Source organism: Aulonocara stuartgranti (assembly GCF_965226115.1).
Source record: "Aulonocara stuartgranti genome assembly, chromosome: 16".
Classification (NCBI taxonomy): Eukaryota; Metazoa; Chordata; class Actinopteri; order Cichliformes; family Cichlidae; genus Aulonocara; species Aulonocara stuartgranti.
The window spans coordinates 29,712,390-29,856,568 of record NC_138952.1 but is presented as its reverse complement, the minus strand read 5'-3'; the positions used below and the strand labels follow the sequence as shown (position 1 = coordinate 29,856,568).

At 41.4% G+C, this 144,179-nt stretch overlaps 5 protein-coding genes and 2 long non-coding RNA genes across 13 annotated transcripts; 6 read left to right on the top strand and 1 right to left on the bottom strand.

Moving 5' to 3' along the window:
* The first annotated feature begins 10,543 nt into the window (after positions 1-10,543).
* On the top strand, positions 10,544-15,211 carry LOC309691040. Its single transcript, XR_014271857.1, has 5 exons — positions 10,544-13,694; positions 13,803-13,829; positions 13,948-14,061; positions 14,283-14,457; positions 14,742-15,211. It is a non-coding gene; the product is annotated as an uncharacterized lncRNA (long non-coding RNA).
* A 536-nt stretch (positions 15,212-15,747) lies between these two features.
* On the top strand, positions 15,748-16,750 carry LOC309690417 (olfactory receptor 6N2-like; the record flags this gene model as incomplete). Its single annotated transcript, XM_082507450.1, has 1 exon — positions 15,748-16,750. The coding sequence occupies exon 1, from the start codon at positions 15,827-15,829 to the stop codon at positions 16,748-16,750; it is 924 nt and encodes a 307-aa protein (XP_082363576.1). The 5' UTR covers positions 15,748-15,826.
* Positions 16,751-54,648: 37,898 nt separating this feature from the next.
* Positions 54,649-123,705, top strand: LOC309691202 (olfactory receptor 2AT4-like; the record flags this gene model as incomplete). Its single annotated transcript, XM_082508797.1, has 3 exons — positions 54,649-54,892; positions 122,934-123,244; positions 123,422-123,705. The coding sequence occupies exons 1-3, from the start codon at positions 54,723-54,725 to the stop codon at positions 123,703-123,705; spliced, it is 765 nt and encodes a 254-aa protein (XP_082364923.1). The 5' UTR covers positions 54,649-54,722.
* Positions 78,200-81,045, top strand: LOC309690416 (olfactory receptor 6M1-like; the record flags this gene model as incomplete). The annotated part of the gene is made up of 2 exons (XM_082507449.1): positions 78,200-79,098; positions 80,886-81,045. 2 exons carry the CDS (start codon positions 78,200-78,202, stop codon positions 81,043-81,045), a joined length of 1,059 nt encoding a protein of 352 aa, XP_082363575.1.
* Positions 92,590-99,997, bottom strand: LOC309690999 (uncharacterized protein). Of its 7 annotated transcripts, XR_014271845.1 has the most exons (7): positions 99,689-99,997; positions 98,640-98,907; positions 96,174-98,270; positions 95,583-96,053; positions 94,035-95,057; positions 93,637-93,792; positions 92,590-92,927 (listed from the first exon to the last, which is right to left on the bottom strand). XR_014271845.1 is itself a non-coding variant. In XM_082508518.1 (5 exons), exons 3-5 carry the CDS (start codon positions 95,049-95,051, stop codon positions 93,306-93,308), a joined length of 1,206 nt encoding a protein of 401 aa, XP_082364644.1. In that variant the 5' UTR covers positions 95,052-95,057; positions 98,640-98,907; positions 99,689-99,997; the 3' UTR covers positions 92,590-93,305. The 7 variants fall into 7 exon arrangements, 4 of the variants coding, with proteins under 4 accessions (XP_082364644.1, XP_082364641.1, XP_082364643.1 ...); XR_014271844.1 differs by having other exon boundaries at positions 94,035-96,053; XR_014271846.1 differs by lacking the exon at positions 92,590-92,927 and adding an exon at positions 93,318-93,338 and having other exon boundaries at positions 94,035-96,053.
* Positions 102,274-118,321, top strand: LOC309691038. Its single transcript, XR_014271855.1, has 4 exons — positions 102,274-102,656; positions 115,831-116,203; positions 116,296-116,376; positions 116,710-118,321. It is a non-coding gene; the product is annotated as an uncharacterized lncRNA (long non-coding RNA).
* A 10,170-nt stretch (positions 123,706-133,875) lies between the features above and the next one.
* LOC309691018 (olfactory receptor 2AT4-like) lies at positions 133,876-134,787 on the top strand (the record flags this gene model as incomplete). Its single annotated transcript, XM_082508546.1, has 1 exon — positions 133,876-134,787. One exon carries the CDS (start codon positions 133,876-133,878, stop codon positions 134,785-134,787), a length of 912 nt encoding a protein of 303 aa, XP_082364672.1.
* Positions 134,788-144,179: the final 9,392 nt, after the last annotated feature.

The window sequence follows — 144,179 nt, the reverse complement described above, 5'->3', positions numbered from 1 at the left end:
GTTAGATAAAAGAGTTTCTTATCTCTGATTTGACATGCAAGATAGAAGGACAGAGATCAACATTTATATAAACGTTGATCTCTGTCCTTCTACTGACAACAAGACGAAAAACATAATGGTCATAAAACAAAGATAAACAATTTGTTAAACTGTTGCTGGTAATGTTTGAAGTCTAAGCAGTTCCTATGCCTGCGTTTCACATTTTTCCTCCTTTTTTGTCACAGGTTATCTTTTACTATTGTGGGTTGTAAGCGCAAAAAATAATTTAGTTAATTTAGTTAATCAATTGCTACCTCTCTCTCTCTCTCTCTCTCTCTCTCTCTCTCTCTCTCTATATATATATATATATATATATATATATATATATATATATATATATATATATATATATACACAGTGGGGCAAAAAAGTATTTAGTCAGCCACCGATTGTGCAAGTTCCCCCACCTAAAATGATGACAGAGGTCAGTAAGTTGCACCAGAGGTACACTTCAACTGTGAGAGACAGAATGTGAAAAAAAAAATCCATGAATCCACATGGTAGGATTTGTAAAGAATTTATTCGTAAATCAGGGTGGAAAATAAGTATTTGGTCAATAACAAAAACACAACTCAATACTTTGTAACATAACCTTTGTTGGCAATAACAGAGGTCAAACATTTACTATAGGTCTTTACCAGGTTTGCACACACAGTAGCTGGTATTTTGGCCCATTCCTCCATGCAGATCTTCTCGAGAGCAGTGATGTTTTGGGGCTGTCGCCGAGCAACACGGACTTTCAACTCCCGCCACAGATTTTCTATGGGGTTGAGGTCTGGAGACTGGCTAGGCCACTCCAGGACTTTCAAATGCTTCTTACGGAACCACTCCTTTGTTGCCCGGGCGGTGTGTTTTGGATCATTGTCATGTTGGAAGACCCAGCCTCGTTTCATCTTCAAAGTTCTCACTGATGGAAGGAGGTTTTGGCTCAAAATCTCACGATACATGGCCCCATTCATTCTGTCCTTAACACGGATCAGTCGTCCTGTCCCCTTGGCAGAAAAACAGCCCCATAGCATGATGTTTCCACCCCCATGCTTCACAGTAGGTATGGTGTTCTTGGGATGCAACTCAGTATTCTTCTTCCTCCAAACACAACGAGTTGAGTTTATACCAAAAAGTTCTACTTTGGTTTCATCTGACCACATGACATTCTCCCAATCCTCTGCTGTATCATCCATGTGCTCTCTGGCAAACTTCAGACGGGCCTGGACATGCACTGGCTTCAGCAGCGGAACACGTCTGGCACTGCGGGATTTGATTCCCTGCCGTTGTAGTGTGTTACTGATGGTGACCTTTGTTACTTTGGTCCCAGCTCTCTGCAGGTCATTCACCAGGTCCCCCCGTGTGGTTCTGGGATCTTTGCTCACCGTTCTCATGATCATTTTGACCCCACGGGATGAGATCTTGCCATGGCGGAGTTTGGAGTCTGACTGTTTGAGGCTGTGGACAGGTGTCTTTTATACAGATGATGAGTTCAAACAGGTGCCATTCATACAGGTAACGAGTGGGGGACAGAAAAGCTTCTTACAGAAGACGTTACAGGTCTGTGAGAGCCAGAGATTTTCCTTGTTTGAGGTGACCAAATACTTATTTTCCACCCTGATTTACGAATAAATTCTTTACAAATCCTACCATGTGAATTCATGGATTTTTTTTTCACATTCTGTCTCTCACAGTTGAAGTGTACCTCTGGTGCAAATTACTGACCTCTGTCATCATTTTAAGTGGGGGAACTTGCACAATCGGTGGCTGACTAAATACTTTTTTGCCCCACTGTATATATATATATATATATATATATATATATATATATATATATATATATATGTATATATATATATATAAACAAACACCCAGCACGCCCCTGCGGGTGGTTTATCCTTCAAGCTCGGGTCCTCTACCAGAGGCCTGGGAGCTTGAGGGTCCTGCGCAGTATCTTAGCTGTTCCCAGGACTGCGCTCTTCTGGACAGAGATCTCCGATGTTGTTCCCGGGATCTGCTGGAGCCACTCGCCTAGCTTGGGAGTCACCGCACCTAGTGCTCCGATTACCACGGGGACCACCGTTACCTTCACCCTCCACATCCTCTCGAGCTCTTCTCTGAGCCCTTGGTATTTCTCCAGCTTCTCGTGTTTCTCGTGTTCCTTCTTCCTGATATTGCTGTCATTCGGAACCGCTACATCGATCACTACGGCCGTCTTCTTCTGTTTGTCTACCACCACTATGTCCGGTTGGTTAGCCACCACCATTTTGTCCGTCTGTATCTGGAAGTCCCACAGGATCTTAGCTCGGTCATTCTACACCACCCTTGGGGGCATCTCCCATTTTGACCTCGGGACTTCCAGGTTATACTCGGCACAGATGTTGCTGTACACTATGCCGGCCACTTGGTTATGGCGTTCCATGTATGCCTTGCCTGCTAGCATCTTGCACCCTGCTGTTATGTGCTGGATTGTCTCTGGGGCATCTTTACACAGTCTGCACCTGGGGTCTTGCCTGGTGTGATAGACCCCAGCCTCTATGGATCTTGTGCTCAGAGCTTGTTCTTGTGCTGCCATGATTAGTGCCTCTGTGCTGTCTTTCAGTCCAGCTTTGTCCAGCCACTGGTAGGATTTCTGGATATCAGCCACCTCCTCTATCTGCCGGTGGTACATACCGTGCAGGGGCCTGTCCTTCCATGATGGTTCCTCGTCTCCCTCCTCTTTCTTGGGTTTCTGCTGCCTGAGGTATTCACTGAGCACTCGGTCAGTTGGGGCCATCTTCCCAATGTATTCTGAGATGTTCGTTGTCTCATCCTGGACTGTGGTGCTGACACTCACCAGTCCCCGGCCCCCTTCCTTCCGCTTAGCGTACAGCCTCAGGGTGCTGGACTTGGGGTGAAACCCTCCATGCATGGTAAGGAGCTTTCTTGTCTTTATGTCAGTGGCTTCTATCTCCTCCTTTGGCCAGCCTATTACCCCAGCAGGGTACCTGATCACGGGTAGGGCGTACGTGTTGATGGCCCGGATCTTGTTCTTACCATTCAGCTGACTCCTCAGGACTTGCCTGACCCTCTGCAGGTACTTGGTGGTTGCAGCTTTTCTAGCGGCCTCTTCATGGTTCCCATTCGCCTGCGGGATCCCCAAGTACTTGTAACTGTCCTCTATGTCTGCAATGTTGCCTTCTGGTAGTTCAATCCCCTCAGTTCTGACTACCTTCCCTCTCTTTGTTACCATCCGGCTACACTTCTCCAGTCCGAACGACATTCCAATGTCATTGCTGTATAGCCTGGTAGTGTGGATCAGTGAATCGATGTCTCGTTCACTCTTGGCATACAGCTTGATGTCATCCATGTACAGGAGGTGGCTGACAACTGCTCCGTTCCGTAGTCGGTATCCGTAGCCAGTCTTGTTAATGATCTCACTGAGGGGGTTCAGGCCTATGCAGAACAGCAGTGGGGACAGAGCATCTCCTTGGTAGATCCCGCACTTGATGGTGACTTGTGCTATGGGCTTGGAGTTGGCCTCTAGTGTTGTACGCCACATCCCCATTGAGTTCCTGATGAAGGCTCTTAGGGTCCCGTTGATCTTGTACAATTCTAGCCATTCCAGTATCCAGCTGTGGGGCATTGAGTCATAGGCCTTCTTGTAATCAATCCAGGCAGTGCACAGGGTGGTCAGTCTGGTCTTGCAGTCTCGGCTGATTGTTCTGTCTACCAGTAGCTGGTGTTTTGCGCCTCTGGTATTCTTGCCAATTCCTTTCTGTGTCCCGCTCATGTATTGACCCATGTGCCTGTTCATCTTAGCCGATATGATGCCTGACAGGAGCTTCCATGTAGTACTGAGGCAGGTTATTGGTCGGTAGTTGGAGGGGACCGGTCCCTTCTTGGGGTCCTTGGGGATCAGGACCGTCCAGCCTTCAGTTAGCCATTCCGGGTGTCTCTCGTTAACTAGCAGCTGGTTCATTTGTGCTGCCAGACGCTCGTGGAGTGCAGTCAGCTTCTTCAGCCAGTAGGCGTGAACCATGTCGGGCCCTGGTGCTGTCCAACTCTTCATACTGGAGACCCTTTCTTGGATATCTGCCACTGTGATGGTTACTGGACCCTGTTCAGGGAGGTCGCTGTGGTCTGCCCTCAGATCCTCTAGCCACTGAGCATTGCCGTTATGGGTTGCATCCTTCTCCCATATGCTCTTCCAGTATTGCTCCGTCTCCAGCCTTGGTGGTGCTGTTCTCTTATTGTTCCCTTGCCACTGAGAGTACACCTTTGCTGGTTCTGTGGAGAACAGCTGGTTTATTATCCTGCCTTCTATCTCTCTGGTGTACCTCCTCAAGCGGCTGGCCAAGGCTGTGAGTCTTTGCTTGGCAGTTTCCAAGGCCTCAGGTATGGACAGCTTGCTGTATTTCTTAGGCACCTTATTTGTCGCACCTTTCTGCAACTCCGTTAGTTGGCTAACCTCCCTCCGTGCTACTTTGATCTTGCCCTCTAGCCTCCTTCTCCATGGAGGGTACTGCCCCTTGTCGCTGTTCAACTTGTAGCCAAGCATCTCACTGATCACTGCTGCCGTATTGTAGATCAGCTTGTTAGTGTCGGTAATCGTGGTTGTAGGTATATCCCGTAGTGCTGCATTAACATCATCTAGCAGACCTTCTGAGGGTACTTCACGTAATCTTGGTAACCGGCTACGGGGGATCCAGGTTTCAAGCTTGGCCATGATCCTATTTTTCAGGTCAGTTCCTCTCGCACTCAACGATCCTTCTCCTATCGCACTTGGGGCTATGTACCCAATCTCGGGTGGGGGTGATGATATCGCCCCCCTGACCTGGCGTCCTGACTCCTCCTTGCCGTAGCATTTGTGTTGTACCTCGTCAATCTCTAGCTGTGAGAGCAGTCCCTTCTTTCGAATGTTGGAACACTGAGCTACTAGTTGTTTCGCCGTCATTGTGGATGTTGGGCATCGAAGAATCCATAGGTCCCTTATCCTATTCATGTAGCCCCTTCCGCCGGGGTTACTTGCGTAGTAGCATTCCAACAACGCCCTGTTTTCGTCTCTTGCCCACCGATGCCTTCTTGTTCCAGTTCCAGTAGCCCACTTTTCGTCAGGGTGCCCTGGTTCCTCAACACCTGACGCGGACCTTGTTGATCCGGGCGACGTCCGAGCCGGCATGCCTTCATATTTATCTGTCTCGCTCATGTCTGCGGTAGGCTTGCTTAGCATAGGGGGTCTAGCCTTAGGACCCTTACTGGATACAGACGCCCCAGGCAGGAATCCAACTTGCGATCCTCTGTTCCAAAGGCGTGTAGTCTAACCACTACGCTATCCAGCTGGTTTTATATATATATATATATATATATATATATATATATATATATATATACATACAGTACTGTGCAAAAGTTTCAGGCAGGTGAGAAAAAAATGCTGTAAATAAAGAATGCTCTCAAAAATGGAGGTGTTAATTATATATTTTCATCAATCAACATGGAATTATCTTTAATAAATGTATCAGTTCTGATCCATTTTCAGATAAATGTTTTTCAACTTTTTTATATTTTTTCATTTTTACTTTATTACTGATTCTTATTTGCAATATGCTACAAGTGCAACATAGATGGAATAGGTAGTAACACTTTATAACTGTTGCTTAAGGCCCTGCATCTTCATCTCTTGTCACATATTATTGTTCTCTGTGGGTTATAAACCAAACAGATGTATGTAGAAAAACAATCTTGAAAAGTACAATCCCAGTTACAAAAACTGGGGACACTGTGTAAAATGTAAAAAACAAAAAAACAAAACAAAACAGAATTTAATAATTTGCCATTCTCATAAACCCATATTTTACTCACAATAGAACATGAGAAACATATCAAATGTTTGTTTGCTTTAGGGCTAATACCTCATGATTGGCATTGCAAATTTCTGTTTTTTTCCATACTGTATAGAGTGTATTGTAGGTAGGTTTTGGAAGTAGAGTGTTACTCTGATGCTATCAGATACAGCACTTCCTCACAAACCCTCACAGGAATGTGGCATTGATCATAAATCTGTTGTTATGGCATGCACTCTACACCCCTTCTTTAACTCTACAGGCCTGACCAGAGCGTAAGAGGTGGTTGTCATGGTAACGAGGGTGTTGCCTGCAAAAGGGCATCTCCATATAACGAGATGCCCAGAGAGCTGCAGAAGAAGAAACATGTGCTGGTATGAGACCTAAGGCCACTCTCAACTCATTTGACCAATCATGTTAACATTCAGTTTCTTTGATTCATAAAAGTGTATACCGCCCTGGCACAGTACCTTTGTTTCTGAGCGAGAGAAAGGAGATCCATGGCGCCATGTAAAACAATTAAAAATTCTAAATATTTCGATGATAAATTTTGAAAACTTAAAATTGGAGCATATTGTCTTCTCTCTCCCTCAACAGTTTCTTAGTTTAGCTGCTTCAATTCAATTCAATTTTATTTATATAGCGCCAAATCACAAGAAAAGTCGCCTCAAGGCGCTTCATAAATACAGAGAAAAACCCAACAGTCATATGACCCCCTATGAGCAAGCGTTTTGGCCACAGTGGGAAGGAAAAACTCCCTTTTAACAGGAAGAAACCTCCGGCAGAACCAGGCTCAGGGAGGGTCGGCCATCTGCTGCGACCGGCTGGGGTGGGAGAAGGAAAACAGCATAAAGACATGCTGTGGAAGAGAGACAGAGGTTAATAACAGATATGATTCAATGCAGAGAGGTCTATTAACTCATAGTGAGTGAGAAAGATGACTGGAAAGGAAAAACTCAATGCATCATGGGAATCCCCGGCAGCCTACATCTATTGCAGCATAACTAAGGGAGGATTCAGGGTCACCTGGTCCAGCCCTAACTATATGCTTTAGCAAAAAGGAAAGTTTTAAGCCTAATCTTAAAAGTAGAGATAGTGTCTGTCTCCCGAATTCAAACTGGAAGCTGGTTCCACAGAAGAGGGGCCTGAAAACTGAAGGCTCTCCCTCCCATTCTACTTTTAAATACTCTAGGAACAACAAGTAGGTCTGCAGAGCGAGAGCGAAGTTCTCTAATAGGGTGATATGGTACTACAAGGTCATTAAGATAAGATGGGGCCTGATTATTTAAGACCTTGTATGTGAGGAGCAGGATTTTGAATTCAATTCTGGATTTAACAGGAAGTCAATGAAGGGAAGCCAAAACAGGAGGAATATGCTCTCTCGTTCTAGTCCCTGTCAGGACTCTTTCTGCAGCATTTTGGATTAGCTGAAGGCTTTTCAGGGAGTTTTTTGGACATCCTGATAATAATCAATTGCAGTAGTCCAGCCTGGAAGTAATAAATGCATGAACTAGTTTTTCAGCGTCACTCTGAGACAGGATATTTCTAACTTTAGAGATGTTGCGCAAATGGAAGAAAGCAGTCTTACATATTTGTTTAATATGTGCGTTGAAGGACATGTCCTGGTCAAAAATGACTCCAAGGTTCCTCACAGCGTTAGGCCAAGGTAATGCCATCCAGAGTAAGAATCTGGTTAGATACCATATTTCTAAGATTTTCAGGGCCGAGTACAATAACCTCAGTTTTATCTGAATTAAGAAGCAGAAAGTTAGCGGCCATCCAGGTCTTTATGTCTTTAAGACATTCCTGCAGTTTAACTAATTGGTGTGTGTTATCTGGCTACATGGACAGATAGAGCTGGGTGTCATCTGCATAGCAGTGAAAATTTATGCCATGTCTTCTAATGATGCTGCCTAGGGGAAGCATGTATAGTGTAAACAGAATTGGTCCTAGCACTGAACCCTGTGGAACTCCATGATTAACCTCAGTGTGTGAAGAGGACTCTCCATTTACATGTACAAATTGGAGTCTATTAGATAGATATGATACAAACCACTGCAGTGTAGTACCTGTAATACCTACAGCATGTTCTAATCGCTCTAATAGGATATTATGGTCAACAGTATCGAATGCTGCACTAAGGTCTAGCAGGACAAGCACAGAGATGAGTCCACTGTCAGAGGCCACAAGAAGATCATTTGTAACCTTCACTAAAGCTGTTTCTGTGCTGTGATGAGCTCTGAAACCTGACTGAAACTCTTCAAATAAACCATTCCTCTGCAGATGATCTGTTAGCTGTTTGACAACTACTCTTTCAAGGATTTTTGATATGAAAGGAAGGTTGGAGATTGGCCTATAATTAGCTAAGACTGCTGGGTCTAGAGATAGCTTTTTGAGTAAAGGTTTAACTACAGCCACCTTGAAGGCCTGTGGTACATAGCCGATTATTAGAGATAGGTTGATCATATTTAAGATCAAATAATTAATTAATGGCAGGACTTCTTTGAGCAGTTTTGTAGGAATGGGGTCTAAAAGACACGTTGATAGTTTGGAGGAAGTAATTATGACTTAACTCAGAAAGATCAATTGGAGAAAAAGAGTCTAACCTAACATCAATGGTACTAAGAGTAGCTGTAGATAATATTACATCTGTGGGATGATTACTGGTAATTTAATCTTTAATCTTTCTTGTTCTTATATTCTTCTGATTATGCAGTTTATCCCCGTTGATTCAGGTTTATTTTAGGGTATTTAGTTTACTTTAGCTTTTCTCATTCTGTCTTGTCCTCAGTGTCTTGTCTCCATTTTAGTGTACCTCCTTGTGTCACTCTCTCGCTCTCTCGCTCTGTCTTGCTCACTTTGCCTCTCTGTGTGACCCTCATTCTCTCTCTCTTTCTCTCTCTCTCTCTCTTTCTCTCTCTCTCTCTCTGTCTATCGCTCTCCCTCTCTAGCGGTCTCTCTCTATTTCTCTCGCTCTAGGTCTTACTCATATCTCTGTGTTTTGTCTCTCTTACCTGTTCCCATGTTCCTCTCTTTTTGTGTTTCGTCCTTGTCTCTCTAGTCTGTCATGTTGCAGTGTTCCCTAATCCCTGTCCTAGTGTGACGTTCATATGTTTTCGATACTCCTTGTCTCTCATTATATCTTATTTGTTTCTGCTGTGTTTCCCAGCTGTCTCCACTCGTCTATTCTTCCCCTTGTGTATAAATTTTCTCAGTAGCCTCTTGACCCTTGTCCGATTCTCTTCTCATCAGTTTTTGTGTCTCTCGGGGTCCATGTCCCTAGTATTTTCCCAGTTTAGTTTATTTGTTTGTTTGGTTGGTTGGGGGATTTTCTTTGTACTTTAATGTTCAGCCTAAATAAACAGCTCGCTTTTTGCTAAGTAGTTCCTTTTCTCCTGTGTTTGGGTCTTCTCACCACCTCACACATTCTGCAGCCACAGGTCCAGACAAATTAGTTAATCTGTGCTACATAGTAGAAGTGTGCTTAAATTAAAAACAGTAAACAGAAAAAATTTCCAATTAACCAATCACATCTTCATGGATAAATCAGCTGACATATAACAGGTTTGTACTGGTTCATTGGTTAAGTCACACCCAAGTAAATAGGTCATTAATGGTGAAGACAGAGTGAGGACACATAATCCCCACCTGTCTTAAAATAATACATGCATGACATACATCAGATTACAAAGAAAAGCATTTAATGAAAAAGAAGTCAGTGCAGTCATTAGATTAAAAAGCAAGAGGACATCATCACATGGAAAAACATTTGTGGAAAGGTCCTCATTTATCAATGGAGAACTATGAAGTGTCAGCTTGCTTCCTTGCAGCAATGGTGGGATATTGTTAAAATAGAAATTCAGCAGTTCTGTGTTCAATACACATAAGTGAGATGCTAAAATCTATATAAAACATTAGAGACTGATGTAGTGGATCTTCAAAATTTGAGTGAGTCCACAGGAGATCGAGACCATTTTCAGGCACTCAAAAGTAAAAACGCTGTTTTGGGTGATGTGCTAGGGTTTAGAGCACAGGCCGCCCTGGTCCATTCATGTTTTCAAAATTTTGCTGAAATGGATGCTCCCTCAGAATTCTTCTTTAGTTTGGAAAAAAACAATGGACAGAATCGCCGTATTCACTGTATTCAATCTGAGGATGGGAAAGAGCTGACTGAACCCACTGAATTACAGAAAAAGTGTCACGATCCTGGGTCTTATGACCCAGTGTTTTGAGCTTTAGTTCATTTTGATGTTTATAGTATGTTTAAGCTCATTAGGTCTCCTATGTTCATTTGCTTATTAGTTCCCCCTTGTGTTTCCAACCCATGTTAAGTCTCCCCTGCTCTTCATGTGTTTCATGTCTGTGTCTTACGTTGTCAAGTTCAGGTTGTCATGTCTGCATCTCATTATGTTTCCTATTTTATTTTGAAGAGATCTTGTGTTTTTATATTATGGTTTATGTTTTGAGTCCTTTGTTGTTCTTTTTCTTGTTTCCCTAGGTCTCAGTTAGGGTTATCATAGGTTTAGTTCTTTGGCTTTGTAATATGGCTTCCCTGTGTTCCATGTTGTGTCTACTGTGACGTTTTTGTACCATGTTTAAGGTTCCTATGTTCTGTCTCCCCAGTTGCTGTTAAGTTTACATGTCTAGAGTTCAGTCAGTGTGTTTCCTGTTTTACTTTGAAGGTCCGTGTCTCATGTCAATGTTTCTAGTTTTGCTTCCCTTGTCTCGTCCAGCCTGATTACTCCCAGCTGTGCTCTCCTTCTGTGTCTTGTTCCCTCGTTATCCCTCTGTGTATTTGAGCCCTGTGTTTCACTTTTTCAGTGTTGTAGTCTCCCTCATGGCTGTTTCCCTGTGTGTTAGTTAGCCATGTCCCAGTTTAGTTTTCCCATGCCATTTTGCAATAAAGCAGCTTTTTGAGTTTAATTTTGTTGTCGTGAGTTTTGCGTTTGGGTCCTTCTCCTGCCTGTACACAGCCGAAACATGACAAAAAGGCTGTTGATTATTTTTCAAAGCTGTATGTCAGCGAGTTTAGAGAAGATTCCGTGGCTAGTGAAGAGTTTCTCAGTAACTTGCCAGAGGTCTCAGAGCAAGACAGTATCGTCTTGGAGCCTGCCTCAACTCTGCAAGAACTGCAGGAAGCTTTGAGTATGGAAAATGGTAAAGCTCCTGGAATAAAGTTAAAAGGTAAAAATCATACGCCTTGGAGAGAACATTTTAAGGTTGGTTTTGATGTGACACCTGTATGGGGGATGCTGTACAAGCCACCATTAACTAAGAACACAGGTGATTTAGAACAACACGCAGCAACACTACACATGAGCGGGAGGAGGGAGGTATGGGGTCTTCACACACTCCCGTTCTCTGCTAGCCATGGGGGCGGGGGGGCAGGGAGGAGATGTTAGCTGTCCGATTGGCCTCCCTGCTGCTGCGGAGCCTGGGACGGTCTGCTTGCCTACACCCCGGGGGGAAGGGTAACATCTCTTGGGTCTGGGTTCTGTTTCCTCCTCTGGGGGCGAGGGTACCTGGACCCGGGGTATAGAGTATGTTTGGGGAGTGTGATTGTGTGTACATGTCCATTTATGTCAATCCTTACATTGGGTGAGTGCTGAGTGTTTCTATATGTGTGCATGAGGGTGGGAATGCATGTTTGTGTCTGTGTGTGCCTGTTTGTCTGTGTCTATATGTCAGGTCGGGTCTTAGACTCCACCTCTCTGGGAACTCCCAGGCCCTCCAAGGCCTATCTCCCCTCACCACACTCCCTGCCGGTGACTGATGCCCTTAGGGGTCGGTACATTGGTGGTTCTTGGTGTCCGGGGCTGGGCACTCAGGTATGTACCAGCTCACTCCCGGTGGCTACCTGGCGGGGCCTGGCGCCTGTTGCTCGGTCAGGCCTCCTCCGGGGTGCAGGGGGCCCTCGGGCCTCCGGCCTCTGGGCCTGCGGCTCGGTTCACTCTGGCACAGCTGGCTGCCGGCAGAGCCGGCGGGCACGCCGGTGCAGCCCCCTCTAGCTTCTGCTCAGTGGCTACTGGGTGACGCCTCGTCTGGGGATCCTCAGCCCTTCCCATGAGGGTGGCACGGATGCCCCTCCGGTGGTCCTCTTTGGGCTCTCGTGCTGTGGGAGCCTCTGGATGTCTGGGGCCTGGATCTCCTCCATGCCTGCTTCATGCCCTGGGGGACGGGGCTATGGCTCGCTACATCCTCTTGCAGACCATTACATGTGGAAACCATTTGAATACAAGCGCGCTGATCCACACAGGTATGCACACGGGTGTTCACTGTTCGTAGACTTAAATTACACCTTTCTTGGCTGCTACTTCAAAGCACATTGTGCGCTGTCTGTCCTGCGTGCTGCACAACAACATTGAATATTCAGTATTTACTGCTGTTTACACTTAGCTAGATTAATGCGATGGTGTTGTGTTTAGTATGTTGCTTTGGGGTTTTTTTTGCTTGTTTTCTATTCTTCTTCTCTCAACAGGTGATCCAGGAGATTTTTTTTTCTCCCCCCTTTCTCACTGTCCCTCTCCCCTTCTGTTTTTCTTTTCCTTCCTCTTTCTTTCTCCCTTTCCTATCCCTCACTCATGTCTGTCCCGTCTGTAACATCTGAAAATAAAATATAATAAACAATAAAAACAAAGGTCGATCAAACGGACCAATACGGCAATGCCACGATGATCCATTTGGCAAAGTAAATCCATTGGGTATCCTTGTTGGGCTTCAGACAACAATTCTGATGGCTAAAGAACCAAATGGGACAGGCAAAAAAAACAAAAAAAAACAGGTGATTTACAGTGGCGAATTTTACATGGTATCATTGCAGTTAATGCTCTTATAATGATGATAATAATAATGGATTGCATTTATATAGCGCTTTTCAGGACCCCTCAAAGTGCTTTACAATACCACCGTTCATTCACTCTCACATTCATACACTGGTGAAGGCAAGCTACAGTTGCCTTCACCAGTTGCCTCTTGTGTCCATCATGGGGTTTCAGATAAATGTCCTTTTTGTTCAATGAGAGAAACTATTTTTCATTGTTTTGTACAGTGTTTCGGGTTAATGGATTCATTTTCAGTACTTAATGGTATTTGGAAATCCTTTGTAGAATTTTTTTTTTCAAAAGAGTGTTTTATTTTTGGCTTTTCATATGACAAAAGGAAGAAGAAAAAGGGACGATGTATCATTTTTTTCTTGGGTCAAGCAAAGTTGGTAATTTACTTGAGTAGAAAATATAAAATTTATAATGGACGAAATATTGATTGTGTAGAGCTCTTCAAGAGTATGTTAAGAGCAAGAGTGATGTTAGAGTATAAATATTATTTCAAAATGGATGGCCTGGATGTTTTTCAAAATCTTTGGGACTATAAAGGTAGTCTCTTTACTTTAAATAACTCTGAACTTTTATTTAGCAATGTGTTGGTTTGAGCAGAATTTTTGTATGATTCACTATTAAGTGAATAAATGTGTTTTTGAAAATCAATCTCTCCTGCTTGCCTGGGCGCAGCTCATTGTGGGCTCTCCCTCTTGACCCATGCACCTGCGGTGATTGCCTCCATCTGTTGCTGATCTGCTGGAGCTCCGTATGAGTGTTCGGCACGAAGCAGTCTTCGCTGGAACATTGAATCACAGCTTGAGCAAACTCTCTCTGTGTATTTTGCCTGTTGGATCTAATCGTGCTCTCTGTGTACACATTTCCCCGGAGCTGGTGATGTACCCTTCCCTGTGATCCCTGAGTGTGGCAGCATGAGTAGCGGCGGTTATTGTGCTGAAGAGGAGAGCGCGTGTGTGGATTCCCGTTTTGTAAATAAACTGTCACCTTTTGCTTGCCAGAACTCCGGCTGCAGGTGTGTCCATCGGTTAGCCATGACAGCCCATACTTAATGTCAACACAAATAAGTAGAAAAGGTTTAAAAATGATGTAGTGAACTGACAGTAGTCTCTTTTTACATAAGGTATAGCCTGTGGCTAAGGGATCAGAGGTAAGATAAAAACACATGAGAAGAAAAGTAAATTTAACAAATCAGTGATCTGTGAATTCATATTTTTATTTTTTGTCTTTAAATTCAATAAAGCTGCTTTACACTTTTCATCTCCCAGCATTCAGCACTTCAGACACTCAACACCCCACCCAGACGACAGCCTTACCATGACCTGATGAGAAAGATGGATGACCAAAGGACAAACCGGAGAGTGGTGCTGTTTTCCAACTATGTAAGTTATCATACATTTAGTCTTGGAAGACTAAATTCTTCCAGTAGTTGGTATAAATCATGGTTTGATGTCAGCAGCACTGTAGGTTTAAGTTTATTTAGTTTTCATGTGTGTATGTTGGATTTAAATTGTGTTTAACAACATTTAAATTGTTGCAACAACCAACAATGAAAATCTGTTTTGTGTTAAAATGACAGCTTTCTTGTGTTATTGCTTTGCAGGGCAGTGTCTTTAGCAATCCTGGAACAGCTGAGAGTGGACAGAGCTGCACAGAGGACCAAAGATCCACTCTCAGCACTTTATATCTGACCGGCCCCAGCACCACCCCTCTTCACCCAACATGAGGAGGGTCCTGACCCCACCTGCACAGAGGGAGTTGTGGACATCCATTTCTATGTCAGTGAGTTTAGGAACCTCCTCACACACACACGGATGTACACTGTCACTAGAAGATGTCTCCATTGCATCAGCAGGATGTAAGCATTTATGCAATACTGCAGTCTGTGATATTTCATACATGTTTTTATCTCTTCAGTTAAAACTAGGAGATATAAAATAAACCAATTTTCACAATATTTTCTGTCTATTTCTTTCACAAAAAGTTATTTGGAGTTATTTCATGGGTGTCACGGCCAGAGGATCAGCAGGCTGCTGACTAGTAGTGTTCTCTCTCTCGCCAGGGCGGAACTCATGGTGGGTTCACGTCCTTGGCCCACGCCCCTCTGAAGAGGAAACACCTGGGCCTCATCAGCGCAGCCAGCATTTAAGCCAGGGTGTGGCTTCTACTCATCGCTGGATCGTTGTGTGTGACTCGCATCCCCTGGACCCGACCCTGCATTCCCCGAGTGGATTCCCTTTTGTGTGAGTGTTTGGAGAGAGAGCCAGAAGAGGAGCAAGTGTCTTTTCCCTACCTGGATTTCCCCGGAGCCCTTTCCCTGTCACCGCTTTGTATATAGCACTATCCCCTGCACTGTTTGTATATACACCTGGTGGAACTGTAATAAATACTGACTGTGCCTCTGAGTCCTGCATGTGAGTCCTCAAGCAAACCGTGACAATGAGTCATCTTTCCGTGTGTCCGCTACTTTGAAACGCTTGGGCCGCTCTGCCCGCCACAGTTTCAAACTGGTCATGTGACTGCATGGCCTCATCTGATTGGTAAAAAAGTTACGGGAAACTCCACTGGCGGCATGCTATCTAATGTGTTAAACTAATTATTTTTTTTTAAAAGTAATGAGTCAAATTTTGCAAATATAGCGGAGTAAAAGTACAGTTCTTCACAAATGTACTCAAGTAAAAGTAAAAAGTCTTGTACTTGTTTTTACACCTTGCAATGTTAAAGTTGGCCTCTGTGCCTTTCAGTGTTGGAAATACACTTTGTTGCACTGAGGTCTGCTTATTTTCAATATCTTGTACCTTTTTTTTTTTTTTTACACCTTTTAATGTTAACTGCCACTCTTTGCCTCCATCCTAAATTCCACATTTCTCAAGTTGAACTAGTTTATTCTACTCCACTGTGTAAGATTTAAGATCTCAGCTAAAAAGAATTTGTGTTGAAGTCCTGCAGTGCTAAGCAAAAGAGAGTGAAAAGGGTGAGCTGAACCTCCAATGTTCAGCTCCTTGGAGGCTTAATTTGTCTGATAAAAATCTTCCACACACTGTAACTGCTCACTGTTTGCGTGATGGTGCATTTTTCAGTATTTTCCATTTATCCACCTTGTGCAATTTGTTTAATGAAACATTTTGTAGTTTTAAAAAAACATCAATGGATGAAGAATTAAATGTTACCTATATAACTTTTGATGGACATGTGGAAATTAACAAATACAGATATGTTTATTTTTTTATTATGTTCACATTATATATTCTAATAACTTGCAGTAACTCTATTATTATATACCTCATTTTGATCCACAAAAATCTCCACAAACCTATGTACACTTTTATTGCAGCATTGCTACTGAATGTTGTTATTTACAGCACAACTGTTTACCCAAAACTCCTGATTGACTTTTTATCTGAAAAACAAATCATATCATATTCAGCATGTCTCTTTCAGTTTTTCATAATTTATTCTCTAGGTTGTTCTGAGTTTTTTCTCTTGGCAGCCATGGCCTATGACAGATATGTGGCTATATGTAAACCTCTACAATATCCAACCATCATGAGAAAAAGCACTGTGAGTATTTTCCTGGTCATAGCTTGGCTTGTACCTGCTTCTAATATTGCCGTCCAAGCAATAGGAATGGCTAAAAGTAAACTGTGTTCCTTTCATTTAAAATCAATATTTTGTAACAATACAATTTACACTCTTCAGTGTGTAAAATCAGGGTTAGTTACTGTATTTGGAATTGTTAGTTATTTAGATCTCGTAGTATTTCCTATACTTTTTATAGTTTTCACATATACAAAAATATTTATAGTCACTTATCGCAGCTGTAAAGAAATTAAGAAAAAAGCTGCAGAGACCTGTTTACCCCACATGTTAGTTTTAATTACTTTTTCCTGTTTAGGTATCTATGATGTAATCATGGCTCGAATGGAAACAGATTTTCCAAAAACTGCACGCTTAATAATGACATTACAACTAGCTTTGTATCAACCTTTATTTAATCCATTCATATATGGGCTTAAAATGAAGGAAATTTCTAAACATCTAAAAAGCTTGTTTTGTCCACCACTGTTATAAATTTAATTTGTAGAATTTAAGCCTGTTAATAGCTGATAACATTTTTCTGGGTGCATATTTATTGTAAATATGCCATAGTCTGTTTTACGATCATACTACTTATTTTTTTATAATTTTTTTTTATATACTTACATAAACGCTAGAGTGGAAACTTTACTAAAAATTATATCCATGCTGGCAGGTACTATGTTAGATGTTCAAGAAAATTTTCTTCATTAGTTAATCGTATATATTGTTAATTGTTATATATAATTCAAAGTAAATGAGTAAAATGTTTGGAGTTTTCAGCTCTCCGTTCTCGTGAAAAAAAGGCTTTCCAGATTCATTTTAGACTTATAACCCTAAGTAGGCAAAATGAGGAAAAGCATTTTTTATTTGACTACAAATTGTACAAGTTACAAATTTGGCATTTAACACTCACACCCAACACTTCAGACAGTTAGGATCAACAGTTAATTTAGATAAACTTGTATTATTTTTGACTGACAGTCAACAGAGGCCACAAGCATGTTTGAAATCAGAACCTTGATGCTATGACAGTGTTTACAATACACCAGTACTACACTTGTAGAACAGGGAAATGCAGAAAGGAGTTAACTTGGTTGCAGTTTATAGGTTTGTTTTGCATGTGTGTTGTGAATGGAGACTAAATAAGTAGTGAAGAAAAATATATTAAGAGGTTTATACATTCTCATCTAAATGCTTGAAAAATGATATCTGCAGGCAAGAGACAGTACATCTGAATAACCATTTATCAAGCAGTAGGGTCTGATTTCTTTACATACTTTTTAGCTTGATTTCTTTCTCAAAATGAGAAAATGTATCACCACTGACTGAGATACATTACCAAGTGGCCGTAACAGTGTATAGCAGTGGCATGTGATGACTTTTAAAGAAAGGCCAGCAAAAACAACTTGAGTGTGTTATGGTTTGAGGTTGAGTCTTTCGCAAAAGCTGCTGTCCTGACTCATGAGAGTGCTTTTTTTTTTTTTTTTTTTTAAAGTATTCAAGTCTTTCACTTTCTGAAGGTATTATCTCACTGACTGGCACTGTGGTGGACCAAGTTCCCATCACTATTTTAAGAGATACCTATGACACAATGTGGTGCAGTGCCTTTTCTGACCAGATTTCCTATGGTTCAGATTTGTTGGTGTGGGAAATAAAATAGTGCCACTGATACCAATCGTTTGTGTTTGGCTATAGAGTGCAGCTTATTAAAGCTCTCCAATGCAACTATGATTACCTGTTTGTCTGCTGTCCAGAAAAAAATCCATGTGACCCAGCCACATCATACATATTCGGTGATGGAATTTTACTGAAATACAAAGAAAAGATTCCTCAGAATCTGGAATAGAGTGTGATGTGGACACTCAGGTGGTGGTGCTAAAAGATTACCGTCTTCAGGTTTTGCCTGTGATCACCATCTGCCTGGCTATTTAGGAATTAGGTAAACTTATGAGAGAGTGCTCTACTATTTTTAATTTACACAAGTCATGTCAGAGCTGGCTATTAAGCAGTGAGTGTTCAGTGCGTATCACCCACAAGGTTAGGATGTGATAAAGAGATTCCACAAGACTTTGAAATCTATACATCGCAAATATAGTGTCGAGTCTAAAGCAGAGTGAGATAAGGGTCTGTCATTGTTGGGTTTTAGCCCAGCTGGGGTTGGTTTTGGACACACTGTGTGTGGGCTACTGAAGATGCTGCTGGAGCGTTGCTTGTAGAACATAATGTGTTAGACTGTATAAATTAATTTAGGGAAAGGCTGTACACTGCGTGTGAGCTAGCACATAGTTTCCTCTCTGATGCACAGTCTAAAATGAAGGAAACTTATAAGTTTTTCAGGCAGGAGAATGTGTACTAGTTCTCCTCCCCATGGTTGGTTTTAGTCGTTGTTTGTGTGATTCTTAACGAGGTAAAGAGCCAATTCAGTGACACCTATTACCTGAATAAAACAGCTAATAGGAAGAAAATTTAGAATGTGATTGGCATATCAATGTTGAAGAAATATGTTGATTATGGAAAGAGTCAAATCAATACACCTGTGACTCAGGCTCCATGTGACTGTGGTGTCTGTGTGAGTATGACATATATATATATATATATATATATATATATTGTAAGACCCCGAGACTCATTTATCCTATTTAGATAAGCTAGTCGTGCTTGCTTTTTGGTGACAAATCCACAGTTCTCAAGCATGACATACATGTTGGTGGCCATCAGCCCATTAAACAGCATGCCTACTTTTTAATCTACTGAAGTATTCATACTTTACACATACACAAAAATGTTCTTCATGTCTTATCGAAGTTGTAAAGAAATTAGGAAGAAAGCTGCAGAGACCTCTTTACCCCAACTTACAGTTTTAATTAGCTTTTCCTGTTTAAGTTGCTATGATGTCGTTATAGCCCGAGTGGAATCAGATTTTCCAAAAACTGCACGCTTAATAATGACATTACAACTAGCTTTGTATCATCCTTTGTTTAATCCATTTGTATATGGGCTTAAAATGAAGAATTTTTTAAACACCTGAAAAGGTTGTGTTAGAGTGAATTGTTAAATGTTGTCATTTTATGCTTGCCAACTCTGATGAAAGGAATTCCACTGTCCTTCTCCCCAAATTCTTGAGGTTCTGGATGGGGGCTGTAATGTTTTATTGCAGATACATTCTATCTGGAAGATCTGTTTCTTGTGATGTTGCTCCTGCTTTTATGACCCTTTGGTCAGCAGGAGGTAACACACACACATTCTTACACACACACACATACACATTCTCACATAACACGCACATACACATTCTTACAGAAGTTCACACATATACATACAATGCCTTGTCTTAGAACCAAGTGGGCGTGGCTTTGCTGTGATGTGTTTTGTGTGAACTGTCTCTCAATAAAAGGCAGCAAGAGGAGGTCAGATTTGGGGTCATTTCCGTGGTGGACACAGACGAGGCCTCCCTTGCGCAAATAATGGATCGATCGACTGTCTTGTTTTCTTCATGATGAATAAGTCTCTAGAATTAGCGGGGCTTGTGGAAACACAGACCCAACATTTATTTGGCCCTCCGAGCCGGAGCCTAACACATTGAACTGTCGCGGTTCGAATTTTGAGGAAGAGACATACGACTGAAAGTCCATAGTGGGTCAACACAAGTTATTTTATTAAAACACATATATGTGGCGAAGATAGGCTCTGCAAAACATCAAGCTCCATCTCCCCCCTTACAATAGGTGGGTGTAATATTTATTCTTGTGATGACCAGTAACTCACGTCACTAAAACAGAACAGTTCCTCTTTCAGTTCCTCCACCGCCTCCCAGATGCATCCTGTTATTACACTTTTCTAGACTTAGACAACCCTTGCCATCAGTTTACCCAGACAGGCTATGTGTCTGTGTCGTTAATCTAAGTGCATGACCCCCCTCTACATCATCTGTTACCAGGCAAACATCCATAGCAGCCTGCTGAATGCACACAGGCAACATGTAGTAAATTTATACTGTAAACATGTAGGCAACCTTTCAATAGCTGAACTTTGCTCCATTGATCGGCCAGACATCGCGCTGCCCGTAGCTTCAAACCATTAATTAACTTAACCGAGCTTCAATCCTTTAATTATGCAATATGCGTATAACATGATTACATTTGCACCTGCAATAAAAGATTATTATGTGCTTATGCTAACACCTGAAATACAGACTTTAATATAACATCATCAGTTTCAATAAATGTGTCAATGAAATGATAATAATGATAAATCATAAATGATGCAACAGTAATAATAAGGATTATGGATGTAACATAGATTATGAAAGTAAAATAACATTTCATCTCGACAGCATCCACCGAGGAGAGGGAGAGTACGCCACCGCAGTCTGCTAGCAGCCATCGTCTGGGACGATTGACCAAAGCCCTGGTACTTTGCTTTGTTACCAGGCTGGAAAGTTTGCGCCTGAACTCCCCTCGGGGTGGATGGCGATTGACGGGATCAGAAGGCCTTAGAGAGCGGCTACGTGCCCGTGCGTTAAAGCAGGTACGTGAGTGCGCAAGCTGTGCGTGTAGACGCAAGCTGCCTGGTTTCTCCGCCAGTGTTTTTGTTTTATTCTTTTTGATTTTTTTAAGGAGGGTTAAGTCGGTTTCTCCACCGAATAGGAGGGTAAGGACGGTTTCTCTACCGAAAGGAAGTTCATACATATACATACAATGCCTTGTCTTAGAACCATGTGGGCGTGGCTTTGCGGTGATGTGTTTTATGTGAACTGCCTCTTAATAAAAGGCAGCAAGAGGAGGTCAGATTTGGGGTCATTAGCGGGTCTCTAGAATTAGTGGGACTTGTGGAAACACAGACCCAACAGGTTGTTTTCTCCATCCCCAAAAATTTGATGCATTGATTCTAAATTGTTAAGATTCTTAAGCTATTTTAAAAATAGTTTTATTAAATATTAAAGTCCTGAACTTGATTTATTCTCCATTTTTTGCATCATTGTTATAAATTTAATCTGCAGAATTTAAACCTTTTTTTTAACCTGTTTTTTGATCATGATTTTTCTGTTACATGTTTATTGTAACATAAATGTGTTATGCTTTATATTTTGAATTACAGGAACTCAAGAGTGAAAAATCTACTAACTCCAGTAGTATAAATTAAACTGACAGGTATTATGTTAAATCTCCAAGAGAATTTTCTGTATCAGTTAACTGTATACAGCAATATTCTTACTGTAACTCAAACTAAATAAGCAATGTGTGGCGTTTCAAGATGTTTTAGTGGAGAAAATATTCTACCACAAAATAAGAACTTTTTTATGTTTGATGACACAATTTACAAATAACAAAAGTTATTTCTTCATGGTACTTTCAGTGTTTTTACCTGCTATTTAGCAATCAATAGTTTCAGCATCTGTAGAGCACAAACAGTTTGCTGCAGGTTTACTTGGATTTAAGATTCCTTATAAGTTAAGAGCATTAGCAGAGGCGGAGGCAGACATTTGTTACACCCGGGGCTTAGCCCTAAAGGGTAGTATGCATGTGGGATGGGGGTAGAAATGACTGAAAGAGTAATAGGCTCTGTTTTGAGTTTTGTTCAAAAAAGAATGACTTCATGTAGGGAAAAATATATATCAAGTATGCAGGACAACTTAAACTAGTTTTTTAATTAAGCAGCAAGGCAGAACAAAGTCGGGGCTGTATCAAGACACAAGGACTAAACCCCAATTCAACCAGACCCAGAACTGATCCGGAGTTAAAACAGAACTACAACAGTTCAAAATCAGGACTACTCAGGACTTAACCAAAACAGAACCAGAATCAGAACTAGATGACAGTAGCACTAAAAATCATCATAGACCTGCACTACACTTATTTTTTAATTCTACCAAAGTACACTATTTAGATTGAGAAAAGTTTATATAATTATTTAGCCTTGTTGTGCAAACAAGCCTGCATAACTTAATAAATATAGAATTTGAAAAATAACAAACCTAAAAAGAAACACTGGTACGAGATACATGAATACCTATGATACGGTGATACTTTTGGTAAACGACCATTTGACTAACGTGTGTGTCACCTGCTCTTGTTCCCTCTCTGTTCTGTCCTCATTCTCCTCTCTCTCCCTCTCTGTTCCTCTCTCTCCCTCTTAGTGCTGACAATCTAGCCAAACAACAACATCATCAAATATACAGTTGAAACCAGATACACAAACACTTTTTAATTGTAACATCAAATCAGACTAAATGTTTATTTATTTTTTTAGGTTGATAAATATAAAAAAACATATTTGTTAACTTTAAGAGTAAAGAGAGAAACTATCTATATTTATGTCAGTTTTGGCCGGCGGTCATAGGTTCTGTCCAATAATATGACGCGAGACTGGAGTAAAAGACATCCATGGATTGGCACTTTATTAAAGAAGGAGCATGATAACAGCACAAAACACTAACCACAACTAAACAAAATGGCTTCCTTTTATACTCTACCTTTTCAGGTGAGTATCCGGAATAGCCCAAGTATGGGGGTTAACTAATCAACATGAAACATAACCCTCCACCCAAACAAACATACCATAACATTAAAGCACATCACAAACATATACATATTTCCAACACATACTATAAACAAACCAATAACATAAGCTTCACTCATTTCTATCTAAATTAAAACCCTCTTTAACCACACTCCCTAACCTGGCACACTGGTCTGCTCTAAGAGCTCTTAAACAGGTGATTGAGCCGCTTTCACTCTTTTGCTCCACATCCTGCAAGAAGCAACCAGGACAGGTGAGTACCTTTACAAGTTCTCATTTCACATATGTTTAGGTTATTGATAAATGATTAACTGCAAGCAGCTCTAACTTTGGCTCTTCTCCGACACAGGTAGGACGGCCAGTCCCACTGTCTCTTTTCTGTTACAAGCTGTCAATTTAATCGTATGTCAAATAACCTAATAAAAGACTCCATAAAAACTAATGTGTTTTCTTTATTACCGCATTTTAAATTCCCAATCCAACAATTTATTATTAACAATACCAACCAGGTAATGGAACCCCTGGTCTCCATTACAATTTATTAATTGTACATGGCACCAAATTGTATTCAAAATTGAGCCACACTTATGGAGCTCCACAATTCTTTTCCTGGTGTTTTGGTTAATATCTCTTGATTTTCCCATGTCAAAGAAACAGGCTCAGTGTTTTGCCTTATATGCATCCACAGGTGTGCCACCAATTTACTCACATGGACTCTACTAACCTATCAGAAGCTTCTTCAGCTCAGAACGTGTCAATGGAAAATTGTACTTAGTAGTCAGTATAAGCTTTTAATGATATAAGTTTACATGTGATAGAATACTGCATGATGACCTCTTTATTACTTAGAACTGATTGTTCTTTATAAAACTTGTTCTGATATTTTTATCTGAATCCTCCCACAGTGATAGTAAGAAGCTGAACAAGCAGTTCTGACCTCTTACCAGGAAAAAGAGCTGCTCCACACACACACACACACACACACACACACACACACACACACACACACACACACACAAAAAAATCACATGCGCACGTACCAACATTCCACTGTACAAATGTATTCATTATTGTATTACTTTTCTTGTGTATAAATAAAGACAAGTGCAAGAACAGAGCGCTGATTACAGGGCCCCCACTCACGTGTGAGCGCTCTGTGACCGCCCTTGCAAGTAAAATCTGCAGCGTGTGTGTGTCTTCACTCTTAGACTCAGCTGAAGAAGTGTCTTTTAGAATAAATCTCTTGACGGAAAGGAATCGTCTGGAGTGTTCTTATTAATTAACAATAAACTTAGTATATGTATATGTACTCCTAAATTTGATGAAAGTGATAAAAAATAGACAGCTCTGTCTCTCTTTATTCTGACATTTAACTAATTCAAAAGATATTTCAATATTTATTTATCCAAAACAAAACAAGTTTACTCTAAATTGATGTTGTACAGTAAAAAAAATGCTCTTGTGTTTTCCATAAAGTGTATATAAATATCTGGTTTAAACTGTAAATATACTGCTGTGTATTGAAATTCCTCTTGTTTTGCATAGAAATATAGTGAACAACATACAAAGCATAATGTATAAAATAACATCTACCTGAGTGTTTTCTTTGAAAGAAGCCCCTTATGTCATTCTTGTATATCAGTACATTACTGAAACCGATTTATTTAGCTGTGGAGGGTAACAACTGAAAATATGAAATAAACAGACATGTAAGCTAAGACTCTCTAAAGAAACAGCATTGTTGTTCGGCTTTTCATTTCGCCATTTGTTGATTAACTTGAAGAACAAGTAACGTAATATGGGTAATCAGTTTGATATCAATCTTTCATGATACACCGTCATATTTACATTATTTGTACAGTATGAATGATTTGCTTTGGTACCTGGTCAAACTTCAGTTCTCCTCTGTCTGCCTGTCTCCACTTCTCCAACAGCAAACTCACAGGCAGCAGCTCCCCTCGCTCAGTCACTTAGCGTCTGAGCTCGGATCATACCAATATTAGGGGGGATTTACGCACAGTCGTAAATTCCCAGTGTGCACTATGTGCTTCGAATATTGTGTGTCCATCCATCCATCCTTCCATCCATCCATCTTCATCCGCTTTATCCGAGGCCGGTTCGCGGGGGCAGCAGCCTAAGCAAAGAGGCCCAGACCTCCCTCTCCCCAGCCACCTCCTCCAGCTTATCCGGGGGAACACCAAGGCGTTCCCAGGCCAGCCGAGAGATATAATCTCTCCAGCGTGTCCTGGGTCTGCCCCGGGGCCTCCTCCCGGTGGGACATGCCTGGAACACCTCACCCAGGAGGCGCCCAGGGGGCATCCTTGTCAGATGTCCGAACCACTTCAGCTGGCTCCTTTCGATGTGGAGCAGCAGCGGCTCTACTCTGAGCTCCTCCCGGATGGCCGAACTTCTCACCCTATCTCTAAGGGAGAGGCCAGTCACCCTTCGGAGGAAGCTCATTTCTGCCACTTGTATCCGCGATCTCGTTCTTTCGGTCACTACCCACAGCTCGTGGCCATAGCTGAGCGTAGGGACGTATATCGACCGGTAAATTGAGCGCTTTGAGTACTCCGGGAGAGTAGAAAAGTGCTATATAAGAATCAGTCCGTCAGTCCATTTAAATTGAGAGCTTCGCTTTTACACTCAGCTCCCTCTTCACCACGACAAACCGGTGCAGCGTCTGCATTACTGCAGCTGCAGCCCCAATCCGTCTGTCGATCTCCGGCTCCCTTCTCCCATCACTCGCGAACAAGACCCCGAGATACTAGAACCAACAGAACCACATCATCCGTAAAAATCAGATATGAGATTCCACCAAGGCCACCAAAGCGAAAGCCCTCTGCCACTTGGCCAGGGCTCTAGAGTGTGGCCAATTTGGTCGCAAATGCGACCAAATTTTTCAGTGGTGCGACTAAAAAAAAATATTTGGTTGCACCTGTGCGACCAACTGTTCGGGTAGCAAAAAAAAAAAAAAAGAATCTGCAACCTTCCCTGTGCTCAACAACAGACACACATTTTGCCCCTATCGTGGACTAAACCAATCAGAGATAGTCAGGGGCGGGACCTCTCTGATTGGCCGTGGTCCAGTTGAAAGTGCAGGTGGAAGTGGGAGGTGAGTAGCTTGAATAAAGCGATATCAATTCATTAAATCCTGAATCGACTTTTAAATATAACTGTGTTTTGCCAGAAATGCCAGATTCTCAGATTAAAACTCACAACTTTTCTGTTAAGTTAAGGCCTGATCCTTCTGAAATTCATAGCCAGTGCTCTGACACGGTGTCATCAATCTTTGAATGCTGAAAAAGCACAGTGTATCCAGAAAAACACATATTATATAAATTATTATAAAATTTGTGTACGCCTAACATTTGTGCCAGTACGCCTAACTTTAAAAAGTTAGGCGTACCGGTACGCCCATGGCAAAAAGTTAGTCTAGAGCCCTGTTGGCTGCGCCTAGAAATGCTGTCCATAAAAATTATGAACAGAACCGGAGACAAAGGGCAGCCCTGGCGGAGCCCATCACCCACCGGGAACGAGTCCGACTTATTGCTGGCAATGCGAACCAAGCTCTTGCAACGGTTATATAGGGATAGAATGGCCCGTAGCAATGGGCCAGACACCCCATACTCCCACAACACCTCCCACAGGACACCCTGAGGGACACGGTCGAATGCCTTCTCCAAGTCCACAAAACACATGTAGACTGGTTGGGAAAACTCCCATGCACCCTCAAGTATCCTCGAGAGGATAAAGAGCTGGTCCAGTGTTCCGCGACCAGGACAAAAACCACATTGTTCCTCCTGTATCCGAGGTTCGACTAGCGGACGAACTCTCCTTTCCAGCACCCTGGCATAGACTTTCCCAGGGAGGCTGAGGAGTGTGATCCCCCTGTAGTTGGAACACACCCGCCGGTCCCCCTTCTTAAAGATGGGGACCACCACCCCGGTCTGCCAGTCCACGTGTTATGCCCCTGATCTCCACGCAACATTGCAGAGGCGTATCAACCAGGACAGCCCTACAACGTCCAGAGCCTTCAGGAACTCGGGGCGGACCTCATCAACACCAGGGGCTCTGCCACCAAGGAGTTGTTTAACTGCCTCAGTGACCTCGCCCCCGGAAATTGGCGGGTCATTCCCCTCATCCCCATACTCTGCTTCCTCCTCGGAATACGTGTCAGTGGGATTAAGGAGGTCCTTGAAGTATTCCTTCCACCGCCTGACAATTTTCTCAGTCGACGTCAGCAGCACTCCGCCAGCACTATACACAGTGCAGGTAGAGCACCGCTTTCCCCTCCTGAGCCGCCTGACGGTTTACCAGAATCTCTTCGAGGCAGTCCGAAAGTCTTTTTCCATGGCCTCTCAGAACTCCTCCCACACCCAAGTTTTTGCTTCAGCCACTGTCTGAGCCGCATTCCGCTTGGCCTGTCGATACCTGTCGGCTGCCTCCGGAGTCCCACAGGCTAACCAAGCCCGATAGGACTCCTTCTTCAGCCTGGTGGCTCCCTTCACCTCTGGTGTCCACCATTTGGTTCGGGGATTACCACCACGGCAGGCACCAACCACCTTGCGGCCGCAGCTCAATGCAGCAGCTTCGGCAATGGAGACGCTGAACATGGTCCATTCGGACTCAATGTCCCCAGTCTCCCTCGGAATGCTGTTGAAGCTCTGCCGGAGGTGTGCGTTGAAGATCTTGCGGACTGGGGCCTCTGCTAGACGTTCCCAGCACACCCTCACTACGCGTTTAGGTGCGTATATATTGTGTGTAGTTTTTGTTTTATACAGTTGTCAGCCAGGCATCTAACTATGAAAAAATTACACTCCAAAAGACCCCGGGCTTCTGAAAAAACAACCCGGGCTTAAGCCCAGTAAGCCACCCCCCCACTCCGCCACTGGTGTACAACCATTGGAGACGTGAACATAACAGACGGAACAATTGACGTGTGTGGACTTTATACCAGTTTTGATTTTGTTTTTGATAGGCCACGTAAAACCAGAGTCATGATAAAAATATATGCAATGTTTGATTTTCTTCCTGAATACTATCGTTGTTTATATTTACTGCGGGAAGAAACGGTAAAAACGAAAGCACTCTCTGCCTGGGAGCAAAAACAAAACCAACACTGACACGGAACCCGCCGTATTAGTCAGAGGTCCCTTTACTACGGTTCGGAGCTGCAGACCTTCAGTAATAGTAATAAATCACACAGCAATAGTACATTCACGTAGTTCTAAAAACCATGATAATATATTAATCAATCCAAAGTATTCAGAATACGTTACTGTCATTGAGTAATGTAACGGAATACGTTACAGAACAGAATATGGGGCATATATTCTGTAATCTGTAATGGAATACATTTTAGAATCAGAATCAGAATCAGAAAGGGGTTTATTGCCAAATGTTGAGCAGGTTTACAACATTAGGAAATTGCTGCGGTGCTTCAGTGCAAACATGCTGTCATAAATTGCGCTTAAATAGACATAAAAAAATAAAAGTAAGAATAAGAATTAAAAGTGCTACGTAGAAAGATATATGCATGAGATATACATGAGATATATACATGAGAATAAGAATTAAGAGTGCTACGTAGAAAGATATATACATGAGTGCAGGTGGTGATCAGTGCCAAACATGGAATGATGCAGTGAACACAGCGTAGGGTCATGTGTTAGTGGCGGGAACAGTCATATGGTTATTGTTCATGTGTCCAACAGCAGAGTAACCTTGCCAACACTGTATATACAGGGAGTGCAGAATTATTAGGCAAGTTGTATTTTTGAGGAATAATTGTATTATTGAACAACAACCATGTTCTCAATGAACCCAAAAAACTCATTAATATCAAAGCTGAATGTTTTTGGAAGTAGTTTTTAGTTTGTTTTTAGTTTTAGCTATTTTAGGGGGATATCTGTGTGTGCAGGTGACTATTACTGTGCATAATTATTAGGCAACTTAACAAAAACAAATATATACCCATTTCAATTATTTATTTTTACCAGTGAAACCAATATAACATCTCCACATTCACAAATATACATTTCTGACATTCAAAAACAAAACAAAAACATATCAGCAACCAATATAGCCACCTTTCTTTGCAAGGACACTCAAAAGCCTGCCATCCATGGATTCTGTCAGTGCTTTGATCTGTTCACCATCAACATTGCTTGCAGCAGCAACCACAGCCTCCCAGACACTGTTCAGAGAGGTGTACTGTTTTCCCTCCTTGTAAATCTCACATTTGATGATGGACCACAGGTTCTCAATGGGGTTCAGATCAGGTGAACAAGGTGGCCATGTCATTAGTTTTTCTTCTTTTATACCCTTTCTTGCCAGCCACGCTGTGGAGTACTTGGACGCGTGTGATGGAGCATTGTCCTGCATGAAAATCATGTTTTTCCTTGAAGGATGCAGACTTCTTCCTGTACCTTGCTGGCGTCTGAGTCGGACTGGAGCTCTCTGCCCTTTACCAATCCAGCCACGGGCCCATCCATCTGGCCCATCAAGACTCACTCTCATTTCATCAGTCCATAAAACCTTAGAAAAACCAGTCTTGAGATATTTCTTGGCCCAGTCTTGACGTTTCAGCTTGTGTGTCTTGTTCAGTGGTGGTCGTCTTTCAGCCTTTCTTACCTTGGCCATGTCTCTGAGTATTGCACACCTTGTGCTTTTGAGCACTCCAGTGATGTTGCAGCTCTGAAATATGGCCAAACTGGTGGCAAGTGGCATCTTGGCAGCTGCACGCTTGACTTTTCTCAGTTCATGGGCAGTTATTTTGCGCCTTGGTTTTTCCACACGCTTCTTGCGACCCTGTTGACTATTTTGAATGAAACGCTTGATTGTTCGATGATCACGCTTCAGAAGCTTTGCAATTTTGAGACTGCTGCATCCCTCTGCAAGATATCTCACTATTTTTGACTTTTCTGAGCCTGTCAAGTCCTTCTTTTGACCCATTTTGCCAAAGGAAAGGACGCTGCCTAATAATTATGCACACCTGATATAGGGTGTTGATGTCATTAGATCACACCCCTTCTCATTACAGAGATGCACATCACCTAATATGCTTAATTGGTAGTAGGCTTTCGAGCCTATACAGCTTGGAGTAAGACAACATGCATGAAGAGGATGATGTGGACAAAATACTGATTTGCCTAATAATTCTGCACTCCCTGTATATACCTGCACATTGTACCTAGGGTTGCAGCCACTTGGCCCCACCCCATTGTTGTGACAGCCCTGATTGTACTTATACACTGCATCTGAACAGGGAACAGTCTGCCACATTAATGTATTTTTAAGTGTCTTGTTTGTAATACATGAATTTGTTTCTTACAGATGTCAAAGTCTCAACCTCATGCTGCCCTCCCCCATCCTCCTAAAGTAAGTATTTGTTGTTGCAGTGTCTGTGTCACATGCTAATCATAATTATTGAAATAACTGTTTTCTAACAGATTTTCCAAAACACTAGTTATGTTTGTTGTCATTCAGACCAATACTACTGCTTAGACATTGCTTAGTGGTCATGCATGTTTGACAAGCTCGTTATGATACCAAAACAGTAGGCCTATCACAATAATCGATATATCGACTTAACACACAATACATGTACATGACCTCAATAATTGTTGATGATGTAATTTATCTGCCATTATATTTACAAAAATAAAATATAATGATAACAAAACAATAACATTAAATAACATTGTTTTCTATTTGTTAGAAAATTTACTATTTATTCTGCCCCTCGGTTGTTACTTTGTTGGGTTTCTTTGGCTGGCGCATTTCTCAGGTTTCCCAATAGTGGGCAGTATTATCCCTTCAGTTTGTGGCTTCTTCTTTGGTTATTTGGTGTGCACTACACTGCCCCCTTTGGTGATGTGTTGTAAGCAGCAGGCAAAGTTCACGCAGGCAGTGTGAGAAAATGCATGGAGCAGAAAACAAGCTGCACAACTTTAAGCCCAGTTTACATCGTTGGGGAGTTTGTTGAGCCATAATCTGTAAGTAAGCAATGTCTAACTTCATTTTCTGTAAGATTTGTTACTTTCATGTTACTTAAAAGGTTATTTGAACGTATAAGGAAAGATGTTAATGATGAATGTAAAGCATAAGGAAAGCTATGTTGCTAACTTCTGTTTTGTTTACAAAATATGTTGATACTGATGCTTACGTATTATTTTACTGTATGTTCACAGTCTTACAAATTAAAAGAGGAAAAAAACCAGTCTTCAGTTAAAAACACAAAGACAAAGCGACGTGTCCTGTCGTTCCTGGAACCATCTCCTCTTATGTTAAGCTCGCTGCATAGGGTGAATAGCCATACATTCACCTGAGGGCAGCAGAGTAAGAAGATTATCTACCTATCAAGCACCCAAGATGTCTCAGCCTGAAGCGTCACCGCCTCTCTCCCAGATTGTGGTCCGGTCAGAGTGCCACTCACGCTCTTCACGCTCTTCACGTCGTTCATCCACCAGTCAAGCTGCAGCCCGAGCCAGAGCAGAAGCAGAAGCCGCCCGCACCAGAGCACAGTACGCCAAACGCCAGATCGACATGGAGGTTGAGAAGGCACGCATCGAGGCAACACTAAACGCTCTAAAGAAGGAGGGTGAGGCTGAAGCAGCGCTCGCCGCAGCTCATGTCCTGGAAGCGGCAGCCGATGAGGAGCATGACGCCGTTGACCTCACAGAACAAGGAGTCTCCTCTAAGACACCTCCTTCCATCAGATGCGCTCAAGTTTATGTGAACGCTCACTTCACTAACCGCAGCTTGGTAGTTAATGAAGACGGAAAGCCTGATACAGGACAACTGGTTGGTAATAACGACGCTCAGCATCTACGACAGAGTCAACCACCAGTTGCCTCCTCTCCAGGTGAACATCTCACTGATTTTGTAAATCAGAAGCAACCAAAGTCCCCTCCTATAAACAGAAAAACTGACATTTCAACCCAGCCTAAACCTTCATTGCCTCCACAGACTGAACTCTCAGATTTCACAGCCTATCTAGCATGCCGTGATCTGCTGACAGCGGGATTCAAGGTTTTTGACAACCGTCCTGAGTCTTACTTGTCCTGGAAGTCCATTTTCCGCAACGCCATAGAAGGCCTCAACCTCAAGTTCAGCAAAGAGCTTGACCTCCTCACCAAGTGGCCCAGCGGAGAGTCACTACAACATGCGCTGAGGATCAGGGCGGTCCATGTGAACAACCCACACGCAGGTCTTCAACGTTTGTGGCAACGTCTTGACAAAAGTTTTGGTTCTCCAGAGGTAGTCGAAGCGTCACTTTTCCAATGCTTACAGTCTTTTCCAAAAATATCTAATAAGGACACTCACTTATTGCAGGAGCTTGCAGATCACCTGTTGGAGTTAGAGTATGCACAAAGTGAAAATTATCTACCCGGCCTTAGCTTTCTGGACACCCCAAGGGGGATCAACCCGATAGTGGAAAAGCTCCCCTACGGACTCCAGGAGTCCTGGGTGAAACAGGGGACAAAATACAAAAGGGACAACGGTGCAGTTTACCCACCTTTCTCATATTTTGTTCAGTTTATAAATGATTATGCAGAAATGAAAACAGATCTTAGCTTTATGTTACAAAGTTCAAACATAGTAGCTCCAAAACCTGATAAGCCATTGTTGAAACCAACTAAATACAGAGGTGCGGTTGCAGTGAACAGAACAGATATTAGTCAAACAAATGTCACAGCTCGAACGTCAGTTCTCAACCCAGACAGACAATGTCCTATTCACCACAAGCCCCATTCACTTGCCAAATGCAGGGGTTTTAGGTCAAAAACACTAGATGAAAGGTAAAGCATCCTCAAAGAACATGCTATTTGTTATAAGTGTTGTTCTTCCACAGGTCACCGAGCTAACGATTGCAAAGCCATTATCCAATGCTCGGAATGTAATAGTGACGCTCATGTGTCTGCCATGCATGCTGGTCCACCTCTGTGGGCAACCAAGGACTCTAACCTCCTGCCTCAAAGCCACGGCGGGGAGTCTGATCCTTCAAGCCCTGTAACCACAACTGCTTGCACAGAGGTGTGTGGCCCAGCTCTAAAAGGCAAATCCTGCTCTAAGATTTGTTTAGTCGACGTGTTGTTAACTCAAAAGACACGACGTCGTACTCTCATTCACAGCGCTTTATTTGTTCCGCCATTTTTCATACGGACCACAACAACAACACTTCGCGGGCAACAGTACTCTCGCGATAAAACAGAAAATAACAAGTTAACAATCTCCCTCTTTCTTGAAAAATAAAATAAAAGTATAAACACACCTCTGTAAACATTTGTGTATATATATATTTATATAAACAAAAAAACATTTCAAAAGTGCTTTGCTTTACTTAAAGCATACTATCATTGCACACAATATACAATGGTGAAAAACATTTCAAAAGTGCTTTGCTTTATTTAAAGCATACTATCATTGCACACAATAAACAATGGTACATTTGAATGCAAAGACAACTTTGTAGACAAAGGATTACAGTATCCAGAGTCCTTCATCTAGCGCCTTTAGAAGGGTTAAAGGTGAAACTCCCTTTTTTGTCAGACAATCAGCAAGTTGAGATTTTGAATCTGACCAACAAACCTGTCTGATTTTCTTGGCTTGTATGAGCTCTTTAATGCTGTTCATTTCTAGCCTCAGTCTCTTCTCTGTAACCTGCTTAGTAGACTTGAGTGCATCAAACAAGGAATGATTATCAGTTACACAGATCAAAGGAAGAGCGTTTAGACCAGTGTTACCAGTTGTAAGCTCAGAAAAAAGTGTTGCCAGGAAGACAGCACTGTCTATTCCATCTGACATGGCAAGAGTTTCTCCTGCCAGTGTACTTCTGACCACGCGCCTGATTTTTTTAGACTGCCAGAAGAGAGGACAAAACTTTCCACCTTTACCCATAAGGACGATTAATGCCCCTCCTTGAGTACCGCCATCAGGAAGGTTGCCAAATGAAGCATCACTGAAAACAACCAATGCCAGATCCTCACTGTTACCCAAGTGCTGAAACTTAAGAGTCACTTTCTCTGCCTTAAGTTTACGGATAATTTTGTTCACTTCATGAATAGACTGTACAGTTGCATCTTTGATATTAGATCCAAGGCTACATGTGTCAAACATAACATCAGGCCTTGTTTGTTTGGCAACCCACAAAATCTGTCCTATTTTTGACCTGAGTTGCTCACGTTCTGTTTCACTTAAGGGAGCCTCCCTCTGTACAGCCCGTGCTGCTTGTAACTGAACCGGTTGTAGGTTGTCAATGTAAAGTTGTTGATGCACCTCTATTACATCATTAACTGTACAAATGTCCATACCAACATAAGAAAAGGTGTCATGTTCTTCATGGCCCACAAGGAAGGTAGATTTCAGTACAGGAATGATATGAGTTGCAAAGTGACTTGAACCAGCCCAAAGGAAATCATCAACGTGACATGCAAGCACTCCTGTAACCTCAGATTGTTCATTCTGCCACTAGAACACTGCAGGATCAACCTGTGATATTTTACCACCAGTTTTGAGCATAATGTCTTTGACCTTATTGTACCAATAAAGTGAAGCATCTGCAAGTCCATAAACACACTTTTTCAGTTTCCATAGAACATTGTCCTTGCCAGCTTCAGGTTGGGGACGAAGATAGATGTCTCTTGACAGTTCCACTCCCTGCAAGAAGGCAGATTTAATGTCCATTGAATTTACTCTCCACTTGTTTTGACATATCACAGCTAGCACCAGTCTGAGGGACTCAGACGCACATGTTGGAGAGTCTTTCTGTACTTCTTTAGTATTTACCTCTTCAAACCCCCGTGCCACAAGTCGAGCCTTTGGGACAACACCATTAGTAGTTTCTTTGAGTGTACAGACCCATCTAGTAGACACACATTTTTGACCCAGGTCTTTCACTTCATCAAACACACCATTACTTTGCCAGCTCTCAATCTCCTGCTGCTTAGCAGAATCAAAGGAAATATCTTTTGTTATGAGTACATCTGCATCTCTGTTTTCAGCTTCAGTGCAAAGACCATCAACAAGTGACATGTCTACAGCTTTCTTTTCACCTTCACTACCATCATGCTCAAGATATTGCACATTGTACCAGTTTTTGTATTGCCCTTTTGCTTTTCCCGCTCTGCCTAGCACTCTGGCTGTGTGTTGAACACCGTTGTCTCTGTTGGTAAAAGCAATCAGCTGTCCTGATCTTAACTTTACATTTGCAGAGACATGATCAGTGGGTGTAGAGGGCTCATTTGCAGTTTGTGTGACAGACATGTTTTCTGTAGTGTGTGTGACAGACATGTGTTCTGTAGTGTTAGTTTCTCTGTCAATAGTGATGTCTTCTTCCTCACTAATACTCTGTTCACCATCGGGTGTGTCAGTGTCATCATTTTCAACTGCGTCTTTGTTGTCATCATCAGTAGTACTGTGTGGTATTTGTTTATCTCCAGTCTGTGAATCCACTTTAGTCAATCTTGACTGGTGTACTCTTACAAGAGTCCCCCCATGTCTTACAAATACAACAGTTCCATCCTGCCCAATAACTACACCAGGACCCTTCCACTCTGTACAGTTGACTCGTTTGTAGTATACTTTATCTCCTGCCTCATATTTGTCATCTGTAGGCCTAAGTTGTTTGCGTAGTGCTCTCATGATCCTTTCTGAACACTCTGCCTCAGTAAATGCTTTCCTGGAAGCATGTAATGCTGAGATATGTTCAGCTACTCTTGCACTTACAGTTGTGCCCTCTAAGGCAGGTGGCTTATCCATCAACACAGAAGGAAGGTTGGGGTTTTGGCCAAACACAAGTTGATGTGGACTATAACCATGTACATTAAGCGTACTGTTTTTGGCCATAAGGGCCCAGTCTAGCGCAGTGTGCCAGTCACATCCTCGTTCCTTTTTTACCTTCAGGTGGATTTTTGTAAGTGTCATGTTATGTCTCTCCAGTAGTCCGTTGCTCCAGGGACTATACCCCGCCGTTGTTTTTACCTCAATGTTGAAGTTTTCAGCCATGTCCCGAATGTCTGTGTTGTTGAACTCTCCGCCGTTGTCTGTGTAGAGCCGTCTGGGGGCACCGTGAATGCTTATCCAGGTGTGAATGAAGGAGTTGACGATCTCTGCAGCTTTCTTTGTCTTTACGATGCTGCCGGCACTGAAGCGTGTGAAGTGGTCGATGATGTGAAGGTACCACACATTGGGCTCCAGCTCATGTAGATCCATTGCTACTGTCTCATTATACTCAGAAGCCAGGGGTAGACCAACAGCAGGTCTCGGCTTGGTTTTGCAATATTTCTGACAAATGTCACAGTCACGAACTATCTCTTGTAGAATAACTGCGCATTGTTTATCTGTATTGCCAGAGCTTTGGATGAGCCTCAATATCCTCTCTGCAGATGCATGACCAAACTGCTTATGAAGTTTCACAAGGACTTTCTGTTTCTCTTTTGTAGACATTTCAGCAGTTACCATGAGAACTTCATTTTCATTGCAGTTTTCTGTAGTATTTTCATCTCTAATGTCCACACAATAGTGTCCCGAACTAGTGAGCTCTAGGGGAACAGGCTGCTTGAACATGACAACACTGTCATTCTCCATGTCTAGAACAGGCCCTGCTTTCTTGAGAGACGTTTTGCTCAGTAGTAGTGGAATGTCAACAGGAACTACTTCACTTTCAATGTCACATTTTGTTTGTCCAATTTTGGCTGGAAGTTTCACTTTTCTGCTGGAATACACTACAATACCATCCCCAAAGCGAAATGGTCTGGAGCTGGGGGTTTCTGATTGCAACAGCTTGTTTACTTGGCCTTGGCTGAGGTCACGCATGTAACTATCTAGCCACTTCTGACCACAAACTGTACGTGTACATGCAGTATCAATAATGGCTGACCCCAGTGCCTCAGTCAGGAAGATTTCAGAGTCTGTCATTGAGGCTTTAGTGTACAAAGTAATGTTACACTCCTCCACTTTCCCATCTTCAGTTAGCTTTACTTGGTCACCATTACGATGAGGACAGTCTTTCGCCCAGTGGTAAGTGCTCTGACAAATAGCACATCTTGTTCGCTTGCCAAACTTGTCAAGTGGGTTGGTACCTTGTAGTGGTTGTCGCTGTCCACTCCGCGACGAAGTACCGTTGTTTCGTTTGTATTTGGGACCTTTTTGTTCCGTAAGGAAAACTGCTTCTTGGTTCAGTTGAATTCCGCTGAAAAATCCGTTTCAGTGCAGACTTCATAGACGCAAACGTTAAGTCCGTGCACGCTGTCAGTGCAAGCTGTCGACTTTTCTCATCAAGACAAGCTGTATCTAGAAGCTTAAATGCTAGCACAGCGTCAGGCAGCGTCATGTTGTACTTTTTCATCCGGTTATAACGCTGTTCAAAGTCTATAATGTAGTCTGCCATGGACACGCTGTGGTTCTTTGCAATGGAGTCAAAACACGAGTAGGCTTCATAAGCGCGGTCTTTCTCTTCTCTCTGAAACACCGCGTCAAGTTTTGCAAGTAGTATTTCCATACCGTCATCTTTGTCCAAGTCTTCCGCGGGTATCTCCATGGCCGTTTCTCTGGCTCTTCCCTCGAGCCCCAGCGCCACCGCGAGTGCCTGTTTCTTTTTATCCAGCTCCGTAACTCGTCTCCAGATATTGACTTCATTCTTCCAGCATTCGTATGGCCTGGCTTCATCAAGCTTTGGTGGTACTTTGTAATTGGAAACCATCCTCTGCTACCAATGTTAACTCAAAAGACACGACGTCGTACTCTCATTCACAGCGCTTTATTCGTTCCGCCATTTTTCATACGGACCACAACAACAACACAGGTCTGCTTTCTTCGACATGTTTAATGTAAAAGGCGCTATGCTCCCATACACCATGAAAACATGTGCAGGTTTGTCAGAGGCTGGAGGACGCAGAGCAACTAATTTCGTTATTCAGGATATAAATGGGGAAGTGTCCACGGTCCTGCCCACACTAACAGAATGTGATCACATTCCAGATAATAGAGATGAGATACCCACCAAGGAGGCTGTGTCGGCTCACCCTCATCTACACGCACTCGCTTCACAGATCCCTCCTCTGGACCCTCTGGACATTCTCCTCCTCTTGGGCCGGGACATCATCCAAGCTCACAAGGTTCGCAGTCAGGTAAATGGTCCAAACAGTGCACCTTTTGCCCAACGCCTCGATCTGGGATGGGTGGTTGTAGGCGATGTCTGCCTCTCAGGTGCCCACAAACCCACGGTAAACTCTTTCAAGACAGACATTCTGAATAACGGGCGCCCTACCTCCCTTAGCCCCTGTGCAAGCAAAATCTATATAAAAGACAAATACACAGAAAGCTGTCCTAAATTCGAGAAGACACAAGCAGAAGTAGGCAGACACATTTTCCAGCAAACAGCAGATGATGACAAAATGGCTCTTTCAGTAGAAGATGCATTATTCCTGGAAATTATGCACAGAGACTTTATTAAAGATGAGGCGAACAATTGGGTAGCTCCACTCCCATTCCGCTCCCCCAGACAGCGTTTACCCAACAATAGGGACCAAGCCCTCAGTCGCTTAATGACGCTCCGCAAAACACTGAAAAAGAAACCTGAAATGAAAGAACATTACGTTGAGTTTTTAGACAAAACTTTCAGTAAGGGCCACGCTGAACCAGCTCCAGCTTTAGCTCCAGAACAAGAATGCTGGTATCTCCCTAGTTTTGGCATTTATCACCCTCAGAAGCCAGGAAAAATTAGGGTGGTTTTTGATTCAAGTGCGCAATACAACAATGTTTCTCTCAATGATGTGCTACTAAAAGGGCCAGATCTCAATAATACTCTTGTGGGAGTTCTGATGCATCTCAGGTCCGACCCATAAGCAGTCATGGCCGACGTGGAGCAAATGTTTTACAATTTTGTTGTCAGAGAAGACCACCGCAACTACCTTCGCTTCTTGTGGTTCAAAAACCATGATCTGGATGGAGAAGTACAGGAATTCAGGATGAGAGTCCACGTGTTCGGGAACTGCCCCTCCCCATCAGTGGCCATTTATGGACTGAAACGAACAGCGATGGAGGGAGAAAAAGAACACGGCAATGATGTAAGAGAGTTCATTGAACGCCACTTTTATGTGGATGATGGACTAAAATCATTTCCTTCCACTGATGAGGCCATCAACATTCTCTGAGGGGCTCAGAAGATGCTGGCTAAATGTAACATATGCCTGCATAAAATCTCATCCAACTGTCCTACCATCACAAACGCTTTTCCAAGTGAGGACCTTGCAGCTGACATGCAGGGCCTTGACCTTCGGCAGACACCCATGCAGAGAAGCTTGGGCTTGGGCTGGGACCTGTCTACAGACTTGTTCAGGTTCCAAATAACCGTGAATGAGAAGCCCTTTACCAAGCGTGGAGTATTGTCAGTCGTTAATAGTGTGTATGACCCACTCGGCTTTGCTGTCCCTGTCATTGTAGAGGGCAGGGTCATACTCAGAGACATTTCCACTGACATTTGTGAATGGGACACAGAACTCCCTAAAGACAAATTACAACAGTGGCAACAGTGGAAACACTCCCTCAAACATCTACAACAACTTGAGATTCCCAGAATGTTCACCTCAATACCACTCTCTGCAGCAGCAACTAAGGAAATCCATGTTTTCTGCGATGCCTCTACCAAGGCAGTGGCCGCTGTTGCCTACCTTAAACTCACAGACAGAGATGGTCATAATGAAGTGGGCTTCCTTCTCGGCAAGGCACGGCTTGCCCCAAGACCAGACATCACCATACCCAGACTTGAGCTCTGTGCAGCGGTCCTGGCTGTCGAGGTGGCAGAGTTAGTTGTGGACGAGCTGGACATCTCAGTTGATCAGGTGAGCTTCTATTCAGACACCAAAGTACATCTTCAACACAAAGAGGCGTTTTTACATCTATGTGCACAACAAAGTGGAACGCATCAGGCGATCCACACAAGCTCACCAGTGGCATTATGTGCCCACTCACTTAAATCCTGCTGATCATGCCACGCGCGCATTACCTGCTGAGCAGCTTTCTACCTCCACATGGCTCAGTGGACCTGCTTTTCTTACCAAGTCAGAAATAGGTCAATCTCAGGCAGAGTCGTTTGATCTTGTAGACCCAGAGACTGACAACGAACTGCGTCATGAGGTAACTACTTGTGTTACCACTCTTGCAAAGGATGTTCTCAGTAGTGCCAGATTTGAAAGGTTTTCTAGTTGGAATGTGCTACTGAAGGCTATATCTAGACTCCGACACATTGTTCAGTCCTTTAAGCAGAACATAGAAGGCACCTGTCAGGGCTGGCACAGCTGTAGCGAGCATTTAACCAAAAAGCAGCTCGATCAAGCTAAGATCATTATCATTCACACTGTCCAAAGAGAAATCTATGCAGAAGACATAAGACAGCTTGAAAAGAGTATGCCCCTCAAAAGTTCAAGCCCACTATGCAAACTGAACCCATTTCTTGACACAAATGGAATCTTCAGAGTGGGTGGGAGACTAAGACGAGTACAGTTGACTTCGGATGTAACAAATCCTATCCTCATCCCTGCCAAACACCACCTTGCCCAGCTCATTATAAGACACTTCCATGTGAAAGTATGCCATCAGGGCAGACATTTTACTGAAGGAGCAGTCAGAGCTGCAGGCTTTTGGATTGTGGGAGGAAAAAGAGCAATAAGCAAAATGATATTCAGCTGCGTGACATGTCGAAAACTAAGAGGCAGACAGCAGGAACAGATTATGGCTGAGCTAGCAGAGGATAGGCTGTCCACTGACCCTCCGTTCACACATGTAGGGCTTGATGTGTTCGGGCCCTGGTCTGTCACTGTCAGAAAAACGCGTGGTGGGCAAGCGGATGCAAAGCGATGGGCAGTCATATTTACGTGCATGAGTACACGGGCCATTCACATTGAAGTTATAGAATCAATGGACACGTCATCATTCATCAATGCCCTGCGTCGTTTTTTTGCCATCAGAGGTGCAGTCAAACTTCTTAGGTCCGATTGTGGGACAAATTTTGTGGGTGCCTGCAAAGAGCTGCAAATAGACAAACAGGGCTGCTACAACAGCAAACTAAACAGCTTTCTTGAAGACTCTGGCTGCAAATGGCTATTCAACCCCCCACATGCGTCGCATATGGCTGGCTCCTGGGAGCGAATGATTGGGGTCACGCGCAAAATCCTTGATGCAATGCTCCTAGAACACATGAATGCAAAGCTTACCCATGAAATACTAGTGACCTTAATGGCTGAAGTCACTGCAATAGTGAATGCTCGTCCGTTAACAGCAGTTTCTGCAGATCCAGATAACCCAGTCATCCTTACCCCAGCCATGGTGCTCACGCAAAAGATTACGACCCCACCAATCCCACCAGGTCAGTTTGGAAACAGTGATCTGTTCAAAGATCAATGGAGGTGCGTACAATACCTCGCTGATGTCTTCTGGAGACGATGGAAAAAAGAATACATCTCAGGACTTCAGGACCGCCGCAAATGGAAAATAGTAAAGCCTAACCTACAAACAGGAGATGTTGTTCTTTTAAGAGAGACACTCGAACATAGGAACAACTGACCACTTGGACTTATCACCAAAACCTTTCCCAGTGAGGATGGGCTTGTAAGGAAGATAGAGGTGAGGATTTTCCGCAAGGGTGAAAACAAGTGCTACATAAGGCCTATAAGTGAGGTTGTGCTATTGGTGTCTAAGGATTGTACTTAGAAGCAGAAACTTTGTTTCATTGTATGTCACTTGCCTTTTACATGTTAGTTGAGGGTGACATTCCATGGATGTCAGGCGGGGAGTATTCTGCCCCTCGGTTGTTACTTTGTTGGGTTTCTTTGGCTGGCGCATTTCTCAGGTTTCCCAATAGTGGGCAGTATTATCCCTTCAGTTTGTGGCTTCTTCTTTGGTTATTTGGTGTGCACTACACTGCCCCCTTTGGTGATGTGTTGTAAGCAGCAGGCAAAGTTCACGCAGGCAGTGTGAGAAAATGCATGGAGCAGAAAACAAGCTGCACAACTTTAAGCCCAGTTTACATCGTTGGGGAGTTTGTTGAGCCATAATCTGTAAGTAAGCAATGTCTAACTTCATTTTCTGTAAGATTTGTTACTTTCATGTTACTTAAAAGGTTATTTGAACGTATAAGGAAAGATGTTAATGATGAATGTAAAGCATAAGGAAAGCTATGTTGCTAACTTCTGTTTTGTTTACAAAATATGTTGATACTGATGCTTACGTATTATTTTACTGTATGTTCACAGTCTTACAAATTAAAAGAGGAAAAAAACCAGTCTTCAGTTAAAAACACAAAGACAAAGCGACGTGTCCTGTCGTTCCTGGAACCATCTCCTCTTATGTTAAGCTCGCTGCATAGGGTGAATAGCCATACATTCACCTGAGGGCAGCAGACTATTTATTCAGGATTTTAAGGTATCTAATATTTTGATTCCTAATTTCAATGATCTAAATACTTTAAGAATTAGATGTTGGTTTGTCAATTGAAAGTGTGTAGATCTTGCATTATTATGGTGTTATATTATGATTATACATTCAAAGACATAAAATGGTCTTAAAATTACAATGACATAACTTGTCGCAATTGTTTATGGGGCAATATACTGACCAACAAAAAGTCGTTATCGTAACAGGCCTTCAAAACAGATGGTTTTATGATTGATAAATTCAAAAAATAAATACATTTAATTTCTCTGAGATTCTCTAATATTCAGTTACAGTTCACAAGCAGCTACCTGTACATGCAGTATTATACTGTAAATATAAATCTCTGCATTTAGCATCCCACTAGAAGAGTCACAGTTACTGCCTCTTTTTTTTTTTTTACAAATACCTGTGCTATTACTAACACATTTACTGTTTTACTTTTAGCCTGTGGATACAAATGCAGATTTCCTTAATGTAAGTTGTGCATTTTAATTACATCATGTTATTTTTATTATTTATTTATTTATTTATTTATTTTGTTTTACATTAAAATATTTCAAGCTTCTTGGTTAAAGAAGCTTGATTGCTAGTAGGTAAAGAATAGTTCACCTATAATTGATATTCCCAATTAATTTCTCACCTCTGATTGAATACCTTTGTTTGTTTGCCTTTTTTGAATATAACAATACATACAAAGAATGTTTTGCTTGAAAGCAGTACAAAAGAACAGCTATGTCTTCAGCGTCGGTGTCTTCAGTGAGAGCCAAAACAACAAATTTTCAGCGTGAAAAAACTCAGCTCGTGTAACCTGAGGAAACGGTAATTTTTCTCTAAATATCTTTTTAGCTGTGGTTAGCTGGATGTCAGTCTTATGTTACAGCAGCGGTGTCGAGCTCGAGCTGCGAGTCATATTTTCGGTGCTACGTTGTAGTGAGATAAGTTTGTGCGTGTTTTGTGCAGCTTCGGCTGTCTTTTTAACTGCTCGCTGGTTAGCTAGCGTGAGCTATAAGCTAACAGCTAGCATGGTTAATGATGCTAGAGTTCCACGCACATGTAAACAGCTCGTCTCTACCAGTGGCGTGTCCAGCAGGGTGGCCACCCCACACCCCACAGGCCACCCCACCAACCAGACTGGCCACCCCAGGTGCCACCCCAAAGGCAAAACAATAAAATTCAATCAAATATCAAATGTCCGATTATGTTTTCACGGTGAAGCTCAGATATCCGAGTGTAAGTGAATGTAGCATCAGCTTCTGCGCTATGCGCATCACGTTAGCAAAGGTAGGAGAGCCAAGCACGAAAGACGGCACTGCAGGAAACAATTTTTCGGTGAAAGAAAATGAGGACAGAATAAATGTCCCGGTAAGTAATATTAAGTTTGTTGAGTTTAGTAAACTTCGGTGAAATTAGAATACCAAGGAAAAAATAACACTTAAAGAATTATTGCAGCCGTCGAATATTTCAGACAGTATGCTACTGAGGGGAGCTAACATAAGAGTTATGCGTTATAAGATATAATCTAAGTCGTAACATTGCTGTATGGAGCTGCAGATTTGGTTGCAGGTTAACATAGCTGGACTGGCCATCGGGCATACCGGGCATATGCCCGGTGACTTATTTTTTATTTTTTTTTGTAAGGGCATGAACAATGAGAGGTGGTGAGTTGGCCAGATGCAGGTCGATGTGTAAAAATAACTCAGTTGTTTGGTGGTGGCTATGGCGGGGCTTCCACAGAGGCCAGCAGGTGGATGAGGGAAGAGGAGGCAGGAGGAGAGCCCCGAGGCAGCCGCCGGTCCGAGTGTCAGGTGAACTGAACTTCAGGTAAGAAGTTATGACCTGCAGTCTATCTGGGTCAGATATAAACCAAGTTTAGGTGGAGTTTATTTTCGTTATGCTGACTTTTTACCGTCAGTTGCAATAACTCGTACTGCGTTCTAGCCAGCTTGAAGGAGTTTTTATACAGTTGGGTGGGTGCTATGATGTTACTGATAGTGAACTTTATTTTATTCATATGTTTAGCTAGTAGAGTTGCCAACGGCTCCTTAAAAAAATGGAATGGTCCCTCATTCAGAGAAAATATTACACGTTTCGTATTGAGCTGAGAAGAGACGCAGTTTGTCCTGGATTTTAGTTAGAATGGAAAAAGACACAAAGCTGGAGTTATTCTGTGTTTACGCTGCACAGCTGCCTCTTCTCCTCTCATTCTCCCCCCCTCCCTCTCCTGTTGCTACTTCAATCATGAAACTCATCAATGATCAGCTGATCGGCTTTTCTCTCTTGCTTATTTATCGCCCACTTTGCGCCAGAAAGAGGAAACCAGCAGATGTCGCGCTAAACAACAGCAGCACGTTTAAGCTTGATCAGCTGTTGTTAGAATTTATTTAATATTAATTTCTAGTATCAGCTGATGTTTGCTGGAGCCACAGCTGTAAAGCTGCTGGTCATGATGTCGGTTTGTATATCTGGTGAGAGGGAAACATGAAGATGAAACCAGGAGATGTCCTTACTGAATCATCAGAGCTGAACAGTTGATGGAGAAACAGGTTTACCTTTCAGGTCACATGAATGAGTTGAAGGGAAGTTATGAACTGTTTCTGAGAGACAAATAACACCAGGATCCTTTTCTATGTAGCTGACAGCTGGTAACTGTGCAGGGGCGGGTCTAGGAAAGTTTTGCCAGGGGGCAGGTAGGGCATTAACAGGGAAAGGTGGGGCACAAAGAAATACTTTTCTTTCTTATTCTCATTTAAAATATCTAGCTTTGATTAAATAATTATCTAAATCTTACAACCAAAGTTTTTATCTGATGTAAAATGTATAGAAATCATACATATACCAACAAGACAGTGTACATATGGAAAAGATATATATAAATTTTATAAAGTTTGTATCTGTCTTGTGTGAAACTTGTATGAAAAGCATACAATAGTAAAAACAGATATAAGATCCCTTGAAAGATTATATAATGAATCTTGTATGTTTTGGATACTTACTAAAACAATATATGAAAGTAATGAGAAAGTGGCCACTTTCATGAGTTAAGTCATATAAGTTTTTACTATTTCTTTTCCATATGGGACTGTCACAACAGCATTTGTTTTCATTCAAAGTCTTTATGGCTTTAATACCTGGTGGGCCGGTCTCTAGTCAAAATGCCAGATTTTCTGTCCCAGTCCGGCCCTGCAGGTGAATACTGGCAGTGTCACCATGCCAGCTGACTGTATTTCATCATCAGCCAGTGTTGTTCTTTATCAATATTACCAAAGTTTACCATAAGGCAGCATAGAAAGTATTTACTTGCTTTCAGGTTTTATTCAAATGCTAGTTTTTTCATTTGTTTCCACACTTTTTTCCTTTTTCAAAATCAAACACCAGTTTGTGAGAAGATTATCTTCTTTTTTTAATAGGCAGACAAAGTTTTACATTGGAATTGGCTAATTTGTCAATTGTTTGTTATAAATGTTCGTATTTTAATATTCAAAAATGTTTTTGCCCAAAACATATGTGCACTATATGTCAGTAAAAATACTATGCAAATATTGCTGTCCTTGAATGCTGAGTAAACACTGACAAAGCACTGATTGTATCGTTTGTACTTTATCAACGCAGTATCTAAAAACTTTGCACTGTAGTGGTTAAAATCTCATTCTAATAAGAGTTAAAAGCGCATTCAGTTATTAGGTTTACAGGATTATTGAATTAACGGTTGGTAGAATTTTTTTTTAAACATTATCTGCCAATTACATCTGCCACCCTTCTCCAAATCTGTGCCCCTACCTGGCCCCCCCAACAAAAATTTTCTAGACATGCCACTGGTCTCTACTGCTTTAACTGTTAAAACACAAGGCAATACTGCGGCTGACAGGGTTTGTTATGTGAAACACCAGCTTGTTTAGTTTAAACAGTCTGCATTAAGCTGGGCAAACACTGCGATTTTTTTCAGTCGCGTTATTCAGCTCCTGCTCAAACTGTACAAGTGAATCTCAGGGGTTAGAAGTTCATAGGCCACGGTGCAGGGTCTCACACAATACGGCCTGATGCTCTGATGCGACCTGAGTGCTCAAACTGTGCATTCATAACATGAAGCTTATCATACAAAATCTGTCTCTCGCTCTCCCTCTCTCTGTCTTTCACTCACTCACACAGGCACACACACCACCACCATCAACTTTGCTAAATTACTAATGGAAAACATTGACCAGGCAGCTGTGATTGAGCAGCAATGTCCATCCAACTCTTTTCATGGTTGTTGTAGTCATGATAATTTTGTGAGGCCACATTGAAAAGCCTTGGATATGGAAGCGTAATACGGAAGCGTAGAGCTGCCACCCAGGCAAAAGAAAAATAGAAAAGTGAAAAGTATATTGTTCTAACAATATACCTTTCACGTTTGAACAATATAATATCACGTTATTACAATATACAGAATTCACAAACCAATATCTCTGGGGTGATTGAATTGATAAACTCTTTTGCAAGAATATCAGATTACTCAATTAACTGGTCAAAATCTACAGTCCTACCGATTAATTGCTCCCTCCATAATTCCTCTTCTACACCACTGCAATCGGGAAATATAAAATATTTAGGTATTAATGTTTCTCCCAAGCTTGCAGATCTAACTAAATTAAACCATATCCCACTTTTAAAGAAGGTAGAAGATGATCTGGCTAGGTGGAAATGTCTACCCATATCACTCATGGGAAGGGTTGCCGCAATAAAAATGATGGTCTTACCAAAAATAAATTATTTATTCTCAATGATCCCAACTAAACCGCCACAACATTTGTTCAGATCTTTAGATTCATGTATGTCCAAATTCCTTTGGAAAAATAAACCCCCACGTATAAGCTTAAAAACACTACAAAAGACCAAGGATAGAGGAGGATTAGAACTACCTAACTTTCAGCACTACTTCTTAGCCAACAGGCTTCAGTTTATCTCAGGATGGCTAAAACATACCCTCTTAGATGAACCTTGGCTAGATGTAGAACAAGCACTCTGCAATAATCTAGAGATCTCAGACCTACCATTTATCAGCTCAAACATCCAACGACATGAATGCTTTAAAAGCATTAACATCAGCTCTTCTCTGACAACATGGTGGGAGTTTCTAAAATTGACGGCGTCTTCATTAATCACATGCAAACGTACACCTATCTGGAACAACCCTGACATATTACAAAACAATAATATGATAAACTTTTCAGATTGGAGTGGTAAAGGAATCAAATATTTAGAACATATACTAGAAGGAACAGAATTTATTTCATTTGACGGACTAGTTACACAATATGGGATCAACAAGAAAAGATTTTTAGAATATCAACAAATTAAATCCATAGTAAAAAAGAAATTTAAACCGGGTCAAGTTGAACTGCAAACACCACCAAGTCAATTTCTTACTCTTAAAACCCCCAAATTACTATCCAAAATATACAGAATGCTTTCTAAAACAGATGAATCAATATCACTTCCTATTGCAAAATGGGAAGCGGATTTATCAGTTAACTTAGACCTAAACTTCTGGTCTCAGATTTGCTTAAAAACCTTTCATCTAATTAGAAATCCCAGTCTTCAATTAATTCAATACAAAATATTACATAGAGTGCACTATACAGGTCATCGGATGTTCAAGATGGGCTTTACGTCTACCAACAACTGCTCACACTGCCAAGCCAATTCACCGGACAATTATATCCACGCTCTTTGGTTCTGTCCACCAGTTCAGAAGGTTTGGCGCGAGATATGTGAAGACTTATCGAAGTGTCTGAAATGTAACATTCCAACTTCCCCCTTAGTGTGTTTGTTGGGCAGCTTAGATAATGTCACTTCAGAAAAGAATATAGCCCATATGGTTTTCACTGCCCTATGCATAGCCAAGAATACAGTCCTCATGAACTGGAAAAATAAAAATAATCTTAATTCTAACCAATATAGAAATTATCTGTTAGATTACATTAGTCTTGATACAGCCTCTGCCACCACATCAGATCAATTGCTCTGGGCTCCTTTGATCAGCTCCATCACCTAATGGGGGTGGGGGGGTCTTAGTTTGGTCCCACCTTCACTGTTGTGATTGGTGTGGGGGTAGGGACAGGCCTAGGGCGTCGGGGGGTTCCCCGGAGGCATCTTCCTTGGGGGGCTCAACCCGGGGTAGCGGTCATGTCCGGTTAGGGGCTCTGTTGGCTCTCAGGTGACTGTTTCCTCGTGGCTGCGTGCAGCGGGGCTAGGGGAGGGTCTGTGCTGACGGACGTGGGTTACTGACCTGGTAGCCTGGCTGCCCCTGGGTGGGTCTGGGATGGGCGTGAGGTTCTGGGGGCGCTCCGTCTCTGGGCTGGGGCCCTGGCCGGGCCTCGGGGGCGTGGGTCCTGGTTGGTGTGTTGCCGGGGTTGTGGGCGGGTGGGTGCATGGGGGCCCATCCCTGGCGCAGGGTGCCGCCGGTGCGTCGAGCCACCTGGGGGGCTCTTCAACTGGTGGGGGAGATTGTCACATCTTGCAGGAGCTTTCCTCTCTTCAGGAACTCTCTCTGCAGGAGAGGGAGATACAGGAGAGGTGGAGGAAGATCTCAGCCTGGGTGTCTATTGTCTTATGTAGTCTGGAAGATGAGTGGATGGTGGGGTGGGTGCAGTTTTCTCTGTGGTGGGGTTGGGTGGACTGTCCCGGGCTCTGTGGGGCCGGGAGGCGCTGCTGCACTGGGCCCGGTCTGGATGGGCCTGGGCCCCCTTTCCCTGGCGGGTCGCGGAGTATGGGGGTGCCTACTGGGGTCAGCGGGGTCACTTGCCCCTCCCTTCCTTCCCTCCCCATCTCCAGCTGCCTCCCTCTTCCCGCTCCACCACAACCACCCACACATGCAGGGCTTTGGAGTAGGGGTGTGTCACCAGGGTGCAGAGGAGGCTACCCCCCCCCCCCCCCCCTCTGTCCCCTTCTGTGGGTGGGCACGCTACAGCTACACGGACTCCAAAAGACCATCAGGGTGTACACCTCACCCCTGGCGTCGTTGCCCATCCCTCAATTTTAAATACACGTAGACATTGAGGGCTAGCAGGAAGGACTATGCGCTTACCTGCTGCTCTCTGGCAGGTAGATCCATGCCCTTCTGGGTTTTAAATGCACCTTAGAACACACATGCATCAACACTACAATGAGCGGGTGGAGGGAGGTTTGGAGTCTTCTCTCACCCCCATTCTCTGCGACCTGCTGGAACGGGGGGGCTAGGAGGAGGAGTTGGCCGTCCGACTGGGGTGTGGGGCCTCCCTGCTGCTGCGGAGTCGAGGCGGTCTGCCTCTCCCCACCGCAGGGAAAAGGGTAACACCACCTGGGTCTGGGTGCAGTTCCCCCCTCCAGGGGCAAGGGTACCTAGACCCGGTTCGTAGAGTACGCTTGGGGAATGTGATCGTGTGTACAGCGTCTCTTCATGTCTGTCTCCACGTTGGTTGAGTGTGGAGTAAGTGCATATGAGAGCATGAGGGTGGGAATGGATGTTTGTATCTGTGTGTGCCTGTATGTCTGTGTCTATATGTCAGGTTGGGTATCAGACGCCACCTCTCTGGGGACATCTCAGGCCCTCCAGGGTTTGGAGATCTATCTCCCCCCACCACCACTTCCCCTGCCAGTGGCGGACTCCCTCAGACATCGGTGCGTTGGTGGTTCTTTGTGTCTGGGGATGGGCGTCCAGGTACACACTGGCTCACTCCTTGGCGGCCGCTTATCGGGGCCTGGAGCCTGGGGCTCGCTCGGGCCACTTCGGAGGTGGGGTGCCCCCGGCCTCTCGGCTTGGGGCTCGGTCACTCAGGCACAGCTGGCTGTCGGCGGAGCTCACGGGCGCGTCACTGCAACCCCCCCCCTGGCTTCTGCTCCGCGGCTGCTGAGTGAACCCTCATCTGGGACTCTCCTCAGCTCTTTCTGGGACAGTGGCGCGGCTGCCCCTCTGTTAGTCTTCCTTGGTCTCTTGTGTTCTGGGGGCCTCTGGATGTCTGGAGTTTTGATCTCCTCCATACCTGCTTCATGCCCTGGAGGACGGGGCTGTGGCCCCACCACACCCTCTAGCAGATCATTACATGAAGGAACCTTTAAAAAAAAAAAAAACAAGCGCGTCCATGCTCACAGGTGTACACACGGGTGATCACACCCACAAACTACACCCTTTTTGGCTCCTACCTCAAAGCACGCTGTGTTCTGTTGATCTTATGTGCTGCACAATAATGTTTAATATTTAGTATTTATTGTCATATTCCCATATATCATTGTGATGTTGTTTATTCTATTACTCTTGTTCTCTTCTGCTTGTTTTCTTTTTTCTTTCTCAGCAGGTGATCCAGGTGATCAATATATGCTTTTTTTTTTCTCTTTTTTTTTCTGCCCATTCTGTTGGTTTTTGTTTTTTGCCCTTCTCCCCCGTCCCTCTACTCAGCTGTTTCTCATTCCCTCTTTATTTCTCCCCTTCTTTCCTCCAGTCAAGTCTGTCCTGTATTCAGCAAGTAGGGCTGCCACAAACGATTATTTTGATAGTCGACTAGTCACCGATTATTTTTGCGATTAGTCGACTAATCAGATCATCATCCATTAGACGTAAAACTACAGCTTATTGCACCAGCAGCATCTGCTTTTATATAACTATCATTAGCTTACAGCTTTAAGTGTGTAAGGTCTGTGCTAACTAAAAATAAAGACAAGATGATAGTTTATTAAATTTTAATGAAATTTGCAGATTGTTTCGGTGAAGTTTAATAAACTCCTTGCTATCTAAAATATAACAGGACACTGGAGTATATTCTGGAGCATCTCACACTTCTGATAATCAGCTGTCTGCTTGACGTTTATTCAGCTGTGTAAAAACTATCACTTTAATCTCAGACAAACTGATTTACTCAGGAACAAATAAAATACTAAAAAAAAAAGCCAAACAATAACATTTTAAGTTATCTAAGTGACTCATATATATTTAACCTGAGTAGCGAAAGACGGCGGTGGGTTTGAAAACGATTTGCGGGGAGTCCGGTGTTCTCACGGCGCTAGTGAGCCTAGCCCCCGGCTCGCTAACGAGCTAGTGGGTAACAGACGTTTCCGAAAACGTCGGAGCGCTTTTGAAAATATGTGGTGTCCTGGTAAACTGAGCAGATATTTGAGGTTTACACAGCTACATTCTCACCTGAAAATATGTTAAACGTTTATTTTGTGACCCAGAAAGAATAATAAGAGTAATATTAAAACTAACTAGCTGCCGCCATTGTTGGAAACTGAGCTGGGCTGCGCTATGAATTCTGGGACACAGCTGCTTCTTCTTCTTCTTCGGGGTTTAACGGTAGCTGACATCCTTGTACATGCAATGCTGCCATCTTCTGTTTCAGTCCGTTATTACACTCTTAAATCCTGCCACTTATTCCTCTTACAAAGCTTCAAACGACGCGTCGACTATTAAATCAGTCGTCGACGATTTTGATAGTCGACGTAATCGTGACTAGTCGACAAATCGTGGCAGCCCTATCAGCAAGTGAAAATAAAATAAACAATAAAAGGTGAATCAAATGGACCATTATGGCAAGGCTGGGATGGTCAATTTGGTAAAGTAAATCCGTTGGGCATCTTTCTTTGCCTTTAGACAATAATTCTGATGGCAAAAGAGCCAAACAGGACAGGCCAAAAAAAACCAAAACAAAAAAACCAAAAAAAAAAAATCCAATATACAGAATTATCACGTTCGTACAATATCAGAATCAGAATCAGAATCAGAATACTTTATTGATCCCTGGGGGAAATTATTTTTTGTTACAGTGCTCCATTTTAAACCAACATTAAGACAAGACAGACAATACGCTAACTAAGAATAGTACAATATATACATATATATACATACATACATACATAAGTCACTTATAAATAAATATTTGGAAAAGAAACATGTGTAGTTGTAGCAGCAAACAGTGTGTTAAGTGGATGCGTTGTACAGGGAGATGGCCACAGGCAGGAATGATTTCCTGTGTCGTTCAGTGGTGCTTTTCGGTAATCTCAGTCTCTCACTGAACGAGCTCCTGTGACTGACCAACATGTCATGGAGTGGGTGGGAGGTGTTATCCAACATTGTCTTTATCTTGGACAGCATCCGCCTCTCCGACACCACCTTGAGGGAGTCCAGCTCCATCCCCACAACATTGCTGGCCTTACGGATCAGTTTATTAAGTCTGTTGGCATCTGCGACCCTCAGCCTGCTCCCCCAGCATGCAACAGCATAGAGGATCGCACTGGCCACCACAGACTCATAGAAAATCCTCAGCATTTTCTGGCAGATGTTGAAGGACCTCAGTCGCCTCAAAAAATAGAGACGACTCTGGCCCTTCCTGTAAAGTGCTGTGGTGTTTTTAGCCCAGTCCAGTTTATTGTCAATGTGTACTCCAAGGTATTTATAGTCCTCCACAATGTCAACACTGACCCCCTGGATTGAAACAGGGGTCAAGTGTTTCCTGGTCTTCCTGAAGTCCACAATATAAATATTATATAGGCTACATCGCAGCTCCAGTCACGCTTCCATTACCGTCTTTCTCGTCTTTTCCCAGAGTAACAACCAAACAGGAGGATCTATTGGTTGGGACTGCTTAGCCTTGCACGCATTCTTATTTTAAACTTAATCTGGAATTCATTGCAAACTGTTTGTGTGGGATATGAATGACTAGATTTTGTTTTTCTACAAGAGTTAGTAAAAAACATCCGCATCTTTGTAGTGTATACAGCACTATAATGACCAGACCTAATTCTTTTGAAAACCTTACATCTTTCCACAGGTCTCAACTTCATCAGACATCACCTAGACACAGAGCTGGATGATGCCAGCGCAAACAGCAGCCTAACCGACTAAGATGATGGATCCATGGGGTCAGGAAAGCCAGAAGCAGGGGAGCTGGAGAGGTACCTTTCATGTCCATTCACTGGAGGTGTGGATCTATTGCATGGCTTTCCTCACATCCAGAAGCTGTCGATCAAAGTCAATACAGGTCTTCCTGCATCTGGAGCTTGTGAAGAACTTCTCAGTCATGCAGGACTCCTGTTCACTGCTAAACAGTTACAGCTTCACAGAAAGAACCTTGAGAGCAAACTGCTGCTGAAGCTTAACCATCACTTCACTGAGTGAAGAAATGGCACATTTTTGCTAAATATGCAGAAATAAATGCACACCCATACAATTTATGGTAAACTGAGCTCCCTTGTATGTACATGCGTTGAAGATGCCTCGTTCTGTTTTCTCTGAGGCTGCTGTGCCATTTGGAGCAAAATGAATATAAAGTTTACAGCAAATCTTGTCACTGGAAATTGTTTGCACTGTTTATATATTTATAGTATTTACTGTAGGTATTGGTGAAAAAAGCTTGGTTGAAAAATGTGAAAATGTGAAATCTCGAAATAAAAAATTTTGTGCCTCATTTTGTTGATCTTTTTACATATATTCCTTTTGAAAATACTCAAATTTGTATATTTATTTATTTTTGTTTGTCTGATAGCATTTATTTATAAAATCGGACATTTCAAACAGTTACTCGCTACTTGAGTAGTCTTTTCATCAAGTACTTTTTTACTCTTACTCGAGTAACTTTTTTGAAGACTACTTTTCACTTTTACTTGAGTAATAATATTTTAAAGTAATGCCACTCTTACTTGAGTACAATTTTTGGATACTCGACCCACCTCTGGCACAGAGTGAGCTGCCTTGGCAGAGATTTGGTGCTCTTCTTTAAAAATTGGATGCTTCACTTAATGATTGTGGACAATCTTGTTTTCTTCTCACATGAACAAGTAACGTCTCATTCAGTGTTGGAAAGACACTTTGTTGCACTGAGGTCTGCTTATTTTCAGTGTCTTGTACTTGTTTTTACACCTTGCAATGTTAAAGTTGGCCTTTGTGCTTTTCAGTGTTGGAAAGACACTTTCTTGCACTGAGGTCTGCTTATTGTAAATATCTTGTACTTTTTTGAACACCTTTTAATGTTAAAGTTGGTCTTTGTGCTTGTTAGTGTTTGAAAGACACTTTCTTGCACTGAGGTCTGCTTATTTTCAATATCTTGTACTTGTTTTGTTTTTTTTTACACCTTTTAAATGTTAAAGTTTGCCTTTGTGCTTTTCAGTGTTGGAAAGACACTTTCTTGCACTGAGGTCTGCTTATTTTCAATGTCTTGTACTTTTGTTTTTTACACCTTTTAATATTAACTGCCACTCTTTGCCTCCATCCTAAATTCCACATTTCTCAAGTTGAACTAGTTTATTCTACTCCACTGTGTAAGATTTAAGATCTCAGCTAAAAAGATTTTGTGTTGAAGTTGTGCAGTGCTAAGCAAAAGAGAGTGAAAAAGGTGAGATGAACCTCCAATGTTCAGCTCCTTGGAGGCTTAATTTGTCTGATAAAAACCTTCCACACACTGTAACTGCTCACTGTTTGCGTGATGGTGCATTTTTCAGTATTTTCCATTTATCCACCTTGTGCAATTTGTTTAATGAAACATTTTGTAGTTTTAAAAAAACATCAATGGATGAAGAATTAAATGTTACCTATATAACTTTTGATGGACATGTGGAAGTTAACAAATACAGATATGTTTATTTTTTTATTATGTTCACATTATATATTCTAATAACTTGCAGTAACTCTATTATTATATACCTCATTTTGATCCACAAAAATCTCCACAAACCTATGTACACTTTTATTGCAGCATTGCTACTGAATGTTGTTATTTACGCCACAACTATTTACCCAAAACTCCTGATTGACTTTTTATCTGAAAAACAAATCATATCATATTCAGCATGTCTCTTTCAGTTTTTCATAATTTATTCTCTAGGTTGTTCTGAGTTTTTTCTCTTGGCAGCCATGGCCTATGACAGATATGTGGCTATATGTAAACCTCTACAATATCCAACCATCATGAGAAAAAGCACTGTGAGTATTTTCCTGGTCATAGCTTGGCTTGTACCTGCTTCTAATATTGCCGTCCAAGCAATAGGAATGGCTAAAAGTAAACTGTGTTCCTTTCATTTAAAATCAATATTTTGTAACAATACAATTTACACTCTTCAGTGTGTAAAATCAGGGTTAGTTACTGTATTTGGAATTGTTAGTTATTTAGATCTCGTAGTATTTCCTATACTTTTTATAGTTTTCACATATACAAAAATATTTATAGTCACTTATCGCAGCTGTAAAGAAATTAAGAAAAAAGCTGCAGAGACCTGTTTACCCCACATGTTAGTTTTAATTACTTTTTCCTGTTTAGGTATCTATGATGTAATCATGGCTCGAATGGAAACAGATTTTCCAAAAACTGCACGCTTAATAATGACATTACAACTAGCTTTGTATCATCCTTTGTTTAATCCATTCATATATGGGCTTAAAATGAAGGAAATTTCTAAACATCTAAAAATCTTGTTTTGTCCACCACTGTTATAAATTTAATTTGTAGAATTTAAGCCTGTTAATAGCTGATAACATTTTTCTGGGTGCATGTTTATTGTAAATATGCCATAGTCTGTTTTACGATCATACTACTTATTTTTTTATAATTTTTTTTTTGTATACTTACATAAACGCTAGAGTGGAAACTTTACTAAAAATTATATCCATGCTGGCAGGTACTATGTTAAATCTTCAAGAAAATTTTCTTCATTAGATAATCGTATATATTGTTAATTGTTATATATAATTCAAAGTAAATGAGTAAAATGTTTGGAGTTTTCAGCTCTCCGTTCTCGTGAAAAAAAGGCTTTCCAGATTCATTTTAGACTTATAACCCTAAGTAGGCAAAATGAGGAAAAGCATTTTTTATTTGACTACAAATTGTACAAGTTACAAATTTGGCATTAACACTCACACCCAACACTTCAGACAGTTAGGATCAACAGTTAATTTAGATTTTCTCATCTAAATGCTTGAAAAATAATATCTGCAGGCAAGAGACAGTACACAGGGCTCTAGACTAACGTTTTGCCATGGGCGTACCGGTACGCCTAACGGCACAAAAGTTAGGCGCACACAAATTTTATAATAATTTAATATACGGTAATGTGTTTTTCTGGATACACTGTGCTTTTTCAGCATTCAAAGATTGATGACACCGTGTCAGAGCACTGGCTATGAATTTCAGAAGGATCAGGCCTTAACAGAAAAGTTAGCAATAGTTCTTTTCCTATTACGGCTACATCCACTTCTGTCGTGCCTAGGCTGCTCACTAGGCCTGGGTATCATCACTGATTTCTATAATCCATTTGATTCTGGTTTTCAAAGTCCTGATTCGATTCAACTTAGCCTCAGACAGTCAGAAATATTATAATTCTGATCATTTATCATTACTGACTTCTTCAGAATTGTGAACATCACAGCAGATGCCTTTGTGTGAAAGTAACTGAGAATAAAACACAGAAAAACATGAAGGAGATTTTCCTGGTCTGGCTTTTTATAGCAGATAACCTTAAAAATATTCTACAATGTTCTGCATATAAAGTTAAAATTTCTTCAGTATTGAACAACAGAAAAAGTAGGCTTTCTTGTCCGAGGTCATTTAAGTGAAAAAAAGAAAAGAAAAAGACAGCAGCCAACAGCGCTGTAAACAACTGTAGACTGGTGGGTAATAAGCGAATGAATAATACAGAAAACAGCGATTGGAGACGGGAAACTGTTCTTGAAGTACAGAGAGAGAGAGAGAGAGCTAGCTGTGCATGGAGTGTGATTTTAATTGTTGTGGAAGCAAAACAGCAAAATTCATGACGACATTGATCAAATGTGAAGCGCAGTTTGCTGCTTCTTTTGCTGCTGGCTCGGTGAATTTTGGTTGGAGAGAGACAAAACCTGCAGCTCAGAATCAGCGCAAAAAGACGTAATCACAGCGCGGACCGGACGCATCAGAATCCCTAATCTCCGACTGCGTGTCCGTCTACGGGCCGTCGGGTGAGAAAGCCGAGAAAGACAAAGTTGATTCTGATGCGTCGGGTCCATTCTGTGTTTACGTCTTTGTGTGGAATCGGTGTACCTGCTCTCATTTGCTGTTTGGTTGTTGTTGAAATGGTTTTGTGAGCTTTAATCTGACGTTTCTGGCAAAACACAGTTATATTTAACAGTCAATTCAGGATTTAATGAATTGATATCGCTTTATTCAAGCTACTCACCTCCCACTTCCACCTGCACTTTCAACTGGACCACGGCCAATCAGAGAGGTCCCGCCCCTTACTATCTGATTGGTTTAGTCCACAATAGGGGCATAATGTGTGTCTGTTGTTGACCACAGGGAAGGTTGCAGATTTTTTTTTTTTTTTTTTTTTTTTTTTGCTATCCGAACAGTTGGTCGCACAGGTGCAACCAAATTTTTTTTTTTTAGTCGCACCACTGAAAAATTTGGTCGCATTTTCGACCAAATTGGTCGCACTCTAGAGCCCTGGTACATCTGAATAACCATTTATCAAGCAGTAGGGTCTGATTTCTTTACATACTTTTTAGCTTGATTTCTTTCTCAAAATGAGAAAATGTATCACCACTGACTGAGATACACTACCAAGTGGCCGTAACAGTGTATAGCAGTGGCTTGTGATGACTTTTAAAGAAAGGCCAGCAAAAACAACTTGAGTGTGTTATGGTTTGAGGTTGAGTCTTTCGCAAAAGCTGCTGTCCTGACTCATGAGAGTGCTTTTTTTTTTTTTTTTTTTAGGTATTAAAGTCTTTCACTTTCTGAAGGTATTATCTCACTGACTGGCACTGTGGTGGACCAAGTTCCCATCACTATTTTAAGAGATACCTATGACACAATGTGGTACAGTGCCTTTTCTGACCAGATTTCCTATGGTTCACATTTGTTGGTGTGGGAAATAAAATAGTGCCACTGATACCACTGATCATTTGTGTTTGGCTATAGAGTGCAGCTTATTAAAGCTCTCCAATGCAACTATGATTACCTGTTTGTCTGCTGTCCAGAAAAAAATCCATGTGACCCAGCCGTGTCATACATATTCGGTGATTGAATTTTACTGAAATACAAAGAAAAGATTCCCCAGAATCTGGAATAGAGTGTGATGTGGACACTCAGGTGGTGGTGCTAAAAGATTACTGTCTTCAGGTTTTGCCTGTGATCACCATCTGCCTGGCTATTTAGGAATGAGGTAAACTTAGGAGAGAGTGCTCTACTATTTTTAATTTACACAAGTCATGTCAGAGCTGGCTATTAAGCAGTGAGTGTTCAGTGCGTATCACCCACAAGGTCAGGATGTGATAAAGAGATTCCACAAGACTTTGAAATCTATACATCGCAAATATAGTGTCGAGTCTAAAGCAGAGTGAGATAAGGGTCTGTCATTGTTGGGTTTTAGCCCAGCTGAGGTTGGTTTTGGACACACTGTGTGTGGGCTACTGAAGATGCTGCTGGAGTGTTGCTTGTAGAACATAATGTGTTAGACTGTATAAATTAATTTAGGGAAAGGCTGTACACTGCGTGTGAGCTAGCACATAGTTTCCTCTCTGATGCACAGTCTAAAATGAAGGAAACTTATAAGTTTTTCAGGCAGGAGAATGTGTTCTAGTTCTCCTCCCCATGGTTGGTTTCAGTCGTTGTTTGTGTGATTCTTAACGAGGTAAAGAGCCAATTCAGTGACACCTATTACCTGAATAAAACAGCTAATAGGAAGAAAATTTAGAATGTGATTGGCATATCAATGTTGAAGAAATATGTTGATTATGGAAAGAGTCAAATCAATACACCTGTGACTCAGGCTCCATGTGACTGTGGTGTCACCCACTAACAGACGTGAGGCAGGTGGGTTGTGTGTGCAATCTGTTCCAGGTTCCTGTGTGAGTATGACGTATATATATATATATATATATATATATATATATATATATATATATATATATATATATATATATATATATATATATTGTAAGACCCCGAGACTTATTTATCCTATTTAGATAAGCTAGTTGTGCTTTTTGGTGACAAATCCACAGTTCTCAAGCATGACATACATGTTGGTGACCATCAGCCCATTAAACAGCATGCCTACTTTTTAATCTACTGAAGTATTCATACTTTACACATACACAAAAATGTTCTTCATGTCTTATCGAAGTTGTAAAGAAATTAGGAAGAAAGCTGCAGAGACCTCTTTACCCCACCTTACAGTTTTAATTAGCTTTTCCTGTTTAAGTTGCTATGATGTCGTTATAGCCCGAGTGAAATCAGATTTTCCAAAAACTGCACACTTAATAATGACATTACAACTAGCTTTGTATCATCCTTTGTTTAATCCATTTGTATATGGGCTTAAAATGAAGAATTTTTTAAACACCTGAAAAGGTTATGTTAGAGTGAATTGTTAAATGTTGTCATTTTATGCTTGCCAACTCTGATGAAAGGAATTCCACTGTCCTTCTCCCCAAATTCTCGAGGTTCTGGATGGGGGGCTGTAATGTTTTATTGCAGATACATCCTATCTGGAAGATCTGTTTCTTGTGATGTTGCTCCTGCTTTTATGACCCTTTGGTCAGCAGGAGGTAACACACACACATTCTTACACACACACACACACACACACACACACACACACGCACACACACATTCTCACATAACACACACACACACATTCTTACAGAAGTTCACACATATACATACAATGCCTTGTCTTAGAACCAAGTGGGCGTGGCTTTGCTGTGATGTGTTTTGTGTGAACTGTCTCTCAATAAAAGGCAGCAAGAGGAGGTCAGATTTGGGGTCATTTCCGTGGTGGACACAGACGAGGCCTCCCTTGCGCAAATAATGGATCGATCGACTGTCTTGTTTTCTTCATGATGAATAAGTCTCTAGAATTAGCGGGGCTTGTGGAAACACAGACCCAACATTTATTTGGTCCTCCGAGCGGAGCCTAACACATCGCTCCACCGAGGAGAGGGAGAGTACGCCACCGCAGTCTGCTAGCAGCTATCGTCTGGGACGATTGACCAAAGCCCTGGTACTTTTCTTTGTTGCCAGGCCGGAAAGTTTGCGCCTGAACTCCCCTCGGGGTGGATGGCGATTGATGGGATCCAGAGCTTCTTCCCATGAATTTAAACAAACAGTGAGTACAGAAGGCCTTAGAGAGCAGCTACGTGCCCGTGCGTTAAAGCAGGTACGTGAGTGCGCAAGCTGTGCGTGTAGACGCAAGCTGCCTGGTTTCTCCGCCAGTGTTTTTGTTTTAATCTTTTTGATTTTTTTAAGGAGGGTTAAGTCGGTTTCTCCACCGAAGGAGGTTTAAAGAGGTTTCTCCACCGAATAGAAGGAGGGTAAGGACGGTTTCTCCACCGTAAGGAAGTTCATACATATACATACAATGCCTTGTCTTAGAACCATGTGGGCGTGGCTTTGCTGTGATGTGTTTTATGTGAACTGTCTCTTAATAAAAGGCAGCAGGAGGAGGTCAGATTTGGGGTCATTAGTGGGTCTCTAGAATTAGCGGGACTTGTGGAAACACAAACCCAACAGGTTGTTTTCTCCATCCCCAAAAATTTGATGCATTGATTCTAAATTGTTAAGATGCTTAAGCTATTTTAAAAATAGTTTTATTAAATATTAAAGTCCTGAACTTGATTTATTCTCCATTTTTTGCATCATTGTTATAAATTTGATCTGCAGAATTTAAACCTTATTTTTTTTGAAACCAGATATTTACAAACTCTTCAGATAAAAACACAAACACTTTTTAATTGTAACATCAAATCAGACTAAATGTTTATTTTTTTAGGTTGATAAATATAAAAAAACATATTTGTTAACTTTAAGAGTAAAGAGAGAAACTATCTATATTTCTTAATTGTACATGGCACCAAATTGTATTCAAAATTGAGCCACACTTATGGAGCTCCACAATTCTTTTCCTGGTGTTTTGGTTAATATCTCTTGATTTTCCCATGTCAAAGAAACAGGCTCAGTGTTTTGCCTTATATGCATCCACAGGTATGCCACCAATTTACTCACATGGACTCTACTAACCTATCAGAAGCTTCTTCAGCTCAGAACGTGTCAATGAAAAATTGTACTTAGTAGTCAGTATAAGCTTTTGATGATATAAGTTTACATGTGATAGAATACTGCATGATGACCTCTGTATTACTTAGAACTGATTGTTCTTTATAAAACTTGTTCTGATATTTTTATCTGAATCTTCCCACAGCGATAGTAAGAAGCTGAACAAGCAGTTCTGACCTCTTACCAGGAATAAGAGCTGCTCCCCACATTCCACCACACACACACACACACACACACACACACACAAAAATCACATGCGCACGTACCAACATTCCACTGTACAAATGTATTCATTATTGTATTACTTTTCTTGTGTATAAATAAAGACAAGTGCAAGAACAGAGCGCTGATTACAGGGCCCCCACTCACGTGTGAGCGCTCTGTGACCGCCCTTGCAAGTAAAATCTGCAGCGTGTGTGTGTCTTCACTCTTAGACTCAGCTGAAGAAGTGTCTTTTAGAATAAATCTCTTGACAGAATGGAATCGTCTGGAGTGTTCTTATTAATTAACAATAAACTTAGTATATGTATATGTACTCCTAAATTTGATGAAAGTGATAAAAAATAGATAGCTCTGTCTCTCTTTATTCTGACATTTAACTAATTCAAAAGATATTTCAATATTTATTTATCCAAAACAAAACAAGTTTACTCTAAATTGATGTTGTACAGTAAAAAAAATGCTCTTGTGTTTTCCATAAAGTGTATGTAAATATCTGGTTTAAACTGTAAATATACTGCTGTGTATTGAAATTCCTCTTGTTTTGCATAGAAATATAGTGAACAACATACAAAGCATAATGTATAAAATAACATCTACCTGAGTGTTTTCTTTGAAAGAAGCCCCTTATGTCCATTCTTGTATATCAGTACATTACTGAAACCGATTTATTTAGCTGTGGAGGGTAACAACTGAAAATATGAAATAAACAGACATGTAAGCTAATACTCTCTACGGAAACAGCATTGTTGTTGTTCGGCTTTTCATTTCGCCATTTGTTGATTAACTTGAAGAACAAGTAACGTAATATGGGTAATCAGTTTGATATCAATCTTTCATGATACACCGTCATATTTACATTATTTGTACAGTATGAATGATTTGCTTTGGTACCTGGTCAAACTTCAGTTCTCCTCTGTCTGCCTGTCTCCACTTCTCCAACAGCAAACTCGCAGGCAGCAGCTCCCCTCGCTCAGTCACTTAGCGTCTGAGCTCGGATCATACCAATATTAGGGGGGATTTACGCACAGTCGTAAATTCCCAGTGTGCAGCTTATCCGGGGGAACACCAAGGCGTTCCCAGAGAAGCCCATAATCTCTCCAGCGTGTCCTGGGTCTGCCCCAGGGCCTCCTCCCAGTGGGACATGCCTGGAACACCTCACCCAGGAGGCGCCCAGGGGGCATCCTTGTCAGATGTCCGAACCACTTCAGCTGGCTCCTTTCGATGTGGAGCAGCAGCGGCTCTACTCTGAGCTCCTCCCGGATGGCCGAACTTCTCACCCTATCTCCAAGGGAGAGGCCCGCCACCCTTCGGAGGAACCTCATTTCTGCCGCTTGTATCCGCGATCTCGTTCTTTCGGTCACTACCCACAGCTTGTGGCCATAGCTGACGGTAGGGACGTAGATCGACCGGTAAATTGAGCGCTTTGAGTACTCCATAGAAAAGCGCTATATAAGAATCAGTCCATTTAAATTGAGAGCTTCGCTTTTACACTCAGCTCCCTCTTCACCACGACGGACCGGTGCAGCGTCTGCATTACTGCAGCTGCAGCCCCAATCCGTCTGTCGATCTCCGGCTCCCTTCTCCCATCACTCGCGAACAAGACCCCGAGATACTTGAACTCCTCCACTTGGGGCAGGAACTCATCCCCGACCCGGAGTGGGCACTCCACCCTTTTCCGACTGAGAACCATGGCCTCAGATTTGGAGGTGCTGATCCTCATTCCCGCTGCTTCACACTTGGCTGCAAACCTCTCCAGTGCGAGCTGGAGGCCCTCACCCGATGAAGCCAACAGAACCACATCATCCGCAAAAATCAGATATGAGATTCTGAGGCCACCAAAGCGAAAGCCCTCCGCCACTTGGCTGCGCCTAGAAATCCTGTCCATAAAAATTATGAACAGAACCGGAGACAAAGGGCAGCACTGGCGGAGCCCATCACCCACCGGGAACGAGTCCGACTTATTGCTGGCAATGCGAACCAAGTTCTTGCAACCGTTGTATAGGGATCGAATGGCCCGTAGCAATGGGCCAGACACCCCTTACTCCCGCAACACCTCCCACAGGACACCCTGAGGGACACGGTCGAATGCCTTCTCCAAGTCCACAAAACACATGTAGACTGGTTGGGCAAACTCCCATGCACCCTCAAGTATCCTCAAGAAGATAAAGAGCTGGTCCAGTGTTCCGCGACCAGGACGAAAACCGCATTGTTCCTCCTGTATCCGAGGTTCGACAAGCGGACGAACTCTCCTTTCCAGCACCCTGGCATAGACTTTCCCAGGGAGGCTGAGGAGTGTGATCCCCCTGTAGTTGGGACACACCCTCCGGTCCCCCTTCTTAAAGATGGGGACCATCACCCCGGTCTGGACGTTCCCAGCACACCCTCACTACGCGTTTAGGTGCATATATATTGTGTGTAGTTTTTGTTTTATACAGTTGTCAGCCAGGCATCTACTGTAACTATGAAAAAATTACACTCCAAAAGACCCCGGGCTTCTGAAAAAACAACCCGGGCTTAAGCCCAGTAAGCCACCCCCCCCCCCACTCCGCCACTGGTGTACAACCATTGGAGACGTGAACAGGACAGACGGAACAATTGACGTGTGTGGACTTTATACCAGTTTTGATTTTGTTTTTGATAGGCCATGTAAAACCAGAGTCATGATAAAAATATATGCAATGTTTGATTTTCTTCCTGAATACTATCGTTGTTTATATTTACTGCGGGAAGAAACGGTAAAAACGAAAGCACTCTCTGCCTGTGAGCAAAAACAACCAACACTGACACGGAACCCGCCGTATTAGTCAGAGGTCCCTTTACTACGGTTCGGAGCCGCAGACCTTCAGTAATAGTAATAAATCACACAGCAATAGTACATTCACGTAGTTGTAAAAAGCATGATAATATATTAAGTAATTCAAAGTATTCAGAATATGTTACTGTCATTGAGTAACATAACGGAATACGTTACAGAACAGAATATGGGGCATATATTCTGTAATCTGTAATGGAATACATTTTAAAAGTAACCTTCCCAACACTGTGTGTGTGTGTGTGTGTGTGTGTGTGTGTGTGTGTGTGTGTGTATATATATATATATATATATATATATATATATATATATATACATATATATATTGGACTGGTGAGTGTCAGCACCACAGTCCAGGATGAGACAGCGAACATCCAAGAATACATTGGGAAGATGGCCCCAGGCAGCAGAAACCCTAGAAAGAGGAGGAAGACGAGGAACCATCATGGAAGGACAGGCCCCTGCACGGTATGTACCACCGGCAGATAGAGGGGGTGGCTGATATCCAGAAATCCTACCAGTGGCTGGACAAAGCTGGACTGAAAGACAGCACAGAGGCACTAATCATGGCAGCACAAGAACAAGCTCTGAGCACAAGATCCATAGAGGCTGGGGTCTATCACACCAGGCAAGACCCCAGGTGCAGGCTGTGTAAAGATGCCCCAGAGACAATCCAGCACATAACAGCAGGGCACAAGATGCTAGCAGGCAAGGCATACATGGAACGCCATAACCAAGTGGCCGGCATAGTGTACAGCAACATCTGTGCCGAGTATAACCTGGAAGTCCCGAGGTCAAAATGGGAGATGCCCCCAAGGGTGGTGGAGAATGACCGAGCTAAGATCCTGTGGGACTTCCAGATACAGACAGACAAAATGGTGGTGGCTAACCAACCGGACATAGTGGTGGTAGATAAACAGAAGAAGAAGGCCGTAGTGATCGATGTAGCGGTTCCGAATGACAGCAATATCAGGAAGAAGGAACACGAGAAGCTGGAGAAATACCAAGGGCTCAGAAAAGAGCTCGAGAGGATGTGGAGGGTGAAGGTAACGGTGGTCCCCGTGGTAATCGGAGCACTAGGTGTGGTGACTCCCAAGCTAGGCAAGTGGCTCCAGCAGATCCCGGGAATAACATCGGAGATCTCTGTCCAGAAGAGCGCAGTCCTGGGAACAGCTAAGATACTGCGCAGGACCCTCAAGCTCCCAGGCCTCTGGTAGAGGACCTGAGCTTGAAGGATAAACCGCCCGCAGGGGCGTGCTGGGTGTGTATATATACAGTATATATTAGGAGTGCAACGATATTCGTATCGATATTGAACCGTTCGATACAGTGCTTTCGGTTCGGTACGCATATGTATCGAACAATACAAAATTTTTTATTTATTTTATCAACTTTCCTTCTGATGATGCTGTCTGTGTTGAGCGCTCAGTGGATCTGCGCTCGACAGTGCAGCCTAGGCGGAGTAGTCGAACGCAGATTCACTGAGCGCAGGGCAACCTAGCGAGACAGAAGTTAAGCTCTCGTTGCAACATGGCAAATTGAACCTCCCCCACCCTCATTCAGATGTGGCGTTTGGCACTATTTTGGTTTTCATGTGACGTATGACCCTGAAGGTAAGCGCGTCATAGACTAAAGTAAAACAGTATGTTGGATGTGCCTCAATTACATGGGTGGGAGCTAGTGTGTTAGCACAGTTAGCTCGTTAACGTGTTGGCCGTCCAGCCCCATGCACGGGGCGATCCGCGATAGCTCGTTAACGGAGATTTGCCGTGTTGTGGTGGTAACGTCATTTCAACGAGATTTACGCTGACAGCACTAGTGGGAACACAACGAATATGACTGTGTGGTGGATCATAAATTTGATTAGTTTTGAAGTTGTACATCTCTGTTCCTTATATTTCATGTCATGCCCTTATTAATGTTTTATTTGTTGCTTTGACTGTTTTCGAATAGAATATGCAGTGGGAATATAGAGGGAGATAAGTAGTGAAAGTTTTGCCTGGGTTGATTGTGCGTCGATCCATTGTTAATGCCTCAGGGCTCCAGTAGGTGGGTTCACGCGCTTCCTCCTTCACTCAATATAGACGAGTGAGAGTGAGAGCTGCGTGTCTGTGCCGTTCTTTCACCTCTCCTCACTATTTCCCCTGTTTAAGGTAACTGTCATGCACAAATCTGTATAAATGTGTGTTACTGTTGATTATTACATTGTTATCATTGTTCATTGTAGCGGAAGATGTGAATTGCAGGCTATTTTGCTGAGAAGTTCCAGTTAATCTCTGTTGCTGTGTATGCTAGTTTTCGCTATTACTCCGCCATATTGTGTGAAGATTTTTCTGTTACTATCTGTATAAGTTAACTACTGGAAGACATGCAGTACTTAAAGTATTATTTCATTGCTGTGGAAAGTTAGTGACTGTGTCAGCTAACATGTGCTAGTTAAAAAGATGTTTTTGTCTAATGCTACAGTTCATGTTATCTAAAGTATTCTAATGCAGCGAACAATAGTGACTTAGTTTGGATACAGTTGTCCTGAGACTGAGTGCATCCATAAGAACATTGTTTTAGTTGTATTGCTTCTGAAACTCAATACAGACGAGTGAGAGTGAGAGCTGCGTGTCTGTGCCGTTCTTTCACCTCTCCTCACTATTTCCCCTGTTTAAGGGCACAACAACTGCACATTTACGCTGACATCATCTTAGTGCAAAGACAAGTGGAAGCAGACAAAAACAAAAAGTACGCATGCTACAAACTTTACCCGAGTCATTTAGACAGCTGTTAGCACAGGATTGTCCTTATGGGGACCTGATATGTTTAATACGCTGCTGAGAATATAGCCCAGAAGAAGCGTATAGTATAGCTTTTATTTTGGAAAGAGCCATTTCTCTGTATTAAACTCTCTTTTCCAAAGATGAGGGATTCCTCAATCAGATACAGGGCTAGCCCGACGTCCCGGGGCTAGCGATTTTTCCAGTCGGGCTACCAAAATCTATCTCTGCCCTGCCCGTTGGCCTATCGTAGGAAGGAAAAATATATGTCAATGCTTTTGCATTCTTTCGGAAATGTAGCTGGGTAATTATGTCATTGGCAACGGTGAGCCAATTTCAATATGTGACATATTGAAATTGCGTTTGAATTGGCGCTTGTTTTTTGCTTTCACTTTGCAATCGCGCGAACTGTGTATAGAGAGCGACAGCACTGATTGGTGAGTGATGATAATTTGCGCACCAATTCCTCTGACATCGTCTTATCAATCGTTAGCTTACTATGCAAACATGACAAGTGAAATCTCCCGCAGCAAGCTTAAACATGTGAGAGAATCGCTGATCGTTATGTGAGTGCGTGTGTAAAAGCAGCAGGATATATATTTTAGTTCTGCTCAGCCAAATAAGACAGGTCAGGGTGAAGAAGCGACAGCCAAAGAAAAGCTTACCACAAAACGGAGAAGTTATGACAAATTAGACTATAAGGCAAAAAGAAAGTGCAGCTTTATGGTTTCATGGACAAAAGAATTTCTGTGGCTGCAATATGACGAGCTAAATAACCAGGGCTGCACATAAGTGGTCTGCAGGTGCGCATTCGCTGTCAAAATAAAAAACGCGCACAAGATAAGAAGTTGCAACGCGTGTTTGCGTACATAAGATTTTCAGGAGGAGGACAGACATTTGTTTAGAACTCTTAAAGATGTCGAAGAAGCTCCTTTAAGCAATTACTGTGATGTTCCTCCACCTCCAAAGAAATGACAGGAGTCCGAACCACAAAAGAAGCACGTATTCTCGGAAAAGTAGTTGCAGGAGGTGACCTGGCTTCAAACAAACGATGAACGCACAGAGATGTGGTGCAGAATGTGCCGTGAAAATTTAATAAATGACAAATTAAAAAGGCATGAATATTTTTTTTGTATCGAAAAAATATCGAACCGTGACACCAAAGTATCGAACCGAACCGAACCGTGAATTTTGTGTATCGTTGCACCCCTAATATATATATATACATATACCGTATTTTCACGACCATAAGACGCACTGTACTAAAAGGCGCAGTCTCAGTTATGTGTGCCATTACTGTATTTAACACACACATAAGGCGCACTGGATTATAGGGCGCATACAAGTACCGTATGCGTATTTAAAAATAAAGCGGGAGCAAACTTGAGTTCGGTACCTTACTCACATTTCTATTACCGGTAATCGTCATCATCAACAACACTAAAGCATACAAGTGTGCGTATTTAAAAATAAAGCAGGAGCAAAACAAAGTTTGGTACTCACATTTTTATCATCAATCAAACCCATCGAAGTCCTCATCTTCTGTGTCTGAATTGAACAGCTGCGCTAAATCTCCATCAAACATGCCAAGTTCACTTTCTTCACTGTCAGAGTCACTTTCCGTGCCGTGCGGCTCCTCGGAAATGATGCCGGCTTTTGCCCAGCGGTTGGAGTTCCTTTGTCAGGCCTCCCGGAATGACAGCAAGCTCACAGTTCATTTGTTTCACTAGTTTTTTCACATCGGCTGTGAGATGGGCACGCATAGAGTCACAGATTAAGAGCGATGGTGATGCGTGGAAAAAACCACCTGGTCTCCTTACATACACCTCCCTCAGCCACTCTTTCATCATTTCCTCATCCATCCAGCCCTTTTCATTTGCCTTAATGATGATTCCTGCTGGAAACTTCTCTTTAGGCAAAGTCTTTCGCTTAAAAATCACCATAGGCGGCAGTTTCTGTCCATTAGCATGGCAGCCAAGCACAACAGTAAAAGAAGACTTTTCATACCCCGTTGTGCGTATCGCTACCGTGCTGGTCCCCTTCTTCTCCACAGTGTGACTCACCGGGATGTCAAAAGTGAGCGGGACCTCGTCCATGTTTGTGATGTGGCTGGGCTGGATGTTTTTGTTGCCGATGTGTTTGCTGCAGTAGGAGCGGAAGATGGCCAGCTTTTCCTTATAATCCGCTGGAAGTTGCTGCCCTACCGTAGTCCTGGTCCGGATGGAAAAATGGCACCGTTTCATAAAACGAAAGCACCAAGATGGACCTCCTTGGAAATGTTCAATGTTCATCTCTTCAGCTAGTGAAACTGCTTTTAGCCGAATGGTGACCGTCGAAATGCTTCTCCCACTCGTTCTTTGCTCGATGATCCACCGCTCGAGTCTTTCCTCCAACTCGGGCCACCTCGCCTTATGTCCGCGGAAACTCAGCTGCGTTTTCTTGACCTGCCGGAGCTTGTTTTCTAGCTTCCTCCATTTGCGAACCATCGATTCGTTAATCTTAAATTCTCTCGCGGCTGCTCGATTTCCATGTTCCTCCGCATAGCTGATGGCCTTCAGTTTAAACTGTGCTTCATAAGCGTGTCTCTTTGCCATTTTCAGCGTTGTTAAAACAACGATGTTCCACATAATGCACATATGTGTGATTGTCCGGTATATAGGATCAACGCCCACACTTCACCCTTTAGCGTTCTCATGGTGTTCTCTACTACGTCCTCCTTACAACACACAGGGCGCACTGCGCTATAGGGCGCGCCGTACTTTTTGAAGAAAATCTAAGACTTTTAAGTGCGCCTTATGGTCGTGAAAATACGGTAAGTTGTGTTTTGAAAATTGGAGTTCAAGTTATTTTTACTTCCAATCCGATTGTTCAGTCTGACATCACTAGCTGTGTCTGGGTCTAAACTCCGCTGCAGGTCCACATACAGTATCAAACGATCACTGTGGCATTACTGAGAGTTGAAAAACTGTCTAAAGTCTTTCATCTTTAATAAAATGATCAGCGTTCTGCTCTACCAGGTGTAACAATTGAGTTTAACTTCCAGGCATCCATGAAAACGGAATTTATGACATTTAACGGAGTTAGAAGTTGGCGGGGGAGTTAGCTCGCTAGCTTCTATCTAAATGCAATATAGCATGTCCTGACTGCGGGGTTTTGGAAACAAATTAAAACGTACAGCTCTGCTATCACTTCCAGCATAAATGAAGACAGAAAACTAAACAGCAGTGACGTTTGTAGGGTTACTGAAGTTGGGCTAGCTGGTATATAATGATGTGCTACATGACCGCTAGCGACACAGCTATGTTAGCATAATATAAACAAGCTAACTTTTTTTCCACTCGATAAAAGTTAACGTGAGTGTTCTCGGTGGTCAGAAACAAATGTAATCGCATGGCAGGATGCTTTAAAAGGACCAAACTTCAGCCAGGAGAACAACTGAGATATTCCATCCACAATACGAGGTTAGTCATTCATATACTGCTGCATGGGCTGGGCTGTAGTTACATCCTAAGGTTTTAAAAACTGAGCTTAAATAAATGATTAGTGGTAATAAAAGCCGAGGGAGGTCAACAGGGATCACTGACTGTTTTAGGAGCTTTTTGAGATCAAATAGAAGAAAATACATAACATTAAACATGTTAACAACACAAAAGCCATATTAAATGCAGACTACTTTAGACCCGGAAGTAGGATTCGTCGCGTCATCACTGAACAACCGGATAGTGTTAACATACTGCAAATTAGAGGGAACATTGATATAAACATAGCACAGAAAGTAAGGAAATGTGTGTTTCATTAGTTATGTGTAACCAGTATGTAACAAAATATATAAACAATGGGCAAATCAGAAGATTTCAGGAACGACAGGAGCCCAGAGGATGGGTAACCACAATGAAAACACAACTGCAAATGATGAAGCAATAGTTCAACTGTATTTGAAATTTGTGCACTGTATTGCATTTACAATAACAACCAAAATTGTGTGTGCGCGCACAGATACCCAAAATAAAAAAGAAAAGAATGTTAGACCCGGGTCTTTTAAAGTGTCAATAGGATCCAGATCAGGCCTGTTTGGTGATCTGGTGAGTTATTGGTGTGAGTTCAGTCCACGATCGATGTATGGTTTGCACTGTTTTGTCCTACCACAGTTCAGGCAACCAGACTTCAAGATTCAATTCCAAATGGGCTGTGGCTCGCCATCCATTGCAATGGAAAATTATTCCTCTTCTGCGGATTTCCACAAAGTCTGTAATCCAAAGTTCTCCGGGGAGTCTCGGCTCCTTTCTCCAACTCAAAAAACCTGACCTAAGAGTGAGGTCAGAATTACTTCAAATGAACATGGTTCACACTTAACTAACACTTCTGTTTAAAGTATAAATCATGAACAAAATGTGTTTCAATTTCTAATGTTGTACAACTAATCAAATTCTAAATGTTTTCATTACATGGCAATGTAGCTATCACCAATCATTAAAGCAATTCACACTGCTCATTAAAAGCAGCAAACTCAATATACTCTGCTCACTGTCAAGTAACAACAGTGATGAATAAAAGTAACACAATAAAACATTTCAATACAACAGATAGACATACTGTTTTTTCCTTAACCTAACAACAGCTAATAAGTTCTCAACTAACGCTTAACAACGGGCGTGAGCGTTTAGCACACTCGCTAGCTACTAGCACACTTGCTAGCTACTTGCATAGTACCGTCACCATTAGCGTTTGTTTTTTGAAGCGAACAACATTAACATTTCAGGATGCCGATCAGCGGCTATAACAGTTTCGTTACTCACCAGTGCAAAGCACTTCGTATTCATAAAACTAGCTTCGGCTATCCAAATCTGGCGGCTAATCAAGCAGACACCAACAGCTTCGCTGTTTCAACAGCTACCACGTTTTCCCCACAGGTACAGCTATGGCGCGTGTGGTCTAAGCAGCCTTAGCAGCGCAACCAAACATGAAAAACAAGGCGGGACAAACAATCCCATTGGTTGGACTGCATTTGTATCCAGGTCAAAAAATAACCTTTGAGAAACAAAAATAAATAAATAACACAAATAATGCAATTCCATACAAAATAATTTGGATTTTTTCTTTAGAGTCTCTCTCCAATCATGAGTGTTTTTAACTGAACAGAATAAAACACCTTTAATAATAATTACAATAAACAGTCTCTAATTCCATCTGTTTGCCACTGGGCTACATATGCTTGAAAGAAGCTTTAGAAAGCCTATTTATTTACCCTTAAATAATGCTACACTTGTAAGGAAACACATTTGTTGGTTAAACAACAGAGTTCAATATGTGGGTTATGTTTAGGGATTGAACCGAGGGGTCAATATAATTTTTTTCTTTGTTGGTACTATTTTACAGGCGCCCTGAAGGGCTGCTGCTCACCATCACAGCAACCCATTCTTCATTTTCATTACTGACGCTGGATTCCCCAATCAAATCTCAGTCGGCCCTGTCTTCCTTGTGTACTCATGCAACTTGTAGAACAGTTGCATGAGTAACTGTTCTACAAGTTGAGGTTCCTGCCCCAAGTGGAACAAGTGTCACCTCCTCACCTGTCTACAGTCAACCAGCAGTATTTAGGACAAGCATCTACAACTATTCTTCACCAGATGGTCTATAAACCTATGTTAGAACTGCACGGCCTTTCCTTCTTATGCTTACCTCAGTTCCCCAGGGAAGCCTTTCTCTTATCTGCCAAGCAAGACATCACTTACTCGGGTCATTCTCAATCCCTGTAGCCTCTGTTTCCTTCCCCTAACCACGCTGTTCCTCTGTTTCAGACCCTCCACGCTCGAGACCCCTGCACTCCCCTGTACACTCCTTTAGTATTGTTATCTATTCCTGTGTTTTTCAATGGTTTGTGTTAAATCTGGTTGTTGCTGTCTGTGATTGTATCTGTGTTTGGGTCCACATTTTACGTCCTGGCCTCTCCTTGACACATATTGTCAGCGAGGGTCCTTCCTTGACAATATGTGTGTGACACTCTTACAGCAAAACAGTTACTTGGTCTACTTGTACTGAACCAAAGAGGTCGATCATCACAGGATTAAATGACTACAGGCCTATCACCCTGATGTCTTTGGCAATGAAAAGCTTTGAAAGACTGGTGGAGAGCCACTGGTGGAACACCTGCAGTTTGCTTACCAGGGAACCAGGTCAGTCGAAGATAAATCCTGCATCACTTTAAAAAACCGGGGACATATTCCAAGATCCTGTTTGTGGACTAGAGCTCATTCCACACACAGACCATCAGCACCGGCCTCCCCCAGGGGTGTGTTGTCTCCCCACTGCTCTTCTCCCTCTACGCTTATGATTGCCTCCCAAAAGACTGTTGTTGAAAATTGGTGCATTAAATAAACAAAGTCACGCTACTGGAGTTGTATTTTGAACAGTTTATTCAAGGAAGGAATTCAGTCAGCAAAAGGCAGTGATTGTGTTGACCTTTGAAATTCACCCAAACAAAGGAACCAGTCCCTACTTATATAGACTCCTCACCTCATCTTTTTTAACTTGTTGTCACACCGAAAACTGGTCAACCTCCAGGTGAAGCACAGTTGAATAGGATATATGGAACAGACAGGTTAAACAAAAACTTAATTGTTCAGAGGAAGGAAGTAGGACATTGCTTCAATTAAGAAGATCCTGCATACCTGCCCTTCTGCATTTGCAGGTCTAAAACAAAAATATAGGCACTAGACCAAGAAAGCTATATCTTAGTATATAACAAAATAATCTTTAACGTTCTCTCCTTTTGATTCTAAAGAACCATATATAGAGTAAAAAAATCATTATACATAAGACTCTCATAAACTCATAATTAAACCACATTATATGTTATAAAACATGGAGCCAAAGGATCTAGCTTAGGGGAGAAGTAGGCCACGAGTCTGGTGGAGTCAGTGAAGCCCACAGTGACTGGCCCACAGTGAGTGGGGCCTGCAAGGCAACTTTCATGTGAATGAATGTTTATTTAGCTTTAAAAATCCAGAGAAAAACATGAGTAACATGACATGAGCCTTTAGTAAGCTCACACATTTCATGTGACTGCAAAATTAGAGTGGCCTCTCCAGGTCAGGGACAAGCTGCTGCCCCAAGTAGATGAGTTCATGTAGCTCGGGGTCTTGTTCACAAGTGAGGAGTGGGAGATTGATAGATTGATTGGCTCTGCAGTGATGTGGACATTGTAATTGTCCATTATGGTGACATGACAGCTGAGCATAAAAGCTGTAAAATTACAATAAGAACACATCCTCAAAAATGACGTAATTTGGTTCTTAGTGAATGGTTTTGATTTGAAGGGTTTACTGATGGCACGACCATAGCTGAACTGGCCATCGGGCATACCGGGCATATGCCTGATGGCCGATGGGGATTTTTCGTTTTTATGGGCCGATGGTTTTTTTTTTTTTTTAGTCACGGTATAAACAATGAAAGATGGTGGTTTGGCCAGGTGCTGGCAGATGTGTAAAAATAACTCAGTTGTTTGGTGGTGGCTATGGCGGAGCTTCCACAGAGGCCAGCAGGTGGATGAGGGAAAGGGGAGACAGGAGGAGGGGAGACAGGAGGAGGAGAGACCCGAGGCGAACTTCAGGTAAGAAGTTATAACCTGCGGTCTTTCTGGATCAGATATAAATCAAGTTTAGGTGGAGTTTATTTTCATTGTGCTGACTTTTTAAAGTCAGTTATAATAACTCGTACTGTATACTAGCTAGAATGATGGAGTTTCTATACAGTTGGGTGGGTGCTATGATGTTACTGATAGTCAACTTTATTTTATTCATAAGGTTATTTAGTAGAGTTGCCAACTGTCCCGTAAAAAATGGAATCGTACTCAGCCCGGGCGGAGCTGTCTTCGGGCTCCTGCCCTTGGTATGTGCACCTGCCACTAATCAATCACCTGTAGCTTATCACCACTCTTGGACCATACTAAAGGCAGCAGCTCAGAGCCTCTCGTCGCTGGAATATTGAATCACCACGTTAGTGAGAATCCCAGCTTGTAGATTAGTAAATTGTGTCACGCATCATTAGTGATTGCTTTCCTTCCTGTCTCCAGATCCCCGGTCCCTTCCTGTTTCCTCGCAATCTGGGGAATTGAGCGTGAGTGAGCTGACAGCGAGAGCAGAGTGTGAGGAGCAGCTAAGACCCCATGTGTTTGGAGCATCCGTCCCTTTCCTCTTCTACCCGTGGACCCGTGGAAGCCCTTCCCCAATCCCTCACTTTTGTAAATAGCACCTGGTGTGTAATAAAACAAAAAGACTGAACGCAACCCGCTGCCTGCGCTTGAGTCCAACCCGCTAGCCTTGACACAAAGCTGGAGTTATTCTGTGTCTTTACGCTGCACAGCTGCCTCTTCTTCTCTCATTCTCTCCCCCTCCCTCTCCTGTTGCTACTTCAATCATGAAACTAATCAGTGATCAGCTGATCGGCTTTTCTCTCTTGTTTGTTTATCGCTCACTTTGTGCCAGAAAGAGGAAACCAGCGGATGTTGCGCTAAACAACAGCAGCACATTTAAGCTTGATCAGCTGTTGTTAGAATTTATTTAATATTAATTTCTAGTATCAGCTGATGTTTGCTGGAGCCACAGCTGTAAAAGCTGCTGGTCATGATATTGGTTTGGTTATCTGATGAGAGGGAAACATGAAGATGAAACCAAAAGATGTCTTTACTGAATCATCAGAGCTGAACAGATGATGGAGAAACAGGTTTACCTTTTAGGTGACATGAATGAGTTGAAGGGAAGTTATGAACTGTTTCTGAGAGACAAATAACACCAGGATCATTTTTTTTACGTAGCTGACAGCTGGTAACTGTGCAGGGGTGGGTCTAGCAAAGTTTTGCCAGGGATGCCAGGTAGGGCATTAACAGGGAAAGGGGGGCACAAAGAAATACTTTTCTTTCTTATTCTCATTTAAAATGTCTAGCTTTTATTAAATAATTATCTGAATCTTACAACCAAAGTTTTTATCTGATGTAAAATGTATAGAAATTACACATATACCAACAAGACTGTACATCACTGTCACAACAGCATTTGTTTTCATTCAAAGGCTTAATGGCTTTTCTTATAATACCTGGTGGGCCGGTCTCTAGTCAAAATGCCCAGTCCGATTCTTTTGTCCCAGTCCAGCAGTGCACTGCAGACATGCAGTGAATTGATCTGAGAAGGTGCATTAAAAAATAAATGGCCGGGCCAGTGGTGCACGTCGCAAATTAGTTCGCATAGACACATTAGTTGTGCTGCTCCTTAATGACAGAAACTTAGCTAACAACCCAAACTACGAGATTCAACTTGTAATTGGCTAAAAATAACTTAGCCTACCGGTGAGAGGGACGTTGCTAGCTGGCAGTTTTTGTCAAGCGATGTTGAAATTTCCAACACTTCAAATGCTTCAGGAGCTGTCTGCTCAGCGCAGCATCAGCACCGTGGAAATACACGGATAAATTCGTAGACTTGAGACAGAATTCACAATGCGTTTTTGGGACTTTCAGGTGTATGGACCAATGTTAGCACCAATGAGTAGCTGGATATTTCTCCCATTAACTGCCTGGACACAGTGGACATCGAAATGCAGCTGATTGAACTGACAAGCTCGACTCTGTGGGGGTCAAAGTTTGCAGAACTACAGACGCAGCTGGAATCCACAGCTGTGCGTGTTCATGGAGCTTGCATTTCCACCTGCTGGACATCACGACCTGACAAATTTAACTGTCTTAAGAACATTGCAGAGGCCTTATTGACAGTATTTGGCTCTACACTGTGTGTGAGCAGATTTTCTCTCACATGAGTGTCCTTAGGTAGCAGTCTGAACGCCGGACACTCGGAGACCTGTGGGAGAACAGAGATCACATTAACATGTGTATCTCTGTATTAACAAACATGCCATATTGGCCCAGTTTATTTTTCTTATCATTGTTGTGAGGAGACCATAAATAGCATTTGCATTTTCCGTTGTACAGTTCATTTGCTGTTATGGAGTTCTTGTTATGAATAAAAAGTGTCATTTTTTGTTTCAAAAGAGCTGATAACTATTCGCTGATAGCTGCCAACATCTGCAAACAAATATAATTCGATAAAGTATAGAGCGTTATTAAATTTATTGCTAACGCAATTATATGGCACATTGACCTCTGAGGAAATATTAGTTTTTAATTTTTAATGGCACTCATCATCAAACAGATTGCATACCCCTGGTTTAGACTTTTCCATCATGCACCCATAAATAGTAAAACTTTCAACAACAATTTCAAAGTATGATGAAAGTGTAAGGATTGCCATAAAACTTCAATACAAATCAAAACCCACACACTGTTTGTGCACAAGAACACTAAAGAACATTTGAAAGTTCAACCAGAGGAAAAAAATGTTGAACCTTGAGGGACTCCCTTCATCCAGAACATGTTCAGGTTAGGAAATGGGCAGAAAACATTTCTGCAAACCCTTCACATTCTGGACATAAACTCTTCAAACTGCTGTCTTCAGGAAGGTGCTACAGAGCACTGTTTACAAAAACCGGATGCTACAGAGAGAGTTTCTTCCCCCAGGCTGTCACACTGATGAACATAATCAAATAACCCACAATTATATTGTTCTGGACATATGCACATTGTTGCACTTAGTTTGTATAAGAATTTCTGTCCTTGGGCTAATGATACAGGGCACACAAAACTGAACAGTTTTTACACAAAGGACATCACCAACATGTATACTACTATGAAGTCACCTAATCAATGATTTGAGAACAACATTTATTTTATGTTTAAAGCACATTTTTGCACCTTGAAATTACTGTGTGAGAGAGAATTGTTCTTATTGACTTTATTCATTTTTATTTTTTGCTCTTCATTGTTTACACATCTAATCTGGTATTACTTTTTTTTTTTTTAATGAGGAGAGATAGTGTTGCCATCCTGAATGTTCACATTGAACAGAAAAGAAGGATTAATTGTACATTCCCAAAGCATCAATTATAAAAGGCAGAACAATGGTGTTTCAGAACTCTCCCTCCCTTGAGGATAAGGCAAAATAATAAAAACCTGCCACATACTCGTATGACTGTGTGAAGTCTTTGTCTTGTTTTTGGTTTTCCATTCATACTTGTTATGTAATTAGTTTTATGAGCAAATGTTTTGTCTTTGAAAACAATAATGGATAAAGAGTTAAATGTTACCTTTCTAACTCTGGACTGGTACACGGAAATTAACAAGTACAGATATATTTTCTTTTTTATTATGTTTACACTATATATTCTAATAATCTGCACTAATTCTACTATTGTGTATTTAATCTGGATTCATAAAAACCTCCATGAGCCTATGTACATTTTCATTGCTGCTTTGCTACTTAACTCTGTTCTTTACAGCACAACTATTTACCCAAAACTTTTGATTGACGTTTTATCTGATAAACAAGTCACAACATATTCAGCCTGTCTCTTTCAGTTTTTTATGTTTTACACTCTAGGTGGTTCAGAATTTTTTCTCCTGGCTGCCATGGCCTATGACAGATATGTGGCTATATGTAAACCTCTACAATATCATATTATCATGAGAAAAACCACTGTGAGTATTTCCCTGATCATAGCTTGGCTTGTACCTGCTTGTCATATTGCTGTCCTAGCAATAGCGAGTGCTGAAGCTCAACTGTGTGACTCTAATATAAAAGGAATATTTTGTAATAATGCAGTTTACACTCTTCAGTGTCAAAGATCAAGATTAATTATCATCTTTGGTGTGATTGCATTACTAGATCTTGTAATACTTCCTATGCTCTTCATAGTTTTCACATACACAACAATTTTCATTGTTTCTTGTCAAAGTTGTAAAGAAATTAGGAAGAAAGCTGCAGAGACTTGTTTACCCCATCTCTTAGTTTTAATTAGTGCCTGTTTGTTTTTTGTGTATGATGTAAGCATAGCTCGGGTGGAAGCAGATTTTCCAAAAACTGCACGCATAATAATGACATTACAAATAGTGCTCTATCACCCTTTGTTTAATCCATTTGTATATGGGCTCAAAATGAAGGAAATTTCAAAACACCTGAAAAGGTTTTACACCATCATTGTATCTGTGGAAAGAAATATAAAATGGAAAATAAATCACTTTCATTAATTTATTTACCAAACTGTCACCATGTTTTGAAGAGATGACATTTGTATTATTTATTTTGCGGTTTAAATATTACTAGTAATATTAACATTCATAGTACTGATGATACATAATATAAACATGGAATAACTGTTCCTACAGGTACCTTAATTCCAAAAGAGGAATTAGTCTTTCCATTTTTATATAATAACCTCTGTTACTTTTGATTAATGTTCTCATAGCTCTCTTTTGCACCTGTCGATTTACATTTGTATTTTTCTGACTTTTTAGTTTTCCACTTGTTATGCTCAGTAAGAGAATGAGAATTACATTTTCAGACCTGAAGAGTTCTAATAACATGAAAGCTACGATCTTTAGATAGAGGAATTAATGAAAAAGTTGCCCTTTTCTTAATATACTGTAGACACCAACTGTGCTTTAGGTACAGCTAACTGAAAAAAATCCCCTGTATAATCCACATTGTTATTGTCGAATTTCTTTCATTTATTAATTCAAGAAATAAATATATAATGGGTGAATAATGATAAAGCACAGAAATGTAGAAATTTTAATTTAGCTTTACATTAGATGTATTCTGTTAATTCTGCTATCATTTATTTGTATTTAGTTAAAGTTCCATGTACCCGGGTTGTTTTGATTTTTTATTTTGACTATTTATCTCTTTCATTGGTTCATTTATTACTCTGTATGTGCCATGATATCTGAGTGGCATGTATATAAAAGTAGCATAAGAAGTAAGGAAATGTGTGTTTTGTCGGTTTTGCTTTTTGGCAATGAATCTTATACTGCTGGAAAGCCTGTTTATTTCTCCTTACATAATGTCACATTTGTAAGGAAAAACACATTTGTTGTAAAAGTAGCATAAGAAGTAAGGAAATGTGTGTTTTGTCGGTTTTGCTTTTTGGCAATGAATCTTATACTGCTGGAAAGCCTGTTTATTTCTCCTTACATAATGTCACATTTGTAAGGAAAAACACATTTGTTGTTAAACAGCAGAGTTGAGTGTGTGTGTGTGATGTGTTCAGAGATAGACTGGTGATCTGGCATACTGGGCATTAGCCCAGCAGACCGACCGGTATAATTATTGTTCTTTGTCGATACAATTATCCAGGTCGGCCTGAAGGGCTGGTGCTCACCATCACAGCAACCCATTCTTCATTTTCATTACTGACACTGGATTCCTCAATCAAATCTCAGTCAGCCCTGTCTTACTTTTGTGCTCATGCACCTTGTAGAAGAGTTTAGTGTCGAATAAGTGTTTGATAACGATGGACAAACAAAAGTGAAACAGTTGAGGTGAAAAAGTAGAGAGGAAAAAAATACTGTCATTGAAACTACAAATAGATGCAGCAAAATGTGTCAAATTTACTTACATGTTAGTTAGTGCTCTTCAAAACTGAAAATTTTGGTATCGATCCGACACCCATTAAATTAAGGGTAATACTTCCTATTCTAATACTTTTAATGTGAGCTTATGCAGAGCAGATCAGTGTGTCATGATTTATGACCTGAATCATCATGAATTTGCCAAATTCGGAACACATTTTAATGACCACCAAAATATACCTGTGGTGTGAATGAGACACGGCAAGTCCACGGCTCAAGGTTTTGAGCCATTTTATTTATCACAGCTGCAGCTCACCAGCTACCAGCCGGACATACATCACACCACAATCAAAAACACAACCCTATTTCCCCATGTTTAACTCGGTGGGTGTGATTGCAGATGCCGCGCAGGTGTGTCCACCCTCTCCGCATGGCACCGCAAGCCACGCCCCAAGACATACCCCATCTCCATCGGGCGATGGCGGTATGTGGTGGTGGTTTGGTTTGCGATTGAAGTGGGGAGGCACCTGCAGTGGCGGCGCAGCTGGTCCGAAGGTTGACCATGTTGAACGCAAACACGGGCCTGCAGGCACGTTCGTGAGCCCCTGCTCACAGGTGGCTCGGCCGGCATCCGAACAGGAACAGCTGGCACCTCGACCTCGGGCTCAAGTCAAGCAGGCTCCCCTGGCATGAGGACCGCCACCTCTCCCGGCTGGAGCAGCTCTTCACGCAGCGGCTCCTCCACCACCAGCAGGCATGGACCCTCTCGCACCTCATCCACATCTAGCAAGAGCAGCTCCTCCATCACTCCCGACTGAAGCAGTCCTTCACCCGGCTGCTTCCCCTCCTCTGGCAGGCGTGAACTTCCGCACGCCTCGACCACTGACCCTGGCTGCTGAGGTGGCCCACATGGCTCCACCACTGCTTCCCCACCGGATACACCGGTGGGCATTGCGGTGGCAGTGTTGACCAGGCCCAGAGCAGAGTTGCCAGATTCGCAATGCTCTCCAGGTGACGCTCAGTCTGGTACCGCAGCTCTTCCTGCTGGCGGCACACCTCCTCTGACTGCTCCCGCTGGACACCATCTGGACAAGCTCCGCCCTTTCCTGGCTCCGGCGTGGACCCGCCATGCCACCTCCTTGGTTTCGGCACCAGTGTGGTGTGAATGACACATGGCAAGTCCACAGAACAAGGTTGCGGGCCATCTTTATTAGTTTGGCTGCTTCAATTCAATTCAATTCGATTTTATTTATATAGTGCTAAATCACCACAACTGTCGCCTCAAAGTGCTTCATATTGTACAGTAGATTGTACAATAATAGATACAGAGAAAATCCCAACAATTATATAACCCCCTATGAGCAAGCACTTTGGTGACTGTGAAAAGGAAAAACTCCCTTTTAACAGTAAGAAACCTCGGGCAGAACCAGGCTCAGGGAGGGGCGGCCATCTACTGCGACCGGTTGGGGTGAGAGAAGTAAAACAGCATAAAGACCTGCTGTGGAAGAGAGACAGAGATTAATAACAGATATGATTCAATGCAGAGGTATATTAACACATAGTGAGTGAGAAAGGTGACTGGAAAGGAAAAACTCAATGCATCATGGGAATCCCCCAGCAGCCTACGTCTATTGCAGCATAACTAAGGGAGGATTCAGGGTCGCCTGGTCCAGCCCTAACTATATGCTTTACAAAAAAGGAAAGTTTTAAGCCTAATCTTAAAAGTAGGATAGTGTCTGTCTCTTGAATCCAAACTGGAAGCTGGTTCCACAGAAGACGGGCCTGAAAACTGAAGGCTCTCCCTCCCATTCTACTTTTAAATACTCTAGGAACAACAAGTAGGCCTGCAGTGCGAGAGCGAAGTGTTCTAAGAGGGTGATATGGTACTACAAGGTCATTAAGATAAGATGGGGCCTGATTATTTAAGACCTTGTAGGTGAGGAGCAGGATTTTGTATTCAATTCTGGATTTAAAAGGAAGCCAATGAAGGGAAGCCAATACAGGAGAAATATGCTCTCTCTTTCTATTCCCGTCAGTACTCTTGCTACAGCGTTAACTGAAAATTAACTGAAGGCTTTTTAAGGGAGTTTTTAGGACATCCTGATAATAATGAATTACAGTAGTCCAGCCTGGAAGTAATAAATGCATGAACTAGTTTTTCAGCATGACTCTGAGACAGGATATTTCTAATTTTAGAGATGTTGTGCAAATGGAAGAAAGCAGTCTTACATATTTTTTTAATATGTGTCGATTATTAGAGATAGGTTGATCATATTTAAGACTGAAGCATTAATTAATGGCAGGACTTCTTTGAGCAGTTTTGTAGAAATGGGGTCTAAAAGACACATTGATGGTTTGGAGGAAATAATTATTGAAGTTAAATCAGAAAGATCAATTGGAGAAAAAGAGTCTAAATGAATATCAATGGTACTGAAAGTAGCTCTAGATAATTGTCATGGCACTGGGTCATGTGACCCAGTATGTGGGTTTTTAATGTATCATTTTGTATTCATTGGTGTTCTAGTTTCAGTTTGGCTCATCTAGTTAATTTCCAGGTTGCTGTTTAGTCCTTCTTTTTTTAAATTCCTTTTGTCTTCTCCCCCTGTACTCAATCTCCCTGGTTCATGCGCCTATCTGTTATGTGTCATGTCTGTATGGCTCTTGTTGTCAAGTTTCTTTCATGTCTATGTCTCTGCGTTTCCTGTTTTATTTTGAAAGAGTCTGGTGTTCTTTGTTCACTGCATTTAGTTTTACTCTCCCCTGTGTTGTCATCAGTGTTGGGTAAGTTACTTTAAATTAGTAACTTCAAAGTAACTAGATACTAGGGAAAGTAACTTTGGTTTTACTCAGAATTCTCTTGTTAATGTATTGCTTCCCTAACTGGATACCCAGCAAGATTGCCAGTCTTCTAGCTTACTTATATGTTAGCACTATCCTGCCACAAGTGCACTGTGCTACCTACCAACAGAAAGGAAAAAATAATGTGCATATTTCCAAAAGAGAAATCCCAAGCCTGGACGGTCGTCGACTGACGCCATGATTCTAACTTACGTCACAGCGTCACGTGCGCTTTTTACATCCAACACGAAAACTGCAGCCATGGTGCTTTCTGCCTTCCTAGTAGGAAGATGAGCTGCATACAGGGCAGGACTGGGACAAAAAAAAAATCAGCCCAGGCATTTTGACTAGAGATGATAGGAAAAACCATAAAGCCTTTGAATGAAAGCAAACACTGTTGTGACAGTGATGTACACTGTCTTGTTGGTATATATGTATCATTCTATCAATCGTTTGTTGTAAGATTCAGATAATTATTTGTTAAAAGCTAGACATTTTAAATGAGAATAAGAAAGAAAAGTATTACTTTGTTCCCCCTCTTTCCCTGTTAATGCCCTACCTGGCCTCCCTGGCAAAACTTTGCTAGACCCGCCCCTGCACAGTTACCAGCTGTCAGCTACGTAAAAAAAAAGGATCCTGGTGTTATTTGTCTCTCAGAAACAGTTAATAACTTCCCTTCAACTCATTCATGTCACCTAAAAGGTAAACCTGTTTCTTTATCACCTGTTCAACTCTGATGATTCAGTAAGGACATCTTCTGGTTTCATCTTCATGTTTCCCTCTCACCAGATAACCAAACCGATATCATGACCAGCAGCTTTTACAGCTGTGGCTCCAGCAAACATCAGCTGATACTAGAAATTAATATTAAATAAATTCTAACAACAGCTGATCAAGCTTAAACGTGCTGCTGTTGTTTAGCGCAACATCCGCTGGTTTCCTCTTTCTGGCGCAAAGTGGGCAATAAACAAGCACGAGAGAAAAGCCGATCAGCTGATCACTGATTAGTTTCATGACTGAAGTAGAAACAGTAGAGGGAGGGGAGAGAATGAGAGAAGAAGAGACAGCTGTGCAGCGTAAAGACGCAGAATAACTCCAGCTTTGTGTCTTTTTTTTCTTTGTAGCTGAAGTATGGGACAAACGGCGATCCTTTTCACCTCAATACAAACTGCGTAATATTTCCTCTGAATACGAGACCATTCCGGTTTTTACAGGACAATTGGCAACTCTAATAACTAACCTTATGAACAAAATAAAGTTCAATATCAGTAACATCATAGCACCCCCCCCCAAGCAGTATATAAAGTCTGTCATGCTAGCTAGTATGCAGTACGAGTTATTGAAACTGACTGTAAAAAGTCAGCACAATGAAAATAAAGTACGCCTAAACTTATATCTGACACAGACAGACTGCAGGTCATGTGTCTCTACTTCCCCTCATCACCTCATGAGTGTATTTAATCCTCAATCTTGCTGAGTTCTATGTCACGTCGTCTGTGTTATCTCCCCTACCCTTTGTTATGGTTTCCCAGTCAAGTCATAGTAAGTCATAGTTTGTATGTTGTTTAGTCATAGTATAAAATCACAGTAAGAGTAATAGTTTCCCAGTCTATGTTCAGGTTTTCCCTCAGTTGCTTTGTTGTTTTTTTCCCGTGAGTTTTCAGCTGTAAGTAAAGACTCGCCTTGGTTAAGTCCAGTTTAGTCTCCTCGCCTCTGTCTGCTCTTGGGTCCTCTACTCACTCCACACGGTCTGCCCCAGCAGTCTGTAACAGATAATATTACATCTGTGGGATGATTATTGGTAATTTTTTCTCTAATGATTAAATTTTTTTTTGTAAAGAAATTCATGAAGTCATTACTAGTTAACGTTAAAGGGATGGTTGGTGTAATGTTTGCATACCTCAAACATTAATGATGACACCTTCAGTATTTCTCAGTTCCATTCTTTAATTCTCAGGCTTGCAGCGGCAACACAGTCTGCAGTGCTAACTTGTTCATCTAACATTTTTCGTTCTCTCTTTTCTATATTCTCCTTCCGCGTTACAATCGACCTTTCAAAATAAAATCTCTATAAACATCACAATCACCTCCTTTCTTCTTTTTTTTTTTTAAACAAACTTAGGCACTCAGCAAGGTGAATTATTAATCTGAACCTATGACAAACAAACCTGATAAAATCACTGAACATTATCATTACTTAAGTTTCTCCACACCTAAACATCAATTTGAACAGTACTGCATTTGCGCAGATCTCTGACTAAACACTATAAACATTCAACACTAGAATACAGGTTACAGTGTTAGATTCAGGAACATCAAACATGTTCACACAGCGTACCCTTTAACTGGTCACTCAGATATTCAAGTCTTAGATCTGATGTAATCAGACAGACGCATAGGTACGCGTCTGTTGGATTTGACTGGGTATCTGGGCTTGTCTGTTAAGGCGGGGTCGGCATGCCGTCCAGGTGGGGCATTTTCAAGTCCATGTCTGATTTTCTTGAAGAATGATGCATTCCTGACAATCGAGTGTTCATCCCTTGTAGCTGTAATTTCAGAACCTTAACCTTGGTCACTGTGTAGGGTTTTGTATTGTATGGTGTGGATAATTTGTTGTGCTTGGGTTGGCGATGCAGCACTGTGTCACCCAGACTTAGTGAGTGTGGTCTGGCACGACGGATTGCATCTGCGATCACCTTCATCTTGATCTTTGCACTATCAACCCTTGCTCTCACTTCAGCATCTGAACACTTCCGTGGAGTGATGTTAAAGAAAGGGAGCTTGGTGTATAGCTGGCGTTGGAACAGTATTTCAGCTGGTGAGCTCGCCGTTGTGCTATGAGGTGTAGATCTGTACTCACGAAGAAAGATGTTCAGTTGCTGTTTCCATGGTGTGCCCTGTCTCTCGGCAACTCTCAGTGCTTTGCCTAGGGTTCTCATAAATCTCTCAGCTATAGCATTCGCCTGAGGCCAACAAGGTGTGATTTTGCGATGATGAAATCTTAGGTAGTCTGCAAACTGTAAGAAAGCCTCACTGTTGAAAGGAGGACCATTGTCAGTTTTACTGTCCTTGGGATTCCAAAATGGAGAACATTTTGTCAATGACTGGGATAACAGAAGATGCTGATGTTGAGCGTACACTTTCAACGACTGGATAGCAAGAATACTCGTCTGTGATAACGAGCAGGTATTCCCCCGTAGGGAGCGGTCCATAAAAATCTGCACGGACACTGTGCCAGGATGTTGCGGGTAATGGTGACATCTGCAGAGGGTCGGTGTGTGTAACAGGTGTGCTAGCTTGGCATGGCAGACAGTTTTGAACTGCAGATTCTGCTTTCCGATCGATCTCTGGGAACCATACTTTGGTAGTAGCGCTTTGGTCTTGACGATACCCTGGTGCCCTTCGTGTGCCAGTTGTAATGCTCTTTCTTGTAGGACCGTTGGAATAACTATCCTCGTACCTCTGAGTATAAAGTCAGATGAGTCAGCTACTGTTAGTTCACTTTGAACATGTTTGAATGATTTCAAAATGTCAGCATGCTGGGATTTATCTGTTAGATGCCACGTGTTGTTCCTGATGGGACCGATGACTTCCTGCAGAACCTGGTCTTTGTCTCTGTTTTTATCTTGTGAAGGGTCATGGCTTTTTGGGTGGAGTGATAAGAGAAGAAATTAACATACTCTTCTTCAACCTTACATGCACGAGCACTTTCATTCTGTGTTGGCACTGGATGACGTGACATAAAGTCAGCTGGATTATCAGCACCTTTTCTGTATTCCACTCTGAAATTGTATGGCTGAAGTCTCAGTCCCCATCTTTCGATTCTGGCAGGTGGTTTTGATCTTGGGTTATTCCAGATGATTTTGAGTGCCTTGTGATCAGTCACCAGTGTGAATGGATGTCCATAGACATACAAATGGAAATGTTCGCAACTCCACACAATGGCGAGTGCTTCTTTCTCATTTGCGATTATCTCCTTTCCACATCACTCAGTGCTCTGCTTGCATATGTAATAATGTGCTTAATCCCCTTTTCATCTTTTTGACAGAGAATGGCGCCCAGTCCTACTGGACTAGCATCAACAATCAAGTTCAGTCTGTCTGCTGGGATAGAAGTAGGACATCGTCGTGTCGCTATTGAGACTGACCTTGAGTGCCTGCAACGCAGTTTCTTGGTCCTGACCCCATGTCCAAGGGGTGTCCTTGTGTGCGAGCCAGCGCAGTGGCTCAGAGATTGATGAGAAGTCCCTGATGAACCTCGAGCAGTAATTGGCCATGCCAAGGAGACTTTTGATGTCAGCAGGTGTTTTTGGGTTGGGAGCGTGTTGAACTGCTGCAACCTTTTTAGGATCTGCTGAAATGCCACCTGCGGAGGAGATGAAACCAAAAAACTCAAGTTTTGTTTTATTAAATTCACACTTCTCTCAATTCAGAGTAAGACCCGACTCTGATAGTCACTTAAAGAGAGCTGTAAGATTGTTGTCATCGTCAGCCTGGTCCCTGCCGAAGACTATAATGTCATCACTGAGATTTTTGACTCCATTTAGTCCTTGCAGTGTCTGATGAATAGCATTTTGGAACACTTCAGTTGCAGAAGAAACTCCGAAGCTCAGTCTTTTATACCTCCGAAGTCCCAGATGAGTAGTGAACGTTGTAATGTAGCGGCTGTCAGGGTGTAGTTCAAGTTGGTTGTATCCTGCCCTGAGATCAAGTTTTGAGAACACGGTAGATCCAGACGTAGATGAGTGGTATGGGCAAATCTTGATGTCTGTAGAAGTTAACGTAGGACGTGGTGTCAGTTTGTTGTAGGTGGCTTCAGTTAAGCAGTTAGCAGTGGCCCCAGAATCGATTAGCACCGGTATCTGGGTGCCCATTACTCTGACTTCAGTGTGTTTAGGATGTTTAGGATGTTGAGCTGTGTTCACCACATATACATAACGTTGCAAAATGATTGAATTTGCCACAAGAATTACAGATTTTGTCTTTCACTGGGCAGTCTTGCTCATTAGGATATCTGCCTCCACAGTTTCGACAGCAGTTATTTGGCTGCCATGAGGGTGTCCATTTGTTTCTAGCCATGGTATCACGTCCTGTTTTGTGCTGTACTTTATTAACTGCAGCTGTCTTGTCAGCTTCCATCCCTGTAGCTTGCAATTCAGACAACTCACATGCACGGTCATGATTTAATCGATCATCCAACGTTAAATCAGGTTCTCTGAGTGCTTTTCTACGAAGCTGTGATGATGTACAGCTTTGGATAATTTGTGTTTTAATCTCTGCAGTCATGTTTGCAAACTCACAGTTTTTGGCTAAAATCCTAAACCTGGTGTGATAGTTGTACAACGTTTCACCTGACTCCTGCACCACTTTCCTGAACAGATAAATCTGATACTGCACGTATTTCTTAGGCGCAAAGAATGCTGACAGTTTCTGTTTTGTATCTGCGTACTTGTCGCCATCTGTTGCTAACGTGTTGTAAACGTCATGCACTTTTTCACCAGCCACATGCAGCAATAATGTTCTTAATCTTGCATCTCCAGTAATATTCATTGCTGTGGTGTAGTTTTCCAACCACTGAAGCCATTTCATCCAGCGAGGTCTGACAGAACCGAGGTCGGACTCCGTGTCGAAGGGTGGAAGTGGAGAAGCGTGTGCAGCCATGTTCTTGTCTCCTAAGCTCCCGGCAGGGCAACTTCCTTCGTCTTACTCTGGTTGTAGCCTTTATTCTCATCGCCAATGTAATGTTTGCATGCCTCAAACATTAATGATGACACGTTCAGTATTTCTCAGTTCCATTCTTTAATTCTCAGGCTTGCAGCGGCAACACAGTTTGCAGCGCTAACTTTTCATGTAACGTTTTTCGTTCTCTCTCTTTTCTATATTCTCCTTCCGCCATACATTCGACCTTTCAAAATAAAATCTCTATAAATATCACAGTTGGCTCTACAGTACTCAGACTTTTTGTCAGCCTGGCTACAGTGCTGAAGAGAAACCTAGGGTTGTTCTTATTTTCTTCAATCAGTGATGAATAGTAAGATGTTCTGGCTTTGCAGAGGGCTTTCTTATAAAGCAACAAACTATTTCTCCAGGCTAAAGGGTGATCTACTAAATTTGTGACACGCCATTTCCTCTCCAGCTTATGAGTTATCTGCTTTAGGCTACATGTTTGAGAATTATACCACGGAGTCAGATACTTCTGATTTGAGGCCTTAGTTTTTACAGGAGCTACAGTATCCAGAGTCGTACATAGTGAGGCGGTAACATTATTAACAAGATAATTGACCTCTATTGGAGTAGCGTTCAGATAGCTACTCTGCTCTTGTCACGATCCTGGGTCTTATGACCCAGTGTTTTGAGTTTTAGTTCATTTTGATGTTTATAGTATGTTTAAGCTCATTAGGTCTCCTATGTTCATTTGCTTATTAGTTCCCCCTTGTGTTTCCAACCCATGTTAAGTCTCCCCTGCTCTTCATGTGTTTCATGTCTGTGTCTTACGTTGTCAAGTTCTGGTTGTCATGTCTGCGTCTCATTATGTTTCCTATTTTATTTTAAAGAGATCTTGTGTTTTTATATTATGGTTTATGTTTTGAGTCTTTTGTTGTACTGTTTCTTGTTTCCCTAGGTCTGTTATGGTTATCATAGGTTTAGTTCTTTGGCTTTGTCGTATGGCTTCCCTGTGTTCCATGTTATGTCCACTGTGACGTTTTTGTACCATGTTTCAGGTTCCTATGTTCTGTCTTCCCAGTTGCTGTTAAGTTTGCATGTTTAGTATTCAGTCAGTGTGTTTCCTGTTTTACTTTGAAGGTCCATGTCTCATGTGAGTGTTTCTAGTTTTGCTTCCCTTGTCTCGTCCAGCCTGATTACTCCCAGCTGTGCTCTCCTTCTGTGTCTCATTCCCTCGTTATCCCTCTGTGTATTTAAGCCCTGTGTTTCTCTTTGTCAGTGTCGTAGTCTCCCTCATGCTGTGTGTGATTCTCCCCGTGTTTCCTGGTATACTTTATGATTAGCTTTCCCAGTTTAGTTTTGTATTGCCTGTGTTCTATTTTTCCAGCAATTAAAGCTGTGCTTTTGAGTTCCAGTTCTGTCCCCGTGAGTTTGCGTTTGGGTCCTCTCCTGCCTGCCACACAGCCGAAACATGACAGCTCTGCTTCGTTTAAACTAACATACTCATCCTGCTGCAACCAGATTTCTGTAAGGCAAAGTAAATCGATTTGTTGATCAATTATTAAGTCATGTACTAACAGAGACTTGGAGGAGAGAGACCTAATATTTAATAATCCACATTTCACTGTTTTACTCTTTGAGTAAGATATGGATACTAAATTGTACTTTCTTTGTGATTTTTTTTTTTTTTTTTTTTTTATGTTTAAGTTGTTTATTTTTTCCTCCAGAAGGTTTGCCAATTATCTATGAAGCCCACATCATTTTTTGGACGCCAGTCAGACAGCCAGCAATTTAAGGAGAACATGCGGCTAAACCTGTCACTCCTGGTCTGATTGCGGAGGGGACCAGAGAAAACTACAGAGTCCGACATTGTTTTGGTAAAGTTACACACAGATTCAATATTGATTTTAGTGACCTCCGATTGGCCTAACCGGGTGTCATTACTACCGACGTGAATTATGATTTTACTGAATTTACGTTTACCCTTAGCCAGCAGTTTTAAATTTCCTTCAATGTCGCCTGCTCTGGCCCCTGGAAGACAATTTACTATGGTTGCCGGTGTCTCTAGCTTCATGTCTGAGAACAGAATCAGCAATTACCTGAATTTGACCCCCGGCGGGAGTGTCGCCAAGTGGGGAAAAATGGTTAGACACATGAACTGGTTGGTGGTGTACCTGGGGCTTCTGTTTAAGACTATGCTTCCTCCTCAACATCACCCAGCCGCCCTCTTTCCCCAGTTGCTTGGGGTCCGCCGGGGAACAGTTACTGGGGCCTACGCTATCTTTTGCTGCACCAGCTACAGGGGCCTGGCTAGCTACGGGTGAATGAAGGGTGCGAAGCAGAGTCTCCAATTCAGTAATCCTGGCCTCCAGAGTTGCAAATATGCTACATTTGTTACAAGTATCATTACTGCTAAAGGAGGCCGAGGAGTAACTAATCATCTGACACAATGAGCAGGAAAGTGCAGGAGGGACAGGTAAAGAGGCCATGCTGCTAGCGAGTTTGCTACAAACTTGTTTGCTACAAGCTAAGATAAGCTAGCGAAACGGTAAAGACAAAGTGAGTGATTACTTTGGCTATGAATTAGGTAGTGAGTACACAGAAAGTGTGCTTCAGATCAAGTAGGTGAAGATTATACTATGAAAAAAGAATGCATCTAAAAGTTTTTAATTAAACTGCTAAGCAGATAAGCTACTGAAAAACACCACTGTGTTTGAGCAGGAACAGGAAGTGAGAAGAGAGCGAACACTAAGTGACAGCACCACCAAAACACATCACACCAATACCAACTCTCTATTCCCACCTACACTGAAAAAAGTTGAACCAACTTAATTGAATTATTTCAATTGGTAACACCAAATTTAATTAAGTTCTTTGAAATGAAGTTAATACATTAGATTAACACAACTGATTTAAGTTACATATACTTAATAAATTGTTGTCAAATAAACATTTTGCATTAATCCAACTTAAAATGAAGACATTTCAACTTAAAGTTTTCAGTTTTTCCAACCCAATAATTTGCATAACCCAATAGTAAAATATTGCTCTTTGCTAACCTAATAATGTGGTTTAGTGTAAATTACTTTTTGTAGTGACTCTAAAATGAAATTTTAGTTTGTTTAATAAAGCTTAAATCCAAATTTTAAGTTGGCTGAAAATATTTTTCAAAAATTCTAAATCCAATGTTTTTTTTTTTTTAAATGCTTTATTGTATAAATGTAATAAAGTATTACCTTTATGGCAACCAACACAGCTTTTGGTCAAACACATTACACATTTGTCCTTTTTAAAACACATATGCACAAAATGCAAGTAACGCTTAGTAGGACCACAAAGTTGTCATCAAAGTGTAAAGTGCAACACAGTATTACACAAATATCAAACGAAGGCAAACGAAACGAAGGCAAATATGTCTGAAAAAAAATTAAAAAATAAATAAAAATACCATACAAAGTATGTATAAAAGCACATTAAATTGGGGTTTGAGGTCTCTTGGAGCATAAAAAAGGCCCAACATCCAAAATAGACTACATATTTTACATGCTATATGTCCAAACACAGTTGTTCCTTCGCATTATGGCACAAGGCCATTTGTTGGTCATTGTTCTGTGCCATTACTGGGAGCTTTGTAGTTTGATATACAGATTTTGGACTTTGGGGGACATCTTGTGCTGATCAAGCTGCATGAAGATTTTTTGGAGCACTTCAAAAGTGAAGCGAAAGGGTTTTGGATAAGCTAGGTTGAGTGCATAGATCAAACCTAGAAGCAGGGCACAAGCTGAGGCAACCGAAGTTAGTTCATGCAACACTTCCACACCCTCAATGACAATGCCAATGTCTTCAGGTGGCTCCTGCAGTCCCTCCCCCTCCTTCCGAATCACATACACTGCCATGGTGACCTCCTCCAGGTCCCTCTGAACATCATCTGCTCCACAGTCCTACAGAGGGGTACAAGACACAAACACAAATCATCATTAGCCTCACTTCTTACTGTGATTAAGTGTTTGGGTGATGTACCAATATGTGTTATGTGCTGGGCTATTTCTTGGCTGGGTGTCATCACACACCAGAAACAGCAGAGAGAGGTGTATCAATCTGACTCTAATCAAATTGTAAGCAAGAAAGATAAGATTTCCCAACATGTCAAACTATTCCTTTGAACTTGAATAATCAAGTAAGCCCATCTTACTTAAAACAAAGTCAATCCAATATGTAATGTGTTGTTGCTGGGAATTACATAATGTCCAATATGGTCATGATAATAAATACATGTCAGCAATCCAACTGTGGTTCACGTGTTATGTTTGTTCTAACAGTTAACTTTTTTTCCGATGATTAATGTCCACAGTCTAGAACAACAAATGTTGATTAATTTTAAACTCTAAATTTCATAAGACAGACATCCTTACTCTTATTGCTTAACTTACATGTACTTTATTTAAAAACAGTAATTCACAAGCCCAGAGATTCATTACAGAAAGAAAAGGGGATGAGTTCAGTGGTGTATTTTTTGAGTCACTAAAAACATTCATGCATATGAAAGCCATGATTAGCATTGGCCTGCCCATATTGTCTTTATGAAGGATTCAGATATATTTTGACAGCCCTCTTAGTTACGAAGTATCTTGTTTGATGGTACAGATTTACCTGGTCCAATGTGTCCATGATGTTCGCAATCTTTTGGCGTGTTGCTCCTCCTTTGGCACGTATGACTTTGATCAGCTGACTTGAGTGCATGTCTAACTGGGCCATGAACTTCCACTCAAGAGGAACAGCCATGAGCCTCTGGAACTCTGTATTTATCTAAAAACAAAACACAAATGACAGTAGATATTGTATTATGGAACAAAATGCTGAAACTGATTGTATGCCAAAATGTCTATATCCCAAAAAGTATAACATATATGGGAATTCAAAATGTAAATTCTTTCATTAAGTTCAGTGTTATAAAATCTCAACCACATCAAGATATGACCGATTCATGAAAGTTAACTGCAATAAATCCTGAAGCATACAGACTTCGATCACTTCAGTTCCATTCTTACCTCTTTCTGTGTGAAGAGTGCAGGCCATCTGTCCTTCAGTTCCTGAATGCTTGGTTCTTGCTTTACCACCTCATGTCGTCTGTAGGCAAACGTGTTAGCCATTTTGTCTGCGATGACCCTTTCATTGTCCCTTATCCCGATCTCTGTCAGAAGTTCTAGTCTCACTTTTTCCATGCTGTCCAGAGTCTCACCAGTAGGAAAGGATGGATAAAAGTTAGCTTCAGAACGTTTTGGCTTCTTCACTTTTTTAGCAGGGAAAGCATCTGTAGTAGCTTTAGATTTCAGTGAGTTTACACACAGCTCTGGACACCCCTGTAATTTGAGCCTGGTCCTGTAGTTTGCCATTTTGTACTTCAGTCGTTGTTTCCAACCGTAGCAGCCATTGAATGATCCAGGTTCTTTCAAACATGGGTGCTTTTTGATAAGGGCCTCTGCAGCTGCGCAGAAATGTGCATCCTCTGGATAGGCCTTGTAACGGTAAATTTCTTCTGCAACTCTTTTCAGGATATCAGACAGCATTCGGGCGCTTAAAGTCAACATTTTTTGGCTTACACGGTACTCAGTATTCCCCCTCTCTAGCTGTAGCTCTGTGTCATATGAAAATTGGGGAATTGCAAAGTCTTCTGGCCACTGTTGTGTTCGAGATGACATAGATTCAGGGGATGAGAGGATAATTGTGTCATTTGATGCCACCGAAATACCGTCATCAGACTCAAATGAAAGAGACAGAGATGAAGTGGACTGATCGGCACTGATCAAAGGTGGATTTGTTTGCTGGTGGATCACTTTGATTGTCCCCAAATTCCGAAGTTCGGTGGTAGAATTCAGATTGAAGAAGTCATTGCCAAAGTCTTGGTCCATGTATTGCAGTCTGAAGTTACCTTTTAACCCAAAGGTAGTCTTTATCGTGCTGAGAAGGTCTTCAAGTGACTCTGGGATGCCATTTAGAAGAGTCAGCTTTTCAATGTTGTTCTCTCCTAAAATCACCTTCAGTCTTGCAGGTGTTGAACCAGCCATGGTGGTCTGAGAACAAAGCACAAGCACAGTTAGTGAGGATCAACATGTAAACCACTGACATTTCCAATTAGGAGAATTTAATGTCAAACTAGAGGAAAAGAGAGAAGGCAAAGAGAGGAGGAAAGGGGAGGAGAAAATGAAGAGGAGAGGTGGAGATCAGCTGAGGCAGCGAGGAGAGAAGGCAAACCGAAGAGGAGAGGGGAGGAGAAGAGAGATGGCGAGAATATGGGAGACATTGAAGAGAAGAGAGAAGGAGAGGAGGTGAGGAGAATATAGGAGACAACAAGGAGAGGAAAGAAGAAAAAGAGAAGAGAAGCAGAAGGGGGGAGAGCATAGGATTAGCATTCACTGACTGGAATCCAGCAACCTGCATTAAAAAAATGACATAACTGATGAATTGCCAATGACATCATCACACCACTTTGGCTTGCAGTATAAAATAAATATGTTCTGAGAACACATTAGTATTGTATGGGTCTGGGTTTTGTTTTCCCACTTAAGAAAATACTTTATCATATTTTGAGGCCTCACCCTTTAAACATGGACATATCTTTTCAAGGTGACAAGACGCATCCCTCTAATTTTGTAGTCTGCCAGTGGGTAGGTATCATGCAGTTCTTGTGGCTCAACAAGTTCCACTTCTTTGCTTGGTGATGTTTTGAGATCATAAGCTCTGTAGTGTTCCATATACCATCCGCTAAGCTTTTTCAGAATGAAGATTAGTTTGTCCTGCAGTATCACCATTTGGATGATTTCACCAAACTCTGGCAGTCCTCCCAGTGAGCCGTGGATCAAGATCTTCCCACACTTGTAGATTAGTCCATTATATGCTACACTTTTAGCCAAGCACACATTGTCCATATCTGGAGACTTCTGTCTCAGTGCATTTGAGATGTCCTTGTTAAGAACATCAATGTGAACAGTGGAAACATCTGTTACTTCCAGTGGGGGTTTGGCAAAGCTAATTGCATGCAAATGATATGCAATCTGATACTGATGTCTCTGTGAAAGGGAAAGAAGTACATTTTTGAAGCATCTGATGTTCCTTGCAACTCTTTTAAAAAAAACTATGCTTTGCTTCGAAGCGCATAGTCCATAGTGCAACCAGTGGCCCAAACTTACGGATCAAGTATGGATAATGTTCCAAGTAGTGGTGCTTTGGTTTAAGATTAACATCTGGGAAAACCTCTTGAAACTTGATTCTGTGCTCGGAGATCTTAAAACCAAGATATGCAATGGAGTCCTCAGTATGAACAGGACTGACAACAAGATCAACAATGTCCTTCAAGTCTGTTAAGATGTGCCAAGCAGGCTCCTCACAGGGTACACTCTGCCCAACGAACAAAGGCAAAAATCTGGTAAGACTCCAGTTCTCGTGTGCATTCCCTCCTACACTTTTTTTGGATGCAAAACTGAGAGCCACAGGATGAGGTCGATTTGTTTTGTCAGCCCACTTAAAGTTGAAAGATGATATTGCTTCATTCAATGTACATAATGTGAAATACTTTTTTTTGATTAACAAATTGAGGCAAAGCGCAAGTTCAAAAGGAACAATTCCCTCAAAAAGATCATGTACAACATCAGGTGGAAACCCAGTGGTAACATCAAAATGTGAGAGGTGCTTTGACAAAATACACTTTGATTTCACACCATAATAACTGGGCCATTTGTTTTCCTCAATAATTCGTAAATGATCTGCATGAATGTCTTTTGTTCTTAAAGTAAAGACTTCACTTCTGACTTCAATAGTCTGGAACTCTGATGTTTCTGCAGTGCAAAATCTACATACGTATGTCCCTGAGAAATTTTCAAAGAATCCAGCAATACTGTGTGCACCAAGGTTGTCGGCAACAACACACTGAACAGTGCCTTTTACTGTTCTGCCCAACTTTGACAGAAATATCCCATTCTGTTCCAAAATTACAAGATCATTAATTACAGGTTTTAACACTTTCTCATACCCATAGCACTTCAGATCATTACTTTTGATTAAAGCAGCCAAATAGATTGAGGTTAAAGCAGAATTACAGCCTGGTGGCAAATTACCCAAAACCCAGTACAATCCACAAATTTTATGCTTCCTCCGTGATGTACCAAGGGGATTACATATTTCGAATTCATCAATGTATAATATCAATGAAATGCTTTCCTGCTTGGACAACAGTCCATTTTCATGGAAGAAGTCACCATCGAAGATAGTTTTGTAGTGCACAGAAGTTTTTTGAGGCTGATTATCTACAGTATTCAAATTAACAGCCTGATCCAAGATTGTCTGGCAGTCAAGAATATGCTGCAAAGACTTTAAAATTGAAATATATTGGAATGACTTGTTATTTTTTCGGTCAAGTATATATTCCACTGGTTCCACTACTTTAAAGTGGCTCTTATAGTATGCTTTTCGTCTCCAAGGACTGGAAAGTGGACCTTTATCTCCAATTGCTTTTTTTACAGGGTTTGTCTCACAGAGTACACTGGCTAGCTTTTCAACAACTGACTGGTCAAATTGGCATCCGTTGTCTTGTAATACTTGGCTAATAGTCTTTTGGGTAATCGCCACAGAAACAGAACCAATCAAATAGTTTAACTCCTGCAAAAGCTCATCTACAGCTGCATTAGACACAAGAAAGATGTGTTCCAACTTAAGGAGCACTGAAGCAATTTTAAGCTCAATATCCTTCTCTAAGTTTTCAGAATACCCATTGTCAAAAGCAGAATTTAAATTTACATCACTCTCTATAATTTCCACATCTGAAATATCACTGGCAACACTGGCACAAGATTCATCAACAGAACTTATTCCAGGCTTAAATGTGTTCACTGTACCAGAGTGTTTTCTGTATTTATGACTTTTGAAGTTCTCATAGACATTGGTTTTATATTCACAGTTTTGGAACACACATGTTACAGTCTCCTTATTTTTAAGATGCTGATAGATATGTTGAAAATATTCTCTTTCTGTGGAGAGTTTATTATGGCCACAAATATGGCAAGTGAATGTGGACGCAGCTTTGGAGACTGCTTGTTGGGCAGGGTGATTTCTTGATAGATGGCTCAGTAGGGCGTTCCAAGTCTTGAACCTACATGCACAATTTAAATAAGTGCATGGATATGAGTGGCCTCGTCCGTAATGCCTGTGAATCAGATTGTAGTGTTTGAGCAATTCAGATCTTTTTGTTAATGTTGTCCCACAGTCCTTGCATCTCCACATGAAGCATAGCACTGGAGAAACAAAGAGACATGCTTTACTGGGTGTATATAAATAATTTGAGAAAACACAGAGGGAGAGTTGGGCAATATTACAATATATCAATATGGTGATATGAGACTAGATCTCATCTCAGCTTTTTGCCACATTGCCCAACACAAAGCGAATCATTTAAACACAAAATGTATTCATCAAATGTAGCCAGCCCTCTCTAATTAGATTTTAAAGGGATAAGTTCAAATCAAAAGTTTAAAAACAAAACCCAAATGCCCATAGGTACATTTATTTTTTTTTTGCAATTGTTTTATATATAAAGCCGATTCCTGTTCAGTGTAAAACTGAATTAAGTTTAAATGAGACATTACTATTTTGAACTTGCATACCTTTGTTGTTGATGAAGTGAAAGTATGCAAGTTCACAGGTAAAACGAGCTGCCTGGCACGCCTCCACACAGGAATGCCCCTCTTGAAGTAGTCACAGAGCTGAGAAGAAGTTAGGTCAGAAGGTGGTGATGGGGCATCACATTGGACACCAAGCCAAAGGTTGTGGCACTGTCCAGGGTTCCAACCAGAGGTGATGTAATCTGTCTGCCATCAGCAGACACCCCTCTGGAGAGGTTGACAGGAAGGAAAGGAAGCGCTACCCAAAGTCCTAAAGATTAAAGATATGTTCGAGTTAGTCTGTCGATCTTTCATCATGTTTACAGTGTTCATTTGCATCTATGTACTTATATATGTATTCAGACACAGACCAGAAGTGTGCTAGGTCTACAAGAAATCTGATGGCTGTATTTTCTGTGTTCAATAGCGTAATACTTTCTTCTATGATTTCTAATTTTGATTTTCTGCCGCACACCATCTCCCTCTCACACGGCTGATCCGTGCGTGTACGAGCGCTGCACGCACCCTTTCTCCTCGCCTTCTTAAAGGTCATGTACATTGAAAGCAATGCAAGCGGCAGTAAATGCATGCTTCCTGGAGCCACCACAGCTAAACTTTACCTCCTACATCACCCGTGGCCGTGACCGCATGAACTATTCGCGCCGACAGGCATACTGCGAACAACCACTCGTGTATAAATGCGCGCGCCCGAAGTAACGTAGTCTGAAGAGAACCGCGGCCCAGCTTGCCGCTATAATGTGCTAATGCTAATGAATAACTAACAGTAAGCCAACACCGACACACTGCATGAATACACAACTTTAAGCTAGCATTACGATATTAAAACAAGAGAGTACCGCCGGCAAACTACTAACTTAACCTACATGTCCAAGCACAAACTACCAACAGGTCTGACATTTCGCTAATGTTAGCAGGGCTGAATGATAGCGGTTTGGTCAGGTCAGTTTACTAAACACTTAACAAACTTAACAATACAGTTGGAATATTTTTATATCTAATATATTAAAATATGTGTTCTACATTTGACTTACCTTCAAGGACTATGGAAAAAGTAATATCTTCGTTACCTTATTGACCAAATTGTTCACGAGGTCCTGCCTGCAGCCAAGTGCCTCTCAAATTGTTGTTCTCAACCGCAGGTAGAAAATTCTGGAGAAGGCGGAGACGTCATGACATCAGACGCACTGCGTCACGAGAAACCTAATTGATGCAGGTTGACTCTAATGAGAATAGCAGGTTACATGTGTACTGAGGGAACAACACGTAAAAACAAGTTGATATACTCCACAAATGTAGACTGGCTCCACTAAAGCAGAAATCTTAATGAAACTCACTCTGAACTTTACGTAACTTCAACTACTGCTGAAAAACACTTTTTAGAGTGTACAAATCCTAATTACCCATGTTTAACTCAGAGGGCGTTATTGCGGATGCCGTGCAGGTGCGTCCACCTTTCCTGCATGGACGCCCCACCACAATACCACAATACCTTTCAACTTTTCTTATATATTGATATTCTGTTTTTTTTAGAATCCTGAAATGTAAATGTGCCTGTCATTTTCTGTTGTTTAAATGTGCTACAGTGAGGCAAAAAAGTATTTAGTCAGCCACCGATTGTGCAAGTTCTCCCACCTAAAATGATGACAGAGGTCAGTAATTTGCACCAGAGGTACACTTCAACTGTGAGAGACAGAATGTGAAAAAAAATCCATGAATTCACATGGTAGGATTTGTAAAGAATTTATTCGTAAATCAGGGTGGAAAATAAGTATTTGGTTAATAACAAAAATACAACTCAATACTTTGTAACATAACCTTTGTTGGCAATAACAGAGGTCAAATGTTTACTATAGGTCTTTACCAGGTTTGCACACACAGTAGCTGGTATTTTGGCCCATTCCTCCATGCAGATCTTCTCGAGAGCAGTGATGTTTTGGGGCTGTCGCCGAGCAACACGGACTTTCAACTCCCGCCACAGATTTTCTATGGGGTTGAGGTCTGGAAACTGGCTAGGCCACTCCAGGACTTTCAAATGCTTCTTACGGAGCCACTCCTTTGTTGCCCGGGCGGTGTGTTTTGGATCATTGTCATGTTGGAAGACCCAGCCTCGTTTCATCTTCAAAGTTCTCACTGATGGAAGGAGGTTTTGGCTCAAAATCTCACGCTACATGGCCCCATTCATTCTGTCCTTAACACGGATCAGTCGTCCTGTCCCCTTGGCAGAAAAACAGCCCCATAGCATGATGTTTCCACCCCCATGCTTCACAGTAGGTATGGTGTTCTTGGGATGCAACTCAGTATTCTTCTTCCTCCAAACACGACGAGTTGAGTTTATACCAAAAAGTTCTACTTTGGTTTCATCTGACCACATGACATTCTCCCAATCCTCTGCTGTATCATCCATGTGCTCTCTGGCAAACTTCAGACGGGCCTGGACATGCACTGGCTTCAGCAGCAGAACACGTCTGGCACTGCGGGATTTGATTCCCTGCCGTTGTAGTGTGTTACTGATGGTGACCTTTGTTACTTTGGTCCCAGCTCTCTGCAGGTCATTCACCAGGTCCCCCCCGTGTGGTTCTGGGATCTTTGCTCACCGTTCTCATGATCCTTTTGACACCACGGGATGAGATCTTGCGTGGAGCCCCAGATCGAGGGAGATTATCAGTGGTCTTGTATGTCTTCCATTTTCTGATGATTGCTCCCACAGTAGATTTTTTCACACCAAGCTGCTTGCCTATTGTAGATTCACTCTTCCCAGTCTGGTGCAGGTCTACAATACTTTTCCTGGTGTCCTTCGAAAGCTCTTTGGTCTTGGCCATGGCGGAGTTTGGAGTCTGACTGTTTGAGGCTGTGGACAGGTGTCTTTTATACAGATGATGAGTTCAAACAGGTGCCATTCATACAGGTAACGAGTGGGGGACAGAAAAGCTTCTTACAGAAGACGTTACAGGTCTGTAAGAGCCAGAGATTTTCCTTGTTTGAGGTGACCAAATACTTATTTTCCACCCTAATTTACGAATAAATTCTTTACAAATCCTACCATGTGAATTCATGGATTTTTTTTTCACATTCTGTCTCTCACAGTTGAAGTGTACCTCTGGTGCAAATTACTGACCTCTGTCATCATTTTAAGTGGGGGAACTTGCACAATCGGTGGCTGACTAAATACTTTTTTGCCCCACTGTATAGGCTTGTTAGAAAAAAATAAAATTCTCTTATAAAGTGAGACACACAGAGTAGCAATTGAGTCTGCTCTTGAGTCCACTGCATCCTTATTTGTGACACTTGCTCACATTCAAACCAGCCTTCTGGATCTTTACCATCACAACCTTTAGATGCTGCAGGTTTTCCTCCCAAGATTCACTGTAAATCGCCACATCATCCAGATAGGCAGCTGGAAACTTGGAACAACCATTAAGGGTAATGTCCATCAACCTTCGAAAAGTTGCAGGTGCCCCCCCCCCCAGTGAAGACCAAAATGCAAAACGGTGTACTGAAAAAAACCAATTCCTGGAATCTGAAAATCTGTGTATTCTTTACAGGATAAAGGCACTTGCTAGTAACCCTTACACTAATCTAAGATGATGTATTTAGTAGGGGTGCAACAATACTCGTATCGATATTGAACCGTTCGATACAGTGCTTTCGGTTCGGTACACAGCAAATTCAAAAGTGTTAAATGTTTTAGTGTTAGTAGTCTTCTTGCAAAAGTAGAGTTAATTTTACTCTAAGTAGAGTCACATTCTTTTAATGTAACTCTGAGGTGTAAAATGATAGTAGTTAAAATCGAGTGTTAAAAATGAGTGTTTCTATGTCAAATCTGGAGGTGTTACAATGGAAACATTAACTCTTGACCTCTTAACTCTGAACTCCTACAGGGGCTATGACACCAATAGAGTAAATTCACAGACTCCGTCCCCAGCACGGCTCCAATCGAAGCTGAAGTGAAGCCGTTTCAGAACATTTTGCTCTACATATTTGAGTTGTTTGCCATGCTTGGTAAGTCATTTTTTCAAAGATTGTTTCAATTATTATTATTAGCTTTTACTTCTGTGGCTCTTTGGAGTTGAGACAAAGCTGTGTGAAAGGCATTAGCCATGTTGCTCGGTGATAGCATAATATTCTGTTTTAGCTAGCTGAAAGGTATTGTTTGCGGGCAAATACCACAGCCTTGAAAAAAAGCTTGCATGTGAATTTTCAGTCAAACTTTTGGTCAAATACACCTAAAACAATGTCTAGAATGTGAAATGTTGGTATAATGGTGCTGCTTGAAGCCTGAAAACGATCTCCCATAAAAAAAAAAAAGCGCAAACAGCAGTAGCAGGCATCCTGACTGGATTCTACGTTAGCATAGATCCCTCCAGAGTTTTGTGCACACGGTTTAGGTAAAAATGAAAAAGGTTGAGGTTTTACATTTAGTTCAGTATTACCTGTTGTCTGTGTCCTTGTCTTTTGGGAAAATACTTTACACAAGTAATGGCTCAAAGAGGATTCTTTTTTTTTTTTTTACTGTGCTGCAATTGATTACCGGATTATTTGTGCCATTAATTAGTGTCAACTAATTTTTATTCAATCTCCACATAGGATATGCTTGTGAAGATGGAATATGGGGGAGAGCAGAAGTGTGTTGAAGTTCCACAAAGTGATGAATGAAGGACATGCATATTGTAAATTCAAATTCAAATTCAAATTTTATTTGTCACGTACACAGTCATACACAGTACGATGTGAAGTGAAATGCTTGGACAACTGCTCGTGACCTAAAGAAAACAAAAAAGGAAAAGGCTATGAATAATATAGGAAATAAATATGAAAAATTAAAAAGGGTAAATTTAACTAGGAAGGAATAAAATATAAATTAAGGTTAAAAATGAAATAACTGTACAACACAAATTAGAATGAAGGGTAAATTTAACTGGGAGAATAAGATAAAATATATAAATTAAAGTTGAAAATAAAATAACTGTACAACAAAATACACAATATAGAACTATATAAGAATGTATGAAGAAATAAAAATAAATATATACACAATAACAGCAGCATATACACAATAACAGCAGCGTGATTTAAGTAATGAAGTGTAAACAAATGTTCAGAATGTCCAGTGTGTGTGTAAGAACTGTATGTGTGGGTCAGTACTGTGTGGTGGTGTGATTGAGAGACCGTATCGCCTGCGGGAAGAAGCTCCTCCTCAGTCTCTCTGTGTTGGTCTTCAGGGAGCGGAATCGCTTTCCTGACCTCAACAGAGAGAACAGTCTGTTGTTGGGATGGCTGAGGTCCTTCACGATCTTCCTGGCCTTGGTCCAGCACCGCCTGCTGTAGATTGAGTGCAGGTCAGGGAGCTCGGAGCGGATGGTGCGCTCAGCTGATCGCACAACCCTCTGTAGAGCTCGTCTGTCCTGCATGGTGCTGTTCCCGAACCAGGTTAAGATGTTTCCCGTCAGGATGCTCTCTATGGTGCATGAGTAAAAGTTCCTGAGCACCTTGGAGGGCAGTTGGAAGTCTCTCAAGCGTCTGAGGTGGTAGAGACGCTGTCGGGCCTTTTTCACCACGGTGTTGATGTGACAGGACCATGACAGGTCCTGCGTGATGTGAACTCCGAGGTATTTGAAGCTGTCCACTCTCTCCACTGGGCACTCGTTGATGACGGGGGTCTGGTAGTTCCTCTCCTGCTTAGTGCTGAAGTCCACTATCAGCTCCTTTGTCTTACTGACGTTTAGAAGGAGGTTGTTCCTCTGGCACCAGTTCTCCAGATTCCTAATCTCCTTCAGGTAGGCCGTCTCGTTGTTATCAGTGATCAGGCCTACCACGACGGTGTCGTCAGCAAACTTGATGATGGTGGTGGAGCTGGTAGTGGCCACACAGTCATATGTGTACAAAGAGTACAGCAGGGGGCTCAGAACACACCCCTGGGGGGCTCCAGTGCTGAGAGTGGTGGAGGCTGAGACATGTCCGCCCATCCTTACTGCCTGTGGTCTGCCAGTTAGGAAGTTGGAGATCCACTGACACATAGATGAGCTGAGTCCCAGATGCTCCAGCTTGGTGGTGAGTGTGGAGGGAATTATGGTATTAAATGCAGAGCTGTAGTCTATGAAGAGCATTTTAACATAATTCCCCCTTCTAGTGTCCAAGTGAGTGAGTGATGTGTGGAGGAGATGAGAGATGGCATCGTCTGTGTATTGAAGAAATAAGTGATGAGAACGCTGTTATTTGCATTTACCATGTCAGACCTTTTGATAAACAAAATTCTAATAAAAGTGAGAACATGTATACTGTTACATCTTTCAGAAAATGTTTTTGAAATTGTGGTGCACAGTTCAGAATAAATGTTTTTACAAAAACCATTGCATCTTTTTAGTAAATGTTTATTTCCAAAAGAAATTTCTAGAAGTTCAGAACAGGAAAATTCCCGCTTTTTAGAATTAATTAGAAGATAACTCTTACGTAGTTAAACTAAAATACTCTTTGAGAGTTAATATATAAACTCTTAACACCTAGTTAGCATTAGTAAGTGTTAAATTACCAACTCCAGACAGATTTGGTGTTTAACACTAAATCAGTGTTAACTTACCAACTCTCCAAAAAGAGTTAAATTAACACTCTCTGGTGTGGACCCATATAGACACTTTAATAGTGTTGAAATCAAATCTGACAGTGTTAATTTGGACATGCTGGATTTGCTGTGTATGCATATGTATCGAACAATACAAATTTTAAAATTTATTTTATCAACTTTTCTTCTGACGATGCTGTCTGTGTTGAGTGCTCAGTGGATCTGCGCTCGACAGTGCAGCCTAGGCGGAGTAGTCGAACGCAGATTCACTGACCACAGGGAAAGCTAGCGAGACAGAAGTTAAGCTCACGTTGCAACATGGCAAATTGAAGGTAAGCGCGTCATGGACAAAAGTAAAACAGTATGTTGAATGTGCCACGCCACGGAACACAACGAATATGACTGCACATTTACTCTGACATCATCCTAGTGCAAAGACAAGTGGAAGCAGACAAAAACAACAAGCACGCATGCTACAAACTTTACCCGAGTCATTTGGACAGCCGTTAGCACATGATTCTCCTTATGGGGACCTGATATGTTTAACCCTTTAAAACCGGTCAGGGCGGGCACGCTCCGTTTTGCCCAACTACTTTTAAATCCTTGTAGAACTGCAACCACATAAGCTAGCACAATAATTTTTTTTGCATATGAAACGGGAGGAGTTGTACTTACATCTTATGCCATCAGCTTGTCCTAGGTCACAGTTTCCTTCCACATATAGCTTTGCAAAAACTGCATAAAAAGCACTTGCAGCAACAAAAACATAATATTCCAGAAACACGCTTTGCCGATCCGAGCAGGTGTTCATAACACTTCCTACGTTAGAATAGACATCAGCGTCAACTATCGCATGTCCGCCATTACCTGCCCAAAACCAGAAGTGACGTCATTTTCGCGGAAATGTAGTTTTTTACCATCAGGGCCTCATGAGTCTATACTGGTGTTTTTAAAAGTTATCTTTGACTTTATGACTTTCTGTGTCGTTTCTGGGATGCTTAGAACTCATATTGCACTGCTGGAAATAGTTTATTTTGATGCATATGCTGCTTTTTTGCAAATTTGCACTATAATATTTATTTTTGTTTTTCCTGCAGTATATAAAAATTGGTGTATTTCAAAAATAAAACTATGAAGACACTCAAAATAAATTTCCTGTGGTTGAAAACTATTTTGTGCAACTTTTTTGTATTTTCAGTTTTCAGGGATAAGCCTCTTAAATTTCTCTAACTAGAAATATATGTTAAAAAAACAAAAACGATTTTTGAATTTTTTTGTAGTTTATTGCACTTTTTTTGCAATTTATGTACTGTAATTACTATGCACCTAATGCATACATATTATTAAAATCTGGGTTATAATGGTTGTATTGATGTATAGCAACTTGAAATGCTCCCAAAAATGGCACTACAGCATGTAAAAATATAATATAAGCTCTGGCGGACTTGGTTCTATGGTAGGTCTTAAAGGGTTAAACTATTTTTTTAATTAAGCAGCAAGGCAGAACAAAATCAAAGGCTGCATCAAGACACGGGGCCTAAACCCCAATTCAACCAGACCCAGAACTGATCTGGAATTAAAACAGGACTACAACAGTTCAAAATCAGAACTACTTTAGGACTTAACCAAGACATAACCAGAATCAATACTACATGATAGGAGCACTGAAAATCATCATAGACCTGCACTACACTGAAAACACCTCTTTATTGTGGTAACAGGAGACTGTATCTTAGAGGCTTGAGTTTTGTGAACCTATCAATGACCTTTTCAGGGTCAATATTATTCAAATATTCCTTTTCAATAGATAATATGGCCAAATCATTCAGCCTCTCTTGTCCCACGGTTCTCCTTAGCTATGTGTGGAGACAACACAAGGCACTAAAAGAGCGCTCACAGCTGCAGCTACTGACAGGAATGGCAATTCTAAAGATGACCTGATGTCATCAACGAGTGCCCAGTGGAGAGAGTGGACAGCTTCAAATACCTCGGAGTTCACATCACGCAGGACCTGTCATGGTCCTGTCACATCAACACCGTGGTGAAAAAGGCCCGTCAGCGTCTCTACCACCTCAGACGCTTGAGAGACTTCCAACTGCCCTCCAAGGTGCTCAGGAACTTTTACTCGTGCACCATAGAGAGCATCCTGGCGGGAAACATCTTAACCTGGTTCGGGAACAGCACCATGCAGGACAGACGAGCTCTACAGAGGGTTGTGCGGTCAGCTGAGCGCACCATCCGCTCCGAGCTCCCTGACCTGCACTCAATCTACAGCAGGCGGTGCTGGACCAAGGCCAGGAAGATCGTGAAGGACCTCAGCCATCCCAACAACGGACTGTTCTCTCTGTTGAGGTCAGGAAAGCGATTCCGCTCCCTGAAGACCAACACAGAGAGACTGAGGAGGAGCTTCTTCCCGCAGGCGATACGGTCTCTCAATCACACCACCACACAGTACTGACCCACACATATAGTTCTTACACACACACTGGACATTCTGGACTTTGTTTTCACTTCATCACTTAAATCACTTTAAGCATATTTGCACTGCACAAGACATAATGTGGATTGCACAACACTGGTCACTACATTCTTCATTTCCGGTTAATACTTGTACAGCTGCTGTTATTGTGTATATATTTATTTATATTTATATTTCTTCATACATTCTTATATAGTTCTATATTGTGTATTTTGTTGTACAGTTATTTTATTTTCAACTTTAATTTATATATTTTATCTTATTCTTTCCCAGTTAAATTTACCCTTCATTCTAATTTGTGTTGTACAGTTATTTCATTTTTAACCTTAATTTATATTTTATTCCTTCCTAGTTAAATTTACCCTTTTTAATTTTTCATATTTATTTCCTATCTTATTCATAGCCTTTTCCTTTTTTGTTTTCTTTAGGTCACGAGCAGTTGTCCAAGCATTTCACTACATATCGTACTGTGTATGACTGTGTACGTGACAAATAAAAATTTGAATTTGAATTTGAACCTTCAGAATTGGGAACATGTCATCGTCAAGCAAGTGGAAGGCAGTTGTAATGTTGTGAATGTCCTCTTTTTCCATTTTTCTTTTCATGAAGTTTTTTGCCATGACAAGTTCTTCAGGCTTTATCGTCACATGGTAGTGTGCCACAATGGGTTTTAAGGCATCTTCGGAAAGTAATGTTGAGGAAGATGGATTGCATGCCTGAATACCCTCCATTATTTTCTGTCCTACCCCTAAAAATCTGTCTGCTAGCTCCTGCAACATTCGGTCCAAACAAGGAAAGAACATCTCACACCTAAGCTCTGCTGAGCTTGTGAGAATTGGTTGTTGCACCACAGCTGGATTCGAGCACAAATCCTTCGAGTCTTTTCTGTTTGTGCCTTGCTCCCTGAGGAATCTCAATGTTGCAGCTTCTACAAATGTCCATGGCCTTCTCAAATGTTTCCTCAGCAGCAGCTCTCTCTCTCTCTTTATTCGCCACCAAATTCGTCACACTCTAAAGCCCTTGTAATGATACTGGATTTCCAAGGAAGGGTATTACAAGGGAGGTAGATGAATAGTCTCCTGCTAGCTTGTTGGCTGAACACACTAAAATGTAGTTTTCTGTCTTCGCTCCAAAACAGCACTCTCCTCAGTGCCTCCAATAGACAATTCCTTTTTTCCAAGGTAAGGGACATCTGAACAGAGACAACAGTCCAAATAAATTCACGTTCCCTGTTGCTGTACTCATGATTATAAGACATTGAGACTGTATACTGCGTGTGGTGCAATGATCTGGAGTCGAATTTTGAACTGCCTTTATTCTGGGTTATGAGCCCAACAGCAGTCAGATGCATAATCAGCAATTTCTCCCAGGTGTGGAACAGCACAGTGGGAAGCAAGCTCAACTATAATCAGATCATATACACAGACAGAAATGGGAGAATCGACCGAGAGGACCATGGCAATCTTTGAACTGAACATTAAAATGTAACAAATTTTATGACAGGGGATTTCTATAAATCACCCCCGCAGTTCTTCAGCTAAGACACCTGAGTTAGAAAACACTAACACTGCAGTTGTCTTTTACTCGCGAGGACGGTCACAGAGCGCTCTTCCTGATAGGAGGCACTCACAGACTCGCACTGTATCACCATCTGCGTTCTTTATTTATACAAGCTTGTGTGTGTGTGTGTGTGTGTGTGTGTACAAAGATAACAGAGTTATTCTAGGAACTCAGAGCTGAGGTTCCCCTTTTCTAAGTCTGTATGTTCTTATAAAAGAGGAAGCTGTTAGTTGTTTATCACACAAGAGTTCATGTCAAAAGTCACGTAGCCATTTGCTTAGTGATCAATAAAAGAACACATTTCATGAAGCTGATCACACTATATACAATTTTCTTCTGACAGGAATCAAGGGCACAGTTTATATTTATTGTTAAACATTTAAATCTTTAAATCTTTTTCTATACTTCAGGATAGTTACCTACCCACACTAAAATATCCTATATACCATGGCCATAAAGAGGTCAAGATGGGGATTGTACTTGTTCGGAATGATAAGTGCTTTTAGAAAGAAGTGGGATGCATCCTCTACATATCAAATGCTGTAAATCAGTACCATTCACAGAGAGTTGGGGAATGGCTGCAATTACAGCATTGTAAGATGCCTGTAGACTGAAGAAGTCACTTGGATGAGTGACAAAATGTTTCTCCCACTGAAAACGCTACGTTCCCAACAACTTGAGATAGAAGACATTCAGCATGACACTGATACATAGTCTCTCTCCAGATCTCAGCACAGCCCTTGCTTAAATACACTAAAAAAGAACAAAAGCATTCCACAGCTGTTTTTTACGCCATTGAGCATCTCCAAGAGAAATAATTTACAACCCCTTATCTCCTCTTACAGGGTCACCTAAAGGTGGCTTCCTGCATCCCCCAATTCCTGAGATAAGATCACCAGGCTCCACCATCTATTAAACTGTATGTGCAATAAAGTGTGAAACAGATTTATATGCTAGGAAGTGTCTTGAATAAATCACAGAGTGTTGCTGTTAAACTGCATATACTGTCAGGGTCCTGGGTCATTTGACCCAGCGTTCTTAGTTTTCCTGTGTTCCTGTGTCATGTTAAGTTCATTTGTTATTCTATGGGTCCTAAGTTGTTCAGGTTGATTTATTGGATTTCCCCTTCTGTCTTTATCCCCATTGTTTCCCTCTGTGTGACCGTGTATTTAGTGATGTGAGTTATTGTGCTTCATTTCATTTTCACTTCATTTATTTATTCATTTTCAGGCACAACAAATACCTATATTGAACATAAAATACACAAAACAAAAAACAAAACTTGCCTGAAAAAGGAGTGGGACGAAGAAAACTTATTAAATCCCACCCCTATACTCACTCATCAACAAAAAAAAAACAATAAACTTCCCGCAGCTACGCCCATCATTGCATACAGACCCATCAACAGCCCCGGGCAGATACAAGCATCTAAGCGGCAGCTCGCAACCAACAATTAGAGCCTTCATAACTGAATACAGAATATATAAATTATAAATTGCATTACCACAGGTAACAGGCAGTAATAACTACAAGTAACAAACACACATACATATACATACATATATATCTACACACACAAGTACATATATGTACATACATACGCACACTTTATTTATTTTTTTTTATTTTGGAATCCATACCAGCAATGGTAAGAGGACAGACATTACAGAGCACACTAAAACCCATCATTGAGTATACTGTGACCAAACCAACTGTTTGTAGAGAAATTTAAATCTATGAATATTTTTGCATTGTTTCAATTGTAAACTCAGACTGTTCCAGATTTTCACACCACATACAGACACACAAAAGCCTTTACGGGTTGTTCGAGTTCTGGGTAATTTGAATTCTCCAAAGCCTCTCACATTATAAACCTTTTCTCGAATTTCAAATCTAGTTTGTAAATTTGCCGGTAAAAGTTTAGTAAAAGCTTTATACAAAATTATGGATGTATTGTAATTAACCAGATCCTGGAATTTAAGTAACTTTGCCTGAAGAAAGAATTTGTGAGTATGATCTAGATAACCAGCCTTGTGAATAATACGCAGTGCTCGTTTCTGTACTGTGACTAATAGATTAGTTGTATTTTTATATGTATTTCCCCACACTTCCACACAATATGTAAGATATGGAAGAACCAGGGTACAGTACAGAGTACGAAGTGCATCTTTATCAAGGAATTGTTTCACTTTGTTCAAAACTGCGAGGCTTCTAGAAATTTTGGTTTTTATGTGTCTGACGTGGGGTTTCCATGAAATTTTGTTATCAATTACAACTCCCAAAAATGTGTTTTCACTCACATTATCAATTGGTACACCTTCAATGATAATTGGTAATTCTATATTATATTTTAAATTACCAAAAAACATTGCTTTAGTTTTATTTATATTTAATGATAATTTATTTATGTCCATCCATTTTTTTATTAATTTTAGCTCCGTGTTTACAGTCATTACAAGATCAGTATAATCATCGCTACTGAAAAATATGTTGGTGTCATCTGCGAACAGTATGAGTTTAAGTACTTGAGAAACATCAAAGATATCATTTATGTATACATTGAAAAGTTTTGGTCCCAACACTGACCCTTGGGGAACACCACATGTAATACCAAGTTTCTCTGAATGGTAATGCCCTATGCTAACATATTGTTCCCGACCTGTTAGGTAACTTTTTAACCAGTTACCAGCTTTCCCTCGAATACCATATCTTTCCAATTTATCCAGTAAAATTGAGTGATTGATTGTGTCGAAGGCCTTTTTGAGGTCAACAAAATACCAACTGCATATTTATTTTTATCCAGTGTATCAGTAATTTCTTCTACTGCCTCAATTATCGCCATTGAAGTGGTTCTTTGCGTTCTGAAACCATACTGACCAACATTTATTATTTGATGTTTTTCAAGGAATTTTTCTAATCTTGAATTAAAAAGTTTTTCTAGAATTTTTGAGAATTGAGGCAGTAGAGAAATAGGCCTATAATTGGTAAAACTGTGTTTGTCATTACTTTTATATAGTGGTATTACTTTCGCAATTTTCATTTTTTTTGGAAAACAACCGGACTGAAATGATAAATTACAGATATATGTTAAGGGACTAGCAATATTCAGAATAACCTGTTTAACTACAGACATATTTATGTCATGATAATCCATTGAAGACTTACTTTTACATTTTAATGTGATATTTATTACTTCTTGCTCATTTGTAGCTGAGAGGAACAGTGAAAAGGGATTTGATTTTATATTACTGATATTTTCATTTTTATGACATGGGATGTCCGCTGCTAGTTCAGGGCCAACATTTATGAAGAATTTATTGAACCCATCGACAATATTACTCATGTTGTGATTTTCACCATTTGCATCAGTAAAATATTCAGGATATGATGTTCCAGAAGATCCTTGTTTAATTAAGTTGTTTAACACATCCCAAGTTCCTTTTATATTGTTTTTATTTTCATATAATCTTCTTCTATAATAAAGTTGTTTGCTCGTTCTTATAATATCAGTCAATTTATTTCTATATGCTTTATATCTTTGTTCCACTTCTTTTGTTTTTACTTTGATAAACTGTTTATACAGATTGTTTTTCTTTTTGCAAGCATTAATAATTCCTTTTGTGAGCCAAGGACTTTTTATCTTTTTTTTCTTTGTCATGTGTTCGTTTACAGGACAATGTTTATTGTACCACATAGTAAAAATATCTAGAAAATTATCATGCTTTGCTCCCACTCCTTGTGTTCTGCATTTTCCTCTTTCCATCATGTTCTCTCTCTCTCTCTCTCTCTCTGTGTTATGTTCAAGGTCCATGTCTTGGTGTCAGCATTTTCAGTTTAGTTTCCTCCCCGCGCTGTCATGTGTAATTGTCCTCAGCTGTGTTCCCTGTGTACTTTACACTTCCCTCATTACCTTTCGTGTACTTATGTCAGAGTTCTGTGTCGCATCGTCCCTCATGCTGTGTGTTCCCTTGTGTTCCTCTCTGTGAGGTTTAGTTTATATTTTCCCAGTCTAGTTTAGTTCATCATTAGTTGTATAATTTTTCCTGAGCCTAAAATAAACTGCCTTTTCAGTCCCCATTTTTGCCTCTGTGAAGTCTGTGTTTGAGTCCTCATCTCCTGTTTGCACACAGCGCTTCTTCACATATACACTGTAAATTGAACCCTACAGGACACCACAGTTTAAGTTTCTCGTTTGCGCAGGTGACATCTTTGCACAGTGTTTAGATGGTGATTGTCCAAACTATGTATACATTTCATTTGTTGAGGTGTTCATGTACTGTCCGATGAGAGTGTGAGGAGTTTGTTTATGTTTCATTTGGAAATATCTGCTGTAATTTTGGGCTACAGTTCAATTTACTGACAGAGCACTCAATCAGGCAAAGCTATGCAAGGTGTAGAATTCAATGGGCATAAGTACAGTTCACAGAGAGTTGGGGAATAGCTGCTATCACAGCATTGTAAGATAGCAAAAATGTATCCTTAGGCCCCTTGCTCGATTCAGAGATGCTCTTTCCCCTTTCACATAAATGGCCTCCTTGACTCCCCGCTCAAACCAGCGTTCGTCTCTGTCCGGCATGTGTACATCCTCATCATTGAAAGAGTGCCCACTGGCCTGTAGGTGTAAACAGACCAAGTGCGTAGATTTGGTTTTGCCATTGGTGGGGATGGATGATTCAACCCCCGAACCCTGCCCTGTTTTTTTTTCTTCTTTTTATCTTTGCTTCTTGATAAAAAAAAAAAAGGAGAAATATACTTGCCTACATATGCTATTCTACATGCTTTTAAACCATTTAAAATTACAATTCATAGTTTTATATGTGAATTATGTAATGTTAAATTACTATTAAACAAATGACTGACTAAGTATTTTAGACTTTAGTTTACTTCATAAACTGAATCAGGTATCATACAAAAATAAAAATAGCTTCAAATACAGTCATGACAATAAAAGAATATGACTTAGGGACTTAACAACATTACTTCAGGTATAGTACACCAACATCTCTTATACATTAGCACTAAGGGAACACTGAATGACCTGGTGGTTTTTGTCCATAAAACTACCGTAATTGTCGGGCTATAAGCCGCTACTTTTTGCACAAGCTTTGAACCCTGCGGCTTTTAGTCAGGTGCGGCTTTTCTATGGATTGTCCATGATTTTTGTCATATCGTAAGACGATTTGTTTTGTTTGTTCCGCTGTTGTACGGCACTACGTTGCATGTGATCAGACACATAGTATCGGGGTTCAAGAGTCGTATGTTGGTCACATGTCCATCCGCCAGGCAACATAGTGCCGTACAAGTAGCGCGAAAAACAAACTTCAAAGTAGCGCTACGCGTTCAGCGGGAGGCGTGGATGACGAGCGGCAATAAACTTGCGAAAAGCAAGTTATGCTCAACTCCACCGGTGGAATCTGACAGCGTGGAAAAATGTGAAAACATCCATGATCACCAACAGATTTTGAAGGGCTGGACTGCTGCATGATGGAGAGGAGGACTGCTGCTTGCCACATGGGTGGCCACCAGGCCAGCTCCGGGGCTTCCAGAGTGGACACTTCCCCGTCGCTGAGACGGGGCATGGGGCGCCGATGGTCCGGGCCGATTCCCTAGCCTGCTCGCGGAGTGGGGAGTAGGTTCAGTGGGATGGCTCCCCGGCCAGAAGCGGGCGATTGGGGTATATGGCGGGGCGTGTTATATAAAGTATATAAAGTATAAATCATATAAAGTATTCATGTTAGATTCCTACTTGTGTTTACAGCTTAACAGTAGATATGTTAATGCTAATTCCTTATGATCCACATCAATGCTATTTCTAAACAATTTTTCTGAGTGCTTAATTTCTCCTAATAGAGAAAACACCATTTTTATTTTTTTTTTTACTTTTGTTTTAAATAAACCAATGGGCATGGTCCAGAGTCTCCTTGGTTGTTTGTGTTTATTAATATTCATTGTTTCAGTTAGTTTCCTGGTTATTTGTTAATTATTTCCTGTGTTTAGGTGTTCTCCGTGCCTCCCTTGTCTTGAGTCAAGTGTCCCTGGTTTGATGTTCATGTTTATTCCTGTTTTACTTTGATAGTCCCATGCCCTGCATCAGTGTATTCTGTTGCCCTTCCCCCTGGTCTCTTCTCATCTGATTAGTGTCAGCTGTGTTTCGTACCTGTCTGCCAATTCCTCGTTTCCCTGTGTGTGTGTATATTTAGTGTGTGCTTCCCTCTGTTCTTTGTCGGATCGTCTGCATTTTCTCCTCTGTGTCATCTGTGTTCCCTCCCTCAGGTTTTCATGTCTCATGCTCCTTGCTCCAGGTTGTAAGGTTTTTGCAACATTTTCAATGTTTCCTGTGTTCTTTAGTTTAGCTTTCCAGGTTTAGGTTTTTGAGGATTTTTAAAGCTTTTAAACTACAGTTAAGCTACCAAATATCAATCAGCAATAAATTAGTAACAATTTATTAAACTCAGTCTGAAAACATACATATTTTGGAGTAAATTATCAAATGCAGAATAGAATTATTTAGAAATGATCAGTGTAGCTTGTAATTAATATCTTTAACTAGTCAATTAATCAATTAATCTCAATTGCAGTTCTAGGAGGGAACCCTCATCAGCGGAGAACAGAAGTCTGAGTAACATGTGGGCCTACAGGACTGATCCAGTGGTCGAAAACCAGCCAACAAGCCAGCCAACAATGGATGCAGCTGTAGACACCAGATTGAACTCAGGAGAAGATGCAGTGATTGATCAAAACACAATACAGCATGATCCAGACAGTGTGTGCCCCGAACATTTTGGTACTTTTGACAATAATAAGACATTGTACTCTGGCTTCGATGATGGTGCCCATATCTCGCAAAGGCCCCTTGTTCCATCCCAGACCAACAATGATACCTCGACTCCAAACATTTCAGCAGCTTGTCCAAGCGGGTTCGCAGATGGAGTAGCATCATCCCAATCTATGGTGAGTCTATCACTACTGAACAATAACAACTTCTTTTGATAAAACATTTTACCAGTTTATAACACTCCTATATTTATTTCTCTTTTCTGAAGGATGACTCCTGCCACGATGTTCTTACGAGACAAGCAACAGCTCTTGTATTGACTGCAAGAGAGAAACATCGTCTTTCACAGGTTTGTGCTCATACAAAATTATATATAAAATTATATAAAATTATATATAAAATTATATAAAATTATATAAAAAGGAAAATTGTAATCTTAATTAAACTAAAAATTTGAGTTTTGCAAGAAATCCGAGAAGGAATTAAAAATTTTTTTTTTCCTTCAGTTTCAGTGAGGGAAAAAATCTATAAGAAACAGTCAAATAATTCTATGCAGTTTTTTTGGTTGCAGAGCTACGTACGTTATTAGTCCTTACATTATAAGTTGTCTATTCGCTAAAAATAAATCTCTTTTAATAGCAAACAACTAAGATGTCGTTTGTCCTTTCTGTCTGTTTTTCAGAGTGGTGTGAATGATGTCGTTGCAGCATTACAACAGTATCAGGCATCGTTGGTCAATAATCTGAGAAGTCAGGTACAAAAGGTTTTCCAGCAGCATCATGGAAGTGGACTTGAAAAAGATGTTTTGGCAGTCTTCGACCAGATTGAGGATCCATTTGCCTCTGTTTCAACAACATACAGGCAGGATGATGTGATAAAGAGAAATTTCAATTTTGTGGAGTCCGAGGAGGTTTGTGTTGGGTATACTGCTGTCATGGGGAAAAAAAGGGAAAAAAAGATTCCTCACTACTGTGCCCAAATGTTTTCATTATGTTCCGCTTGTCAGAAGTTTGGAGCAGTTATTGTCCCATCCAAGAGTTTTGGCATTGATAGATGAGCAGAAAAATTACAGAAATGAGTATTTATATGATATCATAGATGGAGAACTCATGAAGTCTCACCGTTTATTTTCTGCACACCCCTCTGCCTTACAGATTATCCTTTACTCAGATGAAATTGAAATTTGTAACCCACTTGGGTCTCATGCCTCCAAAAATAAGTTGGTAATGTTCTATTATACTTTGGGAAACATTAATCCTAAATATCGATCAAAACTACCTGCCATTCGTCTACTTGCCATTGCAAAAAAGAGTGCGCTTTCTGAATGTGGTGTAGATGGAATCTTGCAAAGGCTGCATGAGGACTTAGTGAAGCTATATAATGGAGTTAAAATTCAAACTGGAAATGGTGAACGTGAAATATTTGGAGCATTAGTTTCATTATGTGGAGACACTTTGGCGCAACATGAGCTTTGCGGGTTTAAAGAGGGTGTTGGGTTTGCTCATAGTAAATGCAGGCAGTGTGAATGTTCATTTGAGGACATGCAAATTTATTTTGATGAGGATAACTTTGAGGAACGGACATTTGAACGACATGTCCGGCAATGTAGCGAAATTGAGAAGGCCAACACAGAGTATCTAAGAAGCAGCTTAAAAACAACATATGGAATAAACAGAAGAAGCAAACTTATTAATTTCCCAGCATTCAACTTGATCCAACAAACACCCCAAGACATGATGCATGTAATTTTTGAAGGGATTGCTCCATTAGAAATAAAGTGTGTGTTGAAACACTTAGTTCTCATGGGAGAGCTAGACTTAGATCTCTTCAATGCTGCAGTGACTGGTTTCCCATACTCTCCAGTTGATAGTAGAGATAAACCAAGTGTTATTACCTACAGTACATTAGCTTCCAGTGACAATAAGTTGAAGCAGTCCTCGGGGCAAATGATTGTTCTTCTGAAAATTTTGCCATTTCTGATTGATGCAGCCAAAGGTACTGAACACTACGCATTCATTCTTGAACTCATTGAGATAGTTCAGATTTTACTTGCTCCTGTCATCAGTCTGCAGACTATTAACAAGTTGAAAATCCTCATTGAACAGCACTTGAAGCACATGAAAGCCCTATTCCCATATAACAACATCACACCAAAACAACATTATTTGATTCATACACCAAGCCAAATTAAACGTTTGGGACCAATGGTCCGTCATATGTGCATGAGATTTGAATCGAAACATTGCTTTTTCAAACAATGGGCGTCAAAAATAAATTTTTAAAATGTTTGCAAATCTTTAATAAAGCATAATCAAATGTATGAATGTTCTCAGAATGTGGATAGTTTTGATCACCCCATTTTTTCCAATGAATGCACATTAGGACCAACCTCAGAAGTAAGCATAATGTCATACTTAAAAGAAAAAATGAGGGCCTTCCTTGGAAATGATGAAGTAAACCATGCAGTGACTGTTAAATGGCTTAATCTAAATGGTAACAAATACATAAGGGATAGGTCATTAATTGTTTGTGCTGTTGGTTCTAGTGGTTTACCTATATTTGGGCTTGTGAAAAATATCTATGTGATCAATTCATCATTGTACTGTTTTGAATTCCAGCAGCACAATACCATTTGTTATGACAAAGATTACATGTCATATAAGATAGAGATTCCAAACATGGCACAAGCAACGGAGCTGATATCCGCTGATAATCTTATGGATTTCACTCCATATTACAGTTTCACACACAAAGATATGACATATGCAGTCATGAAATATTACCTGTGTGATGTAATTGGACTACACATGAGTTCAACAGATGTTTTATAAAAGGCACACTGCTTTACATGCATGAACTGTATTATCAGGTTATTGTTTTGGACAGTTTTGTTGTTGAGTTTTCTATCAAATCTGACAGTTGAATGCGATTGTAGCATTGCCACAGTGAAGATATGTGTACTGATACTTGTCTGATGCTGATCTATTAATCTGTTTGACATGGCCTAAAGTGAATGAGTTATGCCGTTTCTGTTTTTCAAATGGGCCTGTATTTCATGTTTATCATGTGCTTTTAGTTCCAGCTTTTGTGCATGTTTTGTCAAACTTGACAGCAGTTTTATTACACTTTAGTGTCAATAAATACATTTCTTAAACTGAGCAACTGTTTAAGTGGCCTTACTCTTGAAATGAGAAAAATAATCTTGTTTTTATTAGGGAATTTCAACCAAACGGTTTTCATACCTTGTAACTGGTAAATAAAGCTCAAGATGAGCTGAAATATCCTTTTAAGGAAAAGTTAGACATATTTTCCTAGAATAAGATTTATTTTCTTGTGCAAAACTTGCTTGTTAAGAATATATTTTCTTTTTAGACAAAAAATAAGAAAAAATGTCCATAAACAAGGGTTTTTTTACTTTCTTGAAAATCGTTTTTTGCAGTGCAGTATTTTCCTTGCCAATGTGAGTTCTCTGGCAAACAAAATGGATGAGATACGGCTCTCCATCACTAACAACAGATGGATTATGGACTCAAATGTCATGTTTTTCACCAAAACATGGTTGAACAACAATTGCCCAGACAATGCTATCAAGTTAGCAGGACGCTACACACACCGAGCCGACAGGCTAGCAGATGACTCCAGCAAGACCAGAGGTGGAGGTTTGTGCATTTATATTAACAACGCTTGGTGCATGAACTCCACTACTACTGGGAGCACTGCTCACCTAATTTTTAATGGTCAAATGCAGACCTTATTATCTCCCCAGAGAACTCACTTCTATCATACTCACTGCAGTGTATATCCCCCCTAACGCTAATGCTAGGTTGGCCATGAAAGAACTTTCTGGAGCCAGAATAAACACCCCGAGGCTGCTTTTATTGTTGCTGGTGACTTCAACCACACCAACTTAAAGACAGTCCTCCCCAGATTCCACCAACATGTCTCCTGCCACACCAGAGGAGACAAGACTTTAGACCATGTTTATTCCAACTTGGCTGGAGCATACAAAGCAACACCCCTCCCCCACATTGGACAATCGGACCATCTCTCCCTGTTCCTCACACCTCGGTATTCACCACTCATCCAACGTATGAAACCTGCTGTGAGGACAATTAAAGTGTGGCCAGAGGGGACAGACACAGTTCTCCAGGACAGATTTAAAAACACAGACTGGAATATGTTCACCCACACAGACCTGGACAAGTATGCCTCATCTGTACTGGATTACCTCTCCAAAACCACAGACAGTGTCACCACCCAGAAACGGATCACCATGTACCCCAACCAGAACCCTTGGATGAACCGGGATGTTCGTCTCCTCCTGAAGGCCCGCAACACCGCCTTTAGGTCAGGAGATGCACACGCCTACAGTACAGCCAGGGCTAATCTAAAGAAGGGTATCAAAAAAGCCAAACACCATTACAAAAAGAAGGCAGAAGAACACTTCTCCAACTCCAACCCCCGACGCATGTGGCAAGGACTCCAGACCATTACAGACTACAGGACCACCAAACCCTCCCCCGCATCCTCTGATGTCTCCTTCCTCAACGAGCTCAACAACTTTTATGCTCGTTTTGAGCGAGGGAACCCCACAATCACAACCAAAGCAGACATGACGCCAGACCACCAACCTCTGACTGTCTCCCCCACCGATGTAGGTGCGGTGCTGAGCAGGATCAATGTCCACAAGGCTGCAGGTCCTGATGGTATCCCCGGGCATGTTCTCAGAGCGTGTTCTGGGGAGCTTGCAGGAGTGCTCACAGACATATTCAACCTGTCCTTGGCACACGCTGTGGTACCGGCACACTTCAAATCCTGTCTCCCCCCCACCCTGGGCCCCCACCAATTAGCATACCACCAGAACAGGAGCACAGGGGATGCAGTCTCCATCGCACTGCACTCTGTCCTCTCACACCTGGACAATAGCAACACCTACACCAGAATGCTGTTTATAGACTTCAGTTCAGCATTCAATACAATCCACCCCTCACAACTCATCGGGGCATCAGTTCCCTCATGTGCAAATGGTTACTGGACTTCCTGACCAACCGCCCCCAACACGTCCGGCTAGATAACCACTGCTCATCTACAATCACAATGAACACGGCTGTGTGATGAGCCCTTTCCTCTACTCCCTCTTCACCCACGACTGCAGACCTGCCGATGGTTCTAACACCATCATTAAGTTTGCAGATGACACCACGGTGATTGGCCTCATCAGTGGCAACGATGAGGCCGCCTACAGGGAGGAGGTAGATTGTCTGGCTGAGTGGTGCGACACAAACAACCTGCTGCTTAACACCGAGAAGACCAAGGAGCTCATCATGGACTACAGGAGGAATGTTGACCCACATCCACCCATCTACATTAAGGGGACGGCTGTGGAGCGTGTGAGCAGCTTCAAGTTCCTGGGAGTTCACATCTCCGAGGATCTCATCTGGACGACCAACTGCTCCAAGCTGGTCAAGAAGGCTCACCAGCGCCTCTTCTTCTTGAGGACTCTGAGGAAGAACCACCTATCCTCAGACATCCTGGTGAACTTCTATCGCTGCACCATCGAGAGCATCCTGACCAACTGTATAACAGTCGGGAACTGCTCTGCCTTGGACCAGAAGGCGGTGCAGAGGGTTGTGAAAACTGCCCAGCGCGTCGCCGGAGCACCACTTCCTGCCATAAAGGACATCTACAGGAAGCGGTGTCTGAAAAGGGCTGGGAAAATCATCAAAGACCCCAGTCACCCATCACATGGACTCTTCACCCTCCTGTCCTCTGGGAGGCGCTACAGGAGCCTCTGGACTAAGATCACCAGGTACCGGAATAGCTTCTTCCCCACAGCTGTCAGACTCCTGAACTCTACCTCCTGACATCTGACCCAAGTTAACACATGGACTGGACATACACACACCCACAACCACCTACACACACATACAATGGACAACTGTACCCTCAAACACACAATAATAACATGGACTGAACCACCACTCACAACCACTAGCACTTTATATAGCCTCTTAACTGCACTACTGTATAGTTCTGTATAAATAATCATACGATAATTTTTAATTCTACAACTGTGTACAACTTGCATAGTTCCCATTTCTGTATAGCTGTATATCTCATATTTCTGTATAGTTCTTTATTTCATATTCTGTATAGTTGTATTTTTCATATTTATATCCTGTTCATAGCCTGCACATAGCTTGTACTCACTACAGCCTGTACATACTTATAGTTATAGCATATTCATAACATACTTCATACCGTGTACATATTACATACCGTAGTAGACCCATTTCTGTAATATACTTACATATCTATATTATTGCTAATATATATTGTAATATATCTATATCATGGCTAAAGCACTTCTGGATGGATGCAAACTGCATTTCGTTGCCCTGTGACATGTGCAATGACAATAAAGTTGAATTATATTCTATTCTATTCTAATTACAAGAGACTGAACAACCATGTTTCAGACCTCCTTCTCTCTTGAGGATGAGGCAACTTGATAAAAACCTTATAGAGACTCGCATGATACGCTGTGTGTGTTTGGGTGATGAAGGTGCTCAGAGACAAATTTCAGGTTCATATATTTTTATGAACCAGAGAAACAACAGGATTTAAATACTGCTATAGTCTTGGATTTGTTTTTTGGTTGTTTGTTTTTGTTTTGGATTTTTACTGGTTTTACAATTTTTAATTATTTTTTAATGTTTTGTCTTTGAAAAAATTCATGGATGAAGAGTCAAATGCTACCTATCTAACTCTGGACTGGTACACAGAGATTAACAAGTACAGATATATTTTCTTTTTTGTTATGTTTACATTATTTATTCTAATAATCTGCACTAATTCTACTATTCTGTATCTCATCTGGAATCATAAAAACCTCCATGAGCCTATGTACATTTTCATTGCAGCATTGCTACTGAACTCTGTTCTTTACAGCACAACTGTTTACCCAAAACTGCTGATTGACTTTTCATCTGAAAAACAAGTCACAACATATTCAGCCTGTCTCTTTCAGTTCTTTATATTTTACACTCTAGTTTTATCAGAGTTCCTTCTGTTGGCTGCCATGGCCTATGACAGATATGTGGCTATATGTAAACCTCTGGAATATCAAACTATCATGAGAAAAACTACTGTGGGTATTTTCCTGGTCGTGGCTTGGCTTGTACCTGCTTGTCAAGTTGCTGTCCAAGCAATAGCAAGTGCTGAAGCTAAACTGTGTGACTCTAATATAAAAGGAATATTTTGTAATAATGCAGTTTACACTCTTCAGTGTGAAAGATCAAAATTAATTACCATCTTTGGTGTGGTCATTGTATTAGATCTTGCAATTCTTCCTATGCTCTTTATAGTTTTCACATACACAAAAATCTTTATAGTTTCTCATCGAAGTTGTAAAGAAATTAGGAAGAAAGCTGCAGAGACTTGTTTACCCCATCTCTTAGTTTTATTAAGTCTCTCTGTGTTTTTTGTGTATGATGTAAGCATAGCTCGTGCAAATCCAGATTTTCCAAAAACCACACGCATAATAATGACATTACAAATAATGCTCTATCAGCCTTTGCTAAATCCATTCATTTATGGACTCAAAATGAAGGAAATTTCTAAACATCTAAATAAGCTGCTTTCTCAGACCAACATCAGTCCTTGTATTAAAACTTAAAGCTAAGATGAAGTAATTTTGTTGTTAATCAATTGTGTGCAGTTATTTTAAACACTTTTGAAATAGCCCAGACTACTAATACTCTGCCTATGTGTTAGTACATACAGTATAGTAGATATTGCCTGCCTTGTGTTTGCCTTTATGCTGCCTATGGTTGATGGAAATTATCTCGGTTAATTTCTTTGGTAGTAAACTGTTAAAGGTGTGTGACACACACTTTCAAATTCACCATTAACCTCTATATTTTTTGCATCATGCTTGTCCATAAACACCTCGTATAAGATTAACTGAAGACCTGGAGAATTCTTTAGATTTGTAATACAGTTGGGATACCAATCTACATTCAGTTAAAGCAGATATTGTCATATCTGTCTGTTTGTTTCTGTGCTAACATCAGTTGCATTTCAGTGCAACAGAATTCACAATAAAACTGTTGCCATGTACTCACATTCCTGGTTTTATTGTCTGACATCTGTCCAGAGTGGCTCCACAGTATAGTGGTTTATACTTTTGGCTGTTAATTGAAAGTTCCCTGGTTTGGACATGAAAGATCCCACAAAGAGAAACAAATCTCTGTCGTATTACATTAGGAAGGGTGCCTGATAAAAAAATCTGCTGAAGCAAACATGCAAACTTCTCTTCAATCACAACCTCAATTTTATGACACGGACAGTGTCTAACTGTAATTACATAATTAAATGTCATTTATTATTCTTACATTCATTCATTCATACATTATAAGTCACATGTTACAAAAGTTTTCTGTTACTTGTTTGTCCTGTTACAGCACTACAGCATTTAGATATGTGAACACCTGTATGATTTTTGTTATACCTATGAGGTATATTATTATTAAAGAAAAATTAGGCTTTTTGGATATTTATCTAGCAGACTTTGTCACCTAAAGGACTGAATGATGAACTTGTTCTCAATGTAATGTTATGGTTCCGTCATGATATCAATTTTTAGGGAGCGTTCTGCTTGATACGATGTGCTATCTGTATATGCTGTGGTGAATTTTTGTATTCTTTGTGCATTAATGATAATCAAGTAGATTAAAGAATGTGTACAGTATGGATAAAAAAACAATGTTACACTTGTGGTGTTTTATAGATTTGAATTGCTTGTAAAATTTTGTAAAATCCCACCGTGAACCCAATTCTCCAATCCTCCCCTGGAGCCAAGCCACTAACCATACCCTGCCACAAAAATGGTAAACAGTTGCTGAATTTTAGCTGTTTTTGCTTTTTGTTTGTTTGTTTTTGCCATCTTCAGGCCAGAGACAGTGTGTTTAAGTTCTATTTTTTTTCTCATCTGTTGTTCATTTACATGTGTGTTTTGGGGGTTTGGGGGGGGGGGGGGGGGTTGTTGTTTTTAAACCTAGGAAATATTCAGTGTAATTTTTTTGAAACTGTGCAATATTACTCCGAAGTCTACACTGCTGGGGCAGCACGGTGCCATAGTAGATACCACTGTTGTCTCATAGCAAGAATGTCCTGAGTCTGACTCCACCATCTGGCCAGGGCCTTTCTGTTTCTTGATATTTTCAACAGTTCATGCTGCACAAAGTGTTTTTAATTCAAATGCAACTAAAATAAGTAAAATGCACAACAATGATGTAATAAAATATAAAAGACAAGAAATAAAACTATGATACCATAAAAACAACTAACGTTATTAAAACAAAAAATGTCTAGGTCCATTGTGTGTTAAAAGCCAGCTCATAAAAATGTGTCTCCAGTAAAGATTTAAAATGCTCCAGCAATTTGTGCAAATCTAATATTTAGAGTCACTTTATTCTGGAGTCTGGAGTCTGACACAGAGAAGCCTCTGCCACCACCAGATTTATGTTTAGACCCTGGAATGGATAACATTAGTTTTGAACTGGAATTCATGGTTCTTTCTGGAGCAGAGGATGTATGCTTCTTCTGTTTTCTATCAGTAAGCAGATGAGCAGCCACATTTTGGGCCATCTGGAGACGATAAATAAAAGACTGGTCCAAACCAAAGTACAAAGAATTGCAGTAGTCCAGTCTGCAAGTAATGAACAGATGAATAACACATTCAAAGACATTAGCTGGAAGGTATGGCTTTACATTGGCTTGCTGTCTCAGATGAAAAAAGCCTGACTGAACTACTGCACTCAACTGCCTACACCTACACAGTTTAAAGGAACCATCAAGGTGCACACTGAGGTTTTTTAACATTTGTCTTAAAACAAGATGATATAAGGGGCCTAGAGCACTGTCAATTATGCCCCTCCCCTTTGTGAGTGTGGACGCTTCATCTCTTTGCTCTTGAATGCTTTGCTTCTTATATTGATTTTTATTGATTTTTATGCTGATTTTTTCCCTTTTTTCCGTGTGAGCTTACCTGCGATAACTTCTGGACACTTGTAGATCATTAGGACTAGAGTGTTCTTAACAGAAACAGCAACATTTTATGGTTACCTTGTCCTCAGCGCTCCGTGTGTCTGTGGCCTAGACACAGCTGAAGCCTGATTACAGCGTCTGGGCACCGAGCAGCCTCAATAGCCTGGAAAGGTGCTAACCGCTAGGCTAACTAGCAACAAGATGCCTTCCCTCTCCACAGATGACTACCACAGCCTCCTGCAGAAGATTGCAGTACTGGAGACAAAAATTCATCGCTTAGAAGTAAACGTGGAGGTAAATGGACTGTGTGGAAATGAAACAACCTTGCCTTTGATTCAAAACAATGGCGATGAGCAAGCTAGCACACAGCTAAGGAGCACAGATAACATGACCAAGAAAGTAGACTCTGTGCATTATTATAAATCCTCAAGTGATAATCCCCCCTTAGACTGTCTTGGTGCAAAACCAAGACATAAATCATGTCTCCTGGAAGGGGGAGGACGTATCACAGGCAGGCCACAGCGAGCTGAAATCTCTGAAACCGACTGGCCTTCACTTCCTACGAGACAGAGAAGCTCTTCTACCCCTGTATACGGGAGGAAACAGGACTGGACAACCGTGAATAGGAAGGTTAACAACAAACCTCCAAAACAACTGAATGTGAAACTGCAGAACAGATTTGCTCCACTATCAAAGGACCCTGGATCTATATCGGACAACCATCCATCTAAAAGCAGCGAAATAAGGTCTGAAAATCTGTTGAAAAGTGAAAGGCCACAGGGAAAGCTAAAGGCTGGGCCTGAAACTCTGATTGTGGGTGACTCTGCCGTAAAGGATGTACAAAGGATGTGCGGTAAGAACACTAAAGTCCTCTGCTTTCCTAACGATATGGTCAACAACCTGAAGGAGAGAATTCTTCAAATTGCAGATGAATATCCAACTGTGACAAACATTGTTCTGCATACAGGGTCAAACGATGTGTCCAAACAACAGTCGGAGGTTCTGAAACGGGACTTTACTGGATTATTAAATACTGTAAACTCTCTGAATGCAGCTGTATTCATCAGTGGACCTGTACCGCCGGTCAGAGGAGGAGACGAGAGATTCAGCAGGTTGTTTACACTGAATAAATGGCTTATATCAGCATGTGCTGACCACTCAGTGCATTTTATCGACAACTTTAATATTTTTTGGGAACGCAGGCATCTGTTCAAAGCAAATGGATTTAATTTTAACAAGTCAGGGGTGAAACTGTTCACCTCCAACTTGTTTTATTCCATACGTCATCCATCCGTGCTTGGTGCCAAGGCTGAGATAAACGAGGAGTTATCTCATAAAGAGGAACAAACAGTACTCCAAGAACAGACAAAGCCCAGCAGAAACCTTGAGGAGGAGCTCCATTTGCCCCCACCCGGGAAGAGCCTCAGAAAGGAGAGACATCCATGGCATCTGAGGAAGAGCCTCAGAAAGGAGAGACATCTAAGGCAAGAAGAGGGGTCCCTATTTGCCTCCAACTCTCTCAACAACACCAACGACCAGGACAAGGGACCACGACCTTCCCCAGTCCCCCAAACCCCTGACAGGCCATCACCCTCCTCCCCCTCCCTTTCTCCCTCCTCCCCACACCTGAAATTCACTGAGGAGATGATGGAGCGGGTCAATGCTGGGCTCAGATCTACCCCCCGTCCCAATCCCTTTTTTTCCCCCATAAACCCCCCACCAGAGCGGCCAAAGGTTCGCCATCGAGCCCCACCCTCAACAGAGCAATCGAAGTCACATTGCCCAGCCTCGCCCCCCTTAGTTCCTCTTCATGCCCTGTCTCCGCAGTCTGATGCGTGATGTGTGAAGGGTCTGGGCTGTGAGGATTATGGCAGTGATGACTTTTCCCAGGAGAAGCTGGGACCCTGTTTACTAGAAGGTTTTAAAATTTCTGTACTTTTAGGTGACAGGAGACATGTGGCCTGGTCAAAACACAGAGAGCTGCACTCTAAAAGATCTTTAAACATAGTAAACATACCTTGTGTGCCACAGACTGCTCCCAAACACGAGGGGACAAGTAATACCTCTAAAACACTTAAGTTGGCTTTATTAAACATTAGATCTCTAGCTGGGAAAACATTTTTAATTAATGATTTAATCACTGAGCACAGCCTTGATTTTATGTTTTTAACTGAAACTTGGTTGGACCAAAGTAACAGTGGAGCTGTTCTCATCGAGACGACCCCTCCTAACTACAGTTATATCAGTGAGGTCAGGGCGAGCAGGAGAGGAGGAGGGTTTGCTGTCTTATTTAATGAATCATTTCAATGTAAGCAGCTATCTCCTGGAAGTTTTCAGTCTTTTGAATATGTGGCTTTACAGCTGAAGGCCCCATCCAAAGTTGTGTTTCTTAATGTTTACAGGCCTCCCAAATACTGCACAGACTTTTTTAATGACCTCAGTGAACTGCTGTCTGTGATCTGTGTTGATTTTGACTGTGTAATTATTGCTGGGGATTTTAACATTCATGTGGACAACCCTCAGGACAAAGGGACTAAAGACCTGAGTAACACTCTGGGCAACTTTGGGCTGACTCAGCATGTAACAGAGGCCACACATAATAGAGGACACACTCTTGACCTACTGATCTCCAAAGGCCTGAGCATTTCAAAGGTTACTGTGTCTGATGTGGGCCTGTCTGATCATTACTGTGTTTTCTTTGAAAGTAAAATCTCAGCCCACACAAATATATCAACAACAGTGATCACAAAACGGTGTATAACTGAACACAGTAGTGCAATTTTTAACCAGGTCTTCCCATTAACACCTGACCTGTCCAGAGGGTCAGTCAATGAGCTCGTCAATAGCTTCAATGCTAACATGTTAAATGTAATGGACACTATTGCTCCCATTAAGGTGAAGGTTATCTCTGGAAGGAAAAAGTCTCCATGGAGAAACTCCACACTGGTGAAAAATGAAAAAACTGGTTCAAAACATACGTAGAAAACAGGAAATACTTTGTATCAATAGGTAACTTCACATCTGAGCAGACAAGTATCACATGTGGAGTTCCCCAAGGTTCCATCTTGGGACCCCTTCTGTTTAACATCTACATGCTCCCACTGGCACAGATTATAAACAACAACAAAATAAACTATCACAGCTATGCAGATGACACACAAATATATATCACAATGTCACCAGGAGACCGAGGCCCTGTACAGGCTCTTGGTAAATGCATTGAGGAAATCAATGACTGGTTGTGCCACAATTTTCTCCAGCTAAACAAAAACAAAACTGAGGTAATAGTCTTTGGCGCCAAAGAAAAACGATTACAGGTCACCAGAGAACTTCAATCTATACATCTAAAAACCACAAACCAGGCGAGAAATTTGGGTGTAGTGATGGATGCAGACCTAAACTTAGAAAAACACATTAAGACAATAACAAAGTCAGCTTACTATCACCTCAAGAATATATCAAGGATAAAAGATCTGATGTCTCAACAGGACCTGGAAAAACTAGTCCATGCATTCATCTTTAGTAGGCTTGATTACTGTAACAGCATCTTTACAGGTCTACCTAAAAAATCAGTCAGACAACTACAGCTCATTCAGAACTCTGCTGCTCGAGTCCTCACTAAGACCAAAAAAGTGGACCACATCAGTCCAGCTCTGAGGTCCTTACACTGGCTGCCTGTCCGTCAGAGGATAGACTTTAAAGTTCTGATGCTGGCCTATAAAGCTCTGAATGGTTTAGGACCAAAATACATCAATGACCTCCTGACCCAGTATGAACCATCCAGATCCCTCAGGTCATCTGGATCCGGTCTTTTATCAGTTCCCAGAGTCAGAACCAGACATGGAGAAGCTGCATTCAGCTTTTATGCTCCTTATATCTGGAACAAACTCCCAGAAAGCCTCAGATCAGCTGAAACACTCAGTTTATTTAAATCCAGGTTGAAGACTCACCTGTTCTCAGCTGCATTTGAATAAAGCACCAAATCCACACTTTAAGCTTAAATTTCAAAACTTACATTTAACTACTGATTTTATCTACTGTTCTGATTTTATCTGTTTTGATTTTATATACTGTTGTTTGTTTGTTTGTTTGTTAATTAGTTAGTTAGTTTATTTGCTTGTTTTAATCAATTTTAAATCATGCTTTTTATTTGTTCTTGTTTCTAATGTCTCTGTAAAGCACTTTGAATCACCTTGTTGTTGAATTGTGCTATACAAATAAACTTGCCTTGCCTTGCCTTGCCTTTACAAACAGATTTGCCAAAAATGAAAATTTGTCTTTTGTTTTCATTTAATTAAAATAAACGTCTTCAAAGCAATGCAATAACAGGTGAAGAGAGTTTTTACAGCTTTGAGTGGCAGATACATCTGCAAAACAATGAAATGAAATGTTATACCGTCAAAAAAAAGCATATTGTGGCATGCAGAGGAATCTTAGCAAAGAAGCTCAACAGAAAGTTGGAGCTTGCTGTTCAACCCTAAGCTGGTAGGGGGAGCTCTTTAATAAACCCTTGCTGGAGCTACGCTGTGCTTCAAGGGTCAATAACAGCATAACAGAACTCACTTATGGTACTGCACTCATTCTATAAAACAATAACTGTCAGTGACTTTGAACCGCAGTATAAACACAACATTCAAGATAACAGTTAAAAGTAACGTAACCATAAACAATAAAACAAGAACATCTAAACAGCAGCACATGTCCCAAGGCATGATGGGAGAGAATTGCTGCTCCCCCAACACATCACAATATGATTCCAGTCGTGATAGTTGGATATCATGGTCGATCATGTCAAAGGCTGCTGTTAGGTCCGACAACAAGAGAGCAGAAGGGTTGCCAGAATTTAAGAGAATATTTAAGAAAATATCATTAAAACCTTAAAAGTGCAGTCTCAGTGCTGTGTAGTGATTTAAAACCAGCTTACAAATTTTCAGAGATCTTGTTAAGATCAAGGCTGGCGTGCAACTGTAAATAGACCACTTTCTCCAGAACTTTTGTAAGACAGGGAAGCTTTAAATTTGGCCTGTAATTAAGCAGAACAGTTGGGTCCGGATTTTGTTCTTTAAGAAGAGGCTGGATTTAAGCCTTTTTAAGATGTGATGGGACACAGCCTGTAGCAAGGGAAGTGTTAAATAATCTCTGGATAAAAGGACCAATAGTATCAAAAGTATTTTTAAGCCAACTTGGGGGAAGGCAATCTAATGTGAAGATCTTAGGCGATGAACAATATCTGAACTGATATGGAGTAATGTGCAATTATCAACCTATAGAGGGCTGAATTCAAAGACATCCTGAAAATCAAAATGAATAAGTGAATTAAAAAAATAAAATAAAAATGAATAAATCAGTGTCTCCCTGACAAGTTTCCTTGTGCCTGTTCCATGCCACTCCACTGCCACACAGAATATTCTTTATTGCTGTATATAGTCTTGTAAATAGTAGTGTAAAGTCATATTGAGTTAAGAGGTGTTTGGCGTCCGTGTTCTACATCTCACTGAATAAATAGGTGCTTTCAGTTGGCGGAGTTTCCTGAGCCTGCTTTTGGGTCCTTTCCCTCATGTTGGCCTCCGGGCCACCGTGTGACAGTAAGTACATCTTCTTTCACAACACGCTGGTATATATTTTGAATACAGTGGCTTGCAAAAGTATACGGCCCCCTTGAACTTTCCCACATTTTGTCACATTACAGCCACAAACATGAATCAGTTTTATTGGAATTCCACGTGAAAGACCAAAACAAAGTGGTGTACACGTGAGAAGTTGAACGAAAATCATACATGATTCCAAACATTTTTTTACAAATAAATAACTGCAAAGTGGGGTGTGCGTAATTATTCAGCCCCCTTTGGTCTGAGTGCAGTCAGTTGCCCATAGACATTGCCTGATCCCTAATGACTAAATAGAGTGCACTTATGCACTTAGTGCACTAATGTCAGTACAAATACAGCTGCTCTGTGACGGCCTCAGAGGTTGTCAAAGAGAATATTGGGAGCAACAACACCATCAAGTCCAAAGAACACACCAGACAGGTCAGGGATAAAGTTATTAAGAAATTTAAAGCAGGCTTAGGCTACAAAAAGATTTCCCAAGCCTTGAACATCCCACAGAGCAATGTTCAAGTGATCATTCAGAAATGGAAGGAGTATGGCACAACTGTAAACCTACCAAGACAAGGCTGTCCACCTAAACTCACAGGCCGAACAAGGAGAGCGCTGATCAGAAATGCAGCCAAGAGGCCCACGGTGACTCTGGACGAGCTGCAGAGATCTACAGCTCAGGTGGGGGAATTTGTCCATAGGACAACTATTAGTCGTGCACTGCACAAAGTTGGCCTTTATGGAAGAGTGGCAAGAAGAAAGCCATTGTTAACAGAAAACCATAAGAAGTCCCATTTGCAGTTTGCCACAAGCCATGTGGGGGACATAGCAAACATGTGGAAGAAGGTGCTCTGGACAGATGAGACCAAAATGGAACTTTTTGGCCAAAATGCAAAACGCTATGTGTGGCGGAAAACTAACACTGCACATCACTCTGAACACACGATCCCCACTGTCAAATATGGTGGTGGCAGCATCATGCTCTGGGGGTGTTTCTCTTCAACAGGGACAGGGAAGCTGGTCAGAGTTGATGGGAAGATGGATGGAGCCAAATACAGGGCAATCTTGGAAGAAAAAGACTTGAGAGTGGGGCAGAGGTTCACCTTCCAGCAGGACAACGACCCTAAACATAAAGCCAGGGCAACAATGGAATGGTTTAAAACAAAACATATCCATGTGTTAGAACGGCCCAGTCAAAGTCCAGATCTAAATCCAATCAAGAATCTGTGGCAAGATCAGAAAACTGCTGTTCACAAATGCTGTCCATCTAATCTGAGTGAGCTGGAGCTGTTTTGCAAAGAAGAATGGGCAAGGATTTCAGTCTGTAGATGTGCAAAGCTGGTAGAGACATACCCTAAAAGACTGACAGCTGTAATTGCAGCAAAAGGTGGTTCAACAAAGTATTGACTCAGGGGACTGAATAATTACACACACCCCCTACTTTACAGTTATTTATTTGTAAGAAAAGTTTGGAATCATGTATGATTTTCGTTCCACTTCTCACGTGTACACCACTTTGTTTTGGTCTTTCACGTGGAATTCCAATAAAATTGATTCATGTTTGTGGCTGTAATGTGACAAAATGTGGAAAAGTTCAAGGGGGCCGAATACTTTTGCAAGCCACTGTAATTCTATGAATAGCCCAATTCAAGCTTGTCCTGCACTTTACCTTTATAATAAAAATATATTTTTGTAAGTCCGTAATATAAAGGAAATTATTTTTAAAAAAAAGGAAACTGATTTCCTTGGCACTATTACAAGGCAGGAAGCATGTGTTGGATGAATACATCATATTATAAAACTAAAAAAAAATCCTCAAAAAATATATTCTTCCTAAACTACTGAAATTTCACTGTTGAAATTAAACATATGATATGACAAACAATTCAGTTCACACTGAACGGAAAGGAGAGGTTAACTGTACACTCCTAAAGCCTAAATTACAAGAGACTGAACAATCATATTTCAGACCTTCTCTCATGAGGATGAGTTAACCTGATAAAAACCTTATACAGACTTGCATGATACACTGTGTGTGTTTGGATGATGAAGGTGCTCAGAGACAGATTTCAGATATTTTTTATGAACACGAGACACAGTAAGAGTTGAATACTGGTATAGTTTTGAATTTATTTTTTGTTTGTTTGTTTTTGCTTTGGATTTTTACTGGTTTCACAAGTTGTTTTTTATGTTTTGTCTTCATGGATGAAGAATTAAATGTTACATATCTAACTCTAGACTGGTACACAGAAATTAATAAGTACAGATATGTTTTCTTTTTCATCATGTTTACATTATTTATTCTAATAATCTGCACTAATTCTACTATTCTGTATCTCATTTGGATTCATAAAAACCTCCATGAGCCTATGTACATTTTCATTGCAGCTTTGCTACTTAACTCTGTTCTTTACAGCACAACTATTTACCCAAAACTGCTGATTGACTTTTTAGCTGAAAAACAAGTCACAACATATTCAGCCTGTCTCTTTCAGTTTTTTACGTTTTATACTCTAGCTTGTTCAGAATTCCTTCTGTTGGCTGCTATGGCCTATGACAGATATGTGGCTATATGTAAACCTCTGGAATATCAAACTCTCATGAGAAAAACTACTGTGGGTATTTTCCTGGTCGTGGCTTGGCTTGTACCTGCTTGTCATGTTGCTGTCCTAGCAATAGCAAGTGCTGGAGCTAAACTGTGCGACTCTAATATAAAAGGAATATTTTGTAATAATGCAGTTTACACTCTTCAGTGTGAAAGATCAAGATTAATTACTATCTTTGGTGTGGTTGCTTTGGTAGATCTCTCAATACTTCCTATGCTCTTTATAGTTTTCACATACACAAAACTATTTATAGTTTCTCATCGAAGTTGTAAAGAAATTAGGAAGAAAGCTGCAGAGACTTGTTTACCCCATATGTTAGTTTTAATCAGTTATTCAGCTTTTTTTGTGTATGATGTAAGCATAGCTCGTGTGAAATCAGATTTTCCAAAAACCACACGCATAATAATGACATTACAAATAATGCTCTATCAGCCTTTGCTAAATCCGTTCATTTATGGGCTTAAAATGAAGGAAATTTCTAAACATTTAAATAAGCTGCTTTCTTAGGCCAACATCATTCCTTGTATTAAAACTTAAAGCTAAGGTGAAGTCATTTTGTCGTTAATCGGTTTTGTGCAGTTATTCAAAACATCTTTCTTTCTACATAATCAAATCATTCCAACTTTCAGGCAGAACATTTTTCATATTAGAATATTATATCTGGGAAAGTACAAGAAAATTTGAAGTGAAATAGCCCAGAGTACTAATAGATACTACGTAGTAGATACTACATATACTAGATATTGCCTGCCTTGTTTTTCCCTTCATGCTGCTGGAAATGATCTCAGTTAATTTCTTTGGTAGTAAACTGCTGCAGATGTGTGACACACCCTTTCAGATTCACCACTAACATCTGCATCATGCTTGTGCATATCATAAACACCTCGTATAAGAGTAATTGAAGACCTGGTGGATTATTTAGATTTGTAATACAGTGGGGAAACCAATATGAGAAACAAATCTCTGTGGTGTTGCATCAGGAATGGTGTCTGACAAAAATCTGCTGTGGCAACGTCTTGTGAAAATGTAGCTTTTCCTGTCAGACAACTCTATACGCATGAAACACATCAAACCATCTTTACTTCTAAACCATTTTTTAAGCTGCTTCTCTTCAATCACAACCTTAATTTTATAACATTGAATATGTCTAACTATATTTACATAATTAAATGTGTTTTATTATTCATATAGTTATCCATTCAAACATGATAAGTCACATGTTGCCAATGTTTCTTTCTGTTACTTGCTTGTCCCGCTACAGCACTACAGCAGTTACATATGTAAATACCTGTATCATTTTTGTTATAAAAAACTTTCTATGAGTGGGAAAGCAGTTAAAACAGAGTGATGAGAGGCAGTTTTACAGCAATATACTACATTAAAAATCTGTTTTCTTGAATAGTAAAATTGACTTAAATTGATTACTAAAATGAAATTTAATGAATATCCAAAAGTACTAAAAGTAGAGAGGGTGTCAGCCAATTATAAATACAATAACCTCAGTTTTATCTGAACCATTAAGCACGAAATTAGAGGTCTTGTTAACAATAAACCAAGATACTCCTCCTCCTCCTCCTCTTCGGGGAGTAACTTGTCCCGGGCTCAACCTGGGCACTCAAGTGGGCACTCAACCTTTCTGGCAGAGAACAGCTTGCAGTGGATATGGAGGTGCTGATTTGCACAATTTTCACTTCACACTCAGGCACAAATTGTTCCACTGCAAGCTGGAGAAACCTTCAGCCCTTGCTAAGCCTAGATATTCTGTCCAAAACTATGAACAGAATCGGTGACAAAGGGCAGTCGTGCACTAAGCAAAAATGACCATGTGAGAATCTCTCTGATTGGTCAGAGACACAGGCTCTTAACATAGTCAAATATGTGGTAATGTCATGGCTTGGGTCTGAGAGCCGAAGGCTCATGTGTTTCTGTATTTACCTCAAGCTGACGATCCTCGGGGGTCGTCCTGCCCGGGGGGGTCTGTACTTATGCTCCTTTTCTGTGTGTTTATGTTCATTTATGCTCCCGGATGCTTCGGTCTCTGAGGGATTGCAACCTGGAAGTGTTCTCACACTGGAGCCTGCCACATCTGCCACTCATCAGCTGTCACCAACTGCAACTGATAGCCTCGTCAAGAGTGCCCTATTTAAGAGTGTGGCTGAGATCCAGTTGGCGCTGGATTCTTGAGTCTGACTTGGATCAGGAGCGAAGTGTGTTTTTCACGGAGCGGAACCACTGTTGGGAACGGAAGTTTTTGGAGTTGCTGTTGTCACTTTTTTATGGACACTTGCACTGTGTGGGATTCAGGGAGAATTGCCATGGGGTCACAGTGCTGGGTTTTGCAAGCAGTTGTTCTTCATTGGACTTTGTAAATAAATTCACTGTTCATCATAAGAGTCCTGCATTTGGATCGTATCTTTCCCTGCAACTCTGCGGTCTATCGTCTGTTGCCTGTCTTGTCTGGCACTGTAGCAATAATAATTATTGTCTGAACGTCAAGAAATATTCCAAACAGATTTGTCTTGATACATGCCAATCACCCAGGTAAGTAAATCCCAAAAGTTTATTCTGTTCATCTGGATGTCAAGATGAACAGAATCAACCTTTGGATGGATCTATTTTCCCAAGTGAGAAAATGTTTGCTATAACAGTCCACTTGATTGCCATAGTTTATTAGATTTTTATTAGTTTTTTTGTTTTGTTTTGTTTTAAATTTTAAGTTATTACAATAAAAATGAACAGGACCGGGGGATGGCAAAGAAAAAGAAGAAGGAACGAGAAGTTGGGAATTAACAGAAGGAGAGGGAAACAAAAATAGCAGACAAGAGGGATAAAGAAAGAAAAGACACTAAGAAAGAAAGCAACATAGTAGGAAAACCACAGCAACAACCAACATAAGCATAGGTAACAGTAAATAATAAGTACTAAATGCTACTGAGCAACATACTATGGAAGCGTAGAGCTATCACCCAGGCAAAAGAAAAATAGAGCTATATTACATTATAATGTGAAAAGTTTATTGATCTAACAATATACCTTTCATGTTTCATATAGTATCATGTTAGTGCAATATACTTTTCACGTTTGAACAACAAAATATCATGTTATTACAATATACATAATTATCATGCTATAACAAAAAAACGTTCACGTTCTTAAAATATAAATCCTATATTGTACGAACATGACATACTTACATACAAACATGCATTCCCACCCTCACATTATGAAGATAGTACACACACTCACACTCCTCAAACATACTCTATACCAGGGGTAGGCAACCTTTCTGATGATGAGTGCCATCTAAAATTTCCTCAGAAGTCAGTGTGCCATATGATTACATTAGGAATAAATGTAATAACACTCAATATTAACAGTTACACACTATATAGAACCACTTTATAGAACTATATTTGGGTTTTTTTTTTGGTTTTTTTTTGTTTTTTTGTTTTTTGCCTGTCCCGTTTGGCTCTTTTGCCATCAGAATTATTGTCTAAAGGCAAAGAAAGATGCCCAACGGATTTACTTTACCAAATTGACCATCCCAGCCTTGCCGTAATGGTCCATTTGATTCACCTTTTATTGTTTATTTTATTTTCACTTACTGAATACGGGACAGACTTGACTGGGGGAAAGAAGGGGAGAAAGAAAGAGGGAAAGAGAAACAGCTGAGAAGAGGGACGGGGGAGAAGGGCAAAAGACAAAAACCAACAGAACGGGCAGAGAAAGAAAAAAAAGAAGAAAAAAAGAAAAAAAATGCATATATCAATCACCTGGGTCACCTGCTGAGAAAGAAAAAAAGAAAAGAAGCAGAAGAGAACAAGAGTAATAGAATAAACAACATCACAATGATATATGGGAATATGACAGTAAATACTAAATATTAAACATTAATGTGCAGCACATAAGATCAACAGAACACAGTGTGCTTTGAGGTAGGAGCCAAAAAGGGTGTAGTTTGTGGGTGTGATCACCCGTGTGTACACCTGTGAGCATGGACGCGCTTGTTTTTTTTTTTTTAAAGGTTCCTTCATGTAATAATCTGCTAGAGGGTGTGGGGGGGCCACAGCCCCGTCCTCCAGGGCATGAAGCAGGTATGGAGGAGATCAAAACTCCAGACATCCAGAGGCCCCCAGAACACAAGAGACCAAGGAAGACCAACAGAGGGGCAGCCGCGCCACTGTCCCAGAAAGAGCTGAGGAGAGTCCCAGATGAGGGCTCACTCAGCAGCCGCGGAGCAGAAGCCAGGGGGAGTTGCAGTGACGCGCCCGTGAGCTCCGCCGGCAGCCAGCCGCGCCTGAGTGACCGAGCCCCAGGCCGAGAGGCCCGAGCGAGCCCCAGGCTCCAGGCCCCGATAAGCGGCCGCCAAGGAGTGAGCCGGTGTGTACCTGGACGCCCATCCCCGGACACAAAGAAGTACCAACGCACCGATGTCTGAGGGGGTCCGCCACTGGCAGGGGAAGTGGTGGTAGGGGGAGATAGATCTCCAAACCCTGGAGGGCCTGAGGTGTCCCCAGAGAGGTGGCGCCTGACACCCAACCTGACATATAGACACAGATATACAGGCACACACAGATACAAACATCCGTTCCCACCCTCATGCTCTCATATGCACTTACTCCACACTCAACCAACGTGGAGACAGACATAAAGAGACGCTGTACACACGATCACACTCCCCAAGCGTACTCTACAAACCGGGTCTAGGTACCCTTGCCCCTGGAGGGGGGAACTGCACCCAGACCCAGGTGGTGTTACCCTTTTCCCTGCGGTGGGGGGAGGCAGACCGCCCTGACTCCGCAGCAGCAGGAAGGCCCCACACTCCAGACCGCAGTCAGACGGCCAACTCCTCCTCCTAGCCCCCCCGCTCCAGCAGGTCGCAGAGAATGGGGGTGAGAGAAGACTCCAAACCTCCCTCCACCCGCTCATTGTAGTGTTGATGCATGTGTGTTCTAAGGTGCATTTAAAACCCAGGAGGGCATGGAGCTACCTGCCAGAGAGCAGCAGGTAAGCGCATGGTCCCTCCTGCTAGCCCTTAATGTCTACGTGTATTTAAAATTGAGAGGTGGGCAACGACGCCAGGGGTGGGGTGTACACCCTGATGGTAACTTGGATTCCGTGTATCGTGCCCACCCCCAAGATCCTATATGTATGTGTAATGAGAGTGTGAGTAATGTGAATGTCTAAGTTGTGGGATAAAATTGAGGCAGAGGCAGCCAGAAGGGGACGGGGGGGGGGGGGGGGGGGGTAGCCTCCTCTGCACCCTGGTGACATACCCCTACTCCAAGGTCCTGCATGTGTGGGTGGTTGTGGTGGAGCGGGAAGAGGGAGGCAGCTGGAGATGGGGAGGGAAGGAAGGGAGGGGCAAGTGACCCCTCCCTGGGGCCAGCTCCCCCGCTGACCCCAGTAGGCACCCCCATACTCCGCGACCCGCCAGGGAAAGGGGGCCCAGGCCCATCCAGACCGGGGCCCAGTGCAGCAGCACCTCCCGGCCCCACAGAGCCCGGGACAGTCCACCCAACCCCACCACAGAGAAAACTGCACCCACCCCACCATCCACTCATCTTCCAGACTACATAAGACAATAAATACCCAGGCTGAGATCTTCCTCCACCTCTCCTGTATCTCCCCCTCCTGCAGAGGGAGCTCCTGAGGAGAGGAAAGCTCCTGCAAGATGTGACAATCTCCCCCACCAGTTGAAGAGCCCTCCAGGTGGCTCGATGCACCGGCGGCACCCTGCTCCAGGGCTGGGCCCCCATGCACCCACCCGCCCACAACCCCGGCAACACACCAACCAGGACCCAAGCCCCCGAGGCCCGTTCCGGGTCCCAGCCCAGAGACGGAGCGCCCCCAGAACCTCACGCCCATCCCGGACCCACCCAGGGGCAGCCAGGCTACCAGGTCAGTAACCCACGTCCGTCAGCACAGACCCTCCCCTAGCCCCGCTGCGCGCAGCCGCGAGGAAACAGTCACCTGAGAGCCAACAGAGCCCCTAACCGGACATGACCGCTACCCCTGGTTGAGCCCCCCAAGGAAGATGCCTCCGGGGAACCCCCCGACGCCCTAAGCCTGTCCCTACCCCCACACCAATCACAACAGTGAAGGCAGGACCAAACTATGACCCCCCACCCCCACTAGGTGATGGAGCTGATCAAAGGAGCCCAGAGCAATTAATCTGATGTGGTGGCAAAGGCTGTATCAAGACTAATGTAATCTAATAGATAATTTCTATATTGGTTAGAATTAAGATTATTTTTATTTTTCCAGTTCATGAGGACTGTTTTCTTGGCTATGCATAGGGCAGTGAAAACCATATGGGCGATATTCTTTTCTGAAGTGACATTATCTAAGCTGCCCAACAAACACACTAAGGGGGAAGTTGGAATGTTACATTTCAGACACTTCGATAAGTCTTCACATATCTCGCGCCAAAACTTCTGAACTGGTGGACAGAACCAAAGAGCGTGGATATAATTGTCCGGTGAATTGGTTTGGCAGTGTGAGCAGTTGTTGGTAGACGTAAAGCCCATCTTGAACATCCGATGATCTGTATAGTGCACTCTATGTAATATTTTGTATTGAATTAATTGAAGACTGGGATTTCTAATTAGATGAAAGGTTTTTAAGCAAATCTGAGACCAGAAGTTTAGGTCTAAGTTAACTGATAAATCCGCTTCCCATTTTGCAATAGGAAGTGATATTGATTCATCTGTTTTAGAAAGCATTCTGTATATTTTGGATAGTAATTTGGGGGTTTTAAGAGTAAGAAATTGAACCACACTTGGTGGTGTTTGTAGTTCAACTTGACCCGGTTTAAATTTCTTTTTTACTATGGATTTAATTTGTTGATATTCTAAAAATCTTTTCTTGTTGATCCCATATTGTGTAACTAGTCCGTCAAATGAAATAAATTCTGTTCCTTCTAGTATATGTTCTAAATATTTGATTCCTTTACCACTCCAATCTGAAAAGTTTATCATATTATTGTTTTGTAATATGTCAGGGTTGTTCCAGATAGGTGTACGTTTGCATGGGATTAATGAAGACGCCGTCAATTTTAGAAACTCCCACCATGCTGTCAGAGAAGAGCTGATGTTGATGCTTTTAAAGCATTCATGTCGTTGGATGTTTGAGCTGATAAATGGTAGGTCTGAGATCTCTAGATTATTGCAGAGTGCTTGTTCTACATCTAGCCAAGGTTCATCTAAGAGGGTATGTTTTAGCCATCCTGAGATAAACTGAAGCCTGTTGGCTAAGAAGTAGTGCTGAAAGTTAGGCAGTTCTAGTCCTCCTTTATCCTTGGTCTTTTGTAGTGTTTTTAAGCTTATACGTGGCGGTTTATTTTTCCAAAGGAATTTGGACATACATGAATCTAGAGATCTGAACCAATCTTGTGGCGGTTTAGTTGGGATCATTGAGAATAAATAATTTATTTTTGGTAAGACCATCATTTTTATAGCGGCAACCCTTCCCATGAGTGATATGGGTAGACATTTCCATCTAGCCAGATCATCTTCTACCTTCTTTAAAAGTGGGATATGGTTTAATTTAGTTAGATCTGCAAGCTTGGGAGAAACATTAATACCTAAATATTTTATATTTCCCGATTGCAGTGGTGTAGAAGAGGAATTATGGAAGGAGCAATTAATCGGTAGGACTGTAGATTTTGACCAGTTAATTGAGTAATCTGATATTCTTGCAAAAGAGTTTATCAATTCAATCACCCCAGAGATATTGGTTTGTGAATTTTGGAGAAAGAGTAACACATCATCCGCATAAAGGCTGATTTTATGTTCCACGTTCTTGCATTTTATGCCCTTAATTACTGAATTCTGTCTAATTGCTGCTGCTAGTGGTTCAATGAAAATTGCAAACAGTGAAGGGGAGAGTGGGCATCCCTGCCTGGTGCCCCTCAAGAGACAGAAGCTGGAGGATGTCTGGTCATTTGTTCTAACACAAGCTGTTGGGGAATTATATAATATTTTTAACCAGTTTATGAAAGAGGATCCAAAACCAAATTTGTGTAAAGTTGCAAATAGAAATTTCCAGTTAACTCTGTCAAATGCTTTTTCTGCGTCTAAAGAGAATATTGTAGTTTCTAGGTTTTTACTGTATGAGTAGTCTATCAAATTAAGTAATCTACGTGTATTTGTTGATGAGTGCCTACCTTTTATGAAACCAGTTTGGTCAGGATGAATTAAGAGGGGGGTTATTTTCTCCAGTCTCTTTGAGAGAGCTTTGCAGATTATTTTAAGGTCTACATTTATAAGGGATATTGGACGATAGCTTGAGGGATATACAGGGTCTTTGCCTGGTTTTAGCAGGAGATTAATGTTTGCAGAATTCATATTTGATGGAAGTCTGCCCTTTTCTTTAATTTCCAACAACGTTCTGTAGAAAACTGGTGCTAGAATCTACCAGAATTCTTTGTAGAATTCTGCAGGAAAGCCGTCTGGACCTGGAGCCTTATTATTGGGCATACTTATCAGGGCTTCCTGGAGAACTATATTTGTTTGCAGATGTTGGCAGCTATCAGTGAATAGTTGTCAGCTATTTTGAAACAAAAAAGACACTTTTTATCAATAACAAGAACTCCATAACAGCAAATGAACTGTACAACAGAAAATGCAAATGCTATTTATGGTCTCCTCACAACAATAAGAAAAATAAACTGGGCCAAAATGGCATGTCTGTGTCTCTGAGTGGGAGACCAGAGAGCGTCACCAGCTGAGTGTCCAGCATTCAGACTTGACCTGAGGACACTCATGTGAGAGAAAATCTGCTCACAAAGATATGTAGAGCCAAATACTGTCAATAAGGCCTCTGCAATGTTCTGAAGACAGTTAAACTTGTCAGGTAGTGATGTCCAGCAGGTTAAAATGAAAGCTCCATGAACATGCACAGCTGTGGATTCTAGCTGCTTCGATGTTGCATTAAATGGGATTAACTCAGCCAGTTAATGAGAGACAAATCTAGGTGCTCATTAAAGCTTTCTGGTTTGATCAGAAAATAAAACATTGGTCCATACACCTGAAAGTCCCAAAAACGCATTGTGAATTCTGTCTCGAGTCTACAGATGTATCTGTGTATTTCCACGGTGCTGATGCTGAGCGGAGAGCTCCTGAAGCTTTGAAGTGTCAGAATGTGGAAAGCTAACAACATCCCTCTTACCAGTAGGCTAAGTTATTTTTAGCCAATTACAAGTTGAATCTGGTAGTTGGGGTTGTTAGCTAATATGCCGTCATTAAGAAGCGGCACAACTAATGTGTCTATGCAAGCTAATTTGCGATGTGCACTGCCTCCAGGCCATTTATTTTTTAATGCACCTTCTCAGATTAATTCATTGCGTGGCCGGGCATTTTGACTAGAGACCGGCCCACCAGGTATTATAGGAAAAGCCATAAAGCCTTTGAATGAAAACAAACGCTGTTGTGGCAGTGATGTACAGTCTTGTTGGTGTATGATTTCTCTGCATTTTACGTTGGATAAAAACTTTGGTTGTAAGCTTCAGATAATTATTTAATAATTATTTAAAAATTAAATGAGAATAAGAAAGTATTTCTTTGTGCCCTCCTTTCCCTGTTAATGCCCTACCTGGCCCCCCCAAAACTTTGCTAGACTCACCCCTGCACAGTTACCAGCTGTCAGTTACTTAGAAAAGGATCCTGGTGTTATTTGTCTCTCAGAAACAGTTCATAACTTCCCTTCAACTCATTCATGTCACTTAAAAGGTAAACCGGTTTCTCCATCACCTGTTCAGCTCTGATGATTCAGTAAGGACATCTCCTGGTTTCATCTTCGTTTTTCCCTCTCACCAGATAATCAAACCGATATCATGACCAGTAGCTTTACGGCTGTGGCTCCAGCAAACATTGACTGATACTAGAAATTAATATTAA

Bases quoted from the DNA above. Each gene is read 5' to 3' on its own strand.
- LOC309690999 (XM_082508515.1), bottom strand. From the start codon at position 95,051: ATGGCTGGTTCAACACCTGCAAGACTGAAGGTGATTTTAGGAGAGAAC. The intron at 93,793-94,034 runs GTAAGAATGGAA...TTTTGTTTTTAG, and splicing joins CACTCTTCACACAGAAAGAG to ATAAATACAGAGTTCCAGAG. The intron at 92,928-93,636 runs GTAAATCTGTAC...ACCCCTCTGTAG, and splicing joins TCATGGACACATTGGACCAG to GACTGTGGAGCAGATGATGT.